Source organism: Coregonus clupeaformis, chromosome 37 (genome assembly GCF_020615455.1).
Source record: "Coregonus clupeaformis isolate EN_2021a chromosome 37, ASM2061545v1, whole genome shotgun sequence".
In the NCBI taxonomy this organism is placed as follows: Eukaryota; Metazoa; Chordata; class Actinopteri; order Salmoniformes; family Salmonidae; genus Coregonus; species Coregonus clupeaformis.
In genome coordinates this window covers 18,679,790-18,797,881 of record NC_059228.1, presented here as the reverse complement: position 1 = coordinate 18,797,881, position 118,092 = coordinate 18,679,790, and the positions used below count along the sequence as shown (strand labels likewise).

At 43.6% G+C, this 118,092-nt stretch overlaps 1 protein-coding gene across 4 annotated transcripts; it reads right to left on the bottom strand.

The window, feature by feature from the left end:
* Positions 1-987: 987 nt before the first annotated feature.
* On the bottom strand, positions 988-71,173 carry LOC121553189 (zinc transporter 6-like). Of its 4 annotated transcripts, XM_041866176.2 has the most exons (15): positions 70,798-71,173; positions 69,797-69,843; positions 69,470-69,556; positions 60,821-60,905; positions 46,943-46,985; positions 46,706-46,771; positions 40,215-40,295; positions 34,897-34,932; positions 34,012-34,106; positions 15,373-15,421; positions 11,269-11,388; positions 9,020-9,122; positions 8,695-8,742; positions 7,287-7,355; positions 988-2,773 (listed from the first exon to the last, which is right to left on the bottom strand). In XM_041866176.2, the coding sequence occupies exons 1-15, from the start codon at positions 71,126-71,128 to the stop codon at positions 2,222-2,224; spliced, it is 1,812 nt and encodes a 603-aa protein (XP_041722110.2). In that variant the 5' UTR covers positions 71,129-71,173; the 3' UTR covers positions 988-2,221. The 4 variants fall into 4 exon arrangements, with proteins under 4 accessions (XP_041722110.2, XP_041722112.2, XP_041722113.2 ...); XM_041866178.2 differs by lacking the exons at positions 60,821-60,905; positions 69,470-69,556; positions 69,797-69,843; positions 70,798-71,173 and adding exons at positions 59,712-59,840; positions 60,191-60,780; XM_041866179.2 differs by lacking the exons at positions 60,821-60,905; positions 69,470-69,556; positions 69,797-69,843; positions 70,798-71,173 and adding exons at positions 59,712-59,840; positions 60,195-60,780.
* Between the last annotated feature and the right edge of the window lie 46,919 nt (positions 71,174-118,092).

Genomic DNA, 118,092 nt, shown 5'->3' with positions numbered 1-118,092 from the left:
TAGAGTACCACAATATGAGTCATCATACCCATAACACCTAGCGGTCAAACAAGGAATTGGTTCCTTTCATTTTTCCCATAAGGGATTTCAGAAACACTTAAGGACTGTGTTTCATATAAGCTTAACCTGGTGTGACGTTTTGATAAACGTGTACATTTCTCTAGGACAAGGTGAGTTTTATCAATATATTCGCCTGTATTTACACCCCCCAAAATGTAATGCTAATTAGCTGCTAATGTGGCTATCATAAAGAACTACAAATGAAACGATGATCTGGACGAGACTGCCGAATCGAGGCAAAGGTAAGAATCTCTGGATTAACTAATGTTAATGTAGTAATGAATAAATTGGCTACATTTCTTTAAATGGACAATTCTGTGAACTGTCTTGTGCAAGTTTTAAATTGACACAATACCTGTTAGCAAAGGTGTCAGCTAGAGATTATGTGCAGGAGCTTGCAGGGATTTGTAGTTTTGCATGATGTCTACTTTGATGCTAATTAGCATTTGAGAGTAAATAGAGCCGTATATATTGATAAGTCACCTTGTCCGAGAGAGATTTACACGGTTATCAAAATGTCACGAAAGGGTAAGCCTACACGAAACACAGACCTTTATTTTAAGTGATTCTAAAATTCCCTATGGCAAAAATGAATAGTGGAAAAACAATTGGAACCATTTCCCTGTTTGACCGCTATAGGGGATGTGCTGGCCCCAGCCTGTCCATGGTTGCACGCCAAGCAAAGGCCACCAAGCTCTAAAGAGTGCACGTTTAAACATGAGAAAACGCACGCCAAAAGGACATTCTGATGTTGTCCATCCATGAGCCTATAATTTGGACTAACTGATATTAGTCACATATTAATAGGTACATAGGGAACGCGTTCCAGTTTTAGACTGAATATCACATTTCCCTACATGGCATTGTATAGGCCTCTTTTTCTTTTATTTTTTCGTAAACATTAAATTAAAACAATTAAAAAACAAATACAAGAGGAATGTTTTTATTACATGTCAGATGTTTATCTCCTATAGGCTTCAATTTATGTATGGGCTTCTTCACCATTCGCTCTCAACATCGCGGGTCTTTTTTTAATAAAGAAAGGTTTGACTGAATATCATATTTCCCTACATGGCGAAATTTTATTTTTCGTAAATACCAGACTGATCCGTGCAGCAAGCTGGCAGGATCAGGTGGCTTCACAAGGATACTTTTATTTAGCCAAACGCAATAATGAAAATGTCAAAATTAGCCTAACACAAGTTGTATGAAAGACTGTAAACATGAAATTAAAACAAAAAGAAAAAAAAATACAAGAGGAACATTTTTATTACATGCCAGATGTTTCTCATATAGGCTTCAATTTTATGTATGGGCTTCTTCACCATTCGCTCTCAACAGGGCGGGTCTTTTTTTAATCAACGTCTTAAAGCTTCGGTTGGGATATTATGTTGGAACATTGAAGTCGGCCTTCATAATTTTTTTAAGGACAAATTCAAATGCAGATAGCTGACAATTCACGTCCCATGCTGAGTCGCCAAACTCATTGGTGAGACTTTCAATGGACATAGACCCGGAAAGTTCAAGTATATGACAAACAATAGGGCAATTACAGTGATTCTACATGAGAGTTTGCATTTAATTTATTGTAGACTATACTGAAATTAAAATAATAAGTATTTGTTTTCCATAAAATAGTAACAGGTGTAATACATAGCATTGAGGTTGGTATCAGGAATCATTTTAGTGTATCAAAGTGATGCTTCTAATACAGTTAATGGGGGAAAATATCAGTCTATGTATTGCCCCATTGTGTCTTGTCCCTGCATTAGGTCACTTTGTTTTCTCCCTAAAAATATCACTCCCATCTTTTGATGGCCATCGACCAAGGGAATAATAGTTATTGAATCAAACATTCAAGTCCTAAGAGCACAAAAGTGAATTCATGGTTTAACGCACACATTTATGGTACAAAAGCAATAGAGCTCCTCCACGATTCTCAAACAGAAGAAAAATTAATTTAAACCGGCATATCATATACAGAAAGAACACAGGCCTACAGTTAATTTCCAACTCATTTGCTTTTTGAAGAATAATACAAAAAATATACAAAGATAGAAAATCAACCAAAGGTCAGAATGGATGTCCTGGTTCCATCAAAATAAATACCATAATATATTCTCTCTCTAATATCCCACTTCTATACCTCACGTTCTAAACATCAGGGTCTGTACTGTGATGGGAGAGGGATGCTTCCAAATCGCTGTGGCGCTGCACCCAAGGCAGTTCTGAAACCTTGTTGTGACGAAGGCATCCCTGCACCCATTCCCAGGTTCATCCCCAACCCACTTCCCGGCCGGGCTAGGTCCTGGTTGAGCATGCTGGTGTAAGGGGAGGCTCCGTAGTTGAGGCCCATGACGTAAGGCCTGTGAGGCTGGGTGCTGGGTAGCACCATGGGGTGGACATGCATCCCCGGGGTGTTGAAGGAGAACTCTGGCGGTGGGCTGCTGGGTTTGGATGGGGTGGAGGTGAGCCGATCCATGTCCTCCAAGGGTTTGTGGGGAGGGGGGACGAAGCTGGACAGGCCCCCGTAGTCAGAAGGTCTGAGTGTGCCGGCTGGGAGCGCCTCGGCCACGAGGGAAGGCCGGATCCAGTCATCCTTGAAAATCTGAACCGTCAGCGTGGACACGAGGGGAAAGAGGCGGTTGGTCACATGGGCCAGCACCATCTGCTCGTTGGCATCCCGGCGTATTCGGACGTGGACGGATCCAGCCTGGACACAAAGCAGGTGGAGGAGGAGTTAAAGAGACAGTCTTTATTTACTCTACATCCTCCCTCCCTCCCTCTAGTTCTCTCCCCCTCCCTCCCTCTAGTTATCTCCCTCCCTCCCTCTAGCTCTCTCCCTCCCTCCCTCTAGTTCTCTCCCCCCCATCTAGTTCTCTCCCTCCCTCCCTCCCTCTAGTTCTCTCCCCCCCATCTAGTTCTCTCCCTCCCTCCCTCCCTCCCTCCCTCCCTCCCTCCCTCCCTCCCTCTAGTTCTCTCCCTCCCTCTAGTTCTCTCCCTCCCTACCTACCTCCCTCCCTACCTCTAGTTCTCTCCCTCCCTCCCTACCTCCCTCCCTCCTAGTTCTCTCCCTCCCTACCTCCAGTTCTCTCCCTCCCTCCCTCCCTCTAGTTCTCTCCCTCCCTACCTACCTCCCTCCCTACCTCTAGTTCTCTCCCTCCCTCCCTACCTCCCTCCCTCTAGTTCTCTCCCTCCCTCTAGTTCTCTCCCTCCCTACCTCCAGTTCTCTCCCTCCCTCCCTCCCTCTAGTTCTCTCCCTCCCTACCTCCCTTCCTTTTAGTTCTCTCCCTCCCTACCTCCCTCCCTCTAGTTCTCTCCCTCCCTACCTCCCTCCCTCCCTACCTCTAGTTCTCTCCCTCCCTACCTCCCTCTAGTTCTCTCCCTCCCTCCCTCTAGTTCTCTCCCTCCCTACCTCCCTCCCTCTAGTTCTCTCCCTCCCTCCCTACCTCTAGTTCTCTCCCTCCCTCCCTACCTCTAGTTCTCTCCCTCCCTCCCTCTAGTTCTCTCCCTCCCTCCCTACCTCTAGTTCTCTCCCTCCCTCCCTCCCTCCCTCCCTCTAGTTCTCTCCCCTTTTCCAGTTCTCCCCCTCCCTCCCTCTAGTTCTCCCCCCCTCCCTCTAGTTCTCTCCCCCCCTCCCTCCCTCTAGTTCTCTCCCTCCCTCCCTCTAGTTCTCTCCCCCCTCCAGTTCTCCCCCCCCTCCTCCCTCCCTCTAGTTCTCCCCCCTCCCTCTAGTTCTCTCCCTCCCTCTAGTTCTCTCCCCCCCTCTAGTTCTCTCCCCCCTCCCTCCCTCTAGTTCTCTCCCCCCCTCCCTCCCTCTAGTTCTCCCCCCTCCCTCCAGTTCTCCCCCCCTCCCTCTGGTTCTCTCCCCTCCCTCCCTCCCTCTAGTTCTCCCCCTCCCTCCCTCCCCTCTAGTTCTCTCCCCCCTCCCTCCCTCCCTCCCTCTAGTTCTCTCCCCCCTCTAGTTCTCTCCCCTCCTCTAGTTCTCTCCCCCCTCCCTACCTCTAGTTCTCTCCCTCCCTCCCTCCCTCTAGTTCTCCTTCCCTCCCTCTAGTTCTCTCCCCCTCCCTCCCTCCCTCTAGTTCTCTCCGCCACTCCCTCCCTCCCTCTAGTTCTCTCCGCCACTCCCTCCCTCTAGTTCTCTCCGCCACTCCCTCCCTCTAGTTCTCTCCCCCCTCCCTCTAGTTCTCTCCCCCCCTCCCTCTAGTTCTCTCCCCCCCTCCCTCTAGTTCTCTCCCCCCCTCCCTCTAGTTCTCTCCCCCACCTCCCTCTAGTTCTCTCCCCCCCTCCCTCTAGTTCTCTCCCCCCTCCCTCTAGTTCTCTACCCCCCTCCCTCTAGTTCTCTCCCCCCTCCCTCTAGTTCTCACTCTCCTCCTTCTAGTTCTCACTCTCCTCCTTCTAGTTCTCTCCCCCCCTCCCTCTAGTTCTCACTCTCCTCCTTCTAGTTCTCACTCTCCTCCTTCTAGTTCTCCCCCCCCTCCCTCTAGTTCTCTACCCCCCCTCCCTCTAGTTCTCTCCCCCCCTCCCTCTAGTTCTTCACTCCCTCCCTCCCCCTCCCTCTAGTCCCCCCCTCCCTCTAGTTCCATACCTCGCTCTCCCTCCCTCCCTCCCTCCAGGTCCCTCCCTCCCTCCAGTTCCCTCCCTCCCTCCAGTTCCCTCCCTCCCTCCAGTTCCCTCCCTCTCTCTCTAGTTCCCGCTCTCCCTCTAGTTCCCTCCCTCTCGCGCTCTCCCTCTAGTTCCCTCCCTCCCTCTCGCTCTCCCTCTAGTTCCCTCTCTCTCCCTCTAGTTCCCCCCCTCCCTCTCTCTCCCTCTAGTTCCCCCCCTCCCTCTCTCTCCCTCTAGTTCCCTCCCTCTCTCTCCCTCTAGTTCCCTCCCTCTCCCTCCCTCCAGTTCCCTCCCTCCCTCCAGTTCCCTCCCTCTCTCTCTAGTTCCCTCCCTCTCGCGCTCTCCCTCTAGTTCCCCCCCTCCCTCTCTCTCCCTCTAGTTCCCTCCCTCCCTCTCGCTCTCCCTCTAGTTCCCCCCCTCCCTCTCTCTCCCTCTAGTTCCCTCCCTCCCTCCCTCTAGTTCCCTCCCTCCCTCCCTCTAGTTCCCTCCCTCCCTCTAGTTCCCTCCATCTAGTTCCCTCTCGCTCTCTCTCCCTCCCTCTCTCTCTCTCCCTCCCTCTCTCCCCTCCCTCCCTCCCTCTCTCTCCCTCCCTCCAGTTCCCTCCCTCCCTCCCTCTCTCTCCCTCCCTCCAGTTCCCTCCCTCTCTCTCCCTCCCTCTCGTTCCCTCCCTCTAGTTCCCTCCATCTAGTTCCCTCCATCTAGTTCCCTCCCTCTCTCTCCCTCTAGTTCCCTCCCCCTCTCTCCCTCCAGTTCCCTCCCTCTAGTTCCCTCCCTCTCTCTCCCTCTAGTTCCCTCCATCTCCCTCCCTCTCCCTCTAGTTCCCTCCCTCCCTCTCCCTCTAGTTCCCTCCCTCCCTCTAGTTCCCTCCCTCTCCCTCTAGTTCCCTCCCTCCCTCTCCCTCTAGTTCCCTCCCTCCCTCCCTCCCTCTCCCTCTAGTTCCCTCCCTCCCTCCCTCTCCCTCTAGTTCCCTCCCTCCCTCTCCCTCTAGTTCCCTCCCTCTAGTTCCCTCCCTCTAGTTCCCTCCCTCTCTCCCTCCCTCTAGTTCCCTCCCTCTCTCTCCCTCCCTCTCTCTCTCTCTCCCTCCCTCTCTCTCTCTATCCCTCCCTCTAGTTCCCTCCCTCTCTCCCTCCCTCTAGTTCCCTCCCTCTCTCTCTCCCTCCCTCTAGTTCCCTCCCTCCCTCTCTCTCTCTCCCTCCTTCTAGTTCCCTCCCTCCCTCTCTCTAGTTCCCTCCCTCTCTCTCTCTCCCTCTAGTTCCCTCCCTCCCTCTAGTTCCCTCCCTCCCTCTAGTTCCCTCCCTCCCTCCCTCTCTCTCCCTCTAGTTCCCTCCCTCCCTCTCTCTCCCTCTAGTTCCCTCCCTCTCCCTCTAGTTCCCTCCCTCTCTCTCTCCCTCTAGTTCCCTCCCTCTCTCTCCCTCTAGTTCCCTCCCTCTCTCTCCCTCTAGTTCCCTCCCTCTCTCTCCCTCTGGTTCCCTCCCCCTCTCTCCCTCTGGTTCCCTCCCCCTCTCTCCCTCTGGTTCCCTCCCTCTCTCTCCCCCTGGTTCCCTCCCTCTAGTTCCCTCCATCTCCCTCTCTCTCCCTCTAGTTCCCTCCCTCTCTCTCCCTCTAGTTCCCTCCCTCTCTCTCCCTCTAGTTCCCTCCCTCTCTCTCCCTCCCTCCCTCTAGTTCCCTCTAGTTCTCTCTCACTCTACTGGCAGTACCCTAGGGCATACAGTCTGGAGAGAACAGTGTGGCAACAACTCAGAACTGTGTGACAACTGGGCACAGCAGCAACACCACTGGATAAACTTAGTCCACACAGCAATTAGGAGCACAGCCAAGAAGCTGGCCTATTTATCGATATGTCAGTAGTGATGCTGTTATTGCATAATGTTATCATTATATTACGCTGCTTTTACGCAGAGTGCAAATATGTGTTATTTCATTGAATGAGATTTAACATAGCAGCAGACCAGACAGAATCTGTATTTAATTCCCTAATTCATTCTGAAGTGAAGCAAATTTTTTAGAGCCACAGTCTGAATAATTAACATCTCAGGCGTTTCGATGAAACCAGAATGACTCCATAGACTAATGTATTTTTGTGTGCCTACTCAGTCTTCACAATTGAAATCAAATAACATGGCTTCCTAGAGGCAGGAGACGAGAAGCTCGGTGCTCAGAGATTTCCCCTCACCGACACAGGACTGTTTAAACTGGCATCTGACCTTTGATATTCACAGCATGCTTCTTGGACACAAAGGAATACATGGGACTACACTCGTGCAAGGCAATCTAGTACATTATCATACCACCCTAACCCTATAATTTAGAAATAAGCGAGGGATGTCGGTTGTTGGAATGAAATGCATTCCTGTCAGTCAAAAACAAGTCTTAATTAAATCAATAGAGAAATTGCAACGCATGAGAAACTTGTCCCCTTTTAATTTGAGTGAGCAAATCCTTGCCAATTGTTCGTAAACAACAAGGGGGCCACTAAACTAAATGATGAGGGTGAGTGGCGTTCTCTTTGTGTTCTTGGCATCTGGTGCAGGGAGCCGGCAGAGTTAACAGAGCGTGGTGCATAGCACTGGGAGTCTGCTGGGTACAATGAGGACAACAGTGACAAAACCATGATGACGTACCAGAGATCCAAAGCCAACCGTCCAGAAGTGCTCGTTACGGACCTCCAGGACCCCCTCCAGAGTGGAGACCTGATGGGAGAGCAAGTACAGCAGGATAGAGGCCATGAGGGCTGAGACTGACATCTTCCTATCAAGGGTTGTAGGGACCAGTCAACTAGCATGGTCTGGAAAAATGATAACTAGATCTATTTATAACATGGATAGGATCCCAATCAGGATAGGATCCCAAAGGCAGTTGGGAATCATTGGAAGTTGTTGCACACTGTGAAAAACACTTAACAAATATAAAATATAAAACACAGAGACCAAAATTGGCTACAATGCATGTGGTAACATGCAAAACGTTTTGCCGTCTTCTTTAGGCAGTGCAACCAATAGGATGGGCTTGACCTATAGTAATAGAAAAGAGGTCAATGAGGACAACCCTCCGCAAACGCATCACTGAGTGCCATTAGGAGCAAAGATGAGAAGTCCCCATTCGCTACGCACTTTGCCTTCCACCACCATAGCTTCACACATCTAAGAGTTGGGCGATCAAAAATGGCGGGGGGCAAAATAGATTTTTAAAAGTAATTCCGTTGAGCAGGGCCTTAAAAAGGGCAGTTGAAACAATAATAAAGTGTTGTCCCCGCCACTGTTTCGTTAAAAAGATGAGGGATGGGGCTGGAAAAATGTAACCACTTTCAAATTCATAGACAGAGCTATAGATGCAAGGACTGACCATCCATGATATCAAAGTTATAGTTTTAACCATGTTTTGAGGCCCAACTTATATGTTGGGTTCTGATGGGGTACGGCAGTTGAACTAAGCTCATGAGGCATTTATAAGTTATATTCTTCAAGAATTAATGGGTACATATATCATTCATTTATAAGTGGAAAAAAATGGATGAAGCAACTGCAGATTGCCCCTTTAACGAGGAATTAACATGTTTGCTGTAAACGGTTTGATCACTGTGTAAATATCCCTGTATTATGTAAATAGTTTGTATTCCGCCTCACATGCCTTATTATTAACATGATGGATTTCATGTCTAACTGTAGCGCTATATCCACATTACATTACCCTTGTTATATTGTTATAATTAGGATTATCTCCTCCCTTTACTTCACTAGGGTTGTCCTCATTTGACCTCCCGTTCTGTTTCTAAGCGGCAATCTTGGATTGGAAAAACAACAAAGCATTCACCGCCCCCACACCCCCACTTCTTTTGGAAAAGACCTGAGGGATGGCACTGGAGAAGTGTAACCACTCACATTTGTAGACAGAGCAATACATGCAAGGACTGACCATCCTTGAGATTAAAATGACAGTTTATCCTGTATGTAATATCCTGTATTCCCACACAAACATCTGTAAATGAAAGCAGATGTTATTCAACCCAAATCTGAGTGTTCTTAGTCTTACCTCTCTGAGCAATTTGTCAAGCTGACCGATGACATGGGATGGAGTGGTCTAAAGAGAGAGCACAAGGCAAACAGATGGGAGTCAACTCAATTCAAAACACAGCACACAGTCCAATCAGTAAATGAGTTAAGTTCCATCAAATAACATACTCTCTTACAACAAACAGTGCAAGCCAAACAGAATCCGGACCGAACATAACTCACAATCATTCCAAGAGATAAGTGTTGAGTTGAGTTACAGTACAGTTGTCTGATCCACGTCATGTCCTACAGAGAATTCAACGATCCAATTCAGTTTAGACTGTGGACATGTTTGGATAGCCTACCTGAAGGAGCACCTTCCCGCTGTACACGCTCATAGGATACATGGTGCCAAAAATCATGAGGCCGATGGCCACCGCCGAGGCTGTGTCCACAGCATTGTAATTACTGTAGTCAGAGAGAAAGAGCATCAGGTACTTCATAATATATCATATTGGTAAGTTATAAAGTTAGGAGCATATACACTATGTACAGTGCCTTCAGGAAGTATTCCTACTCCTTGACTTATTCCTCATTTTGTTGTTACAGCCTGAATTCAAAATGGATTCAATTGATTTTTTTCCCCTTACCCATCTACACACAATACCCCTATAATGACAAAGTGAAAACATGTTTATAGACATTTTAGCAAATGTATTGAAAATGAAATACAGAAATAACTCATTTACATAAGTATTCACACCTCTGAGTGTCACGCCCTGATCTAGAGAACTCTTGTTGGTTGGGTCAGGGTGTGAGTTTCTGTTGAGATCTATGTTATTGTATTTTTATGTTGTAGATCTATGTTGATATTTCTATGTTTGGCCGGGTGTGATTCCCAATCAGAGGCAGCTGTCGCTCGTTGTCTCTGATTGAGGATCATACTTTAGTAGCCTGGTTGCCTACCTTAGTTGTGGGATCTTGTTTATGTTCCTGTTAGGCTTGTTGTGTGTATAGCCCATAGGACGTCACGTTTTGTGAAGTGTTTAGTCGTCTTAACAAATATGTACGCATATCACGCTGCACCTTGGTCTGACCCGTCTCTCAACGATCGTGACACTGAGTCAATACATGTTAGAATCACCTTTGGCAGCGATTACAGCTGTGAGTCTTTCTTGGTAAGTCTTAGAGCTTTGCACACTTGGATTTTACAATATTTGCACATTCTTTTAAAATTCTTCAAACTGTCAAATTGGTTGTTGATCATTGGTAGACAGCCATTTTCAGGTCTTGCCATATTTTCAAGCAGATTTAAGTCAAAACTGTAACTAGGCCAATCGGAAACGTTCAATGTTGTCTTGGTAAGCAACTCCAGTGTTTTACCTTGTTTTAGGCTATTGTCCTGCTGAAAGGTGAATGTGTCTGCCAGTGTCTGTTAGAAAGCAGACAACCAGGTTTTCGCGTGTGCTTACTCTATTCTGTTTCTTTTTATCCTAAAAAATCCCTTGTTCTTGCCGAAGACAAGCATATCCATAACATGATGCAGCCACCATCATGATTGAAAATATGAAGAGTGGTACTCAGTGATGTGTTGTGTTGAATTTACCCTAAAAATAATGCTTTGTATTCAGGACAAAGTTAATATCTTTGCCACATTTTTTGCAGTTTTACTTTACTGCCTTGTTGCAAACAGGATGCATGTTTTGGAATATTTGTATTCTATACAGGCTTCCTTTTCACTCTGTGATTTATGTTGGTATTATGGAGTAACTACAATGTTGATCCATCCTCTGTTTTCTCCCATCACAGCCATTAAACTCTACAACTGTTTTAAAGTCACCATTGGCCTCATGGTGAAATCCTTGCGTGTTGTCCCTCTCCGGCAACTGAGTTAGGAAGGATGCCTGTATCTTTGTAGTTACTAGGTGTATTGATACATCATCCAAACTGTAATTAATAACTTCAACATGCTCAAAGGGATATTCAATGTCTGCTTTTAAAAATGTATTTGTATCTACCAATAGGTGGTTTTCTTTACGAGGCATTGGAAAACCTCCCTGGTCTTTGTGGTTGAATCGGTGTTTGAAATTCACTGATTGACTGAGGGACCTCACAATGTGTGGGGTACAGAGATGAGGTAGTAATTAAAAAATCATGTTAAACACTTATTGCACACAGTGAGTCCATGCAACTTATGTGACTTGTTAAGCACATTTTTACTCCTGAACTTATTTAGGGTTGGCCTAAAAAGGGGTTGGAATAGTTAGACTAATTTCAGTTATTCCTTTAATTAATTTGTAAACATTTGGCATTATGGGGTATTGTATATGGAACAGACACAAAATATCAATTTCATCAATTTTAAATTGAGGCTGTAACACAAACAAATGTGGAAAAAGTCAGGAGTTGTGAATACTTTCTGAAGGCACTGCATGTCAGGAGTTATCATTGAGGTTGATAAGTAACAGAAGGATGTCCCACACACAGCAGGCAGACAAGGGCTTTGTGAGAACACATTCAGAGTACACATTCTTCCTCATCCCCAGTCTCGATTTATAACTTCCCCGAATCCACCAACTAATGCCATTACACCGTGTCGGAGGGGAGGACTTACTTGATCTCGATGAGCATGTAGGTGATGCTGAGAGCGAGAGCTCCGGCCACGTTGATTAAGACAAATGGATTCATTCGAGGCAGAAGGACACTGCTGAGGCCAGGGATAATCCCACACAGGCTGAAAACATACAAAATTAGATTACTATAGTAAACCAGTCAACCCTGCAGTTTTGCTCCAAACGCATAAAAAGTGTCTAAACTGGTTAGTTACTTTGACAACACATATTACTAAAGAAATCACACAAACATTCCAAGACAGGGACTCACAGAAAGCACCTGTAATATACATATCCATTTTAAAAGGTGAAAATATTAATATTGCTGAGACTAAGTGATTGTAATCTTCCAAAAATGTGTTATATACATTCAGCACTCACAGTGTGACGTCGAGCACTCACATTTAGCCAGTGTGACATCCAGCACTCATATTTAGCCAGTGTGACATCCAGCACTCACATTTAGCCAGTGTGGCGTCGAGTACTCACATTTAGCACAGTTTTCTATTTGAAGCCTTGTACACAGGTTTTGGCATATCATTATTTGGAATAGGTCACGATTAGATAAATACTGAGAAGATTAATTTATATATTCTTGGCACCCAACTCGTCAATGTATTATTTTACAGACAGAATGCTGCATTAGTTCTGTGTTTTTGGATCAGATTTTACATTCTCTGTTTGGAATGTGCTGCACCCTGTTCATAAATTACCAATTTCTGATCCAATTCAGATGGCTTGCCTTTTATAATGCCATTGTCATATAAATGGCCATTAAACATTAATGTTTGCTTTTCAGCATGCGACTGAATGAAATACATTACTCTCATTTCCCAAGAAAAACCCCCAGATCCCTATAGTGAATGGAACCCTCTCTTCTTACAGCTGTGTTGAGATGAACAGTGCGCATGGTTTACAGATCAGTCATGTGTTTATTCAGAAACGTTAATGCAGTGCATTAGGAGGTGTAGCCTGTAGGTGTGATTATATGATAGGAAGTGACGTCCTGCTCAGACAGAGGGGTGCTGTGTCTGACCGCAGAGTGTCTTGAGACCATACATCATACTCATCAGCATCAGTAGAGGGCAATGAGTTCACTCACATTTAGCCAGGGTGACGTCAGGCCCTCACATTTAGCCAGGGTGACGTCAGGCCCTCACATTTAGCCAGGGTGACGTCCGGCACTCACATTTAGCCAGGGTGACGTTTGAAGTGATGTACACAGGTTTTGGCATATCATTATTTGATTAGATAAATACTGAGAAGATTAATTATATATACTGTGTTTAAACTGCATCCCTGTTCAACGTCAACCTCATAGTGGACATGCAAGGATACTAGTCCTCTGATGTCCAACATGGACAAAATAAACAATAGGCATTTTTTTATAAAGAAAATGAATTAACATAAAGAAGCTTGACCTCCGGTCACTTCATTTGAAACCAACATTTTTTTTGGGGGGGGGGGAGTGGGGTGATGTGAGTGGGAAGCAGGATTTACAATCCGAATAATCTCCTTATCTCCCCGCTGCAATTATATAATTTGAGTACTAGGGAAACGGTTGTGTGATTCCATGGCCGCCTGTCTGCACAGTCTGTGCGGCCGGCGCTGCCTAGAAAGAGCGAGAGAAGGAGGGAGAGAGAACACTGTGTGTGGATAGAGGGAGCTTTGTTCCAGAGTTTGTTTAATCCCACCCACTGGAGACAGAAATTGTGGGATTATGGTGAGACAAACAAACACTTGATATGATGTATGTTGACTATAAATACAGACTAAACGCCGTTGCCCAAACAATAGTACACCGTGGACTAGCTCCGAGGGTTATGTCTAGCCACCAAACACCAGGGAGGGTAGTGTGGCCCAGAGACATGCATGATATTAAAACGATGAGTAAACGTCATCCGGGACATCCTGTTCACTGTGCCTTCTACTCAGAACAATCAGAACTTTACTCTTATATATACACTAGGTGCTGTTTCCCCAGGTAATCTGAAGAGTGGGTGAGATTCAGATGAGGCTGGTGGGAGGAGCTATAAGAGGACGGTCTCATTGTAACGGCTGGAATGGGTGATTGATTCCATTTCAGCCATTACAATGAGCCCATCCTCCTATAGCTCCTCCCACCAGCCTCCTCTGGTGGGATTGTATGCGTCTTTCTCTATTCAGGAGGGAATGTGTCAGAAAGCCAGTTCATCATATTTGGGGTTTTATAATCAATCATGAGACTTCAGTCATTGCCAACTGCACACTCCCAGAATATTTTTCCAAATGATTCCTCCTACTCCAAACATGACTCAGCCTTTTGTAATTTTTCACTTCCTGAGTAGGCAGGTTCCATACCGGGGCACCAGCAGAGACTGTAAAGGTGCAAGATGATCTCAACATTCTGGACTGAAACAAAACCCACCAACATTCATTATTTAGACAAAACTAGTGAGGCGATTCATCATCCTGGAAGATACTGTATGAGGGTGGAGAGGGGAGGGGTGGAGAGGAGTTTCACTGCACAGCCCTGCACGGGGTCTCCAGTGGTGACGGTCAGGAGCAGATAGTGGCTGCACTGAGTGCATCCAGCAGGTCTTAACCTCAGGGTGAGAGCGCACAGCACAATATGGTGGAGGTGAAAGGGAAGATAACAGTTTCACCTCTGACCTCTATAGGCAGGTTTGGCCAGAGGCGGTCATTGTAATCCACATCTGCCACGCTGAGTCCCCTCCTGTACTCCCTGTTCACCCATGACTGCATGGCCAGGCACGACTCCAACACCATCATTAAGTTTGCCGACGACACAACAGTGGTAGGCCTGATCACCGACGATACAGCCTATAGGGAGGAGGTCAGAGACCTGGCTCTGTGGTGCCAGGATAACAACCTCTCCCTCAACGTGATCAAGACAAAGGAGATGATTGTGGACTACAGGGGGAAAAAAAGAGGACTGAGTACGCCCCCATTCTCATCGATGGGGCTGTAGTGGAACAGGTTGAGAGCTTCAAGTTCCTTGGTGTCCACATCACCAACGAACTAACATGGTCCAAACACACCAAGACAGTCGTGAAGAGGGCACGACAAAGCCTATTCCCCCTCAGGAGACTGAAAAGACTTGGCATTAGTCCTCAGATCATCAAAGCTCTACAGCTGCACCATCGAGAGCATCCTGACTGGTTGCATCACCGTCTGGTATGGCAACTGCTCGGCCTCCGACCGCAAGGCACTATAGAGGGTAGTGCGTACGGCCCAGGACATCACTGGGGCCAAGCTTCCTGCCATCCAGGACCTCTATAGCAGGCGGTGTCAGAGGAAGGCCCTAAAAATTGTCAAAGACTCGAGCCACCCTAGTCATAGACTGTTCTCTCTGCTACCGCACGGCAAGCGGTACCGGAGCGCCAAGTCTAGGTCAAAAAGGCTTCTTAACAGCTTCTACCCCCAAGCCATACGACTCCTGAACAGCTAATCATGGCTACCCAGACTATTTGCATTGCCCACCCCAACCCACTCTTTTACGCTGCTGCTACTCTGTTTATTATTTATGCATAGTAACTTTAACTCTACCCACGTACATATTTCCTCGACTAACCGGTGCCCCCGCACATTGACTCTGTACCGGTACCCCCTGTATATAGCCTCGCTACTGTTATTTTATTTGACTGCTTCTTTTTAATTTGCTATTTTGTACTTATCAATTCTTTACTTAACCAACAATGCAGTTTAAGAAAATAAAAAAGTGTTAAGGGCTTGTAAGTAAGCATTTCACTGTAAGGTCTGCACCTGTTGTATTCGGCACGTGGCAAATAACATTTGATTTGATTTGAAATGACATGACACCGGCCCTTGCTTCCCATACCTTACAATCATCCCAAGAAGCTCAATCAATTAAGCCAATATTTTCCCTGACAAAGACACTCCATAACGTGTTGCTGAATATACCACACCCCATGTCGTGTATATTTTATTTGGCCTTTAACCTCAGTTTGATTGGGACAGACTGCTAGTCACATTACACACACTGTGGTGCATCCATCTCCTGAGGGAAACTGTCCACTTGTGGACTAAGGGGAAAAACAAGGAGGATCGAAACAGCAGGATGACTCACTGAAAGGGGATCTTACCTTCGACTTAGGTCTGCAACATGCTCCTGGAGCCAACTGGTGCTGGCAGCTGTTGGGGGGGATGGGGGAGAGACGAGGAGACAGAGACAGACGACAGGGGTAAGAGTTAGACACTTTCAAAACACAGGCGGAGAGCATCACTCTAGCAGCCCTTATCTGCAGTCTGTTCCCATACGTCTTCCTCCACGGCGGCCGTTGTTGTGGCGGTAACCGAAGCCTGAGTGCCATTTGAGTGGAGCGTGTCCTCTGAGCTGTCCACCCCACAGGATGGCTTACCCTCACAGATGACTGACCAGGGGAGGGCACAGATATGCTTTTAGAGCATCCCACCGCCATCTGGGACATTTAAACACATGGCTATAGAACAAACCTCTCAGTCCATGTCACAGAAATATAGGCCAATTTACTGTGGTTTAGGCAGATAAGTGAGAGAGACTAGAAACAAGCCTTAGTAGAAGAGAACGATGGGCGCACTAGGCTACATGCAGCGACGCCTGAGACCAGCTGATAGTAAGTTGAGACAATATCATTTCCCCCTCCCCCCCCAATACAATCTATACTTTCCCCAAATAACTGGTCTTCTCCATGAAGTAACGACAGAAGTAGCCAATAGGGGTGGGCGATATGAGCTAAAATTCATATCACGATATTTTCCACTGTCCAGACGATATCGATATGATATCACGATATATGACGTAAAAAAATATGAATCACATTTTAATATCCCTTCTTGGTTAAATTATATTAGTTAAGGAAAAATATGTATTTGAACCTTATATAACCAGAAAGAGTGAGGCATTGGACCGTATGGACCTGAAAAGTTTTTATTTGTATTGTGCAAACATGCATTCCGTAAACATGAGGTAGGTAGGCCTATATATATATATATATATATATATAAATTAGATATTAAGTAAAATTAAATAAAAAATAACAGGAGATAAAGAAAATAAGGTAATTACAAATTCAAATACGTGTGTTTGTTTTGGCTACGGTCCGTAGATATGTAAAAAACTAACCGTTTGAAACTAAACCTTTCAAGCCTCAACCATCAATTATCAACAATATCAACAAATCTTCACTAGAACTTTCTTCACAAGTTCCGTGCCAGGAATACCAGCATGTTGACTGTTTCTGGCTTTAGTGCTGCCCTGTGACATGTCACCACATTGCCCCCAGTGCTGAATGCCCTCTCAGAGGGGGCACTTGTGGCAGGGATGCATAAGTATTTCTTTGCCAGACAACTCACACGTGGAAAATTAGATCCGTGAAATCGCCACCACTCCAAAGGATCAGACTCGCTGTCTGCTGCCGTTGCCAGAATGTAGCTATTCAGCTCTTGCTCAATGATCTGCCTCTCTGAACATGAGGCAGGTGCACTGCTGGTCTGCTTAAAGAAGCTCCCAAGGCTCTTCTTGGGCTTCTTGCCTGATTGATGAGCAGTGGAAGCTTCTTTCTCCCTGTCAGTGTGATCCTCTGCAAGAGACGATTTTCCCAGGGCTGTGTTCTCCACCAGGAGGGCTTCGGTCTCTGAGGCAGCTCTCACCTTAAAAAATGAAAATAATTAAACTTTATTTGTATAGCACCTTTCATACATAAAATGCAGCCCAAAGTGCTTTACATTTGAAGCAATAAAACAAGAACAAATGAATAAATACCTTAATGTCCTCCAGTTTCTCAGCGGACATGTACCTGGTCTTGAACCTTGGATCTAGAAAGGTAGCCATGGAGAGCAGCTCATCTGTTGCAGGGTCAGTGTACTTGTTATTCAAGTAATCAAGAACCTTGATCTTGATCTCTTTGGTCAGTTCTGTATCGTCCTTGCTCAGATTTAGAACCTCTGCATTTAACAGATTGATGACAGGCTTCAAATAGGACACGCTCACATACGCTTCTCCTGACAGGGCATCTGTAAAGTCCTGGAGTGGCTTCAGTGCTGCTGTGACTGATTCCAAGACCTGGATGTCTTGCCAGGTAGGTACAAGGTGCCGTGTCTTTTTGTCCCCTGCCAGGACCTGTGTAATGGCCTTTTCCTGCTCCAGGACTCTTTCCATCATTTTCAGACGAGATCCCCACCTTGTCGGAGATTCTGTGATGAGCTTGTGCAGGGGCAGGCTTAGTTCATTCTGTGCTGTCATCAGGGCCTTCTGCTTTTTCCAGCTGTATGAGAACGTGCTAACCACCTTTTTGCAAACCCCTGTGGCCCGGGAAATCGCACACCCCTGTGGCCCGGGAGCGTTTTGGACACTCCTCTCTGGAAATTGGGAATAAGAAATCAAAATAATAGGGTGAAAAATAATCGAATCACAATACAATAATAATTAATAATAATGCATTTTTATATAGAAATCACAATACAATATAACTTTTAATCTTTGTTTGAGGATTTACGGCATTTACATTCAACTGTTACACATTTTACAAATCTGATGTGCTTAGATTTAGCCTACGGTACATGGCTGATGTGAGCTGTATTTTTCTTAATAATAAGCATCATACAGGGTAGGCCTAGGCTACAGTCCTGAAACTTACCAATAGCATTGTGCAGCCTGTGTCCGAAACATCCAAGGTTTGCCCACTTGTTCAGCTGCAATGCCTTGATCATGTTCGATCCGCTGTCGGTCGTCATACAAACTTGACGCGACTCTTTTAATCCCCAGGACGACAGTATGTCCCTCAGCCCACCTGCAATTATTTCCCCGGTGTGGTCGTCTGGGAAATAAGACGTCTGTAGGCACTTACTTTTCAGTTTCCAGTCACCGTCTATGTAATGGATTGTGAGGCTTATATAAGGTTCTGTGGTACGACTTGACCATAGATCGGCAGTAGTGGAGAAGAATGGAATGTTATTTATCTCACTGTAAACTCTGTCCCAGCATTCTGTGTAAAGCTGTGGCAGGCATTTTTGGCTAAAATATTTGCGGCTCGGGATCTCATATCTTGGGTCCAGAGTTTGAATCAACTTTCTGAACCCCTCTTTCTCCACAGTTTGAATCGGGTACCATGTCCTTCGCTATGTGATTTGTAATCGCAGCTGTGATGTCTATCCATTTTTTGCTCGTCTTCTCATAGCAAGTACCGGCAGCAAATGATGATATAATTGATTGTTGAGTGCGAGTCTGGCTTGTCTTCGGGCGAGCTCCTGGGCTTACTGTCTCACGCATTCTGGTGCATTGTTCATACTCACGGACATGTATGTTTTTAAGTGATTGAACAGGTTGGTCGTGTTTCCACCTTTTGCTAAGACAACACGACGACACAACTTGCATAGGGTAGTGTTTTGGTCGGGGTCGGAGATTTTAAAGCCAAACCAGTTCCAAACAACAGAGGTGCCCCCTTTCTTCTTAACCAATTTATCCTCCTGCTCTTGAGCAACATCAATTTCTGTGTTTTCGCTCATCCTGGATTGTAAAGTTTTCCCCCAATAGTTAACCTGCCTCCTAACTGCAGCTGCCTGCACACTTCTTTGTTGCTAGCACTACATGCGTGCAACAAGTGCATGCGACGTGCGCTCATAAAAATAGGTCAACATATTAACATACATTCTTTTATTCGTAAGAACCAAGAAAGGTTGGATAAAAAAAAAAAAAAAAGATGTAGCTACTTAGTACTATCACTCAGTTGAAATTTGGAACAAAAAAATATTGATGCAAAATTCGAATTTATGAATTCTGAATAAATCGCGGTATCCATGATATTGCTAAATCCATATCATGGCGCGGCACAATACCGGTTTTTACTATCAAACCGGTATATCGCCCACTCCTAGTAGCCAATACCAATGGACTACATGGACACCGAAAAGACAATTCAGAAAGGGAAAAAAAAAGCATGTACACTACATGACCAAAAAGTATGTGGACACCTGCTCGTCGAACGTCTCATTCCAAAATCACTCTTCTGGGAAGGCTTTCCACTAGATGTTAGAACATTGCTGCGGGGACTTGCTTCCATTCAGCCACAAGCGCATTAGTGAGGTCAAGCACTGATGTTGGGCGATTAGGCCTGGCTCGCAGTCGACATTCCAATTCATCCCAAAGGTATTTGATGGGGTTGAGGTCAGGGCTCTGTGCAGGCTAGTCAAGTTCTTCCACACCAACCTCGACAAACCATTTCTGTACGGTCCTCGCTTTGTGCACGGGGGCATTATCATACCCAAACTGTTGCCACAAAGTTGGAAGCACAGAATTGTCTAGAATGTCAAATCAATTTTTATTTGTCACATGCGCCGAATACAACAGGTGTAGACCTTACAGTGAAATGCATACTAACAAGCCCTTAACCAACAATGCAGTTTTAAGAAAGAATAAAAAAAATACAATATAAAGTTACAAACAATTGCCATGTAGTGTATGTCAACAACTGTTCTATGGATGTGTAGGTGTATACAGTGAGGTGGAAAAAGTATTTGATCCCCTGCTGATTTTGCCCACAGACAAAGAAATGATCAGTCTATAATTTTAATGGTAGGCTTATTTGAACAGTGAGAGGCAGAATAACAACAAAAATCCAGAAAAACGCATGTCAAAAATGTTATAAATTGATTTGTATTTTAATGAGGGAAATACGTTTTTGACCCCCTCTCAATCAGAAAGATTTCTGGCTCCCAGGTGTCTTTTATACAGGTAACGAGCTGAGATTAGGAGCACACTCTTAAAGGGAGTGTTACCTGTATAAAAGACACCTGTCCACAGAAGCAATCAATCAGATTCCAAACTCTCCACCATGGCCAAGACCAAAGAGCTCTCCAAGGATGTCAGGGACAAGATTGTAGACCTACACAAGGCTGGAATGGGCAACAAGACCATCGCCAAGCAGCTTGGTGAGAAGGTGACAACAGTTGGTGCGATTATTCGCAAATGGAAGAAACACAAAATAACTGTCAATCTCCCTCGGCCTGGGGCTCCATGCAAGATATCACCTTGTGGAGTTGCAATGATCATGAGAACGGTGAGGAATCAGCCCAGAACTACACGGGAGGATCTTGTCATTGATCTCAAGGCAGCTAGGACCATAGTCACCAAGAAAACAATTGGTAACACACTACGCCGTGAAGGACTGAAATCCTGCAGCGCCCGCAAGGTCCCCCTGCTCAAGAAAGCACATATACAGGGCCGTCTGAAGTTTGCCAATGAACATCTGAATGATTCAGAGGAGAACTGGGTGAAAGTGTTGTGGTCAGATGAGACCAAAATCGAGCTCTTTGGCATCAACTCAACTCGCCGTGTTTGGAGGAGGAGGAATGCTACCTATGACCCCAAGAACACCATCCCCACCGTCAAACATGGAGGTGGAAACATTATGCTTTGGGGGGTGTTTTTCTGCTAAGGGGACAGGACAACTTCACCGCATCAAAGGGACGATGGATGGGGCCATGTACCGTCAAATCTTGGGTGAGAACCTCCTTCCCTCAGCCAGGGCATTGAAAATGGGTCGTGGATGGGTATTCCAGCATGACAATGACCCAAAACACACGGCCAAGGCAACAAAGGAGTGGCTCAAGAAGAAGCACATTAAGGTCCTGGAGTGGCCTAGCCAGTCTCCAGATGTTAATCCCATAGAAAATCTGTGGAGGGAGCTGAAGGCTCGAGTTGCCAAACGTCAGCCTCGAAACCTTAATGACTTGGTGAAGATCTGCAAAGAGGAGTGGGACAAAATCCCTCCTGAGATGTGTGCAAACCTGGTGGCCAACTACAAGAAACGTCTGACCTCTGTGATTGCCAACAAGGGTTTTGCCACCACGTACTAAGTCATGTTTTGCAGAGGGGTCAAATACTTATTTCCCTCATTAAAATGCAAATCAATTTATAACATTTTTGACATGCGTTTTTCTGGATTTTTGTTGTTGTTATTCTGTCTCTCACTGTTCAAATAAACCTACCATTAAAATTATAGACTGATCATGTCTTTGTCAGTGGGCAAACGTACAAAATCAGCAGGGGATCAAATTATTTTTCCCCTCACTGTATATGTTTGTGTATATGAATGGGAGGGTGAGGGAAGAGTGAGGGATGGTCAATATGAATGTGTAGGAGGGTGGGAGAGGATGGGTGTGTGGATGAATAGGGTATATGTTGGGCGGGAATGAATGAGAGGATGTGTAAGTCGATGGATGAGTGTAAGTGTGTCTGAGAGGTACAGTAGGAGAGGGTGGGCAAGGATGGGAGGTTGGGACAAGCTTAGCTTGGGTGGGCAAGGATGGGAGGTTGGGACAAGCTTAGCGTGGGTGTCGAGGCGGGGAGGGGGATCATTTAAGATACTCTTTGAAGAGGAAGGGTTTCAGGAGTTTTCTGTAGATTGGTAGAGACTCTGCTGTCCTAGCTTCAGGGGGCAGCTGGTTCCACCAGTGGGGTGCCAGGATAGAGAAGAGCTTGGACTGGGCTGTGCGGGAGCTGCCCTACCGTAGGGGTGAGATGGCCAAAAGAGAGGTGGCAGAACAGAGTGCCCGGGTTGGGGCGTTAGGTTTGAGCATAGCCTGAAGGTAGGGAGGGGCAGTTCCTCTTGCTGTTCCGTAGGCAAGCACCATGGTCTTGTAGTTGATGCAAGCTTCAACTGGAAGCCAATGGAGTTTGCGGAGAAGCAGGGTGACATGGGAGAACCAGGCAGCGTTCTGGATAAGTTGCAGGGGTTTGACGGCACAAACGTGGAGCCCAGCTAACAGCAAGCTGCAGTAGTCCAGATGGGAGAGGACAAGTGCCTGGATTAGGACCTGCGCAGCTTCTTGTGTGAGGTAGGGTTGCACTCTACAGATGTTGTAGAGCATGAACCTGTAGGAGTGAGTCACTGCTTTGATGTTTGCAGAGAACGACAGTGTGTTGTCCAGGGTCATGCCAAGGTTCTTCGCACTGTGGGAGGGAGACACTGTGGAGTTGTCAACCGTAAAGGAGAGGTCTTTGAGCAGGCAGGCCTTCCCGGGAGGAAGAGCAGCTTTGTCTTGTCGAGGCTGAGCTTGAGGTGGTGGGCCGACTTCCAGTTGAGATATCTGCCAGGCACGCGGAAATGCATGTCGCCACCTGGGTGTCAGAAGGGGGAAGGAGAAAGTAGTTGAGTGTCATCTGCACAGCAATGATAGGAGAGACCATGTTAGGATATAACAGAGCCGAGTGACTTGGTGTAGAGAGAGAAGAGGAGCGGGTCTAGAACTGAGCCCTGGGGGACACCAGTAGTGGGAGTACATGGTGCAGACACAGATCCTCTCCACGTCACCTGGTAGGAGCGGCCTGCCAGGTAGGATGCAAAAGTATGTGGACACCCCTTCAAATTAGTGGATTTGGCTATTTCAGCCTCACCTGTTGGTGACAGGTGTATAAAATTGAGCACACAGCCATGCAATCTCCATAGACAAACATTGGCAATAGAATGGCCTTACTGAAGAGCTCATTGACTTTCAACGTGGCACCGTCATAGGGTGCCACCTTTCCAACAAGTCAGTTTGTCAAATTTCTGCCCTGCTAGAGCTGTCTCGGTCAACTGTAAGTGCTGTTATTGTGAAGTGGAAACGTCTAGGAGCAACAACGGCTCAGCCGCGAAGTGGTAGGCCACACAAGCTCACAGAATGGGACCGCCGAGTGCTGAAGCCCATAAAAATCATCTGTCCTCGGTTGCAACACTCATTATGGAGTTCCAAACTGCCTCTGGAAGCAACGTCAGCACAAGAACTGTTCATCGGGAGCTTCATGAAATGGGTTTCCATGGTTGAGCAGCCGCACACAAGCCTAAAATCATCATGCGCAATGCCAAGCTTCGGCTGGAATGGTGTAAAGCTTGCCGCCATTGGACTCTGGAGCAGTGGAAACGCATTCACTGGAGTGATGAATCACATTTCACCATCTGGCAGTACGATGGACAAATGTATTACACGAGACAAAATTCACAAATTCTACAGCACAACGGCAGAGTCATGTCTTAGGTGTAAAACTAACAATGACTCAATAATCCATGCCTTCTGGGAATGCTATAAAGTCCAAAAGTTATGGGCGGAGTTAGAAAGTTGGCTATCAGAAGTACTACAATGTAATCTGTCTGCATATTTCAAGACATGGCATGTGAGGGTGCAGTGAGATATCCGATGGGTTGGAACGATACTTTTCTCGTCAATCATCTTGAAAAAAAATTCTACTGAAACTGGAAATCAACCAATCCTCCATCGTTAACACAATGGAAAGGTCAAATTGGTACAGTTTGAGGCCATGTGGCGGAGAGTGATACGGGTGCTGGAGATGGGGGTGTGATCAGGTGGGTCTGGGCAGGGGTGATGTTGTGGATGTTTGTGTGCGTCTATGTTTGTGTGTATGTTTTGTATTGTTTAAAAAATAAAACCAAAAAAAAAGCAGGTGTTTGTTCTCCTTGAACATAGAATGGTTGCACTGACTCCAAGATGAGACTAGACGCGACACACCGAACATCCACATTTGCAAAGCTAAATGTTTGGTACAGATTTTGTATGACAATATTCTCTGAAAGAGACTCTGTGTGGCAAAGGGGACAGGACATAGGTCTATGCTCTAATTTGTACTGATAAATCATGTGCAAAAACACCAAACACAAAAGTTAATACATTTATAATAAACAGTAGCAAATGTGCAATCCAAAGCTATTGCTTATCTGGGTGGAACCCTAGTCCGCAGTGGGTTGGTCTCCTACACTGTATAAAGCATAGTCCAAATGAAGTACACCTGGATCCATGTATTCCACCCCTCACTCTCTCTCCGTAACGAGCATGTGTGAGCAGCTATAACTTAAGCAGATGTTATCATGAACCGCTTCTTAAGGACATGAGTCTGAGTACGAAAATGTATGCACTCATTACTGTAAGTCACTCTGGATAAAAGCGTCTGCTAAATGACTAAAATGTGAAATGTGATGCATGTGATGAGACGCCTTAGTACAGTAGGTAATCCAGATTAAACAGACTCTAGGAATAGTCATAGAAAGCCATGTCTGCTAGCTAACCAACAGATAAGCAACCCTCTCAAGTTTACCGACAATATCCCCATTTCCATTACAGCATTATAAGTGTTTTAATCTATAAAATTTATTTGAATTGTAAATTACACATAATTTACACAATAAAGACTGATTTACAATCATAATGCAGACGATCTTAGTGTACAGAAAACAGTCAGAGTAAAACAGGAAACCCACCACCATCCTGGGGACTTGTGTTGTCAGTAAAGCCACACGAAGGGCACTTTTGCTGAGCGTCCTCCATGAGAGAACCATTTTAGCAGAGTGCCTTATTTATGATATGACTGCCTGTTTGGCTGCCCCAGGGCTCTGCTGTCTGAAACATGCTTACATAATACCATTTTGAACTCACTGTGTGTGTGCGCGTGCATCTGTGCGCAAATGCGCATGTGTGTGTGTGCTGTTAGCCTGACTAATGCACTCCTGGCAATGAGATGTTAAATGAAGTTAGCCTGTATATTTAGCCTTGTTTATTTGACTGTGGGGGAAAGTGAATGACCCAGACAAGATGTACGCAATGTACAGTTTCACCACAACTCATCAATCACAAACAGCACAATCTAAACAAAGATACTGATAACTTTTATATTTGAAAACAAGTGAGACAATGCAGATTTAAAAACAACAACAAACAGTGCAGGTGTGGTTGAAAGCCCATGGGCTTACATGAAAACCACACCACAAAAAAAAAAAAATATACAGTACATAAGTACAAAAATTTAAAAAGGTTTGTTAAAACAGATAACAAAACCTACTAATTATAAATGTATAAAATAATTAATCAGTAATCACAAAAATATACAAAAATATATAAAAGTTTAAGTGTTTGTTGTGTTGTCATCAGGCTGACCCCCAGTCTTTGCTTGAAGTTATTGAGGGATGATGATGTTTTGGCAATGTGAAGATAAGAATTCCAGAGTATGGTACCTCTATATCTGATACAGAATTGACTGTGTGAAGTGCAGCAGTGGAGAGGGTGAAGGTTATCGCAGTGTTAAATAGATGGATTTCAGAATTAACCTGGAAGAATCCATTGAAGGGTTTAGGTAAACTGTCTGGGAGGTATGAGTATTTGTAGATGAAAGTGTATAATTGGCGTACATTAATGTTGTAAAAAGACAAGATATTGAGTTTCTTAAACAAAGGTGCAGATGGAGCCAGGTAATTTGAGGTGGTGGCTGGTCTTGCAAATGTATTTTGTATGATGAGTAATTTGTGTAGGTAGGAGGCATATGTACTGACCCAGACAATATTACAGTTAATGAGACATGGGTAAATTAAGTTATAGTATAGAGTTAGGAAGCAAGCCTGATGAACCAAATCACTCATCTTTCTGATTATATGAACAGATTTCATCACTTTGCTGCAGACAAATTGAATATGATCTTTCCAGGACAACTTTTCATCAATTAGAACTCTGAGGAATCTAGTGGATGTGACTTGTTCCGTTTCATTGCCACCAATTGGCTTTTTAAAAAAATTAAACAATATTTATTATTCTTACTAGTGAATACAATTAAGTAGAATTTTGTAAAATTTTAAAGATAATTTGTTTATCTGTGACCGACTGGCTCGATCTTATGTACAAAAAAATGAAAGTGTTTTTTCCATTGGATGAAAGTAGAGTCAGAGCTGGAAAATGGTATATTGTATATTATACACTACAGTTGAGGAACAATGGGAAAGTCATTCTGCTTTCAAAGTTGATAAACTTGTAACCCCACTTTTGAGAAAATGGCCCTTGAATGTTTTGGTACACCTACAGGAGAGCTCTTTGTCTACAACCATTCAGCATCGTTCAGACCCTCTTAAGCCTTAGCCACACCCATCTCTTTAAGGATTCACGTGAGGCCATGTGCTAAACAGAACGAGTACGGCAGTGTACTCAACCAAAGATTTCAAGACTATAGGCTGGTTTATACTACATCTATCTACATGTCTGTAGACAGTTGTCGCAGTGACATCCTAAACATTCTATTGTCGTACGACATTAAACTTGTTGTTGTCATAATGAAAAAAAGTATAAACACAAAAACGACAGGCTGCATGACAACAGCCTGATGGTCCAAAATAGCATAACTGGTGTATTTTAACACCAATAAACCCACACGTTTAAAATTGTCACATGCACAGGATACAGAAGGTGTAAACGGTACAGCTAGCTAGCTAAACCATAATCCCAACTCATAATGTTACTACCATGCATGAATCTACAGGTAGCTAAAGTTAACCAACTAGGTTCAAAGTTAGCTAGCTAGCTAACATTAGGCTATAACTAGCAATGCAAATGGGTTTCTGAGATATGAATAATATTACTACACAGATCATACACGTAACGTTAGCTAGCGAGCCAGCCAGCTAATGTTAGCTAGCTAACTAACAGTACGCTTTAACTTGCAATGAAAACGACTGAAAATTAGAAACATATCTGAAAATGAAGCTAGCTAGACTCTTACCCGTATACATGGATGAACGCTTCTCCCTCTGTTATGGATACCATAGTTGCCCTTAGTTTGACAATGCAATCCAGAGACAGGTTTTATACAACAGCCTTCGTGTTCTCTTTTTGACTCCCTCCGCATATTTACAATCAAACGCCAGAATTTTGTCCATCGATCTCATACTCTGCTTCCACCCGGCATTCCACTGATTTCAAAACTCCGTCAACTTCTTCTGTGAAAACACTGTTGATCGCCGTTTCAGAAGAGTCTACAATGTCTGATTCAATGATTTAAAAAAAAAACTAAATCAGATTTCCTCATCGTCTGATTCTTTTTCAGAGTCAGCATGGCACGATCGTCCTCCAGAAAGTCGAGAGCATTAGCAACACTTTTGCAGTTCTTCATGATATCGTTCAAAAAAAGCCGCGTTAGAAAGGATTACCTACACATACTGAGCAGCTCATGTTAGACAGATGCATGCTACATGGCAGACCCATCCAAACTCATCTCTCAGCATGTCCAGCCCAGCCATTATCTCAGCCAATAATGGCTAGCTGGAAGGTTCCTGTCTTTTTCCGTAGCTAAACCAACTGGCTCGTAATTTAACAAATGTATTAGTATTTACAGATGGCTTACAAGTTTGTTATTAAGGCACATAAAAGATCACGTTCCAGAAATCATATAAAAAATATGCCTCTCCTGTGAAGTTGTGACGTGCGATATATGCCTAGTTTCCTGAAACGAGTCGCATCTGGAACCATTCAGAAAATGTGTCCATGCCTGAGTTGGCGTCATTAATTAGTTAATCAAAATTCTTGTGTGATAAAATAGAATTGGTATCATCAGCAAAGAGAATGTGAAGTGTGATAGAAGACACAGCAGAAAGGTCATAGATATAGATTAGGAATAACAAAGGTCCAATTATCGGACTCTGTGGCACGCCACAGGATATATTGGCTCTGGTAGATGCACAGCCGTTTGCATAAACAAATTGTTCGGCATCATAAACATAACTATATAGCCAATTATATGAATAATCATGAAAAACGTAATAATGCAATTTAGGAAGTAATATTTCATGATCAACCGTGTCAAATTCTTTGGATTAATCTAAAAAGATGCCAAGAGCGTATTAATTGTTGTTCAGGGCTGTAAAGATTTTATCCACAAATTGTAAAAGAGCCATATCTGTGGAGTAGTTTTTACGAAAACCATATTGGTGCTCATATAGAATACAGTGTTAAATTAAATGTTTCAACGTTCTCTTATACACCAATTTTTCTAGGATTTTAGAAAAACATGGTTGTACAGATATTGGCCGATAATTTGTAAAAGATCTGGGATCCCCAGATTTAGAGGAGGGGATAACTTCTGCAATTTTCCAATCTTTAGGAACAATACCAATTTGCATTGATTTGGTGAAGATATACACTACATGGCCAAAAGTATATGGACACCTGCTCGTCGAACATCTCATTCCAAAATCATGGGCATTAATATGGAGTTGGTCCCCCCTTTGCTGCTATAACAGCCTCCACTCTTCTGGGAAGGCTTTCCACTAGATGTTGGAACATTGCTGCAGGGACTTGCTACCATTCAGCCAAAATAACATTAGTGAGGTTGGGCACTGATGGTTTGGTGATTAGGCCTGGCTCGCAGTCGCCGTTTCCAATTCATCCAAAAGGTGCTTGATGGGGTTGAGGTCAGGGATCTGTGCAGGCCAGTCAAGTTCTTCCACACCGATCTCGACAAACAATTTTTGTATTGACCTCGCTTTGAGCACGGGGGCATTGTCATGCTGAAACAGGAAAGGGCCTTCCCCAAACTGTTGCCACAAAGTTGGAAGCACAGAATTGTCTAGAATGTCATTGTGTTAAGATTTCCCTTCACTGGAACTAAGGGGCCTAGCCCAAGCCATGAAAAACAACCCCAGACCATTATAACTCCTCCACCAAACTTTACAGTTGGCACTATGCATTCGGGCAGGTAGCGTTCTCCTGGCATGCGCCAAACCCAGATTAGTCCGTTGGACTGCCAAATGGTGAAGCGTGATTCATCATTCCAGAGAACGCGTTTCCACTGCTCCAGAGTCCAATGGCGGCGAGCTTTACACCACTCCAGCCGATGCTTGGCATTGCGCATGGTGATCTTAGGCAGTTTGGAAGTCGTTAGTGAGTGCTACAACCGAGGACAGACGATTTTTACGTGCTTCAGCGCTCAGCGGTCCCGTTCTGTGAGCTTGTGTGGCCTATCACTTGGCGGCTGAGCCGTTGTTGCTCCTAGATGTTTACACTTCACAATAACACTTACAGTTGACCGGGGCAGCTCTAGCAGGGAAGAAATTTTACGAACTGACTTGTTGGAAAGGTGGCATCCCTATGACGGTGCCACGTTGAAAGTCACTGAGCTCTTCAGTACGGGCCATTCTACTGCCAATGTTTGTCTATGGAGATTGCATGGCAGTGTTCTCGATTTTATACACCTGTCAGCAACGGGTGTGGCTGAACTAGCCGAATCCACTAATTTGAAGGGGTGTCCACATACTTCTGTATATATAGTGCATATTTAAGTTACCAATTACCTCCATCAACTTCATTACATCAGGAGGATCAAACTGAAGCAGAGAAGGGAAATGTCCCTTAACGTAATCCAGGGGATTTCCATCAGTTTTCTCTATTTTCTTTGACAGAGAGGAACCCACATTCACAAAAGAGTTATTAAATTCACATGAAATAACATCAGGATCACTATAGGTCTTATTTCCAACAATAAATTGAGACTGAATAGTTGTAGATGCCTTTCTCTTATTTCAACAGTTGATTGATGATTTTCCAAGTAGAATTTATATTTAAGGATTCTTGGAATTTGTTAGTAAAATATATATTTTTAGATATCCGAAGTACGTGAGTAAATTTGTTCTTATACTTTTTGTAATTTGCAGAATTCAGGGGATTTGTGAGAAACTTTTTATACAACTTGTTTTTTTAACTGAGGATTTTTTTAGACCGGTTGTAAACCATGGTTTCCAGAACCCATCTGCTGCTTTCTTATGTGGTTTAACGAAGAGAAAGCAGATGTGAAATACAGAATTGAAAGATGAGTCTGGTAAGCAGACTGATTATACAAATTCCCATGAAATACCAATCAACATCTTAAAGCGCTCAAAATTACTTCTGTTAAATATTCTACCTTTTAATGCTACTAATCATTTCCATGTGTTCATTTTCAGCTGCCAAAGAGAAGTGGAAAATTAGAAAGTGGTCAGAAATGTCAGTATAAAGTATACCTGTATTAGCCACATTATTCAAAGAATTTGTAAAACTATTATCAATAAAGGGTGGCAGATGAACTGGTCACTCTTGTGGGCTTATAGATGAGGGGATACCGATAGCTGGAGTATAAAGTATTCAAAAAGTCAGACGTCAGTGAGTGGTTCTCACTTTTAAATACATTTTTATTGTCATCACCCAATAGAAAAACACTATCTTCATTAATAATCAAACCCAAGGTTGACGCAAGGATATCAATGAAACTACCAATGTCAGAATAGGGTGGCCGACAGATGCATCCAATAACCACTTTTTCACCACCAAAAAATTAACAGGACAGAATTTCTATGAAAAGAGATTCAACATCAATGTCATTAGATGTAAGTGCGAGGTCCTCTCTTACAAAGAATTGAAAACATTTATGAACAAAAATGGACACTCCTCCCACTCGAGGTTCTACAGTGCAGAACAGCATTATAAGGAGACGTCATAAAGCATGGTTGTCTCTTCAGTCAACCATGTTTCTGAAAAGGGCAACACTGGAACATTCATGACTGAGAGAAGACAGATAATGAACAAGGTGGTCATGATGTTTAGGAAGACTGCGAACATTCAAATGAAAGGTAGAAAATAAGCTTGTCTTGGAATTAGATAAACTGCTATACAGGTTGTTAAACTGCTTAACATTATAGTAGTCACAAATTATAGACTCATCTCTGGTAAATTTCAGTACATTTTAATCTGGATCAACATAATAATTATATTTATAGTTCGCTTCATTAATATCTAATCTTTAATATTAAAGACCATGTTATCAGGGTTGATATCCTACCCAACTAAGAGATACACAGTCGGAATCATCCAGAGAATGGTACGGAAACATAGAAGTACATGGCTCACATGTCCAATATAACCATACATTTGTGTTAGTTTTATCAATAGTGGTGCACTTCCTATGAAATGCACATTGACAGTCCACATAACACCACTGAAGACTTCAGAGGGTTATGACATTTAGAGCAATGTGTGTTTTTGGTCATGAGGTGAAACACATGAACAAAGTAGAATAAATAAATAGGTCTGTGTGTGTATGTGCGTGTTTGTCAAATAATTTGACTAGAGCGGAGTCACTTGAACGACCAGCTGATCATACTTCAGGTATATGATGTTGCCTTTTTTTAGTTCTTCAATAAGTTGTGGCAGCGGTTCCTTTCTTTTGAGGCATACCTTTTTGGAGAAGTCTTCATTGATGAAGATTTTGGTTCCCTTCAGGCACTTGGCTCTCCTGAGAATCTCCTCGTCTTTGAACCTGAGCAGTTTCACCACTATAGATCTGGGCCGTCCATCGGGGAAGAAAGTGACATTCCTATGCGGCCTCTCCATCTCCATGAGTTTAGGGTCCAGTTTGAGTTGATCTACCACGAGTTCCTTGGCCTTGACTTCTGTGTCATGCCAAGTTTCAGTCTTTACGTCCTCAATTCCATCGTTTAAAATGTTAATGCACCTCAATTGGTTTTCGAGGTAGTCTCCTTTGGAAGAGTGCTTGTCAAGTGTTGTTTGGAAAATTGCGAAATCCTCAGACATGGTTTTGAATGTGGTCTGGCTGGTGACATTCACTCCCTTTAGCTCCTCCACCTCTGACTGATTAAATTCCAAACTGTGTTTAAATTCCATTACATCCTTAAACAGATCATCAACCCTTTTGTTGGTAGAATCCATAAAGATTGCAGGAAGGACTTAGTTATTTTCCTGCAGAACTATTACATCTTTATAGAACTATTTTTGTTGATCGAGTAGTTAATGGAGTGTAGTGCTTGATACGTATTCCTTTTCCGCATTGAGCTTTGCTAAATTTTTCTGTCTAGTATTAGCCATGCTACAAGCTTGTTGTGAGCTAAAATGAGTTTGCAAACACAACCCATACCCCGCCTTCCAAAAACATGCTCCGCCAGTGAAATGGCAAACCTACACAAGCAACACACACTTAATCACACATGCACCAGCACAATAAACAGTGAGAAAGTGGAAAACTTTCTCACTGTATGGATCCTGGCTGCACTTCACTAAACGAGCAGGAGATTATCAACTTGCAAGTTAGTGCTGTGGATACAAGCAGAATGCGGGGCAGTAAGTCAAAACACCGGTCAAAGATGCATGGGAGAGACAGTGGTAGGAGCATTCGCTTACCCACGGAATGAACCCAAGATAGTTCAGCTGCATCATTTACACTTGGAGCATATTAAGCCCAGTGGGCAGAACAAGCAAGGTGGTGGGCAAAGCCAATCACAAGCTAGCAAGATTCTATTGGTGCGTTTTAGCATGTATTTGCATATTTCCGTTAGGGAACGGTTACACTGATGTGAGCGTGTGCAAGAACTCAATTCACCCTTACATTCCTTATAAACAACGCAATTTTTTGAAACGTTGGCAAAGTGTTAAGTCCACAAAATGTAGTGCACTGTGTTCGTAACAGATTGTAGTTTTGTGAACAGAAAACAGAGAATGTTTCATCCTGCTCCATCTTCTAGCTCTCCCTGCCACTGGACTTCCTCTCATCACTATATCTGCTGGTGTGTGAACGTTCCAACCGGATTCAAGATTTGACCCCATGTGACATGTCGGAGTTTCCCCTTTTGTCTGTGATCTAAAAGGTGCACACTAATATGACAATCATCATCAGTCATTGTGTACTACATCACTATCACTCAACACAACCTGCCCAAACACAGGAAGAAATCCTTCCAAACCCAGCAGAGGATTGGTGGATGCACAAGCAGAGCCATTCAGAGCTCTCCTCTGTGGCACGTGACTGGGTGACAGACAGGCCGACTGAGAAGACTGCCAATTCGTCCATGATCTAAGCACGTCTCGTGTCGTAATGTTCCTCGAGCAGATTAAGTAATTCTAAGGCAAGGCGAATGAGGACGACAAGACAGCCGTAGTGCTCCTAATCTAGCATACTGCTCCACTAAAGACCTTAATTACATAAGATAGAAAAGCCATTTAGCCTTTCTAAGAGGCCATGGAACAAATACACACCATCTGCACCGATCAAAAACATTGGGCAAATCGGCACGGACACGAATACAGAAAAGGCCATAGGCGAAGGGGACAGTGTCAACATTTTGCTTCTGTGTCGTAAACATTGGGCTCAAAACAAACAAACAAAGACAGAAAGGTCAGCTTTCTACGCTGCCCTCTACTAGGTAGTGCTGACTGCGTGATCTACAGGGGTTGTGTTCCCCTCCCGTCTCCCTCCATTCATTCATTCACGCAGGCTCTCTTCCATGGCCATCCTCATCTCTTTCTCTGGCCTTACTGTCTCCCTCCCATCTCTCCTCTCTCTCTCTCTAACAAACTGATTTTTTTCTCAGAATACTGGTTGTATTTTGAGCTAGAGTAGAGACGGTGCTAATGACGTGCACAGGGCTGTGTGTGTACATTATGAAAAGTCTCATTGGATTTCAGTCAGACTGATGTAGGGGGTCAACTAGTGTAGGGGCTGGATTGTCCTAGAGTCCATAAATGTGTCAATGACGATTTACAAACTAACAGTGAGAGATGACAGCTTGGGCCCTGCTTAGTGAATCACTGCAGCCACAGACAGGCATTGCGCAGCGCCAGCCCCCCTGCTGGCAGCTCAGGGGAATAACAACCAGTCTGCAGCAGACAGCCACGTACAGCAGGACCAGGCACAGTGGGGCGGCACAATGGCTACTAGGACTGCCATGTACTACAGACAGAATTGACTATCAATGACTGTGTGGAATCCATTACTGACAAACACAGCTGAAAACAAGACCTAATACTATCCCAAAATGCACTACAAGAATTATGCTTTATAATTGACATACTGTAATATCGTCAACCTCTTTTTCCATACAGTAAGTTAGTATAGCAGTTTATTATTACCGCCGACATACTAGGCAGTGACTGGTGAGGACAGTCACGAGTTGACCTACCTTCTGAGACGTAGACAAAGGGCTTGTTCTTCACAGAGAGAAGAGTTAGCAGGTTGAAGAACAGCGCTACAAAGGTCCCCACCAACAGACGACCCCTGCACACACACACACAGAGTACCATTATCAGTACAAAAGAGACGCAGGCTTGTAACACATTGATGTCAAACATAGCACACACTCTCCATGGCTTGTACAGTCGTCTCCAAGTACTAGGCTAATTACTGTGCACACAATCAAGTTAAGAGTAATATTATTGCTAAAATCAAGTTGGAATACATGACACTTCCACAATGAAGTTAAAGAAGTGAATTGTGATGGAAAACAAACACGTGTAAACGTGTCCAAAACACAAATATCAAAACATCCAAATAGAGACAATCCATTTAAAAAAAACACAAAAACAATCAACTGAGGCAGATTTGAATGCTGAGGGAAGTCAGTGGGTACTGCATTGGAAATGGATGTTCTCCACTAGATTAAATGTTGTGGTACCTGGACCATGTGATGTCTTGTCTGGCTAACACCTGCTGCCCAGCAGTGAAAATAATACTTGTGGTTTTAGTGATAGTGCACTCCAATGTTCCACTGCTTTAAAATGTAATCTCATCAACGGAGACAGGTTTAAGTCGGTCTTGTTTTCATCAAACTACTAATCTTTGTTTCATAATGGCGATTCAGGATGTTGCGGCTGTGGCGAGTGATGGCAACATGATTAGCTGAAAATCCCATTGTTTTCAGTTTAGAGGGATGAGAGCGACGGTAGGCTAAGACTGTCTGGACCAGACCTGCCTGTGATGTTTCTTCGGGCTGCTGTTCTCCCTGGAGTGTGTGTGTGTGTGGAACAGGGGTGTTTGAGCAAGTGTGTTTAGACCGCGGCCTACTTACGTGTGCACCTCCGGCTGCTCCACAAATCTCTCCACACTGACAAAATAACAGAAGGGAAGAAAAACAGTGTCACATAGAAACATGGGGCAATATGGGACAAGTTAATAAACAACAAAAGGTACCACGTGACCTGACCAGGGAACCCTCTGTTGGGCTGTTGTTCTAGTACAAGGGGACTTCCTATACCAGGGAACCCGCTGTTCGGCTGTTGTTATAGTACAAGGGGACTTCCTATACCAGTTGACTGTGCCTTTAAACAGCTTGGAAAATTCCAGAAAATGATGTCATGGCTTTAGAAGCTTCTGATAGGCTAATTGACATCATTTGAGTCAATTGGACGTGTACCTGTGGATGTATTTCAAGGCCTACCTTCAAACTCAGTGCCTCTTTGCTTGACATCATGGGAAAATCCAAAGAAATCAGCCAAGACCTCAGAAAGAAAATTGTAGACCTCCACAAGTCTGGTTCATCCTTGGGAGAAATTTCCAAACACCTGAAGGTACCACATTCATCTGTACAAACAATAGTATGGAAGTATAAACACCATGGGACCACGCAGCCGTCATACCGCTCAGGAAGGAGACACGTTCTGTCTCCTAGAGATGAACGTACTTTGGTGCGAAAAGTGCAAATCAATCCCAGAACAACAGAAAAGGACCTTGTGAAGATTCTGGAGGAAACAGATACAAAATTATCTATATCCACAGTAAAACGAGTCCTATATCGACATAACCTGAAAGGCCACTCAGCAAGGAAGAAGCCACTGCTCAAAAACCGCCATAAAAAATCCAGACTATGGTTTGCAACTGCACATGGGGACAAAGATCATACTTTTTGGAGAAATGTCCTCTGGTCTGATGAAACAAAAATAGAACTGTTTGGCCATAATGACCATTGTTATGTTTGGAGGAAAAAGGCGGTCGCTTGCAAGCCGAAGAACACCATCCCAACCATGAAGCACGGGGGTGGCAGCATCATGCTGTGGGGGTGCTTTGCTGCAGGAGGGACTGGTGCACTTCACAAAATAGATGGCATCATGAGGAAGGAAAATGATGTGGATATATTGAAGCAACATCTCAAGACATCAGTCAGGAAGTTAAAGCTTGGTCGCAAATGGGTCTTCCAAATGGACAATGACCCCAAGCATACTTCCAAAGTTGTGGCAAAATGGCTTAAGGACAACAAAGTCAAGGTATTGGAGTGGCCATCACAAAGCTCTGACCTCAATCCTATAGAACATTTGTGGGCAGAACTAAAAAAGCGTGTGCGAGCAAGGAGGCCTACAAACCTGACTCAGTTACACCAGCTCTGTCAGGAGGAATGGGACAAAATTCACCCAACTTATTGTGGGAAGCTACGCAAAACTTTTGACCCAAGTTAAACAATTTAAAGGCAATGCTACCAAATACTAATTGAGTGTATGTAAACTTCTGACCCACTGGGAATGTGATGAAAGAAGTAAAAGCTGAAATAAATCATTCTCTCTACTATTATTCTGACATTTCACATTCTTAAAATAAAGTGGTGATCCTAACTGACCTAAGACAGGGAATTTTTACTAAGATTAAATGTCAAGAATTGTGATAAACTGAGTTTAAATGTATTTGGCTAAGGTGTATGTAAACTTCTTCAACTGTATATGGACACTGTTTTGTGGCAAAAAATAAGGGGTTAAATATACAGTGGGGGAAAAAAGTATTTAGTCAGCCACCAATTGTGCAAGTTCTCCCACTTAAAAAGATGAGAGGCCTGTAATTGAGACAGAGATTTTTTTTCCAGAAAATCACATTGTAGGATTTTTTATGAATTTATTTGCAAATTATAGTGGAAAATAAGTATTTGGTCACCTACAAACAAGCAAGATTTCTGGCTCTCACAGACCTGTAACTTCTTCTTTAAGAGGCTCCTCTGTCCTCCACTCGTTACCTGTATTAATGGCACCTGTTTGAACTTGTTATCAGTATAAAAGACACCTGTCCACAACCTCAAACAGTCTCACTCCAAACTCCACTATGGCCAAGACCATAGAGCTATCAAAGGACACCAGAAACAAAATTGTAGACCTGCACCAGGCTGGGAAGACTGAATCTGCAATAGGTAAGCAGCTTGGTTTGAAGAAATCAACTGTGGGAGCAATTATTAGGAAATGGAAGACATACAAGACCACTGATAATCTCCCTCGATCTGGGGCTCCACGCAAGATCTCACCCCGTGGGGTCAAAATGATCACAAGAACGGTGAGCAAAAATCCCAGAACCACACGGGGGGACCTAGTGAATGACCTGCAGAGAGCTGGGACCAAAGTAACAAACCCTACCATCAGTAACACACTACGCCGCCAGGGACTCAAATCCTGCAGTGCCAGACGTGTCCCCCTGCTTAAGCCAGTACATGTCCAGGCCTGTCTGAAGTTTGCTAGAGTGCATTTGGATGATCCAGAAGAGGATTGGGAGAATGGCATATGGTCAGATTAAACCAAAATATAACTTTTTGGTAAAAACTCAACTCGTCGTGTTTGGAGGACAAAGAATGCTGAGTTGCATCCAAAGAACACCATACCTACTGTGAAGCATGGGGGTGGAAACATCATGCTTTGGGGCTGTTTTCTGCAAAGGGACCAGGACGACTGAACCGTGTAAAGGAAAGAATGAATGGGGCCATGTATCGTGAGATTTTGAGTGAAAACCTCCTTCCATCAGCAAGGGCATTGAAGATGAAACGTGGCTGGGTCTTTCAGCATGACAATGATCCCAAACACACCGCCCGGGCAACGAAGGAGTGGCTTCGTAAGAAGCATTTAAAGGTACTGGAGTGGCCTAGCCAAAAAATCTCAATTTGTCTGTCATAGTTGACGTGTACCTATGATGAAAATTACAGGCCTCTCTCATCTTTTTAAGTGGGAGAACTTGCACAATTGGTGGCTGACTAAATACTTTTTTCCCCCCACTGTATATATATATATATATTCCTGATCTTTCTTATACCTCTTAGATATAGGACAGACACTTTAGAACAAACTTCCTTTCATGTCTTGTTTTTTTTTTTGGGGGTGGGGGACGACGACGACGACGACGAAGACAATCTGTTGTTCCATGTAGTGAATCTGTAATTCAATGCGTTTGTATGGGCTAAATGCAGCAAGGCCCCCCAAAAATTAAACATTTTTTTACATATATATTTTTATACTTCAAGAGGTATTCAAAATCAAATAGCTAAATGATCCTTGGTATGACCTTCAGACCCCTTTTTCCACATTTTGTTACATTACAGCCTTATTCTAAAATTGAATAAATAGTTTTTCTCATCAATCTACACACAATAAAACATAACTGTTTTTATTTTTTGCAAATGTATAAAAAAATAAAACTGAAATATGACATTTACATAAGTATTCAGACCCTTTACTCAGTACTTTGTTGAAGCACCTTTGGAAGGCATTACAGCCTCGATTCTTCTTGGGTAGGACGCTACAAGCCTGGCACACTTGTATTTAGGGAGTTTCTCCCATTCTTCTCCGCAGATCCTCTCAAGCTCTGTCAGGTTGGATGGGGAGCGTCACTGCACAGCTATTTTCAGGTCTCTCCAGAGATGTTTGATTGGGTTAAAGTCCGGGATCTGGCTGGGCCATTCAAGGACATTCAGAGACTTGTCCCGAAGCCACTCCTGCATTATCTTAGCTGTGTGCTTAGGGTCGTTGTCCTGTTGGAAGGTAAAACTTAGCCCCAGTCTGAGGTCCTGAGCGCTCTGGAGCAGGTTTTCATCAAGAATCTCTCTGTACTTTGCTCCGGTCACATTTTCCTCTATCCTGAATAGACTCCCAGTCCCTGCCACTGAAAAATATCCTCACAGCATGATGCTGCCGCCACCATGCTTCACCGTAGGGATGGTGCCAGGTTTCCTCCAGACGTGACACTTGGCATTCAGGCCAAAGAGTTCAATTTTGGTTTCATCAAACCACTTGTTTCTCATGGTCTGAGAGTCTTTAGGTGCCTTTTGGCAAACTCCAAGCGGGTTGTCATGTGCCTTTTACTGAGGAGTGGCTTCCGTCTGGCCACTCTACCATAAAGGCCTGATTGGTGGAGTTCTGCAGAGATAGTTGTCCTTCTAGAAAGTTATCCCATCTCCACAGAGGAACTTCCACCAACACCCTTCTCCCCCAATTGCTCAGTTTGGCCGGGCGGCCAGCTCTAGGAAGAGTGTTGGTGGTTCCAAACTTCTTCCATTTAAGAATGATGGAGGCCACTGTGTTCTTGGGGACCTTCAATGCTGCAGACTTTTTTGGTACCCTTCACTAGATCTATGCCTCGACACAATCCTGTCACTGAGCTCTACGGACAATTCCTTTGACCTCATGGCTTGGTTTTTGCTCTGACATGCACTGTCAACTTTGGGCCCTTATATAGACAGGTGTGTGTGCCTTTCCAAATCATGTCCAATCAATTGAATTTACCACAGGTGGACTCCAAGTTGTAGAAACATCGCAATGATGATCAATGGAAACAGGATGCACCTGAGCTCAATTTTGAGGCTTATTGCAAAGGGTCTGAATACTTATGTAAATAAGGTATGTTTTTAATTTTTTTATACAATTGCAATAATTTCTAAAAACCTGTTTTTGCTTTGTCATTATGGGGTATTGTGCGTAGATTGAGGGTTTTTATTTTAATCAATTTTAGAATACGGCTGTAACGTAACAAAATGTGGAAAAAGTAAAGGGGTCTGAATGCTTTCTGAATGCACTGTAGCTTAGTAGAACCCTCTCTGTCTCTAACCTTCTGTCTTATGTAACCATACTAATTTGAGTGTTCCCCCCCGTTTCTCTCTCTCTGAATGACGGAAGCCTTGTTACACACGTGCTTGACATGTTGTTTGGCAGTCATGTGCAAGAGACGGTGTAACGTCATCTCTCCCCTCCCCTGCCAGAGACATGACCGCTAGATAAACCCTGCCTTCTCTAATGGGTGCTTCAGGTTGAGTTGTGGACATAGGCAGGAACAAACATTCCAACAGTGCTGAAATCTCTCTCTCTCTCTGAACACACTGCGCTAGCCCAACATAGGACACACATGGTTGATGTACTAGTTGCCACCGAGTGAATAAGGGGTAGTGTGTGTCGTCATCAGCACTCCCCCTCCTAAAACCCTCCCCTGCCTGAGCCGTGACCGCTGGATAAACCCTGGCCCTGGTCGCCTTGGCTCGAGGTGTGGGCTTAGGTTGGCACAGGCAGACATTCCCACAGCGCTGAAATATTCAGTAGCCCCCGTCCCCCACCCCATCCCCTGTGTCCCAAAACAGGGGTCAACCCTGGTTCCACCTACCTCTCCTTCAGAATGAACAGAGCACCCAGCTGCACCAGCACCGTGGAGGCAAACACAGCCAGGACCTCCAGCCGCTTAAACCTGGTGGAACACACACACACGAGCAATCAAGCAAACGAACATAACTGAAAATACACGACTGACATCAGAGATCATGTGCTTTGTAACATGCATTTTCATTTGAGCTACTGAGACTACCAAGATGCTAGAAAAGAGATCAAAAAAATAAAATAAAATATTTGTCACTGTCGTCTCATGGTGTCTGATATGAAAAAGCAGGAGTTTTGAGACTGAGTGATATGATGCACAGCACAATTCCCTGTGTCCGTTCTGTAAGCATGAATGAAAATCCTACTGTATCCAGAACACAGAAAGTGTAACACAAAACATTTCCATAATCACTTCAAATTGCTCATCACTAGTGTGGAACAGATATGGTGCCATACATTGTAGAAGAGAGTAGTGTATAAAAAGGTACACTTAAGTCTAGCAATAAGAACAGTTTCCATCTGTAAATGTACATATTTTGGTAATGTCCTTGTCCCATGTCAATGTTTAGTAACATTCTGTACTGGGCAAGCTGGATAGACAGAAGGGTTATGGAGAGTTGCTCCAGTTGAAATGAGACAATCTGTCCAGTCGCTGACCCATTGTACTGGCCCAGTGTGCATATTAGGGCCAAGTCAAGCTGATAAGCAGCTTTCTATGCAACCACCACTGCTCAACAGCCTAAGGTCAAAGAAAACAAGCAAACACATAGCCCTATTCCATAGAACCCTACCCGATAAAAACAGCTTGCATGGTGTGTCAACAAATGCTGTGTGTATGAGATGATGTAGGGACAACACACACACACACAAACACAAAAAGGCTACACCGTACCGCGACTGTAGTCATGGGAAAACAAACACACACGGCCATCAACACAGGTCAGGGGCTTAACCTCTAGAGTCTAACCCGAGGGGGCGGTTCTACTAAGCTAACATATGGAATTGGTTTATGATGGTCTTACCAATGATCATTTAGATATTTGATTTAGAATTTAGGACACCTTTAGGTATAAAAAAAATATATAAAAAATGTATTTGATAAAACATAGAATTTTAGCTTACTGCTATTAGCCCATATAAACATATTGAATAACAGATTCATACATGGAAAAACATGTAAATCACACACCTTGACTTTTTCCACATTTTGTTGTGTTACAAAGTGGGATTAAAATGGATTTAATTGTCATTTTTTGTCAACGATCTACACAAAATACTCTATCAAAGTGGAAGAAAAATTAACATTTCTTTTTTTACTAATGGAAAATAAAAAAACAAATATATTTTGATTAGATACAGTGGGGGAAAAAAAGTATTTAGTCAGCCACCAATTGTGAAAGTTCTCCCACTTAAAAAGATGAGAGAGGCCTGTAATTTTCATCATAGGTACATGTCAACTATGACAGACAAAATGAGATTTTTTTTCTCCAGAAAATCACATTGTAGGATTTTTAATGAATTTATTTGCAAATTATGGTGGAAAATAAGTATTTGGTCAATAACAAAAGTTTCTCAATACTTTGTTATATACCCTTTGTTGGCAATGACACAGGTCAAACGTTTTCTGTAAGTCTTCACAAGGTTTTCACACACTGTTGCTGGTATTTTGGCCCATTCCTCCATGCAGATCTCCTCTAGAGCAGTGATGTTTTGGGGCTGTCGCTGGGCAACACGGACTTTCAACTCCCTCCAAAGATTTTCTATGGGGTTGAGATCTGGAGACTGGCTAGGCCACTCCAGTACCTTTAAATGCTTCTTACGAAGCCACTCCTTCGTTGCCCGGGCGGTGTGTTTGGGATCATTGTCATGCTGAAAGACCCAGCCACGTTTCATCTTCAATGCCCTTGCTGATGGAAGGAGGTTTTCACTCAAAATCTCACGATACATGGCCCCATTCATTCTTTCCTTTACACGGATCAGTCGTCCTGGTCCCTTTGCAGAAAAACAGCCCCAAAGCATGATGTTTCCACCCCCATGCTTCACAGTAGGTATGGTGTTCTTTGGATGCAACTCAGCATTCTTTGTCCTCCAAACACGACGAGTTGAGTTTTTACCAAAAAGTTATATTTTGGTTTAATCTGACCATATGACATTCTCCCAATCCTCTTCTGGATCATCCAAATGCACTCTAGCAAACTTCAGACGGGCCTGGACATGTACTGGCTTAAGCAGGGGGACACGTCTGGCAATGCAGGATTTGAGTCCCTGGCGGCGTAGTGTGTTACTGATGGTCATTCACTAGGTCCCCCCGTGTGGTTCTGGGATTTTTGCTCACCGTTCTTGTGATCATTTTGACCCCATGGGGTGAGATCTTGCGTGGAGCCCCAGATCGAGGGAGATTATCAGTGGTCTTGTATGTCTTCCATTTCCTAATAATTGCTCCCACAGTTGATTTCTTCAAACCAAGCTGCTTACCTATTGCAGATTCAGTCTTCCCAGCCTGGTGCAGGTCTACAATTTTGTTTCTGGTGTCCTTTGACAGCTCTTTTGGTCTTGGCCATAGTGGAGTTTGGAGTGTGACTGTTTGAGGTTGTGGACAGGTGTCTTTTATACTGATAACAAGTTCAAACAGGTGCCATTAATACAGGTAACGAGTGGAGGACAGAGGAGCCTCTTAAAGAAGAAGTTACAGGTCTGTGAGAGCCAGAAATCTTGCTTGTTTGTAGGTGACCAAATACTTATTTTCCACTATAATTTGCAAATAAATTCATTAAAAATCCTACAATGTGATTTTCTGGAGAAAAAAAATCTCAATTTGTCTGTCATAGTTGATGTGTACCTATGATGAAAATTACAGGCCTCTCTCATCTTTTTAAGTGGGAGAACTTGCACAATTGGTGGCTGACTAAATACTTTTTTCCCCCACTGTTCGTATTCAACGCCCTGAGTTAATACATGGTAGAATCACCTTTGGCAGCGATTACAGCTGAGTCTTTCTGGCCCATTATACTTAAACATTCTTCAAGCTCTGTCAAGTTGGTTGTTGATCATTGCTTAACAGCCATTTTCAAGTATTGCCATAGATTTTCAAGCCGATTTAAGTCAAAACTGTAACTAGGCCACTCAGTAACATTCAATGTCATCTTGGTAAGTAACTTGGTCAGTGTATATTTGGCCTTGTGTTTTTATCCTGCTGAAAGGTGGATTTGTCTCCCAGTGTCTGTTGGAAAGCAGACAACCAGGTTTTCCTCTATGACTTTGCCTGTGCTTAACTCTATTCCGTTCCATCCTAAAAAGAAATCCCTAGTCTTTGCTGATGACAAGCATACCCATAACATGATGCAGCCACAACCATGCTTGAAAATATTAAGAGTGGTCCTCAGTGATGTGTTGGATTTGCCCCAAATATAATGCTTTGTATTCTGGACAAAAAGTTGATTTTTTTTGCAGTATTACTTTAGTTCCTTACTGAAAACAGGACGCATGTTTTGGAATATTTTTATTCTGTACAGGCTTCCTTCTTTTGACTCTGTCATTTAGGTTAGTATTGTGGAGTAACTACAATGTTGATTCATCCTCAGTTTTCACCTACAATGCATTCGGAAAGTTTTCAGACCCCTTCCCATTTTCCACATTTTGTTACGTTACAGCCTTATTCTAAAACGGATTAAATACATAACAATCCTCAATCTACACACAATCCCCCATAACGACAAAGTGAAAACAGGTTTTAAGATATTTTCGCAAAAAAAACAACAACAAAAAACAGAACTTATTTACATAAGTATTCAGACCCTTTGCTATGAGACTCGAAATTGAGCTCTGGTGCATCCGGTTTCCATTGATCATCCTTGAGATGTTTCTACAACTTGATTGGAGTCCACCTGTGGTAAATTCAATTGATTGGACATGATTTGGAAAGGCACACACCAGTCTATATAAGGTCCCACAGTTGATAATGCATGTCAGAGCAAAAACCAAGCCATGAGGTCGAAGGAATTGTCCTTAGAGCTCCGAGACAGGATTGTGTCGAGGCACAGATACGGGGAAGGGTACCAAAACATTTCTGCAGTATTGAAGGTCCCCAAGAACACAGTGGCTTCCATCATTCTTAAAATGGAAGAAGTTTGGAACCACCAAGATTCTTCCTAGAGCTGGCCGCCTGGCCAAACTGAGCAATCGGGGGAGAAGGGCCTTGGTCAGGGAGGTGACCAAGAACCCAATGGTCACTCTGACAGAGCTCCAGAGTTCCTCTGTGGAGATGGGAGAACTTTCCAGAAGGACAACCATCTCTGCAGCACTCCACCAACCAGGCCTTTATGGTAGAGTGGCCAGACAGTAAAAGGTACATGACAGCCCGCTTGGAGTTTGCCAAAAGGCACCTAAAGGACTCTCAGACCATGAGAAATAAGATTCTCTGATCTGATGAAACCAAGATTGAACTCTTTGGCCTGAATGCCAAGCGTCACGTCTGGAAGAAACCTGGCACCATCCCTACGGTGAAGCATGGTGGTGGCAGCATCATGCTGTGGGGATGTTTTTTAGCAGCAGGGACTGGGAGACTAGTCAGAATCGAGGGAAAGATGAACGGCGCAAAGTACAGAGAGATCCTTGATGAAAACCTGCTCCAGAGCGCTCAGGACCTCAGACTGGGACGAAGGTGCACCTTCTAACAGGACAACAATCCTAAGCAAACAGCCAAGACCACACAGGAGTGGCTTCGGGACAAGTCTCTGAATGTCCTTGAGTGGCCCAGCCAGAGCCCGGACATGAACCCCATCGAACATCTCTGGAGAGACCTGAAAATAGCTGTGCAGCGATGCTCCCCATCCAACCTGACAGAGCTTGAGAGGATCTGCAGAGAAGAATGGGAGAAACTCCCCAAATACAGGTGTGCCAAGCTTGTAGCCTCATACCCAAGAAGACTCTAGGCTGTAATCGCTGCCAAAGGTGCTTCAACAAAGTACTGAGTAAAGGGTCTGAATACTTATGTAAATGTGACATTTAAGTTTGTAATTTGTTATACATTGGCAAAAATTTCAAAACACCTGTTTTTGCGTTGTCATTATGGGGTATTGTCTGTAGATTGATAAGAGAAAAAAACTATCTATTTTAGAATAACGCTGTAACGTAACAAAATCTGGAAAAAGTCAAGTCAAGGCCATTTAACTGTATAACTGGTTTTAAAACACCATTGGCCAAATCCCTGAACGGTTTCCTTCCTCTCTGTCAACGGAGTTTGGAAGGACGCCTGTATCTTTGTCGTCACTGGGTGTATTGATCCAAAGTGCAATTAATAACTTCACCATGCTCAAAAGGGATATTCAATGTACTTATATTTTTTTACTTTGACATTATGGGGTACTGTGTGTAGAACAGTAACACACAATCTACATTTAAACCATTTTAAATTCAGGTAGTAACAACAACATTTGGAAAAAGTCGAGGGGTGTGAATATTTTCTGAAGGCATTTTACCTCCATTCATTTTTTTTTTTTTGTACTGAGCTACCTTCACACGAGTCCTGCGAGGCTTGTGGGCATCCTAAAGCAAAACAACTGGAATGTACTCCTGAGAGTTTCACCTTCCAATAGGGGGTTATCATATTAGCCCAAACTGTTTGGTCGCTACAGACGTTTTCGTGAGAAGACCGATTTTCAGGATGTCTCCTGGTCTGACAAACACCGCTGTAGCTTTGCCACCTTCCACCGCAGATGCGGAAGGCCAACATAGGCGGATGCAGTAGATTGAGACGCAGCCCAACCCAAAACAGATCTCTAGCTTAACAGACGGATATAGATGGGAAATGTTTTATTATGCAGCAGCGTTTATTCCAGTGCCAAAATTGACCAAAAAGTGTAAGTAGGATAGTCAGTATATTCCAAAACAGAGTTTTGTGAGATTTGTGTAACTGAGGATGTCACTTACATGGTGGTTGGGTTTTGATTTTAATCCTGCCCAAACTGGACTACAGCCTGGCACAGTCTAATCCTGTCTGGCAGTATTCAAATCATCCGTATCACAGATGCCCGGTGTGCTGCAGAGCACGCTATCCAATCGCTTGCCAGAATCAACCTACGCCCATTTAATTTAGAGACAGCCGAACTAACCATTAGCACACAGCACCTCTGACTTGTTTAGACAACAATCCATAGCCTAGACATCGTCGCAAATGTTATGTTGAAAGAACGAGTTGCTTTTTATAAAACGGCCACACCCCTAAGACAAAATTCTTGTTTTTCTTGATGAGTACCGGAAAAGCCCAGGTGGAATTGGTAAGTTCAGCCCCTCTTTAAACAACCTAAGATGTGTGGGAATGTAAGTGTTATATCACATACAGTGCATTAATGCATACACCACATAACAGCATACATGAATAATCAATACAAGCCAATGGAAACATGATCATTGAATGACTCAATTTTTTAAATAAATATTAACAGTGGGGGACATCATGTTAGAAAACAGGCTACTGTAGAATCAGTGTACTAATGGACGTACCCAAACGAGAAGAGCTGACTAGGCTTCTTCATGGACACCCAGGAACTCAGCAGACAGGTGATCAGACTGTAGGCCAACAGGTACACATAAGTCATCATGACTAACAACAGCTCAACACAAGCAGTTGCACTCGAGTAAAAAGAGCTCAAGTGTTAGGTACAATATTTAGCTTACTGTAAAACTTCTTCAGACAGTGCTGATAAAACATGATGCACCCCAGAATGCCCACTTACTCACCTGAAGAGATCGAAGATGGTGAGGTATGTGTATGCTGTTAAGGCTGAAAGGACAGAGAAAGAGACGATCAATGAGTGCTATATTTTACTTGAAATGATTATAATAGAAATGAAGCAAATGCTTTTTTGCACTGTAAAAGCTATTGTAACATGTATGAAGGAGATAGCTGCGATACACCAGTTTAATTCATAGACTATTTTGGTGAGATGAACCGCAATTGAATAGAGCCTGCCCTTCTGTCAATCAACAAGACAAATGTTCTATGATGATAAATCAGTTGCAATACATCCTTCGTGTACCAGCCATTTCATGGACAAAAACATAAATATCCTTTGGTTGCCAAGGATTCCCTCCACCTCCCCCAAAACTGTGTCATTCCTGTCCAGTAGAGATGCCAGTGTAGCTGTGGTGTCTGAGCTAAGATGCCAACTCCCACGCATGCACACAGACAGTTATTATGAATAGACTCAGTGAGCAGGCCTGACCCAGTCTCCAGCCTCCTACTGCTCCCCAATGTATCTAGACTTTAAAAACACAGGGAGTAGTGCCGTGCCATTCTCACAGTCAAACTCCCTGGCCCTAGGGGGCGGTGTAGAGCAGAGCAGCAGTAGGCTAGAGGACCAGGAGGCGACAGAGGTGGAGTGATATCCGCCGGCCTGCAAACCTGGCATTATGTAAGATGGATATGATGGAGAGGAGATTAGCAAAGCGTTGCATGGAGCAGAACATTTTGTTTCCACACTGCTCTACCATGTTGGCCAAACTGAGGTGATGTAATTCAGGAGACATGCCGACCATTAGCCGTAGGCCCAGGGGATATATCGGACTGATTGAGTTCGGATTGTACTGTACCTACCACGCCGCCATGGTTATGGCTCAGCGCTCTGCATCACCGCCAGAGCACACAGGAATATACAGTGGGGCCAGAAATGATTGACACCCTTGATAAAGATGAGCAAAAATGACTAAAATAAATAATTAAAATACTGAGCTATATTGTATGGGAAAAAAATTCTAAATTATATTATACTAATACAATCGCTCAGCGAAAGAGATTGTTTAACAAGTAATAATAATTTCTCAAAATGATTGACACCCCTGTTTTCAATACTTCACCTTGCGAGGATAACGGCACTAAGCTTTTTTTCTAAAATGTTTTATGGAGTTGGAGAACCCATTGCGAGGGATCTTAGACCATTCCTCCATACAGAATCCTTCCAGATCCTTGATATCATTCGTCTGCACTTATGGACTGCAGTCTAAAATTCAAACCAAGGGTTTCAATGGGTGTCAAGTCCAGAGACTGAGATAGCCATTGCAAAATGTTGATTTTGTGGCTAATTAACAATTTTGTTGTGGATTTTGGGGTTATCATCTTGCTGGAAGGTCTACTTGCAGCCAAGTTTCAGCCTCCTGGCAGAGGCAACCAGGTTTTTGACTACAATTCCCCAGGACCAGTGCAAGCAGAATATACCCATAACATCAAAAGATCCACCACCATATTTTACAGTTGGTATGGGGTTATTTTCTGCTTATGTGTTCTCATTTAGAGCTCTTTGGCCAGGCACACCAGTGGTGGGTTTGGTGTCAAAATAAGAATGCATAAGCAGAAAATAACCCCATACCAACTGTAACATATGGTGGTGGCTTTTTGATGTTGTGGCTATTTTGCTGAGCAATCGTACTAGTATAAAATAATATAATTTCCCCATTTTTTTTGGAGCATACAATATTGTTCAGTATTTAAATAATTTATTTTAGTCATTTTTGCTCATCTTTATCAAGAGTGTCAATCATTTCGGACACCACTGTACATGAGAAAATCTCCTATACGGTGTCATCCCATACGGCCTTTCAACCGTGACCCAATCCTATAAATCCACTGTGGTGGTACAGGTATCTCATCTTTAGGTGTTAATCATGTGAATGTACTATAAACATCAGGGAGGACACAGGCTAGACTAGCCCATTGGTAAATGAGAGATCAAATCGGATAAGCCCTGGAGTAGAGCATGGGCTATTCACTCTCACTGATTAGAAGATGGACAATGTTTACCAAAACAAAAACAGGATGATATTTTTCATCAGGAAACGTCGGCTCAGCGTTTTTACAATGTACTTCACATCCATCACACAGTGTATTCACCACACACCGAGTCTGTTAGGACACATATCCTACCCAGTTGTCTGAGACAGTTTAATGCTAACATGCTGACCAAACGGGCCGCATTGCAATTTTTTTTTTACACATACATGTTATTCAATAATTTCATACAAACTGCTTGCAAGCTTTTGCGAGCTAAAATAGAACTTGGTCCCGCCTCGCCCATCTACTCATTGGTTTTTACAAGCAAATACCCACGTGGGTGATTGAAAGATGGGAGGTCCACACTCCAGTCCAGTTGGTGGCGGTAATGCACCTTAAGTTGGTTGCCAACCGCCATATCAAATTCACAGAAGGAGGATGAATCAAACAAAACTAAATAAAAAATAACTAGGTTTCCACTTTTTTATCTGTGGATTTATTGTCGGCGTAGAGAACACTTGATTTTGTGTGACTCAAATGGGTCAATATTCTACTAAGATCCGGCTAAAAAAAGGACATTATGCATTTCAGGTAAAATAACAACCCAATGTTTATCTCCCAGTACAAATTAGCTAGCAACAGCAAGCTAGCTATATGTTCAAGAATGTTTCATGCGTGTTTCGACCTGTCCCCAAATTAAATTAGTTGGTTTTGGTATTTTAACCTGCATGTCATGAACACGCCTCTGGTGGGGATAGACAAAAATCAACATACCCAAGCGAGGAGCGGTTTGGTCAGCATGTAAGCAGTTTATACGACCCGACTGTCTCACGAGCGGAGCCGGTTTGGTCAGCATGTAAGCGGTTTATACGACCTGATTGTCTCTGCTCTTCATTGTTTCCAAATAGACTGGTATTCTTTTTCCTCCAAATATCATACATGCAAACACACGCAAAACGCTTTCTTGTATGGAGCAGCAGCTGTCTGGTATGGAGGAGCACAAGTACATTAGTCATAACCCAGAGGAGGCCCGGTGGGCCGGCTCCCTCCAGAGCTGAACCCAATACGTGGAACATAATGTGTGCAGATTAAGGTCACTTGAGTATGTTTGTTTCTGATCAATGGGAGATTATAAAGGGAAGCGCAGTGGTGGAATATGACTCAGGAGCTGCATATTTAATGATGTCGTCTGCAGAGCAGAAGCCCAAACCAGTCTGATCGGCTGACTGTTAGCTGTGCCTTCCTGCCATCCTAGCCCCAACCTCACGCCCCAGCCCTCCCCCAACCTCACCCCCTAGCCCCAGCCTCCCCCAACCTCACCCCCCAGCCCCAGCCCCAGCCTCCCCTAACCTCACCCCCTAGACCCAATCTACACCCCTAGCCCCAGCCTCTCCTCCCGGCCCCAGTTCCACCCCAGGGAACAAAGCCCATTAACGGCATTAAGTGCTGCCTGGTTATGGGAGGATAAGCAAAGGTTGACGGGCCTTTGGGCCACGGGTGTGTATCACCTTTCCCTGGGCCAGGCTCTGCTGGGTCCTAACCGCATTGGCGCATAGACACAGGTTACACACACGGCATCTCAGATAGGAGAGATTTGCAAACTGCAGCAGTGTGCTGTCATTGCGCAGAGAAACATGCATCGACCAGGGCATCTCGGGTGTCTGTCAACGCGGCACATTAAAACAATAGATCGCTCCATATGTAAACTAAAAGCTTTATTGACTGACTACACAGAAACACCTGGCAGGGGAAATGGGAGCCGTGCAAAGGAAGCGGCGGCTGGTCTGGGCCTTGGGCCCGTGCTGACAGCCACAGGGGGTGAAAGTGAGACCAGGGAAACACACACTCAGGGCTGCCTGCTACAAAGAGCTGTGAGCACACACACCACCTTAGTGGCTCAGGGAGGGAGAAGTGAGTCACAACACACCGCATAGAATTCTGCACACAAACACAGACAGAAGCACACAATTGTTGATGAGATAGTTGACCCATCAAACCTGACCTGTCAGTAACCACAACCTGAAGCTAGCTCCGACTACCAGCTCCCACTAAATAAACTTTCGCCAGACCACTAAAAATCAAATGGAGAATTGTTTGAAAGAAACTGACCTCAGAGATCAACATTTAAATTCACCATTCAGTGGAAACAATGTGAAGATGGTACACCACTCATTTAGTAAGATAGTGTTCTGATAATGGTCAAGGTATAGTGTTGTAACCACAGAACTAGAATGAGATTGTATTTCTATGGATTTAACCACACCTTTGAAGTTGCTTTCAGGTTCTATGTAAAGGTTTCTCACTTGTTCACTCTTGACAGTTGGTGTATAAACAGCCACAAAGCCTTCAGAAAACGTAATCATGCAAATCTCTAGTTGTAATAAACAATATAAGGTAACTACCAGTCCGTCAATTCTCACCTATTCAGAGTGTGGTGTTATTGAAACCCCCCCCAATGGCTTTTGTACAAGGTGGCCCTATTGTTGTCAGAGCGACAGGCTACACTGAATCCTGATGGATGAGGCAAGTAGGATTTAGCATAGCCCTCTGTGAATAGGAAGACACGGGTGAGCAGCACATTGGTTTTGTCCAATAATTAATAGGCTTGTGTAACGCGAGGCTGCAGAAAGAGGCTGGAACTCTACACTTTAAGTAGGCTGTCAGAAATGAATAGGGGTACAAGGACAGGCCCCTGAGGATCTCCACACCAGCTTGTAGTGATATCTTCCCCTGCCCTGGAGACTGGAGAGCGAGCTCCCTGCTCCAACCCTGAGCTGAATACACAAGTCCCAGACTTGGCTTGGATAGGCTCCGGTCATCAGGGTGGATCTCAGTCTGTGACAGTGGAATGTCTTACTACAGTCTCCTCTTTATTTAACAGCATCAAAACTAGAAGCTGCTATTAGATTAGCTCATTCGGACGGACGGTAGCGCGATAAAGATTACATAATGAGGCTGATGAGGACATTAGCTGTACTGAACATACTGTCCACGAGCCACATCACCTAGTTCTAACCTATAAGCTACATGTCTATGAATAAAGCTAACCTCGTGGACCTATTATATGGCTATAGATCAGTGTCCAGGGCCAGATACTAAGTAAAGCAGATATGAGCAGATGTCACCCTACTCTCCGAGGGTGTCTCAGGGGGAGTTGGGATATGCAAAAACACATTTCCAATTCAAACACGCAAATAAAACACACTACATGTGTGAAGTAGGGACAAATATAAGCACTCACGTAATTTTTTATTTTTTTGGAATAAATTAAGTGAGTTTTATTATAGGCAAAGCTGAGAACTGTTTGGAACAGAAAGTGAATCTGAATGTAGGACTGTTCCCTTTAAACACAGCCCTGTGGGACTCACCAGCTGTGCTCTAACGGGGAAGAACAGGAGGGGCCTGGGGACTAACCAACTCTCCCTTTACCAAAAACAGACACACTGGAGCGCAGACACACGTGCACACACAGACACAAACAAACAAAGATAAACAAACACATGGACACACACATGCTGCAAGGGCCTAGACAGGATAACCTCAAGTGCCACACACAATCTCTTTCCATCTCTGACAGTCACACTCTCTTACCCACAGACAGACTTTTCTGGCGAGGCATCTGCATCGAGTTTGCCACCATGCCAATCTCCTGAGAGCCACACAAGGCCAGCCGCTCAGACTGGGGGGGGGGTGTCAGACAGGGTAAACCCTTTCATTCAGACCGCTCGCTCTCTCTCTCTCGCTCGCTTTCTCTCTCTCTCTCTCCATCTCCCTGGGCAGGAGGAAGGAGGGGGATAAAGGAGGAGGAGGGGTGTTTATAAGCCTGCAGAACAGGCACTTGACCTCCTTTCGCTTGGCTTCCCCCAGCTGTAGAAATACAGTGGGAACACACAGTCCCAGAGTATAGTGCTTCTGAGAGGCTGTCTGCTATAGAGGAGCGGAGCAGACAGACATCATATGCACTAACACGTAGAACAAACACAAACCTATCACATGAAAAAACACAAAGATAAGTTGACGTGTGTGTGTGTGTACTCCTCTCCAGAAACTAAACAGACTACACACTGAACTGTGAATTAAACAAATAAAAACAAGATTCTGAACCAAGGCCAGTCCCTATGTTCCATAACACCATCAAGGCAGAAAAGAATGTCCTGAATTTCCAGGAATCACAACGGAGCATTAAACATGCTTAAAAGTAAACCTTTCTAATCATCCAGTATAATCCCCCGTATCAGTTCAGAAGAATAATTGCCATAGTAAACAAACACAGTATAAGAAGGGCATAAACCTAGAGGATCATGGGCCTTGAAAACAATAACCCAGTGCACACTGCAGTCAGTTTGTGTTTGTCTGTACTGACCTACACAACCAACATGCCCAGGCAACTATTGATCCAGCTAAAATAATTGTTGACAAGAGGGAGAAGCATATCAAATTAAGGCATTTACATTTTTCAACAGCTTGAAACTTTATCTAGTCTTCCGGAGCAAAATTTGATCTGGACCAGCTGACAACAGCAAACATTCCTGTAGACTCATCTGTTTTATTCCGACAGCCTACGGAACAGTGCACCACTTTAGGATCAGTTATGCACGCACACGCAATGCGCTTTGAGAAGGAGGTGAGGAGAGAGGATTCACCCCTGGAAAACTCCCAACACCACCCCTGAAGGCACCGTTATCGGATACTTTGTTGATAGGTAATGCAAGGAAATCTATTGTTGTTGAATTTTCAGCTGAAGAAATGGCTGTGGTCATACGCACATCCATCAAAAAACGTGGGTGCTGGGCTAAATGGTACATACAGTGAGGGAAAAAAGTATTTGATCCCCTGCTGATTTTGTACGTTTGCCCACTGACAAAGACATGATCAGTCTATAATTTTAAATGGTAGGTTTATTTGAACAGTGAGACAGAATAACAACAAAACAATCCAGAAAAACGCATGTCAAAAATGTTATGAATTGATTTGCATTTTAATGAGGGAAATAAGTATTTGACCCCTCTGCAAAACATGATTTAGTACTTGGTGGCAAAACCCTTGTTGGCAATCACAGAGGTTAGACGTTTCTTGTAGTTGGCCACCAGGTTTGCACACATCTCAGGAGGGATTTTGTTCCACTCCTCTTTGCAGATCTTCTCCAAGTCATTAAGGTTTCGAGGCTGACGTTTCAGCTCCCTCCACAGATTTTCTACGGGATTAAGGTCTGGAGACTGGCTAGCCCACTCCAGGACCTTAATGTGCTTCTTCTTGAGCCACTCCTTTGTTGCCTTGGCCGTGTGTTTTGGGTCATTGTCATGCTGGAATACCCATCCACGACCCATTTTCAATGCCCTGGCTGAGGGAAGTAGGTTCTCACCCAAGATTTGACGGTACATGGCCCCGTCCATCGTCCCTTTGATGCGGTGAAGTCGTCCTGTCCCCTTAGTAGAAAAACACCCCTAAAGCACAATGTTTCCACCTCCATGTTTGACAGTGGGGATGGTGTTCTTGGGGTCATAGGCAGCATTCCTCTGCCTCCAAACACGGCGAGTTGAGTTGATGCCAAAGAACTCGATTTTGGTCTCATCTGACCACAACACTTTCAGCCAGTTCTCCTCTGAATCATTCAGATGTTCATTGGCAAACTTCAGACGGGCCTGTATATGTGCTTTCTTGAGCAGGGGGACCTTGCGGGCGCTGCAGGATTTCAGTCCTTCACGGCGTAGTGTGTTACCAATTGTTTTCTTGGTGACTATGGTCCCAGCTGCCTTGTGATCATTGACAAGATCCTCCCGTGTAGTTCTGGGCTGATTCCTCACTGTTCTCATGATCATTGCAAGTCCACGAGGTGAGAACCTGCATGGAGCCCCAGGCCGAGGGAGATTGACAGTTCTTTTGTGTTTCTTCCATTTGCGAATAATCGCACCAACTGTTGTCACCTTCTCACCAAGCTGCTTAGCGATGGTCTTGTAGCCCATTCCAGCCTTGTGTAGGTCTACAATCTGGTCCCTGACATCCTTGGAGAGCTCTTTGGTCTTGGCCATGGTGGAGAGTTTGGAATCTGATTGATTGATTGCTTCTGTGGACAGGTGTCTTTTATACAGGTAACAAGCTGAGATTAGAAGCACTCCCTTTAAGAGTGTGCTCCTAATCTCAGCTCGTTACCTGTATAAAAGACACCTGGGAGCCAGAAATCTTTCTGATTGAGAGGGGGTCAAATACTTATTTCCCTCATTAAAATGCAAATCAATTTATAACATTTTTGACATGCATTTTTCTGGATTTTTGTTTTGTTATTCTGTCTCTCACTGTTCAAATAAACCTACCATTAAAATTATAGACTGATCATGTCTTTGTCAGTGGGCAAACGTACAAAATCAGCAGGGGATCAAATACTGTTTTCCCTCACTGTACATGAAAATAACAAAGGCCTGTACACTGTTTGCGCTCAAATAATTACCACCTTTAATATTTCCACTAGCTATATAAGTACATTTCCGGTTGTTATGCGACAACATACGCACTATACACACGCGTACACATGGATTTTGTGTTGTAGAGTAGGGGCTTGAGGGCACACACTTAATATGTTGTGAAATCTGTTGTGAATGTATTGTAATGTTTTTAAAATGTATAACTGCCTAATTTTGCTGGACCCCAGGAAGAGAAATTAACTACAAATCTGTACATTTACAAGCTATTATTTTCCCACCATTGTTCATAGCTATTAGCTACAGACAGGATAATGTACCTATATATCAGCGGAAGTAGCCTCCTAAGAGATCCATTTTTCCTATTAATTTTTTAAAAATTTGATGCAGTGCAATGTCTTCCTTTCAAATTTGAAAGGCTTCATGGTAATGACATCTTAAGGCGGCAGGTAGCCTAGCGGTTAGAGCGTTGGGCCAGCAAACCCAAAAGGTTACTAGTTCGAACCACCGAGCTGACAAGGTGAAAGATCTGACGTGGGCCCTTGAGCAAGGCACTTAACCCTAATTGCTGTTGATAATGGCTGACCCTGGCTGTGACCCCACTCTCCGAGGGTGTCTCAGGGGGAGTTGGGATATGCAAAAAACACATTTTCAATTCACACAAGTATAATACATACTTGTACATGTGTGAAATAGGACAAATATAAGCACCCACCAAATTATTAAAAGGGATTTCCTTTTGGATTTATGCTGCCTTTATACTCAAAATTAGACCTAAATAAGTAAGTAGCCTTGCCCGAGCCAGAATGGCCCATAGGGCAGGAGCCCATCTCCTGTTGCTGTAGTCTGAGGCAGCTGGAGAGGGTGCTAGTCTACCGCAAGGCCTAGATGTATTCACATGCTAAGCCCAGTAATAGCCTGCAATGCCACTGTTAATTACGTGTTCTCTTCCAAGTAACGTTATGCATGCTTGTTTAACAACCGCTTTATGAAAATGCAATATAAATAGACCTAACTGTCAGAGAGAGGGAGTGGAACATGCAATCCTTGTGTGTTTTGTTCAGTGTCACTGAATTGCAAACCCCCATAAATAGACAGAGATTTAAGCATAGTCACATTTTCTCGTAGTTAATCATTATCTCGCTCAACCACGAATGCTGGACTTGAACTTACAGGTCTTAAGGATCACCCGCAGGTTTCCGTCAAACTCTGTGGAGCTAACATTGATTCTATCCAATTTGCAAGGAAGGAGTAGTAGCCCTCCACTTTAGAGGTTTGTAATGGAAAAACAGGGGCTGCTCAAGTATAGAACGGGAGATCTCTTCAGGAAGCCGCTTTCTCACAACTGAGCAGCTACATTCACAGCTATATTCACAGCTATGACCAGTCACAGGGATGAGGCTCGGTGCTGCTGATGGGGACTTCAGACTGTTCTCAGACTTCCTCCTCCTGTGTGACTATATGGCCGCTGACATGGCAAATTATGGCCCGATTATGCAAACCCCACATTCTATGGTTCCGTCCTGCATGCCTTTGGGACATTATCGTATCAAACTCAATTAGAGATTCTCTTTTGTTTTCACAATGTCACTCAGTTGATGATGCATACACTACTGGAATGACTACAGTCCACCCAAGGCACCAGAGGCAGTAAGGAGCATGTATGAAAAGCATATCTCCAATGCCGCAGCAGTGTAGATTTGCTTTGTTGTAACGCTGGCATTGTTTACTATGAAGGGGGAGGGATAGAGAGAGAGAAGAGGACGGGAGGGGATTCTAATGAACCGGAAGCCAAATGCTCAGCGCACCACATTAGGGTCTTTATGCAATGACTGGAAAACCTCCAGAGATATGGAAGAGCTCTAATTTGCAACACAGACACACTACAATAAACTCATCAGACCACTACACTACCGCGCCTATCGGTCTGAGCACCAAGCACATAACCCACAGCTAAAACAACATCCACAAGCTTGTACAGCGCCTATCACATAAAGTATAAAAACACAACACATACTAGTGTTGTCACGACACCACACAAACAACACATTCTAGTGTTGTCACGACACCACACAAACAACACATTCTAGTGTTGTCACGACACCACACAAACAACACATACCAGTGTTGTCACGACACCACACAAACAACACAGTGTTGTCACGAGACCACACAAACAAAACATACTAGTGTTGTCACGAGACCACACAAACAAAACATACTAGTGTTGTCACCAGAGCACAGAAACAAAACATACTAGTGTTGTCACGAGACCACACAAACAAAACATACTAGTGTTGTCACCAGAGCACAGAAACAAAACATACTAGTGTTGTCACGAGACCACACAAACAAAACATACTAGTGTTTTAACGAGACCACACAAACAAAACATACTAGTGTTTTAACGAGACCACACAAACAAAACATACTAGTGTTTTAACGAGACCACACAAACAAAACATACTAGTGTTTTAACGAGACCACACAAACAAAACATACTAGTGTTTTAACGAGACCACACAAACACAGTGTTGTCACGAGACCACACAAACACAGTGTTGTCACGAGACCACACAAACACAGTGTTGTCACGAGACCACACAAACAACACAGTGTTGTCACGAGACCACACAAACAACTCATACTAGTGTTGTCACAATACCATAATTTCGACTTCGATACCAGGTTTAGCATCACGATACTCGATAACAAAACGATACCACAGCAAACTCCCGAGTGGCGCATTGGTCTAAGGCACTGCATCTCAGTGCTTGAGGCGTCACTACAGACCCCCTGGTTCGATTCCAGGCTGTATCACAACCGGCCGTGATTGGGAGTCCCATAGGGCGGCGCAAAAAAAAAAGTATACTTTTTATATAATTATTTTGTATTACTCTTTGTTTTTGGAAACACATTTTTCCTCTCCTCCACTCCTGACTGCATGTGCTGCCATATAAATATAATGAATATAACGGGCGTCCCCATTCATGTCAATGATGGCATAATGGGTGGACTAGTGGCCATAGATGCGGTAAAGGGGTCAATCGAACTCCAACAGAGAATGGAATTGCTATGGAAACGCGTGGGGGAAAGGGCTGTGGGAGAAAGATCCCGAATCTCCTCATTGCCCCCCAGCAAAATGTAGCTACATTGACATTCTACATTACCATGGAAATTATTGCATCACAATACCAGGCAGCCATTGCGAGTGTACCCATGAGTTCAGTCAAATTGCCAGGGTAAGAGGTTCTGAGCCTGTTCTATTGATTCTATTTCTATGTGTGCTGCTGCTGCATTGTGGTCATTCAGTCAGCGATTTGTTCGACACAAAAAATGTTTTACGGTTATGCCGGTTATTTAATTTTTCATGGCGGTCTTCATCCATAACCGTCAGTTACACGGTAATTGTGCCAGCCCTAATTTTACCACACAGGAGACCACTTTTGAGGTCTGTGAAAAAACGAATACATTTTGATCATTACATGGAAATAACCCATTTTTGATTGGAGATTGCCATTGAGGGCTTCTTCTATTTTAAAAGTAGTCAATTGGGTGGGGATTCCTATGGGTTGGGAGCGATCAGCCAATTATCATAGCATTGTCGTCTTCTTCAATTGGTTTGCCTAGTTTGTAAATGGCTTTAAGCTATATGACTGCCATCTAGTGGCCATAATAAATTAATGACAAGACTCCAGCATGGCAGGTGGCGGTAAGTCACCAATATTAGCTTTACACTTTTTTTAAACATAAAAATAAGAAAATTGACTACTTTAAAATGGAGATAGCATGGGCAGCGCCATAGAGCCTGTCACAGAGGCCATAATGGCACAGACACAACGTTGTGATTTCTATACAACGCTCCTTGAACTGTTGTTTGGTTAGCAATGTTCCTGTAGCGCAAATGTGATGGTGTTTGCTAAACAAATGCTCACTGGATTGAAGCAAATAATCATGATTCTGCCAGGTAGGCATAGGCTACTTTGTAGTTAACTTTTCATTGAAAAGGTTTTTGGGAAAGCCAAAACGGCTACACAAAGTGGTAGACATACGCACACCACACACACACACAGACAGGGGCATTCCGGTGCCGTTGCCTCTTCAGAAAGTTGCAGGGAATACGAATCACTGATGCAGTCTGTTCATGTCTTATGATAAACTTGGGCAAATTAATAAGTGTTCTAATAAGTTCAATAAATAATTTCCAAACATGTACGCACGGCAGTGTTCTAGAATATTGGACCTTCGGCTTTCATACTTTTCGAATTCTCAGAGCAGCCCAAGCAATCCAACTGTCAACACATTCAAATGAATAGAGGATGCGTACCGGAGCCGCGTTGGTTGGGAATTGTGGGGAGGTGCACGTTCGGGCTGTGCGTCCCCTGCGGATGGTGGTCTCAGAGCCGCGTAGCTACAGTATGTCACAATGGGACGCCAGACTATCGCGTCTCAGCGTCTGTGGACAATGATTTATGCTTAACACATACTATTTGCAGCAGAACTGACATTATACTTGTTTTGTTATGATTGCATGACATTATAAAAATCCCTTTACTTGAATTAGTAATAATATCATATTGATGTTGACATGTAAGATTGGGGGCAGCTTATGAGATCTACACATTACCATCTCCATAAACAGATGGTAATCACATTACCATCTCCCTAAACACAAGGCTGATCTGTGCAGATATAGGCTGGAGAATGCCATTACAGCACAGAGGAAAGACTATCTCTCGCCCTCAATGGCTTCAATATTAGCACAGCTTGGTTTCGGTGTGGATAAACACCATATAGGAAATGTACCAACAGTTTCCTGTCCTGTGGATCCATTCTCCTCTGTCTCTGAGCAGCAGGGTCTGCCTGCCTGGTGCTGCTGTTTATTTGTGCTGGCTATTGACGTCGGTGTCGCATTCCTCGGGCCGCTCAATATCTGAAGGTCCTCCATTTCCTGTGTGTCTGACACAAAACACTGGTGGCGGCTGCTTGTGTTGCCATGTTTTTCATTGCCCCATTTTTCAGAGGGATTAATCGTAAAAGGATTTCACACTGATTTCACCATGATCATCATCATCATCATCATCACACCAGCACAATAACACTGCGACACCAGCAAAGATCTAATCTGAAGTGTTGGGGTGGGAGGTCGGAACATAGTAGATTAATTACTATTTCTATGGGTCAGGAGGACTCTGACTAGATCTATAATATGGGATCTCTCTCACTCTGGATGTGACATGAGTGGATCTAGGTAGCTGGAGAATAATCACTATAATGGTGGGAACTGCCATGGCCCTAGGTGAACAACTTTAGGGAGAACAGAATTACGTCAGAGTACAATATCAGAACAATGTCAGTACACAGTGTTCTCACTGACATACTCTATTACGCATGGCTGGCTGTGTGGAACACTGTCATGTGATGAGGACTACTCACCCATACTGTTGGTTGAGCTGCACCACATCAGCAGGCAACCAGTACAGAGGACATTCAGCATGCTGAACACCAGGATTCTCCATGACTGAAACACAGAGCATAACATTAAATAGAGCTTACCAAACCAAATGAATTCATTTAGATCTATAGGATTGATTGGAGTGGGATATTAACAGGTAATGCAAGTGGATGATAAGTTATATTATGCCAGTGCCTAACCTATCTGTCTGTTAATAAAACAAATATTGTGTTGTTCATGTGCTCTGTAATTCAGTTAATGCTTTGTATCAGACCAACCACGCAAAAAATTGAAAGCAAAAATGTGAGGAGGACGGTACAAACTCGAGGCCATCCACCGCTGCTTGGCCTGTCACTTTGTGTTGGAGTCAGAGGCTGTCCTTGGAGTGCTGTGAAATCTACAATTACTGCGGTGCGCAGTGTTATGACAGGGCTAGGGCGTCTTGTGACAGCCGGAGCCAGGGACAGAGATAGAAGCTGAAGTGTGTGTGTGTGGGCCTGTTGCGGCATCAGGGCCCTGCAGAACGCTGTGCCCGTGTGTGTGTGCAAACAGAGCGACAGTATGCTGCCCAACACATCCCAACTACACACACACTTGAAAAAACACACAGAGATTACACACTGACACCCTCTGGGTGACGGCAGTATTGCAGGTAAACATGTCAGCACATCTTTTTCCTGAGGGTTGTACTGAAGACATCACATATCGAAGTTAAATCTTACATTGGAGTGACACTCGCAAACACCCTTAGGAAAATCAGCCACCCTGAGTCACAGACTACAGTTGCTGATATATCATCTATAAATAATGTGCCTACGTAAAGTACTGCATCATCAGCTTGCGACAAACTCTATACAGCATCATCAGCCCGAGCCAGCACCACGCAAAATGCATGCATCATAAGCCTGAGTTATCCATGGCTGCTGTGTGGCTCAGTTGGTTGAGCATGGCACTTGCAACGCCGGGATTGTGGTTTTGATTCCCAGGGCCACCCATATGTAAAATGTATGACCGCATGACTAAGTCGCTTAGGATAAAAAAAGTGTTGCTAAATGGCATATTATTATTTTCTATATGGCAAGTGACTCCTAAGCTCCATAGTGAGGATGTCAGACTGACTGCATCTTCTCTGTGTGACTAGTAGTTTCACTGTTATGCCTTCTATCCAGCAGAGTATAGGCCTACTCTGCAGCACAGGGGGAGAGGACCTACTGTTTTTTACTGCCAGGTCAACAGCTGTATCAGTCTGGAAGACTCCTGCTAGTAGGTGCATGGATGGAGCAGTGTCCAGCCAGTGAGCCTAACCTCAATTATCACACATAATCACACCCCTATCAAGAAAGACACCACTCCCCACTTTCTCCGCCAAAGTATCAAGTCAATTTTATTTTCAGAAAACTTAGTCTCCTCTCTATGCATGTGAAGTGAACTAAGATGACTCTACCTCGATCAGTCTCTGTTCCTATAGAACCGAACCCAGTGCCAGTCTCTTCCATACAGCTTCTAGGGAGAGTAGTCAAAGGTCACACCACAGCACACGTTCTCCCTAGTCCCTACTCTTGTAGATGAGGGCCTTCACCTCTAGCAGATGGGCCGCTTGGAGCCAAAAGCAGCTTATCCCAGACAGTGCAGCCCCCAGGCTAACCATCCCATTGGTCCTCCAGTAGAGGCATGCCGAGCTACACCAGCAGAGCTAGCTAGCACACCGGCAGATGGAACACATACAGATCATTCCTAAAGAGGGGATGAACCCCCATGTACCCTCGCTGTACACAGTCAGTGGAGAGCAGGGTATCAGTCCAGAGCCTTAATGTGTCCCTGTGGACAGAAGCCTTACAGTCCGGTCGTTATACCATCCACTATCCCATGTGTAATGGAGATAAGAACATGCCGTAAGCTCACTGCACAGCTTAAAATGTTGCCAATGGTGCCATCTAAATTGGATATTTTTCTATAGCTCAACTGGTTCGTACTTTGTCAAGGATGTCAGTCATGTACGTGTTAGCGCGACAGAGGACCCCGGGTTTGAGGACAGTTTACTCTGAGTTGCACATACAGCCCTGCTCCTTTGACACCAGCCTACAGTGGGCTCTGGAATTATTGGATCCCTTGATAAAGAGGAGCAGATAAAGGCTATAAAATAAATACTGAGCTCCAATTTATTTATTTATACTAATACAATTGCTCAGAGAAATAGATTTTGTTTAACAAGTAATAATAAAATTTTTCTAAAAGATAGGAGTCAGAATTATTGGATCCAGCTTAAACAGTACAGTCCAGCACCCTCAGCTTGCGAGGATAACGGCACTGAGACTTTTTCTAAAATGTTTTATGAGATTGGAGAACACATTGGGAGGATTCTTAGACCATTCCTCCATACAGAATCTTTCCATATTCATCCTCCATAAAGACCTTATTTTAAAGTCAGAAGTGTTTTAAGCCAGAACATGCCTTCACTGTCAAGGTCACGTATCCTCTCAGTCTGGCTTGTATAACAGTATTGTACTTTGCAGAGCCTTTTGCTCCGCCAAGTAGCCTAAAGCTAATCAATAGCCTTTCAGCTAAAATATACCAGGCATACATATATGGGTACAACCTACTGCTCCAAAAAATAAAGGGAACACTTAAACACAATGTAACTCCAAGTCAATCGCACTTCTGTGAAATAAAACTGTCCACTTAGGAAGCAACACTGATTGACAATACATTTCACATGCTGTTGTGCAAATGGAATAGACAGGTGGAAATTATAGGCAATTAGAAGGGGTTCTGCAGGTGGTGACCACAGACCACTTCTCAGTTCCTATGCTTCCTGGCTGATGTTTTGGTCACTTTTGAATGCTGGCGGTGCTTTCACTCTAGTGGTAGCATGAGACGGAGTCTACAACCCACACAAGTGGCTCAGGTAGTGCAGCTCATCCAGGATGGCACATCAATGCGAGCTGTGGCAAGAAGGTTTGCTGTGTCTGTCAGCGTAGTGTCCAGAGCATGGAGGCGCTACCAGGAGACAGGCCAGTACATCAGGAGACGTGGAGGAGGCCGTAGGAGGGCAACAACCCAGCAGCAGGACCGCTACCTCCGCCTTTGTGCAAGGAGGAGCAGGAGGAGCACTGCCAGAGCCCTGCAAAATGACCTTCAGCAGGCCACAAATGTGCATGTGTCTGCTCAAACGGTCAGAAACAGACTCCATGAGGGTGGTATGAGAGCCCGGCGTCCACAGGTGGGGTTGTGCTTACAGCCCAACACCGTGCAGGATGTTTGGCATTTGCCAGAGAACACCAAGATTGGCAAATTCGCCACTGGCGCCCTGTGCTCTTCACAGATGAAAGCAGGTTCACACTGAGCACATGTGACAGAGTCTGGAGACGCCGTGGAGAACGTTCTGCTGCCTGCAACATCCTCCAGCATGACCGGTTTGGCGGTGGGTCAGTCATGGTGTGGGGTGGCATTTTTTGGGGGGGCCGCACAGCCCTCCATGTGCTCGCCAGAGGTAGCCTGACTGCCATTAGGTACCGAGATGAGATCCTCAGACCCCTTGTGAGACCATATGCTGGTGCGGTTGGCCCTGGGTTCCTCCTAATGCAAGACAATGCTAGACCTCATGTGGCTGGAGTGTGTCAGCAGTTCCTGCAAGAGGAAGGCATTGATGCTATGGATTGGCCCGCCCGTTCCCCAGACCTGAATCCAATTGAGCACATCTGGGACATCATGTCTCGCTCCATCCACCAACGCCACATTGCACCACAGACTGTCCAGGAGTTGGCGGATGCTTTAGTCCAGGTCTGGGAGGAGATCCCTCAGGAGACCATCCGCCACCTCATCAGGAGCATGCCCAGGCGTTGTAGGGAGGTCATACAGGCACGTGGAGGCCACACACACTACTGAGCCTCATTTTGACTTGTTTTAAGGACATTACATCAAAGTTGGATCAGCCTGTATTGTGGTTTTCCACTTTAATTTTGAGGGTGACTCCAAATCCAGACCTCCATGGGTTGATACATTTGATTTCCATTGATAATTTTTGTGATTTTGTTGTCAGCACATTCAACTATGTAAAGAAAAAAGTATTTAATAAGATTCTTTCATTCATTCAGATCTAGGATGTGTTGTTTAAGTCTTCCCTTTAATTTCTTTGAGCAGTGTATAAAAAGTGATGTTTACGTGGCAAAAATGGTCAAAGATGTTGCACATATCCACTTCTTTGTGCAAGTGATGGATGATGCTTCAAAGGCTTGACAAAATGGAGGCAACCCAAAGTTGATCTATAGGGGAGAGTGGGGTAAGTTGAGCCAAAGGGGTATGTTGAGCCACCCTTGTTTCTAGGAAACTAAATATAAAATTAATCATTTGACCAAATATTTGGGAAGAGGTCATTTCATGGAGTCTGTAAAGGAAGAAACCACATGGAAAAAACTGATTTTCTCCGAGTCAAATTAATTAATTGTGTTAAGAGGTCATGATGCTTGTATCTAAACCAAAGTAGATCATTTTAAGATTGTTCAATACATCAGTTGGGGTCTCTATAAGCTTCAATATGAGGTCCTAAACATACACTACATGTGGACGCCTCCACTCTTCTGGGAAGGCTTTCCACTAGATGTTGGAACATTGCTGCGGGGACTTGTTTTCATTCAGCCACAAGAGCATTAGTGAGGTCGGGCACTGATGTTGGGCGATTAGTCCTGGCACGCAATCAGCATTCCAATTCATCACAAAGGTGTTCGATGGGGTTGAGGTCAGGGCTCTGTGCAGGCCAGTCAAGTTCTTCCACACCGTTCTCGACAAACCATTTCTGTATGGACCTCGCTTTCTGCATGGGGGCATTGTCATGCTGAAACAGGAAAGAGCCTTCCCCAAACTGTTGCCACAAAGTTGGAAGCACAGAATCGTCTAGAATGTCATTGTATGTTGTAGCGTTAAGATTTCCCTTCACTGGAACTAATGGGCCTAGCCCGAACCATGAAAAACAGCCCCAGACCATTATCCCTCCTCCACCAAACGCTACAGTTGGCACTATGCATTCACGCAGGCATCGTTCTCCTGGCATCCACCAAACCCAGATTAGTCCGGACTGCCAGATTGTAAAGCGTGATTCATCACTGCAGAGAACGCGTTTCCACTGCTCCAGAGTCCAACGGCGGCGAGCTTTACACCACTCCAGCCGAAGCTTGGCATTGCGCATGGTGATCTTAGGCTGCTCGACCATGGAAACCCATTTCATGAAACTCCCAGCGAACAGTTCTTGTGCTGACATTGCTTCCAGAGGCAGTTTGGAACTCAGTAGTGAGTGTTGCAACCGAGGACATACTATTTTTACGAGCTTCCACACTCTGCAGTCCTGTTCTGCGAGCTTGTGTGGCCTACCACTTCGCGGCTGAGCCGTTGTTGCTGCTAGACGTTTCCACTTCACAATAACAGCACTTGCTGTTGACTGGGGCCGCTCTAGCAGGGCAGAAATTTGACGAACTGACTTGTTGGAAAGGTGGCATCCTATGACGGTGCCATATTGAAATATCCCTCAGCTCTTCAGTAAGGCCATTCTACTGCCAATGTTTATCTATGGAGATTGCTTGGCTGTGTGCTCTATTTTATACACCCGTCAGCAACGGGTGTGGCTGAAATAGCCAAATCCACTAATTTGAAGGGGTGTCCACATACGTTAGCGCAATGACTGGACGTCTATGGGTATCTACTAGCATGCTAGGAGATACCCATAGACTTCCAGTCATTGCGCTAACACTAGTTAGCATTGGCTCGCGAAACTACCTCTAAATTCCTTCATACTGGACAGACATAAAAATGGTATCCACTAGTTTATCTGACACTGTGGAAGTAGATAAAAGGGCCTCATTGCCAAAATCCCAAAGTATTCCTTTAAAGATGCACTATGCAGAAATCGCACCGCCATTTCCTGGTTGCTAAAATTCTAATAGTTCGGCTAATTTCAGTTTATGTGACAAATCAAGAAAATATAGTGTAGAGAATCATTGTACCATCTAAACCGCTGTGAAATATAATTTCCATAACCAAAAATATTGTATTTTCAGCTGTTTGACACTTGTGAACAAAGCCCAAAGTAAAAGACACAAAAACAAAACTTAACAGGAAGCATAGAAATAGTGAACATAAAACAGAACTACCACTTCTTAGACTTGCTTTCAATGAGAATGACAGATCTAAAAACACACATTTCTTTGTGAATTGGACGCGTCGCCCAAAAAGTTACATATTGCAGCTTTAAGTCTGTGTTAAAAGATGCTTAAAATGATTAAAAGACCAATAAGCTAGTGTGATTGAATTGTGTTTGGGAAATAAAGATACGTGGTTTTAAAAAGAAAGTGGTAATATTTCATACAGTACAAACATTTGTAGGTGGCTTAACTTACCCTGTCCCGCGGCTCAGTTTACCCTACCTGGGGTAAGTTGTGCCAAGAGACCACTTTTTTTGGACAAGCTGTGTTTTCAAAACTGTAATGTTTACATTAATTCTGATTATTTCCAGGGATACACAACATCCTGAAATATATGTAGAAATCTTTGTTAGAATGAATAATATTTCTCTTGACAGTGATGCTGACTGTAAAAAACGGGCACGGCTTGGGCTGAGCATCCCCAAATGAGATATGATACCATGAGTTGAGCGGCATTTTCACATTCAATCAATGTTTAGCCTTGGACTTTGTTTGCTCTGTAAGCTGTGCACTAATCCAATCCTGGTTTTGTTTGTAAAAGTAGGACCCTGGTGTAGGCCAAAAAGTAGATTACACTCTGCACACCACCCCACGTGTGTTCTACAATTCCATCAAGTCTCTGAGCCTTCCTGGACAAGTCCATTATCAATCAGATTACTGAAAACTCTGTTTGCCAAGTTGGGTTGGCAAGGCCTGTCCATTCCCACTGTGATGAAGAAGTCCATAGAGTGAAAGATTATCATGAGGTGTTTGGGCGCTTGCCTATGAGATGAGATATCTAAACAGTTTACCATAATAGTGCAATAATTAAGTCAGGGTCATCTGGGAAGGGAGATTGGGGAATTCCCAAACAAAGAGCACTGCAGGAGAGTTTGTCCCTGAGGTATGTTAATGTACACGCTACCCTCTACGAGTCAGTGTGGAAGCCTCCACTTTTGTCTAATATATACATTCAAAATGTTGAGTAAACTTCATTTTAACTTACTCTACCTGTTGTCCCCTGATTTCATCCTTCTACCATTGGAAATTTGAGACAAATTATCCACAGGAAAGTGTTATTAACCTGACTTTTCAGAACGCTGGTGTGTATATGGTCTTGTTAGCTGGTATTTCCGGTTTGTATTTTCAATCTACTGATGCTATTAAATACATAATGTGCATCACGTTCTAAAAGGTTTGTATACATAATGTGCATCACGTTCTAAAAAGGTAGGGTACTTTCCTGAGGGTATTTTTATTTTATTTTGCGAGACTGAAAAGATTTGGCATGGGTCCTCAAAAAGTTATACAGCTGCACCATCGAGAGCATCCTGACTGGTTGCATCACTGCCTGCTATGACAACTGCTCGGCCTCCGACCGCAAGGCACAACAGAGGGTAGTGCGTACGGCCCAGTACCTCACTGGTGCCAAGCTTCCTGTCATCCAGGACCACTATACCAGGCGGTGTCAGAGAAAGGCCCTAAAAATTGTCAAAGACTCCAGCCACCCTAGCCATAGACTGTTCTCTCTGCTACCGCACGGCAAGCGGTACCGGAGCGCCAAGTATAGGTCCAATAGGCTTCTTAACAGCTTCTACCCCCAAGCCATAAGAAACCTGAACAGCTAATCATGGCTACCCAGACAATTTGCATTGTCCCTCCCCCTCTTTTACACAGCTGCTACTCTGTTTATTATCTATGCATAGTCACTTTAACTCTACCCACATGTACATATTACCTAAATTACCTTGACTAACCTGTGCCCCGCACAGTGACTCTGTACCGGTACCCCCTGTATGTAGCCTCCCTACTGTTATTTCACAGTGACTCTGTACCGGTACCCCCTGTATGTAGCCACCCTACTGTTATTTCACAGTGACTCTGTACCGGTACCCCCTGTATGTAGCCTCGCTACTGTTATTTCACAGTGACTCTGTACCGGTACCCCCTGTATGTAGCCACCCTACTGTTATTTCACAGTGACTCTGTACCGGTACCCCCTGTATGTAGCCTCCCTACTGTTATTTCACAGTGACTCTGTACCGGTACCCCCTGTATGTAGCCACCCTACTGTTATTTCACAGTGACTCTGTACCGGTACCCCCTGTATGTAGCCTCGCTACTGTTATTTTACTGCTGCTCTTTTATTATTTGTTATTTTTAACTTAACACTTATTTTTCTTCAAACTGCATTGTTGGTTAAGGGCTTGTAAGTAAGCATTTCACTGTAAGGTCTACACCTGTTGTAATCGGCGCATGTGGCAAATAAAATTTGATTTGACATAAGGACCAACCGCCCAGACAACCAGTGGAGTAAGTTCAAATGTAATTGTATTCAATATTCTGGCTTGTAGAGGTCGCGAGTGGGAAAAAAATGTATTACTGTGTTTCAGAGTATGTAAACAGCAAGGTGTATTAGGCAATGCACAGGTATGCACACACCCCTTACTGCTAACTTACCCGTCTGTCTGAAGTCACCAAGCGGAATTCTTGAGAGAGTTTCCCTAAGAAGGACCGGTGCGTCTTCCGGAATGGGTGTATAGTACCCTGTGGGTACCACACAAACACAGTCACATGAAATGATGTGAGAGAGAAGGATGAACCCTGTAATGCTTGCAGAGAAGCAGGAGGATACAAGCTATAATTCTTACATAATACTACCATCTAGTGGCTTCACAATGTAGTGTTTATCCTTCTTACTCAGCTACAGTAGGCTGCCAGTAATTATTATACCGTTTTTTTTTCTTTAGACCCTACCAACTGGTGTCTTAAAAAAGGAAAACTTACCAGCACATACGTGTCAGTTTCATGCTTTTTTCGGTGCATTGGGATATCTGCAGAGGAAGTACATCAACAGAGATTACTGATATAAAGTAAAGTTTTCATCTAAGGTTATTTTGAAGTTACCAGGATGACACGTTTGACTATGCATGGTTTTCAAAATGCATTTCCACCTAAGACTTACCCCACGTCAGTGTGTTGCCAGTGTTTTATGTTAATGTCAACTCTAGTACAATTGTGTCTCCATCAGGAGTGTGCCACTAAAGACTTGTGGCGAGCAGAATCAACAGCCATCAAGACAGTTGCTTTGTGATAAGGTGTTAAATGTTCACAGTTAGCTATTGTTATGTAAATGCAAGCTACGAAGTACCAGTGGCCTGGCCTTGGCACCATGTCGGGCCAACCGGAACCATGGGCAGTGAGACAGGGGTGCCACCCCGCATAGATGGAAACAGAAAAGTCGGAGCCTTTTGGGTAAGACACCGGGGGTAAATCTCAGATTGAAACTCCAATCGGCGTGGTCTGTTTTAGCCATCTATCATTCTAGTCGTAACGTTATGGCTAGGTCTGGCTGTGCAAACAAGATGATGTTGGCAAAGGTTTAAAAAAAATATGTGCAGATAGCTAAGTTAGGTAATTGGCTATCTCTGTTTTCTTGCATGCTAACTAGCTGGCCTAACGTTACATAGCTAACTAGCAGATTAAACATCGTCAACGTTAATGAACTTTGCCCGGGAATTCAGGCAAGCTCACTCTAGCAAAGCAAGTTAGCTGATAAGTCTTATTGTCTTGGCATTCATCACATAGCAATGACAATGCATTAGTTACAGTGAAGATTTACCTAGCCAGCTATCTAGCTAGCTAGACACAGTTGTGGAAAGATGCTTCACAGCTGATTATGGGCGCTAGCGCTAACCGTAGCTAGCCAGTTGGATAGTGTCGTTACCCTACCAACATTGCGCTGGCTAGCTAGCATAACATAGCTACCGGTAACGTTAGCTAGCTACCTGAATCGTTGATAACGTCCACCACTACCATGTCAGTCTTATCCAGGGGACCAACTTTCCTCTCGGTCACCCCGGACGGCACCACGTCCGGCTTGGAACCGAATTTTCTGGGGTAAAAGTCTCCAACATTGTGATACGATAGTCCTGATGGAGACGTGGTCATACCATCCATCGCCATTTTGGACTTTTCAAATCGATTGAACTCTCGAGAACCTCTTAGTTGCGCGTGCCTGCACAAATTCACAGATCTGTAAATCATATTTTCGTGATCTAGCTCTTTGCTATCCAGAAAAAAATATTGTTTACATGGTTTAGCAGTCAGGGATTTCATGGCGTCATACAACTACAATTGACCAACATAGTTGGTATGAATAGCTAGTGCTGCGTTCAAAACAACAAGGAAAAATACGAGGTCAAATCATGACGTCAGTGATCTTCAGGTCAGAAAGTTGTAGCTCTAGAAAGAGGCCCGAGTTGGAATTCCGAGTTGGATAACCGTTCAAACCCAGTCGGAGTTAGTTTTCTTTCTTCTTTTTTTCGCGTTCCCAGCTGTTTTGAACGCAATGAAGTCCGAGATTTCCGAGTTCATTTGAACACGGCATCTCGAACCCGCATAAAAAAAATATGTATATTTTCCCAACAATGAAGCGTTTCCACCAAATTGACTTTTTGCAGATAAAAATCAGTGCGTGATGACATAGTTAGTGCACACAAAATGTATTTCTTCACTTACATTTTCAGGTACCGAATAAAAATATAAATTTCAACTCACAAAAACTGTTGCATTAAATAGCAAATGTGCATACCCTGGTGTTGGCACGTGCGCTCTACCCAAAGATCGCGGTAGGCTCTGTGCGGGTATAGTCTTGATTAGAGCGATAATATTTTTCTTTATCAAATGGCAGTCGAGCATCGTGTCACCAGAATAAGACCCTCTATATTTTTTGGGAAGCAGTATCAAGAGCACTATGCACTTTCACCACCATTTGAAGTTAATCGTAATCAATTCAATCAGTAGTTTAATAAACTGCATGGTTTCTCGAAAGTAGGGTCATGGCTAGAAGGGATCCAGCTTTTGTCAAATGAACGCAAAAAGCAGTTTTTTGTTTTGTTTGTTTAACATTTTAGCTAACCCATTTCCTAACCTAAATCTCATAAATTGCTACATTAATTATCCTAACCTGCTACGAAACGTCGATATGACTTTAATTTGACACATTCTGAATCCCTTCTAGCCAAGACCGAGTCGTAGTGGGGAGGACAACACACCATATCATCGCGTGACTCCAAGTTTCTTCTTCTTCTTTGGAGTTTAACGGCGGTTGGCATTCAATATGTTGCATTAACGCCCCCAATTGTACTATAATATAAATCCATTATACTTTGTAATACAAAAGGGGGAAAGGAAAAACAAATTTCTCAAATGAACCATACACTCATTAAAAACCCACTACCCCATTCCACTACTTTGACCCTATCTACTCCTGCACCATGACAATGGCCTGGGAGGACGGGACACCACCACTCAACAAACCCTGTAACTCTTCTGAAGTCAAATCTCGTATACCCAAATACTTTACATTTTAGTCATTTAGCAGACGCTCTTATCCAGAGCGACTTACAGTTAGTGAATACATCTTTTTTTAATACTGGCCCCCCGTGGGAATCAAACCCACAACCCTGGCGGTGCAAACGCCATGCTCTATCAACTGAGCTACATCCCTGCCGGCCATTCCCTCCCCTACCCTGGACGACCCATTCCCTCCCCTACCCTGGGCCAATTGTGCGCCGCCCATGAGTCTCCCGGTCGCGGCCGGCTGCGACAGAGCCTGGATTCGAACCAGGATCTCTAGTGGCACAGTTAGCACTGCGATGCAGTGCCTTAGACCACTGCGCCACTCAGGCACAGTTAGCACTGCGATGCAGTGCCTTAGACCACTACTTCTCTGCATCTGCCACCACAACATATTTTCTGTGATTCACGTTCCATTTCTGAAGTACAGTTGATAACCATTGCTATGAACGCTAAGAAGCCAACCTTACTGAAGCATATATCACTCGTTGGCCTATCCCTTTGTGCTGGCACAGATCTACTACTCACAAGGATCCTCTCAGGATCCCTCACACTTGACCCATCCTCCTCTACTTTCTTCACTGCCTCAGCATACGACACCTTCTGCACGACACTAACACCAGGACTCTTCAACTTCAATTGCTCCACCTCCAAACTCCAAGTTTACCGCTATGCCCTACGACGAACCATCAAACAGACAAAGAGTCAGTACAGTACTAAGATTGAATCGTACTACACCGGCTCTGACGCTCGTCGGATGTGGCAGGGCTTGAAAACTATTACAGACTACAAAGGGAAGCACAGCCGCGAGCTGCCTAGTGAGACAATACTTCCAGACGAGCTAAACCACTTCTATGCTCGCTTCGAGGCAAGCAACACTGAAGCATGCATGAGAGCACCAGCTGTTCCGGATGACTATGTGATCACGCTCTCCGTAGCCAATGTGAGTAAGACTTTTAAGCAGGTCAACATTCACAAGGCCGCAGGGCCAGATGGATTACCAGGACGTGTACTCCGAGCATGTGCTGCCCAACTGGCAAGTGTCTTCACTGACATTTTCAACATGTCCCTGACTGAGTCTGTAATACCAACATGTTTCAAGCAAACCACCATAGTCCCCGTGCCCAAGGACACTAAGATAACCTGCCTAAATGACTACCGACCCGTAGCACTGACGTCTGTAGCCATGAGGTGCTTTGAAAGGCTGGTCATGGCTCACATCAACACCATTATCCCAGAAACCTTAGACCCACTCCAATTTGCATATCGCCCCAACAGATCCACAGATGATGCAATCTCTATTGCACTCCACACTGCCCTTTCCCACCTGGACAAGAGGAACACCTACGTGAGAATGCTATTCATTGACTACAGCTCAGCATTCAACACCATAGTGCCCTCAAAGCTCATCACTAAGCTAAGGATCCTGGGACTAAACACCTCCCTCTGCAACTGGATCCTGGACTTCCTGACGGGCCGCCCCCAGGTGGTAAGGGTAGGTAACAACACATCTGCCACACTGATCCTCACAGGGGGTCCCTCAGGGGTGCGTGCTCAGTCCCCTCCTGTACTCCCTGTTCACCCATGACTGCATGGCCAGGCACGATTCCAACACCATCATTAAGTTTGCAGACAACACATCAGTGGTAGGCCTGATCACAGACAACGATGAGACAGCCTATAGGGAGGAGGTCAGAGACCTGGCCGTGTGGTGCCAGGATAACAACCTCTCCCTCAACGTGACCAAGACAAAGGAGATGATTGAGTACGCCCCCATTCTCATCGACGGGGCTGTATTGGAACAGGTTGAGAGTTTCAAGTTCCTTGGTGTCCACATCACCAATGAACTATCACGGTCCAAACACACCAAGACAGTCATGAAGAGGGCACGACAAAGCCTATTCACCCTCAGGAGACTGAAAATATTTGGCATGGGTCCTCAGATCCTCAAAAAATTATACAGCTGCACCATCGAGAGCATCCTGACTGGTTGCATCACCGCCTGGAATGGCAACTGCTCAGCCGCAAGGCACAACAGAGGGTAGTGCGTACGGCACAGTACATCACTGGGGCCAAGCTTCCTGCCATCCAGGACCTTTATACCAGGCGGTGTCAGAGGAAGGCCCTCAAAATTGTCAAAGACTCCAGTCACCCTAGTCATAGACTGTTCTCTCTGCTACTGCACGGCAAGCGGTACCGGAGTGCCAAGTCTAGGTCCAAAAGACTTCTCAACAGCTTCTACCCCCAAGCCATAAGACTCCTGAACAGCTAATCATGGCTACCCTAACTATTTGCACTGCCCCCCCCACCCCCACCCCATCTTTTTACACTGCTGCTACTCTGTTAATTATTTATGCATAGTCACTTTAACTCTACCCACATGTACATATTACCTCAACTACCTCAACTAGCCGGTGCCCCCGCACATTTACTCTGCACCGGTACCCCCCTGTATATATAGCCTCCCTACTGTTATTTTATTTGACTTCTGCTCTTTTTTTTCTCAACACTTTTTTGTTGTTGTTTTATTTTACTTTTTTTATAAAAAAATAAATGCATTGTTGGTTAAGGGCTGTAAGTAAGCATTTCACTGTAATGTCTACACCTGTTGTATTCGGCGCATGTGGCCAATACAATTTGATTTGATTTTGATTTGATATGATGGTAATTGCCCGTAAAGACGTTTCCACCATAATTTCTCACGATTCATTTTACAGACGCAAAAAAGCCACCATGTCGCACAAACAAATTATCTGTTGGCATTTATAAAATTGTACCGAAACATCCTGTTTCCATCACAGCTGTTGTGATTTTTTTATTTTTATGTATATGGTATGGCTTTACTCGCATAAAAACTGGATAGAAAAGTGGTTATTGCACAAATCAAAATCAAATCTAAGTTTATTGGTGGCGTATACAGATTTGCAGATTTGCAGTCAAACGCTTGTGTTTCTAGCTCCAACAGTGCAGTAATAACTAGCCCTATACGTTACTCCTTATAGTCCAAAGACCTTACATGTTCTGTTTAAAGGTGAATTGGTTCTAGAAACCAAAACAGCCAAATACTCCATCTAAACGTGAATCGATTCTCAATTGCGGTACGATTCTGGAAACATAAATCCCTCTACTTTCATATCTCATCAAAATAAGTTCACAAATGCAAAATATACACTTACTGTACACTGTTTTAACACAGTTGTTTTTTTCAATGACAGTATTTTTCAGTGACAACACGTTTGTGGCATCCGTCTTCCGTTTACAAATCGTATTTATTTATAAAGCCCTTTTTACATCAGCAGCTGTCACAAAGCGCTTATACAGAACCTAGCCTAAAACCCCAAAAGCAAGCAATGCAGATGTAGAAGCATGGTGGCTAGGAAAAACTCCCTAGAAAGGTAGGAACCTAGGAAGAAACCTAGAGAGGAACCAGGCTCTGAGGGGTGGCCAATTCTCTTTTATAAGGTGGCCAATTCGGAGATTATAAGACCACATGGACATTAAGGCCAGATCGTTCTTCAAGATGTTCAAACGTTCATAGATGACCAGCAGGGTCAAATAATAATCACAGTGGTTGTAGAGGGTGCAACAGGTCAGCACCTCAGGATTAAATGTCAGTTGGATTTTCATAGCCAAGCATTCAGAGGTCGAGACAGCAGGTGCGGTAGAGAGGGAGACAGGGAGAAGGAGAGAGAGGGTCGAAAACAGCAGGTCTGAGACAAGATAGCACGTCCTGTGGACAGGTCATGGTTCCATAGCCGCAGGCAGAACAGTTGAAACTGGAGCAGCAGCACGACCAGGTAGCACGTCTAATGAACAGGTCAGGGTTCCATAGCCGCATGCAGAACAGCAGAAACTTGATCAGCAGCACGACCAGGTGGACTGGGGACGGGGACAGCCAGGAGTCCTCAGCCCAGGTACTCCTGAGGCATGGTCCTAAGGCTCAGGTCCTCCGGGAGGGGATAAAGAGGGAGAGAGATGGGAGAATTAGAGGGAGCATACTTAAGATCACACAGGACACTAGATAAAGACAGGAGAATTACACCAGGTAGGACATACTGACCCTAGCCGCCTGGCACATAGACTATTGCAGCATAGATACTGGAGATTTACCCGGGAGGGGGGGACGACAACACTGTGGCCCCGTCCGATGATACACCCGGAGACGGCAAACCAGGCAAGATATAACCCCACCCACGTTGCCAAAGCACAGCCCCCACACCACTAGAGGGATATCAACAGACCACCAACTTACTACCCTCTGACAAGGCTGAGTATAGCCCACAAAGATCTCCCCCACCGCACAAGCCCGAGGGGGCACAAAACTGGACAAGATCACCGCTGTGACTCAACCCACTCCTGTCGAGTATAGCGAAAAAAGCCTGGCACGACGTGATGCACCCCTCTTAGGGACGGCATGGGAGAACACTAGTAAACCAGTGACTCAGCCCTCGTCAGAGGCAGAGAATCGCAGTGGAGAGGGGAGCCAGCCAGGCAGAAACAGCAAGGGTGGTTCGTTACTCCAGTGCCTTGCCTTTCACCTTCGCACGCCTGGGCCAGAGTACACTCAATCATAGGACCTACTGAAGAGATGAGTCTTCAGTGAAGACTTAAAGGTCAAGACGGGGGGCCAGTATGAAAAATGTATGCACTCACTAATTGTAAGTCGCTCTGGATAAGAGCGTCTGCTAAATGACTAAAATGTCAACAACAAAAAAAAAGACCAAGTCTGCATATCTCAAATTGATCGGCAGACCATTCCATGAAAATTTAGCTCTATAGGAGAAAGCCCTGCCTCCAGCTGTTTGCTTAGAAATTCTAGGAACAATAAGGAGGCCTACATCATGTGACCGTAGCGTATGTGTAGGTATGTACGGCATGACCAAATTGTAGAGCTACAGTGAGGGAAAAAAGTATTTGATCCCCTGCTGATTTTGTACGTTTGCCCACTGACAAAGAAATGATCAGTCTATCATTTTAATGGCAGGTTTATTTGAACAGTTAGAGACAGAATAACAACAAAAAAATCCAGAAAAATGCATGTCAAAAATGTTATAAATTGATTTGCATTTTAATGAGGGAAATAAGTATTTGACCCCCTCTCAATCAGAAAGATTTCTGGCTCCCAGGTGTCTTTTATACAGGTAACGAGCTGAGATTAGGAGCACACTCTTAAAGGGAGTGCTCCTAATCTCAGCTTGTTACCTGTATAAAAGACACCTGTCCACAGAAGCAATCAATCAATCAGATTCCAAACTCTCCACCATGGCCAAGACCAAAGAGCTCTCCTCATGGAGTTGCAATGATCATGAGAACGGTAAGGAATCAGCCCAGAACTACACGGGAGGATCTTGTCAATGATCTCAAGGCAGCTGGGACCATTGTCACCAAGAAAACAATTGGTAACACACTACGCTGTGAAGGACTGAAATCCTGCAGCTCCCGCAAGGTCCCCCTGCTCAAGAAAGCACATATACAGGGCCGTCTGAAGTTTGCCAATGAACATCTGAATGATTCAGAGGAGAACTGGGTGAAAGTGTTGTGGTCAGATGAGACCAAAATCGAGCTCTTTGGCATCAACTCAACTCGCCGTGTTTGGAGGCGGAGGAATGCTGCCTATGATCCCAAGAACAGCATCCCCACTGTCAAACATGGATGTGGAAACATTATGCTTTAGGGGTGTTTTTCTACTAAGGGGACAGGACAACTTCACCGCATCAAAGGGACGATGGACGGGGCCATGTACCGTCAAATCTTGGGTGAGAACCTCCTTCCCTTAGCCAGGGCATTGAAAATGGGTCGTGGATGGGTATTCCAGCATGACAATGACCCAAAACACACGGCCAAGGCAACAAAGGAGTGGCTCAAGAAGAAGCACATTAAGGTCCTGGAGTGGCCTAGCCAGTCTCCAGACCTTAATCCCGTAGAAAATCTGTGGAGGGAGCTGAAGGTTCGAGTTGCCAAACGTCAGCCTCGAAACCTTAATGACTTGGAGAAGATCTGCAAAGAGGAGTGGGACAAATTCCCTCCTGAGATGTGTGCAAACCTGGTGGCCAACTACAAGAAACTTCTGACCTCTGTGATTGCCAACAAGGGTTTTGCCACCAAGTACTAAGTTATGTTTTGCAAAGGGGTAAAATACTTATTTCCCTCATTAAAATGCGAATCAATTTATAACATTTGTGACATGCGTTTTTCTGGATTTTTGTTGTTGTTATTCTGTCTCTCACTGTTCAAATAAACCTACCATTAAAATTATAGACTGATCATGTCTTTGTCAGTGGGCAAACTTACAAAATCAGCAGGGGATCAAATACTTTTTTCCCTCACTGTAGGTAGGAGCAAGTCCATGCAATTTTTTATTTATTTAACTAGCTAGGCAAGTCAGTTAAGAACAAATTCTTATTTACAATGACGGCCTACACCGGCCAAACCCGGACGACGCTGGGCCAATTGTGCGCCACCCTATGGGACTCCCAATCACGGCCGGTTGAGATACAGCCTGGAATCGAACCAGGGGGTCTGTAGTGACACTTCAAGCACTGACATGCAGTGCCTTAGACCGCTGCGCCACTCGGGAGCTGTAAAACCTTGTAGGTTAGCAGTAAAACGGTGTCTGATTTTTGCAATGTTATGAAGATGGGAAAAAAAGCTGCCTTTGAAATATTTTTGATACAGTATGTTTGTCAAAAGAGAGATCAAGGTCCAGAGTAACACTAAGGTCCTTCACAGTTTTATTTGAAAGGACTATACAACCATCAAGATTAATTGTCAGATCAAACAGCAGATCTCTTTGTTTCTTGGGACCTAGAACTAGCATCTCTGTTTTGTCCGAGTTTAAAAGTAAAACATTTGCCGCCATCCACTTCCTTATGTCTGAAGCACAGGCTTCCAGGGAAGGCAATTTTGGGGCTTCACCATGTTTCATTGAAATGTACAGCTGTGTGTCGTCTGCATAGCAGTGAAAGTTGACATTGTGTTTCCGAAATGACATCACCAAGAGGTAGAATATATAGTGAAAACAACAGTGGTCCTGAAACGGAACCTTGAGGGACACTGAAATGTATCATTGATTTGTCAGAGGACAAACTATCCACAGAGACAAACTGATATCTTTCCAACAGATAAGCTCTAAACCAGGCTAGAACTTGTCCATGTAGACCAGGGTTGCCCAAGCCTGTTCCTGGAGAGCTACCCTCCTGTAGGTTTTCACTCCAACCCCAGGTGTAACTAACCTGATTCATCTCATCAACCTGCTAATTATTAGAATCGGGTGTGCTAGATTAGGGTTGGAGCAAAAACCTACAGGACAGTAGCTCTCCAGGAACAGGGTTGAACAGTCCTGATGTAGACCAATTAGGGTTTCCAATCTCTCTAAAAGAATGTGGTGATCGATGTTGTCAAAAGCGGCACTAATGTCTAGGAGCACGAGGACATATGCAGAGACTTGGTCTGGCACCATTAAAAGGTGATTTAACACCTTAACGAGTGCAGTCACAGTACTATGATGGGGTATAAAACCAGACTGGAGCATTTCATATACATTATTTGTCTTCAGGGAGGCAGTGAGTTGCTGTGCAACAGCTTTTAATTTTTTTTTTGAGAGGAATAGGAGATTTGATATAGGCTGATTAGTAAAAAAATATATATATATCTGGGTCAAGGTTTGGCTTTTTCAGGAGAGGCTTTATTACTGCCACTTTTTAGTACAAAACCCGGAGTCTAAGGGAGCCGTTTATTACTTTTTGTCAAAGAAGTTCATGAATTCATCACTGCTGAAGTGAAGGCCATGCTCACTTGGGGAATGCTGCTTTTTAGTTAGCTTTGCGACAGTATCAAAAATAAATGTTGGATTGTTTCTATACTCCTCAATCAGGTTGTAAAAGTATGCTGATCGAGCAGCAGTGAGGGCTCTTCGATATTGCACGGTACTGTCTTTCTAAGCTAGTCAGAAGACTTCCAATTTGGTGGAGCGCCATTTCCCTTCCAATTTTCTGGAAGCTTGCTTCAGGGCTTGGGTATTTTCTGTATACCAGGAAGCTAGTTTCTTGTGACAAATGTTTTTTGTTTTTAGAGGTGTGACTGCATCTAGGGTATTGTGCCAGGTTAAGTTTAGTTCCTCGGTTAGGTGGTTAACTGATTTTTGTACTCAGACATCCTTGGGTAGGTGGAGAGGGTCTGGAAGGGCATCAAGGAATCTTTGGGTTGTCCGAGAATTTAAGATGGGAGTCAGCAGGTCAGGCTTGGTCCTGTTTATGGGGGTCCCAGAAAGAGGGCCAGTTATCTACTAATTCTATATTTTCGGAGGGGCAGAAAACAGTTTTCAACCAGCAATTGAGTTGTGCGAGTCTGCTGTAGAGCTCATCACTCCCGCTAACTGGGAGGGGACCAGAGACAATTACTCGATGCCAACACATCTTTCTAGCTAAGTTACACGCTGAAGTTATGTTGCGCTTGGTGACCTCTGACTGTTTCACCCTAACATCATTGGTGCCTATACCATCAACAATCGCCAGTTTTAGCCTCAGCCAGCACCATCTTCAGATTAGCCTTTACGTCGGTAGCCCTGCCTCCTGGTAAACAATGTATGATCGCTGGATGATTCTTTTTAAGTCTAATATTGCAGATAATGGAGTCACCAATGACTATGGATTTCAATTTGTCAGAGCTAATGGTGGGAGGCTTCGACAGCTCAGAACACATAACGGGTTTACGAGTGACCTGAGAAGGCTCGGGCTTTCACTCCGACTCCTTGCTTAGTGGGGAAAACCGGTTGAACGTTTCTATCGACTGAATGAGTGACACCGGTTGAGCATGCCGATAACATTTCTTTACAGAAGCCATGAGAAAATTGTCCGGCTGCGGGGACTGTGCAGGGGGATTAACACTACTACCTGTATTTACTGGTGGCACAGACGCTGTATAATCCTTTCCTACACTTAAATTGCCCTTGCCTAATGATTGCGTCTGAAGCCGAGTTTGCATCTCGGCTACTTTCACCATAAGGCGATAGTTCTCCTGTATATTATGAGGAAAGTGACTGCAATGAGAAGGCATAATGTTACTTAGCTTTTTCGGCCGGAGGTCCTGCAGATTAATGTCCAGATAAAGCGTCCGGGGTGAATTAAAAAAGTAATGTGAGGACAAAACTAAGACGTTGGTAAACTTGTTAAATAATTATTAAGAGTAAAAAGCGAAAAAAGTTTGGCAGGAAGTAGTGACAAGCAGCACTGAGAACGCGGAAATGCGTTCCGTTTACACACCGGTGTTTGGAGATGCTAATAGCTACAATATTTAGCACATTGTCCACTCTCTCTTCCGTCTGTTTTCCATAAATAAGCGCTGTAACATGTAAATATGGCCGTTTGGGAACCCTAACCATATCTCGCTGATATGAAAGATAAGGTCCTTATGCTTCCAAAACGCGTACCACAAGTGATGTGTTTTAATGTTCAGACCGAGTGTCGGGGCTCTGAACAAAACTCCCCCGTACAGAAGACGCCTTCATCTAATGACTCATAGTATATGTAATGGAACTGAGAATCATGATCAAGGGTGTTGTTTATAAAGAATAATGCTAATCTTTGCTGTGAGACCAAGGAGTCCGCTTACACTGTACTTTGATTATAAAGTTTTATTTATATCACAAGATTTCAGCATAAGTTTACAGACGTCTGCAGCATCTGGAGAACAGCGACCCAAAATAATATGTTTGTTCTGCTCTCCTTTGTCTCAACCAAGTATTTATAATCTTTACCCTGCTGTGGGTGGTTTCCCATACAGACCAATCACCTGTCTCCACACAACAGACTTCCTCTGTTCTATGGGGTGTCCCCCCAAAACTGCTCCCCAGATGCTCCCTCCAAGCTGAATAAACATCCTCTCAGATACCATTTTGAAAACGTTAGCAAAGTCATAATTCCTCAGATACTACATATTCCCCCCTTCGAGACAAATTAAGTCTCGAAAACAAAAAGAATAGGATTATGACAAGTAACAATTTATCTTATTGAGTATCTTTAACAATAAACCAAAAACACATTTTTCTATGGAGTGTAAATATATTTCTATGAAATATGAACAAATCTTTATGAAGTGTGAATACATTTCTATGAAATATGAACAAATCTTTATGGAGTGTGAATACATTTCTATGAAATATGAACAAATCTTTATGGAGTGTGAGAGCGAAAAACCTGTCTGGCAGCCTTCTTTCCAAATATCCATCCATCAATCAAGACAGTAAAATTCTCTCACGGCCCCTCTGCCCCAGGCAACCACCTAAGTACTCCAGATCAATTCATAAATCTGTATCAATGCATTTGAAACTATGATGCAATTTGAATACACATGAAAGCCTCAGCAAACAAAATACAATAACAAATGTCCACATTCAGGCTGGTCGACCCATCGAACCCTCCTGTGGATTCTCTCTATCCCTGCCTAGACCCAATATCCCTAAACATCCATGAAATAAACAAAAACATCTGAGATCCCCACATGTACCCAATAACAGCAAATATCATTCTACAAAAATGTATACAGAAAGAATATGACACAAATTATGTATTACACATGCAAATATGTCTATATATCATTGCAGACACTGGACTTCATCTCCTCAGCAGTGTCGACATTTCCACACCTTCCTTGTTCCACCTCCTCCAGTCCATTCATATTGTGCTTTCATATTGTCCTTGTTTGAGCATTTGAATCCCCTCTACATATTCCCCCATATGCTTCTGGAAGAAAAGAAAAGACCAAACAGTATCTTTTGCAAAACAACACATTCAAATAAAACATCAATATCAACTAAGAATATAAAAATGATATATAAAATGAATCACATTCTATTTCCCCCCTTTGATTCATAACAAAATACTAAAATCACACTAATATTTAAAAACATTTGAAAAACGATCAGATAATCAAAATGGATATTTATCCATCAATACTCCATCCAGTCCCACTTGTTCATCTTCATCTAGATCAGTAACAGTTAACAACGGCATCTGAGTGTTGTCTCCAGGCATCACAACTCCAACCCATCTCAATATCATAGCCTTCGCAAAGGTCAGTAACAAAGTACAAAAGCAAAGCATCACACACAACGCTATCAGAGCTGCTACTAAAATCTGAACCATCACTGCTCCCACTGGGCCTAACTGATCTTGCAACCAAGCCTTTGCTGACCATCCAGCTCCTTCAGATCTACCAAACACATCCCTTATATTCTTCAATGCATCTATAACACTAATGATATTATCGGAACTATCTGGGATCAAAGTATAACAATCATCCCCCGTCAAATTCATAGCCAAACATAAGCCACCCTGTTTTGCTAAAATATAGTCAAGAGCCATGTCATGTTTCAACAGCGTCAGTCTGTGACTTCTTTGAGTATTCGACAGAAGGTTAAACCCTCTTATCGTTTCATTTGCAAAACCCTGCAAAGTATAGGTAATATTATCAATATGATCTGCCAAAAATGTTACACCATACCATGGAAAAAGTCCCAGTCCCCACTTCTCTCCTAGACTTATCCTCCAATGGTAGGCTTCCAGACTATGAAATTCCGTCATGTCCCTTTTCACCCTATTTCCAAACCTAGACTCAGATTTATCTGTGTCCGGTGCTTCCCCTCTTTCAATGGTAAAAACCTCATATGGAAGCTTCAACGTCGACATGTAACAACATCCTGTCCATCCATAGGGTAAGAATATATACGCTTTATCACCACAAACCCACCAAATATCTCTAAAATTCCCAATAGTCACATTACCAGGCAAAAGCTGATCTTTCACCATCAAAGTCCTGCTCTTCTTACTAACTGGAACATAAAAAGTTACATTATATTTCTCATTACTAACCTTATGTTCATGCTTACCCAAAGTCATCATATAATCATCACAATCTGATATTCCCATAAACATACCCTTTCCATCATATGTTTTATTAGAACAAAAACAGCTTTTAGCCCTCACTGGTTTCACCTCCAAAGCTTCAGGAGTCGCTGTTAACTGATTTTCCTTCCCATCTAACAAATTCACATATGGTATTTCATTTAACCAAGAACACTTAAACCTAGGCCTAAACAAATGTTTCGACAACGACATTATTGTATCTGTTAATGATTGTTGCTGATACAACAGCCATGATAAAGCATAAGATTGACACGTACTTGATAGAGGTTTCGCAACCGTCTCTAAAATAGACCCCCATGTGCCTGGTGCTGGAATTCTCAACAGACATGGACCCTCAAGATTCCTCACTGATCTTACAGAATGAGTTAACTGCTGGAACCAAAGATTCCTACCTGCCCATCCATCTTTAATTTGCAAAACAGAAGAATCAAATCCATATGCCTTCCATTTAGTTTGTCTCTTCCCTAACGAGCTGTATTGATCAGATATATCTTCTCGTCCTCCATTAAAATCAAAGAATTCATCCTGTACCTCCATGATAGTATTCTCCCTCTAACATTACTCAAAATAAGTGAACAATCACTCATAACCCTCTTCCACTTCATATCGTTTTTCAAAATATACTTCCTTTGACTAGGTGAAACAGCTTCTACTTCTTGTCCTCATAACACTTCTTCTCCATAATTATCTCTCCACATGAGAGGAACGTCACCTCTACACATTCCTTCTCTCACATCTACAAGGAAGATGAGCTGTATCACCCATCCTAACCCTAATGACAGTCTTTTCCTCTAAAATTGCTGCTGGAGCGTTTGACTCCCTTGTAATCAAATGTGATATATTTATAGCTTTAATAACTGTCAATGTTGAAAGAGTTAAATTGCTTCTCACTGTTGTTATAATAGGCTGAAGTGTTGATGTCATTGTTGTTAATTCATCCATTCTCCCTAAGGCTTTGAACTCTTTACTTGTATTTCCATCCATCACCACTAGTGTCACTACATTAACTCTCAGTCCCAACTCTAATCCCTCACTTTCAAACTGTTGATTATAAAAAATACACTTATAATCATCTTGATCTTCCTGCTGGGAATTGTAAATATAGATACTGCAATCACCCTCAATCTTCATTCTTCTCTCATCGTTCAGCAACGCATACTTTCTCAATGCAACTGCTCCTAACAGATCTAAACTCCTGCCATATCTATCTTCCCACTGAACTCTAAATTTCCCTTCACCACTGTTCTCTCTCGTGCACTTACATGGGAGCTGAGCTGACTGTCTCAGAGTTACTTCAACCCTAGGTTTCGTAACGTTTTGGTCTGACTTTTCTCCTAACTGGTCTGGGCCTACTTTGTCTAACCGAATCACCAGCTTCTCCTGTAACAGAGTTGCCCTTGGTGATCTCCGCTGCTTCACATTCCACTGAAATATTCCCTGTTGTTTCTGGGACGTATTGAAAATCAATTACCCCAAATCTCCTTTCCTTTCCCTCCATTGCAGAGTCATCTCTGGCATCATCAGAAGTGTAAACATTATCATCCATGCTATCCATAACATTGACAATCTCTCCTTCTTCCTGTTCTCCCCTATCTCCCTCCTTCTCTCTTGAGCCTTCAACATCCTCTCTCTCTGCGCGTGGCACCTCTTCTCCAGGCGCTTTAACACAATGTGACAAATGATACCACGTTGGAGATCCTTTAACCTGGACAGCTGTTCCAGTACTACGAACAACTTCAAATGGTCCTTCACGACGTTCGTTATACCACTTCCTTCTAAATACCTTCACGAACACCTTGTCCCCAGGTTGCACTGTGCTCCTTTTTTTCTCATCAAGCTTCTCCTCCACCTCTATTTTTCTTTGCCTGTCATAAACATATGTGGACAACTTTTTATGAAAATTGGCCATATATGTAACGTACGCTCTCATTTCATCTTCCAAAAGAGCCAAGCTTGGACCCTTTCCACTTGTTCGCAAACAAGGCGTAGGCATCCTTCTTCCTGTTACCAATTCATGGGGTGTCATACGCAGATCATGCAACTCACTTGAGCGACACACCATTAATGCTAAAGGAAGCGCCGCTATCCAGTTTAGACCCGTATGCTGACAAATTTTGACAATGCGATTTTTCAAGACACCGTTAATTTTTTCACAAATCCCTTGACTTTGTGGGTGATAAACTGCTCCAAGACGTTGCTTAATTCCCAATTTTTGCAACATCAATTTCACTGATTTATCCACAAATTCCTTCCCATTATCTGAGGATATTCGATCGGGTAATCCCCACCTGCTTATGACTTCTTTACACAAGAACTTGGCAAACGATTGAGCATCTTTTAGCCTAGTTTGACATCTTATTCACCTCTTGGTGTAGGAATGTAACCAAGAGTAACAGTCACACCCTGTAAACATTATTTTTCAGACAGATTGTCCTCCTTCCTATGATATAGTCAACATTTTCAAGCAAATATGATTCCCAAAAACCCTACTCCTTTATAATCTTCTCCTAACCTTAGCCTTCTTTAAAAAATATTCACTGAGATTTCCAATCCAGAATACTAAAGACAAATCCATTTCTGTCATCATCAACCATTGGTAAACCTTTTCCTTTGGCACTTCTACCAGACAGCCGTCTGGTGTACATTTTATTGTACAGTTCAACTTACACAATGCATCTCTTCCCAACAATGCAATAGGTGCATGTTCTGATACCAGTATGGGTATTGTAATTTTTTGATTTTTATAGCAGAGCTCAAATGGTTCCGTAAGAGGAATCAGCTGTTTTACTCCCTCGAATCCGATTGTCCTAATGAGTTGATTGGACATAGGGAGATGTGTAGCATCTTCAGGCCGAACACAGGTAAAAGCAGCTCCGCTATCCGCCATTACTTCCAATGGTCGGTTGTTTATTTTCACCTCAATTGTTGGATCTTTTTCCGGTCCTGATGCTACCAGCTGACACCCCCCTTTCGGATCTTCTGGGCACCCCTAGAATCCTTGCTCCGGGCCCCTATAGGGGTTCACCGGTCCTCCAGATGATCTTGACTGACCCCTGTATCTTCCTTTGAAATTCCCTCTGATGTTTCCTCCTGGTCCATTGCACTCACGGGCAAAGTGACCAACCTGTCCACAATTATAACACGCTTCTGAAGGTTGCTGGAAGTATGGCTTAAAACTTCCTCCTCTTCCTCTTTCTAAGCCTTCTCGTCCTCTTCCTCTCCAATTCTGTGTCTGTCCAGAAACTGGCTGTGGATATGGAACAACTGGAACCGCTATTGGTGGCTGATACAATTGCGGTTGGAACTGGTCCGGTTGAAGCTGTGGCAGTGATTGTTGATTTGGTACACCCTGATTCTGCATAACCAAAGCTTGTTTCTTCTCCTTCTTATTCTCCACCAGTTGTATTTGATTGAGTTTTCTGAGAGTTTCTTTCTGGTTGTGTTCCTTTTTCCTGTACAGATCCACTTGATGGGCTATATGATCTGTATAGACGCCTTTTGTCATGCTTCCAAGTCCAACCACCTCTGCCAGTTTGCTACTTACTGGTGAGGGCAGTCCCATCTGCAGTTTAGCTCTCAAAATTGACTGCTCAATTTGACTCACATCTGGATCATTTCCAGTAATATTTCTCCACACTTGATGGACTCTTGACACATAGGCTCTCGGATTTTCTTGTTGTCCTAGTGGGTCAATCAGAATGTTATCAGGATGCACATTTGTTGGAAACGTATCTTTCAGTGCTCTCCACAGACGATTCCTACTTGCAGCCAACAATTCAGGATCATTCACTGCAGTCCCCACATCTATTGAGTCCCGCTCTCTGAAAAATGTCTTCCATACCTGGAATCCCAAGGAGATTAGCCAAAAGTCTCTTAATGTCTCCTATAGCAGACTGTGTTCCCACCGTAATTTCTTCCAATTTTGAAATCCAAGGATAGGCTCCATCTTGAAGAGTAGGCAGCTTCTCAAGTATATCTGACATATCGGTATTTTGCAAATGCTTATATTCTAAGTTTTGACCTCGAATGATCACTGGCATCATCTTCTTACTGGTGCTCCCTTGTCTTGGCCTTAATGTATACCTCTTCTCCAATTCTTGGGATCCTTTTTTCAGCAGTTTTTTCTTCTGTATCTTCAGCTTCTTGAGTTGTTCTTCCAGTTCTCTTACTTCTTCTAAATTATTCGCTTTATCCAGGCATGATACACATCAGTCTATATCTTGTTCTATTTCTTCTGTGCTAGTCATTGTAGGATAAAATCCTCTTGAATATGAAGCACCTTTAATCTCCAAATCTTCATCGCTGTCTCCATCTTTACTTTCATCAGAACTCGAATCTCTTATATTCTTCTTCTTCAAACATCCATCACCCCTTCTTTCCGCTCTGGCCAACCTCCGTCTGATCACAGGGTCATATCCACCCATGATCTCTTCTGAATCACTCTGATCATCATCATCATCATCATCAAGTTCCATCCTCCTGAACCTCATTCCACCCTTAGTTTCCAGACATCTCGGTTTTTTCTTACTTCTGGAGTTTGGATTCATTTTTATGGTCGTTTCTGCTTGTCCTCTCTCTATTATTCGTTCATCTTCATCTCTGATGCAATAATCACCCTCCTGAATGATCACTGGAAGCTGAGGATAGACGTCCTTAAACTCTACTTCTTTCTCATAAGGTGGGGGTCTTTTTGCTGAATCCGTATGTGAGAAAGGTGTACTGACTTCTGTCATTAGTTTTTCTGTCACCTTCACTGCATTTACAATTTTCTCTATACCTTTGTTTCTTTTATCGTTGGTATCTTTTATCAGTTTTTGTCCTTCATTTTCAAACAACTTAAGAACACCCAGCTCTCTTTGTCTCTTTTCTTTACGTTGTTCCCTTTTTTTCCCTTTCTTTTGATCTGCTTTATGAATTGACAGAAGCACTTTCATTATGTTGATGACGTCAGGGTTAAGAGTCCCTTCCACTGGCCATGGTTGTTCAATGTCAGGCCAACGTTTATTCCATTTTCCAGATAACCTTGCAATACCATTAACTAGAGGATTACTATTTTGTACTATATCAGGTGTAATTACCTTCATAGTCTTGATGTCCTTTTTCCCCATTGTAACAACTGTTTTATATTCCTTTATTGTGAATTATTTTATTATTTTAGACTATATAGCTTATAGTTTCCTCCCTTTAATTATTAAAAAAACTAAAAAATTATATTAATGTCTGTATATTTTTATTTATTTAATTAAACTATTAATCAATCAATTAATGAATAATTTAAAAAATATTAATGACATTTTTTATTACATTTTTTTATTTTGTTTTGATATTTTATTTTTCAATTTTTTATTGTTTTTTTTATTAACGTTTTAATTATTATATATATATTTATTTTTTATTTTTTATTTATTTTACCAATTTATTAATTAGTGGCAATCTTACCACATCCGATCAGGAAAAGTAAAGGAAAGTAGTCAACTTCAGAGCAATCCAAAAAAGAAAAGACCTTTAATCCAGCAACACTACAGTACTCACAAACCAGTTGCTTAATAAGCACCCAATGACCTTAATTTTACAGAATAATGTCAGTACTCGATTCCCAACACAACTCTAATCAAACCAACTCATTCACAAAAACTCCAATATGCAATTACATCAATTGATCAGTCTGTTGCCAAGTCCTTGTCAAATTGTCATAACATCAAATATGCTAGGCACACAAAATATCCTGTATGGGAAGGTAAGTTTTGTAAATAGAACAGTACTGGCCTTAGTTTGACTGGATCCCGTTGCAGCAGACTCTGTCGCGGCACACCCTGTCGCGTGATGTACACGTCAGCAATTCATCTCTCTCTCTCTCTCTCTCTCTCCTCCTCGTTCTTATCGTCTCTCATATGACAGAATAACAAAGAAACAGACAAGAATTTAGTAGTTTATGCACTCACTGAGTTATTTCAACCATTCAATATTCCTCCGTTCACATTCGCGCTAAGAAATAAGCAAACAACTTAACTCAGGAATATTATAAATAGCTCAATAACATTTTATTTTATTTATTTTTAATCCGTCGACATATCTCTAGTTTATCAATTCGATAGGTCTCAAGAAAACAGTTTAATCTTCAAACAACAGCCGATTTAACAACCAGAATACACTATTAGTCTCTAAATCTTTTCTCTCTTTGTCTGCGTCTCCCCGCAGAGGAGTGGCACATTTGCCCTTACGTAACTCTAGAGTCATAAAATCACGCGCATGCGTAGTCCATACACCACTACGAGTTCAGGGTGGATGGAGCTCTCTCCCAGCTCTCTCCAAGCCAGACAACAGAAAGTTAACAGTCCCGCTATACCTCCTCTCTTTTACCCCTCATAGACAAGCAATAACACTTAACAGAGCTCACAAACCATAGGACACAAATCCTACTCTATTCTATACACAGTTTAAGAGGCTTAATCCATTCCTATGGACCCCTAAGGTAGCATGCAGCATGTAGCATGTAGCATGTAGCATGTTACCTCCATTGCGCCGTATAATTCCTTTGTTCTAAATTTGTGCTACCACGAGGTCCGCGGAAATTCAATGAGCGGTCACATCAATCATATGATTTGTCAACCACATGTTGAGAGGTAACTTACAACTGAATATATATACCACAGCCTCAAGTCCCCTGGACTCACCTAAATACACCTAACGTGTTTTTAGGATTTTCTGCCCATCCTAATGATCGCCTCCTTAAGAGGGCTACCGTAGATTCACAATGGTTCTAAATTGTACACATTTACCCTAGTTCCTGGCCTTATTCCCTCTATTCTTCAATAGTTATAGACACTCCCCCCCTGTTTGTGTTGTTTTACCAGCGCAAACAAATTTAGAATTTTTAGAACAGACTCCTATCCCACAGCAAATAACAGCAACATCTGCACACATAAGTCCTTTAAACGGTACATCTCTCCAGCGCACACACCCATAAGCAAGCGAATCAACCCGCGCACAAAATTGTGAGAAATCTCACCTTATGAGCCGGCGTCTTGAGCGGGAGTCACTTCGCTGCTCATGAATGTAACATTGGAGAGACGCAGACCGCCCCAAACACTCGTCGCCATTTCTGTTGTTTATAAAGAATAATGCTAATCTTTGCTGTGAGACCAAGGAGTCCGCTTATACTGTACTTTGATTATAAAGTTTTATTTATATCACAAGATTTCAGCATAAGTTTACAGACGTCTGCAGCATCTGGAGAACAGCGACCCAAAATAATATGTTTGTTCTGCTCTCCTTTGTCTCAACCAAGTATTTATAATCTTTACCCTGCTGTGGGTGGTTTCCCATACAGACCAATCACCTGTCTCCACACAACAGACTTCCTCTGTTCTATGGGGTGTCCCCCCAAAACTGCTCCCCAGATGCTCCCTCCAAGCTGAATAAACATCCTCTCAGATACCATTTTGAAAACGTTAGCAAAGTCATAATTCCTCAGATACTACAAGGGCTAAGTAATACCTAGCAATAAAAAAAAATTATACACACATAATCCAGAAAAATTCAAAAATACGTTATATAGGATGAGCCATGTCTAGAATACTGTGCATTCGGAAAGTATTCAGACCCCTTGACTTTTTCCACATTTTGTTACATTACAGCCTTATTCTAAAATTGATTACATCGTTTTTTTCCCTCATCAATTTACACACACACTACCCCATAATGACAAACCAAAAACAGGTTGTTACAAATGTTTGCAAATGTATTTAAAAAACGGAAATATCACATTTAGATAAGTATTCGGACCCTTTACTCAGTACTTTGTTGAAACACCTTTGGCAGCGATTATGGCGTGGAGTCTTCTTGGGTATGGCGCTACAAACTTGGCACACCTGTATTTGGGGAGTTTCTCAAATTCTTCTCTGCAGATCCCCTCAAGCTCTGTCAGGTTGGATGGGGAGCGTCGCTGCACAGCTATTTTCAGGTCTCTCCAGAGATGTTCGATCAGGTTCAAGTCCGGGCTCTGGCTGGGCCACTCAAGGACATTCAGAGACTTGTCCTGAAGCCAATCCTGCATTGTCTTGGCTGTGTGCTTAGGATCGTTGTCCTGTTGGAAGGTGAACCTTCACCCCAGTCTGAGGTCCTGAGCACTCTGGAGCAGGTTTTCATCAAGGATCTCTCTGTACTTTGCTCCAGTCATCTTTCCCTCGATCTAGTCTCCCAGTCCCTGTCACTGAAAAACATCCCCACAGCATGATGCTGTCACCACCATGCTTCACCGTAGGGATGGTTCCAGGTTTCCTCCAGACGTGACACTTGGCATTCAGACCAAAGAGTTCAATATTGGTTTCATCAGACCAGATAATCTTGTTTCTCATGGTCAGAGTCCTTTAGGTGTCTTTTGGCAAACTCCAAGCGGGCTGTCATGTGCCTTTTACTGAGGAGTGGCTTCCGCCTGGCCACTCTACCATAAAGGCCTTATTTTTTGGTACCCTTCCCCAGATCTGTGCCTTGACACAATCCTGTCTCGGAGCTCTACGGACAATTTCTTCAACCTCATGGCTTGGTTTTTGCTCTGACATGCACTGTCAACTGTGGGACCTTATACAGTGGCTTGCGAAAGTATTCACCCCCCTTGGCATTTTTCCTATTTTTTTGCCTTACAACCTGGAATTAAAATTAATTTTTTGGTGGTTTGTATCATTTGATTTACACAACATGCCTACCACTTTGAAGATGCAAATTATTTTTCATTGTGAAACAAACAAGAAATAAGACAAAAAAACAGAACTTGAGCGTGCATAACTATTCACCCCCCAAAGTCAATACTTTGTAGAGCCACCTTTTGCAGCAATTACAGCTGCAAGTCTCTTGGGGTATGTCTCTATAAGCTTGGCACATCTAGCCACTGGGATTTTTGCCCATTCTTCAAGGCAAAACCGCTCCAGCTCCTTCAAGTTGGATGGGTTCCACTGGTGTACAGCAATCTTTAAGTCATACCACATATTCTCAGTTGGATTGAGGTCTGGGCTTTGACTAGGCCATTCCAAGACATTTAAATGTTTCCCCTTAAACCACTCAAGTGTTGCTTTAGAAGTATGCTTAGGGTCATTGTCCTGCTGGAAGGTGAACCTCTGTCCCAGTCTCAAATCTCTGGAAGACTGAAACAGATTTCCCTCAAGAATTTCCCTGTATTTAACGCCATCCATCATTCCTTCAATTCTGACCAGTTTCCCAGTCCCTGCCGATGGAAAAACATCCCCACATCATGATGCTCCCACCACCATGCTTCACTGTGGGTATGGTGTTCTCGGGGTGATGAAAGATGTTGGGTTGGCGCCAGACATAGTGTTTTCCTTGATGGCCAAAAAGCTCAATTCTATTCTCATCTGACCAGAGTACCTTCTTCCATATGTTTGGGGAGTCTAACACATGGCTTTTGGTGAACACCAAACGTATTTGCTTATTTTTTTCTTTAAGCAATGGCTTTTTTCTGGCCACTCTTCCGTAAAGCCCAGTTCTGTGGAGTGTACGGCTTAAAATGGTCCTGTGGACAGATACTCCAATCTCCGCTGTGGAGCTTTGCAGCTCCTTCAGGGTTATCTTTGGTCTCTTTGTTGCCTCTCTGATTAATGCCCTCCTTGCCTGGTCCGTAAGTTTTGGTGGGCGGCCCATATTCTTTCAATTTTTTAAATAATAGATTTAAATGGTGCTCCGTGGGATGATCAAAGTTTCTGATATTTTTTTATAACCCAACCCTGATCTGTACTTCTCCACAACTTTGTCCCTGACCTGTTTGGAGAGCTCCTTGGTCTTCATGGTGCCGCTTGCTTGGTGGTGCCCCTTGCTGAGTGGTGTTGCAGACTCTGGGGCCTTTCAGAACAGGTGTATACAGTGAGGGAAAAAAGTATTTGATCCCCTGCTGATTTTGTACGTTTGCCCACTGACCAAGTCATGATCAGTCTATAATTTTAATGGTAGGTTTATTTGAACAGTGAGAGACAGAATAACAACAAAAAAATCCAGAAAAACGCATGTCAAAAAAGTTATAAATTGATTCGCATTTTAATGAGGGAAATAAGTATTTGACCCCTCTGCAAAACATGACTTAGTACTTGGTGGCAAAACCCTTGTACTAATCACAGAGGTCAGACGTTTCTTGTAGTTGGCCACCAGGTTTGCACACATCTCAGGAGGGATTTTGTTCAACTCCTCTTTGCAGATCTTCTCCAAGTCATTAAGGTTTCGAGGCTGACGTTTGGCAACTCGAACCTTCAGCTCCCTCCACAGATTTTCTATGGGATTAAGGTTTGGAGACTGGCTAGGCCACTCCAGGACCTTAATGTGCTTCTTCTTGAGCCACTCCTTTGTTGCCTTGGCCATGTGTTTTGGGTCATTGTCATGCTGGAATACCCATCCACGACCCATTTTCAATGCCCTGGCTGAGGGAAGGAGGTTCTCACCCAAGATTTGACGGTACATGGCCACATCCATCGTCCCTTTGATGCGGTGAGGTTGTCCTGTCCCCTTAGCAGAAAAACACCCCCAAAGCATAATGTTTCCACCTCCATGTTTGACAGTGGGGATGGTGTTCTTGGGGTCATAGGCAGTATTCCTCCTCCTCCAAACACGGCGAGTTGAGTTGATGCCAAAGAGCTCGATTTTGGTCTCATCTGATCACAACACTTTCACCCAGTTCTCCTCTGAATCATTCAGATGTTCATTGGTAAACTTCAGACGGCCCTGTATATGTGCTTTCTTGAGCAGGGGGACCTTGCGGGCGCTGCAGGATTTCTGTCCTTCTTGGCGTAGTGTGTTACCAATTGTTTTCTTGGTGACTATGGTCCCAGCTTCCTTGAGATCATTGACAAGATCCTCCCGTGTAGTTCTGGGCTGATTCCTCACCGTTCTCATGATCATTGCAACTCCACAAGGTGAGATCTTGCATGGAGCCCCAGGCCGAGGGAGATTGACAGTTATTTTGTGTTTCTTCCATTTGCGAATAATCGCACCAACTGTTGTCACCTTCTCACCAAGCTGCTTGGCGATGGTCTTGTAGCCCATTCCAGCCTTGTGTAGGTCTACAATCTTGTCCCTGACATCCTTGGAGAGCTCTTTGGTCTTGGCCATGGTGGAGAGTTTGGAATCTGATTGATTGATTGCTTCTGTGGACAGGTGTCTTTTATACAGGTAACAAGCTGAGATTAGGAGCACTCCCTTTAAGAGTGTGCTCCTAATCTCAGCTCGTTACCTGTATAAAAGACACCTGGGAGCCAGAAATCTTTCTGATTGAGAGGGGGTCAAATACTTATTTCCCTCATTAAAATGCAAATCAATTTATAATATTTTTGACATGCGTTTTTCTGGATTTTTGTTGTTGTTATTCTGTCTCTCACTGTTCAAATAAACCTACCATTAAAATTATAGACTGATCATTTCTTTGTCAGTGGGCAAACGTTGTCACGGATTCAGCCGAGGCTGCTCCTCCTTCTTGCTCGGGCAGGCTTCGGCGTTCGTCGTCACCGGAGTACTAGCTGCTACCAATCTATGTTTCGGTGTTCTACTTGTCTTGTCTTGATTGTTCACACCTGTTTCCTATTATCATGGATCACTGCCCTATTTAACCCTCTGGCTTCCACTGGATGTTGTGCGTGTTTGTTCATGTTTGGTTGTCGTCTGGTGAGCGGGTGTGTTTCCTCCCTGCGTGGAGGTTATGTTATTTGACGTTACCTACGAGGAAAGTACGTTTTCGATTAGCTCTGTGTCCTGCGCCTGACTTCGTCCTACTGCATTACACTGACATCCTGACAAACGTACAAAATCAGCAGGGGATCAAATACTTTTTTCCCTGACTGTATATACTGAGATCATGTGACAGATCATGTGACACTTAGATTGCACACAGGTGGACTTTATTTAACTAATTATGTGACTTCTGAAGGTAATTGGTTGCACCAGATCTTATTTAGGGGCTTCATAGCAAAGGGGGTGAATACATATGCACGCACCACTTTTCCTTTATTTATTTTTGTAGAATTTTTTGAAACAAGTTATTTTTAAAATTTCACTTCACCAATTTGGGCCATTTTTGTTTGTCCATTACATGAAATCCAAATAAAAATCCATTTACATTTCAGGTTGTAATGCAACAAAATAGGAAAAACGCCAAGGGGGATGAATACTTTTGCAAGCACTGTATAGACAGGTGTGTGTGTGTGCCTTTCCAAATTATGTCCAATCAATTGAATTTACCACAGGTGGACTCCAATCAAGTTGTAGAAACATCTCAAGGATGATCAATGGAAACAGGATGCACCTGAGCTCAATTGAGTCTCATAGCAAAGGGTCTGAATACTTATGTAAATAAGGTATTTCTGTTTTATATTTTAAATAAATGTGCAAAATGTTCTAAAAACCTGTTTTCACTTTATCATTATGGGGTATTGTGTGTAGATTGATGAGGAAAATGTTTCATTTTATCCATTTTAGAATAAGGCTGAACATAACAAAATGTGGAAAAAGTCAAGGCGTGTGAATACTTTCTGAATGCATTGTAGATCTAAAAAATTGCCACTTTCATCATGATTTTATCTCAAATGGTTTGTGATACAAATGTAAAAGGCATGTCAAACATCCTTCCTCCCAATGTAGTTTCTATGTGAGAATTGCCAGAACAATCTGAGGTACCAAAAATATCTTTGGCTATCCTTGTGTGGAATCGCCCTCCTTTCATAGTATCTGTGGCACTGTTGTTGACATACATCTCAACAAGCTGCCTTACTGGTCTGTCAGTGTTTTACAACCTGACCCAACCCCATCAGCCAATATCAACACCATTACATAGTCAACTATTAAATATCTGTAGATATTGCTCATGGACTCTATAGTTTCCACAAACATAAAGAACTGTACTTTACAGTAGTTAGTTTGTACAAATAGTTAGCAAAATATTTGACCAACCAGGCAGATAAAAATGAAAAACAAACATGAAACTGTATTTATATGAGCCTTTCAACTTTTATTCAACTTTTTATTTTTAATTGATTCTAGAAATAGATATCAAAGAAAAATCTGGGAAGGAGTTATAGGAGTATGGGCTCATTGTAATGGCTGGAATGGAATCAATGGAATGGGGTCAAACGCGATTTCCATATGTTTGATGTGTTTGATACCATTCCATCGATTCCATTCCAGCCATTACAATGAGCCCGTCTTCCTATAGCTCCTCCCACCAGCCTCTGAGTTGAACAGGTGCAAAAGCCCAGTAAATCTGGACTCAGATCTGCTCTCACACACCTTTTCCCCCTAGTTGACAGCCACAATAGTCATGTGACTACAACATTCCTTGGATTCTGCAGTAATAAGATAGAAGATATAATCACGAAGCGTGTGGCCAACATGTTAACTTCCTGTAAAACTGGAAACATGTAGTGTGTGGGTGTAAGCATTATTCTGGCATTATTCTACAGCTACAGCCTTTTTACAAGAGTACACACCACACAAACCAAAGTTATGTATGATTATTAAACAGTAGGCTATGCGATTAAGCTGGATGTCTAATACAATAGAAAACAAATATCAGCAGATCTTTACACCTTTGGTTCCCTCATAGACACAATGTATCTCTTTTACTGTCTTTATAATACAGTCCCACACAAATGTGCTTTCACAAGAGATTCTCTTATACAATTGGTTAAAGTTATGTATGTTAACCCTAGGTGTAAAATAGTAAATAATGGCTACTTCTCAGAAAGTATTAAATTCTCAAGTGGAGTAAAACAAGGTTGTCCATTTATTTATTATGGCCATCGAAATGTTAGCTATTAAAATCAGATTCAACAATAATATCAAGGGGCTAGAAATCCAGGGCTTAAAAACAAAGGTGTCATTGTGCGCTGATGATTCATGTTCTTTTAAATCCACAATTTGGATCCCTCCACATCCTCATAGAGGCTCTAGATAATTTTTCTAACCTCTCTGGATTACAATCAAATTATGATAAGTGTATTTTATTACGTATTGGATCACAAAAAATTACAACTTTTACATTATCGTGTAGTTTACCAATAAAATGGTCTGATGGAGAAGTGGGCATACTAGGTATTCATATTCCGAAATAAATAAATGATCTCACAACAATACATTTTAATAGAAAGTTAGTAAAAAAATAGATGATCTTGCTACCATGGAAATGAAAATACCTGTCTATTTGTGGAAAAAGCACCCCGATTAGTCATATCCCAGTTTACCTATTTGCTTATGGCCCTACCTACACGTAACGACTAGTTTAAAAAATATATATATATGAGCAAAAAATATTACATTGTATTTGGAATGGCATGCCAGACAAAATTAAGCAGGCCTATTTATATAATAAATATGAATTTGGAGGGCAGAAATTATTCAATATTAAAGCACTAGACCTCTCACTAAAGGCTTCAGTCATACAAAAACTATACTTAAATCCGAACTGGTTCTCTAGCAGATTAGTAAAAATGGCTCACCCCGTGTTCAAGAATGGCCTTTTTCCCTTTGTACAGATTACAACCTCTCACTGTCGGTTATTTGAAAATGATAAAATATTTAAAATACTCCAAAATATCGCTATTTTTAAAACAAGCCATAGAAAGTTGGTTGCTATTTCACTTTAACCCACCAGAAAAGACAGAACAAATATTACAACAAATATGATGATTAAACTAAAATATACTAATTGATAAAAACATTATTCTGGGAAGAAAAAAAACAGTATAATCTTTGTAAATAATATCATAAATAGGACTGGTGGAGTTATGTCACGCATGCAGCTAACAAAAATATATGGAAATGTCTGCTCAATTCAAAATGATAACCAACTAATTGCATCATTACCGCGAAAATTGAAGAGGTAAGTGGAAGGGGGAGAAGATAAGGAACTTGTCTGTCGGCCCTGCATTAAAGACCAACATTTGATAAAGAAAATTGTGTTGAATAAAAAAGTATAAAAGTTTCATTTAAGGACCAACAAATTGACGGCTGTGCCATACAGGTTGCAAAATAGTTGGGAAGAGATTTTCGATGTACCGATTCCATGGCACATGGTTTATGAACTGATACACAAAACGACGCCGGATTCTAAACTTTCAGTTTACCATTTAAATTATTATATACAATTCTTGCAACTAATATAATTTTATATACAGTGCCTTCACCCCTTGACTTTTTCCAAATTTTGTGGTGTTACCTGAATTTAAAATTGATCACATTTAGATTTTTTGGGATCACTGGCCTACACACAATACAGCATAATGTCAAAGTGGAATTATGTTATTAAAAAGGTTTACAAATTAATGTCTTGAGTCAATAAGTATTCAACCCCTTTGTCATGGCAAGCCTAAATAAGTTCAGGAGTATGCTTGACAAGTCACATAATAAGTTGCATGGACTCACTCTGTGTGCAATAATAGTGTTTAACACGAGTACCTCATCTCTGTACCCCACACATACAATTATCTGTAAGGTCCCTCAGTTGAGCAGTGAATTTCAAACACAGATTCAACCTCAAAGACCAGGGAGGTTTTCTAATGCCTCGCAAAGAAGGGCACCTATTGGTATATATATATATTTTTTTTACCAAACAGACAATGAATATCCCTTTGAGCATGGTGAAGTTATTCATTACACTTTGGATGGTGTATTAATGCACCCAGTCACTACAAAGATACAGGCGTCCTTCCTATCTCAGTTGCCGGAGAGGAAGGAAACCGCTCAGGGATTTCACCATGAGGCCAATGGTTACTTTAAAACAGTTACAGAGTTTAATGGCTGTGATAAGAGAAAACTGAGGATGGATCAACAACATTATAGTTACTCCACAATACTAACCTAAATGACAGAGTGAAAAGAAGGAAGCCTGTTCAGAATAAAAATATTCCAAAACTTGTATCCTGTTTGCACCAAGGCACTAAAGTAAAACCGCAAAAAATTTGGCAAAGCGATTACATTTTTTGTCCTGAATACAAAGTCTTATGTTTGGGGCAAATCCAATACAACACATTATTGAGTACCACTCTCCATATTTTCAAGCATAGTGGTGGCTGCATCATGTTATGGGTATGCTTGTAATCATTAAGGACTGGGGAGTTTTTCAGGATAAAAAAGAAACGGAATGGAGCGAAGCACAGGCAAAATCCTAGAGGAAAGACTTGTGCAGTCTGCTTTCCACCAGACACTGGGAGATTAATTCACCTTTCAGCAGGACAATAACCTAAAACACAGGGCCAAATCAACACTGGAGTTGCTTACCAAGAAGACAATGAATGTTCCTGAGTGGCCGACTTAGTGTTTTTTCTTAAATCTACTTGAAAATCTTTGGCAAGACCTGAAAATGGTTGTCTAGCAATTATCAACAATCAATTTGACAGAGTTTAAGAATTTTTTAAAGAATAGTTGGCAAATGTTGCACAATCCAGGTGTGGAAAGCGCTTAGAGACTTACCCAGAAAGACTCACAGCTGTAATCGCTGCCATCAGTGTTTCTACAAAGTATTGACTCAGGGGTGTGAATACTTATGTAAATGAGATATTTCTGTATTTCATTTTCAATAAATGTCTTTACTTTGTCATTATGGGGTATTGTGTGTAGATGGGTGAGAGAAAACATCAATTTAATACATTTTGAATTCAGGCTGTAACACAACAAAATGTGGAATAAGTCAAGGGGTATGAATACTTTCTGAAGGCACTGCAAATGGGGATACAACCACCTCAGCTCTGCAGATTTTGCTGCGAAGAGACAGAATCATTAGATTACTTGCTTTGGCACTGCCCATATGCAGCTTGTTTTTGGTCGCAGATTCAGGAATGGCTGAAGAATTACAACATTTACCTGGAGCTAACTCTGCAAATAGCACTGCTGGGTGATTTGAAAAGTCATACTCAAATCGATCAATAATATAATAATACTCTTAGCAAAACATTTTATCTTTAATTTACAATCTGTAGAAACTATGAGAATAGAAATGTTCAGGACTTTTGTGAAACATCACAGCATAGTTAAAAAATATATGGTTAATAGAAATCAAAACTGGATGGTATTCAGAGATAGATGGGAGGGGTTGATTGGAGCTGAAGGGTGGGACTAAATATAACAAAAATAACAAAAGAACAAGATAATTCATGTAAAATATACTGTGTTCGTCAAATGTATATAGTATGTGTCAGCGGGTGCTGTAGGTGGGTGTCATGGGAGGTGGAGTTGTGGGTGTCCCTCTGGTCTCCCAGCGTTGAAGGGTGTTAATCACGTCCTGAAGGGCGGTCCCGATACGAAGGATCTGATCGTTCTGCTCACGGACCCGATCCTCCAGAGACTCAGGTGCTGCTGCGGCTCCTGCTGATTCCATCCTTGTGGGTGTGTGATTCTGTCAGCGGGTGCTGTAGGTGGGTGTGGTGCAGGAATCAGGCGCAGGACGCAGAAACTTAGTCCAAAAGACTTTAGTGAACAATCACTTAGAATACGAGCCAAAAAGCCAGGAGGCGAGAAAATACGCACACAGGCGTAAAACAAAAGGCGCACTAACATGTGCGAGAACCCTCCCAAACAGAGGAGGAAAACAACGAAGCACAGACAACCAACAGTAGCGCAATCACACACAACACATGACAAACACAACGAGAACTTATAGGACAAATAATGAACGCTAAATGATAACAGGTGTACAACATCAAGACAAAACCAAACGAACATCGAAACATACAACGGTGGCAGCTAGTACTCCGGAGACGACGACCGCCGAAGCCTGCCCGAGCAAGGAAGAGAGGCAGCCTCGGCCGAAACCGTGACAGTACCCCCCCCCTTGACGCGCGGCTCTAGCCGTGCGCCGACCCCGGCCTCGGGGACGACCAGGAGGACGCGGAGCAGGGCGCGCCGGGTGACTACGGTGGAATTCTGTCAGGAGAGACGGGTCCAAAATGTCTCTCCTCGGCACCCAGCACCGTTCCTCCGGGCCGTACCCCTCCCACTCCACGAGATATTGGAGACCCCCCATCCGACGTCTCGAATCCAAGATGGACCGCACGGTGTACGCCGGTGCCCCCTCGATGTCCAATGGGGGCAGAGGAGTCTCTCTGATCTCATCTTCCTGGAGTGGACCAGCTACCACCGGCCTGAGAAGAGACACATGGAACGAGGGGTTAATACGATAATCACTAGGCAGTTGTAATCTGTAACACACCTCGTTCAATCTTCTCAGGACTTTAAATGGCCCCACAAACCGCCGACCCAGCTTCCGGCAGGGCAGGCGGAGGGGTAGGTTTCTGGTAGAGAGCCAGACTCGATCACCAGGTGCGTACACCGGCCCCTCACTGCGGTGGAGATCGGCGCTCGCCTTCTGACGACGGATGGCCCGCTGCAGATGGACGTGTGCAGCGTTCCACGTCTCCTCCGAGCGCCGCACCCACTCATCCACCGCAGGAGCCTCGATCTGGCTCTGCTGCCATGGTGCCAGAACCGGCTGGTAACCTAACACACATTGGAAAGGGGTTAGGTTAGTTGAGGAGTGGTGTAGGGAATTCTGGGCCATTTCTGCCCAGGGAACATACCGTGCCCACTCCTCCGGCCGGCCCTGGCAGTAAGATCTAAGAAACCTACCCACATCCTGGTTCACACGTTCCACCTGCCCATTACTCTCAGGATGGTAACCCGAGGTAAGGCTCACCGAGACCCCCAAACGCTCCATAAATGCTCTCCAGACTCTGGAGGTGAACTGGGGACCTCGATCAGACACAATATCCTCGGGTACCCCGTAGTGCCGGAAAACGTGGGTGAATAGAGCTTCGGCGGTCTGTAGGGCAGTAGGAAGGCCCGGCATAGGGAGCAAACGACAAGCCTTAGAGAACCGGTCCACAATGACCAGTATAGTAGTATTCCCCTGCGAGGGGGGAAGGTCTGTGACGAAGTCCACCGAGAGGTGAGACCATGGTCGTTGTGGAACGGGCAGGGGTTGTAACTTACCCCTAGGAAGATGTCTAGGCGCCTTACACTGGGCGCACACCGAGCAGGAGGAGACATAAACCCTCACATCCCTGGCTAACGTGGGCCACCAGTACTTAGCACTAAGTCAGTGCACTGTCCAGCCAATACCAGGATGTCCAGAGGAGGGTGACGTGTGAGCCCAATATATCAATCGATCCCGAACCTCGAGCGGGACGTACGTCCGACCCTCCGGGCATTGAGGAGGACTAGGGTCAGTGCGCAACGCCCGCTCGATTTCAGCATCGACCTCCCACACTACCGGTGCCACCAGACAAGACTCCGGCAGTATGGGAGTGGGCTCCACAGACCTCTCCTCCGTGTCATACCGCCAAGACAGTGCGTCTGCCTTACCGTTCTGTGACCCAGGGATGTACGTGATCTTAAATACGAACCGGGCCAAAAACATGTTCCACCGCGCCTGGCGAGGGTTCAGTCTCCTAGCCGCCCGGATGTACTCCAGGTTACGGTGGTCAGTCAAAATGAGAAAAGGGTGTTGAGCCCCCTCAAGCCAATGCCTCCACACCTTTAGGGCCTGTACCACGGCTAACAGCTCCCTGTCCCCTACGTCATAATTTTCGCTCCGCCGGACTGAGCTTTTTAGAATAAAAGGCACAGGGGCGGAGTTTAGGTGGCGTGCCGGACCGCTGCGAAAGCACGGCCCCTATACCGGCCTCTGACGCGTCCACCTCTACCTGAAATGGTAAAGCGGGATCCGGATGCGCCAGCACCGAGCCGAAGTAAACAGGTCCTTCAGTCTCCCAAAAGCCCTGTCCGCCTCGGCTGAACACTGCAAACGCACCGACCCCCCTTCAAAAGAGACGTTATGGGAGCTGCCACCTGTCCAAAACCCCGGATAAACCTCCGGTAGTAATTTGCAAACCCCAAAAACTGCTGCACCTCTTTAACAGTGGTTGGAGTCTGCCAATTACGCATGGCTGACACCCGGTCAACCTCCATCTTCACCCCTGACGCAGACAACTGATAACCCAAAAAGGAGATCGACTCCTGGAAAAACAGACATTTCTCTGCCTTGACATACAGGTCGTGCTCCAACAGCCTCCTCAACACTCGGCGCACCAGGGCCACATGCTCGACTCGGGTAGACGAGTACACAAGAATGTCATCTATGTACACGACCACCCCCTGCCCCTGCATGTCCCTGAAGATCTCATCCACGAATGATTGGAAAACTGAAGGAGCGTTTATCAACCCGTATGGCATGACAAGATACTCGTAATGACCCGAGGTGGTACTAAACGCTGTCTTCCATTCATCGCCCTCTCTAATGCGTACCAAGTTGTAAGCGCTCCTGAGATCTAATTTTGTGAAAAAACGCGCCCCGTGCAATGACTCCGTCATGGTCGCAATCAGAGGAAGTGGATAACTGTACTTCACCGTGATCTGATTGAGACTACGGTAATCAATGCACGGCGTAACCCTCCATCCTTCTTCTTCACAAAAAAGAAACTTGAGGACGCAGGGGAAGTGGATGGCCGTATGTATCCTTGTCTCAGAGATTCGTCTATGTAAGTCTCCATAGCTCTCTTCTCCTCTTGAGATAGAGGATACACATGGCTCCGTGGGAGCGCAGCTCCTGCCTGGAGGTCTATCGCACAATCTCCCTGCCTATGAGGAGGTAACTGCGTCGCCCTCGACTTACTGAACACAATAGCCAAATCCTCATACTCAGGGGGAATGTGCAATGCGGGCACCTGGTTTGGACTCTCCACCGAGGTAGCCCCCACGGAAACACCTAAACATCGCCCCACACACTGGGCAGACCACTCCATCAGAGCCCTCTCCTGCCACGAAATAGACGGATTATGGATACTCAACCAGGGCATTCCCAGCACCACCGGATACGCAGGAGAGTCGATCAGATATAGCTGGATAATCTCCTCATGACCCCCTGCGTACACATCCTAAGTGGTGCTGTGACTTCCCTGATCAAGCCCGATCCCAACGGACGGCTATCTAGGGCATGAACGGGGAATGGGACGTCAACAGGAAGAAGGGGAATCCCTAATTCTAAACAAAATTTACTATCAACAAAATTCCCAGCCGCGCCTGAATCTACTAGCGCCTTATGCTGGGAATGAGGTGCAACCTGTGGAAATCGCACAGGTATACAGAAGTGCGCAACAGAGAGCTCTGGGTAAGTGGGGCGCCTACTCACCTGGAAGGACTCCCCAGTGCGGAGCCTGTCGTCTTCTCCCCTAGGGAGACCCTCCCCAGCACCTAGCCGCGGTGTGTCCTCCACGGCCACAGTTGGTGCAGGGGACGGCCCCCTCGTGCTCCGACCCCTCCTCTCTCTAGCGCCAGCACCCCCGAGCTCCATAGGGCTCGGCTCGGAGGTGCTGGAGGATGGAATGGACGGACCCCCTCGGGAACGTCCGCGGGTAGCCAGCAGGGTGTCCAGCCTGATGGACATGTCCACTAACTGATCGAAAGTGAGGCTGGTATCCCTGCAGGCCAGCTCCCGACGGACGTCCTCTCGTAGACTACAGCGGTAGTGATCGATGAGGGCCCGCTCATTCCACCCTGCATCCGCCGCTAGAGTTCGGAATTCTAAAGCGAACTCCTGGGCGCTCCTCCTCCCCTGCCGGAGGTAGAACAGACGCTCCCCCGCCGCTTTCCCCTCAGGTGGATGGTCAAACACAGCCCTGAAGCGGCGGGAGAACTCAGAGTAGGTGATAGTGGAGGCGTCTATTCTCCTCCACTCGGCGTTGGCCTATTCCAACGCCTTGCCGGTAAGACAGGAGATGAGGGCGGACACGCTCTCGTGTCCCGAGGGCGCCGGGTGTACGGTGGCCAGGTATAGTTCCACTGCAGAAGGAAGCCCTGACACCCGGCAGCGGTCCTATCATAGGACCTCGGGAGCGAGAGCCGAATTCCCCTGGGTTCCGGAGCTTGAATGGGCTGACTGGCCGATGGTGATGGCATGGGAGGTGGAGTTGTGGGTGTCCCTCTGGTCTCCCAGCGTTGAAGGGTGTTAATCACGTCCTGAAGGGCGGTCCCGATACGAAGGATCTGATCGTTCTGCTCACGGACCCGATCCTCCAGAGACTCAGGTGCTGCTGCGGCTCCTGCTGATTCCATCCTTGTGGGTGTGTGATTCTGTCAGCGGGTGCTGTAGGTGGGTGTGGTGCAGGAATCAGGCGCAGGACGCAGAAACTTAGTCCAAAAGACTTTAGTGAACAATCACTTAGAATACGAGCCAAAAAGCCCGGAGGCGAGAAAATACGCACACAGGCGTAAAACAAAAGGCGCACTAACATGTGCGAGAACCCTCCCAAACAGAGGAGGAAAACAACGAAGCACAGACAACCAACAGTAGCGCAATCACACACAACACATGACAAACACAACGAGAACTTATAGGACAAATAATGAACGCTAAACGATAACAGGTGTACAACATCAAGACAAAACCAAACGAACATCGAAACATACAACGGTGGCAGCTAGTACTCCGGAGACGACGACCGCCGAAGCCTGCCCGAGCAAGGAAGAGAGGCAGCCTCGGCCGAAACCGTGACAGTATGTGTAAGCTGGAAGTAGAAGCCTAAGTATTGTTGTCCATTAGTTTACTCCAATTAGGGGAGGGGTGGTAGGGTTAGGGGATCATAATAAAGAAGGAAAATATATGAAAAAATATATAGTTACCCAAAAATATATGGGGGATTGGAAATGATGCAGACAATTACATTGATAGAAGCCACAATCTGCAATATTAAAGCTTATCTACCCCCCCATGCTTTCACAATGAATTAAGGCTGAACTTGACTGCCTAACGGCAGTGGCAGCCAATTTTGAGTGGTCCATGATCTTGAACCATTGAATGTTTCAGTTTGGTTCAACGGTTCCTCTGTATCTCAGTACCTCATACATTTCTTACATTATTTTAACATTATTATTTTAAAAATTATTTCTCCCCAGGTTATCACAGTGTTATGGGCTTGCTACAACACTGAAGAGCCATATGAGAAGGCTTGACTGTGCTGTGTTTGTGTTCAGATCTGCATCTGCATTTATTGAATTAATTTGGTCATAAAGCCATTGTTAGTCCTGTAATCACTTGGAGAGACTGGAGTCCTGCTAGAGCTTCTCATGTTTAGCACAGGGCACATCTCCTGACTGGCTGCTTGAACTGGAGGACCTCATCTTTTAGAAATGCCGTCACCTCTTTCTCCACGAACGGCTTTGACATGTGTCAAGGTGAGTTAGAGTCTGGTTGCTGTGCAGCTTTGGGCAATAAAACATACTTATGTGCACTTGAGTCTTTCCATTATAGTGCTCTGTGTGGGTGGGTGGTATACAGTATATGTAACCTCTCTAAGTCATCCAGAAAAAGGGTATTGTCCCGTCGATGGGACAGGGTAAGAATAACCCCAGTCAAAACATATCACATCATGTCAACATCTCATCCAATGCACACTTTCACCACTAAGCCTGTGCCGCATACAACTAGGCCTAACTAAGCCTACATAAGCAACAAACAAAAGAACTGCTCTAGAGATGCTATCACGTTTTCTCTGTCTCCTCTGTTTTGGGCTTTTAAGGGTTGATGGGTTGTCATTATGTTACCCTGTATTACCAGTATATGTCTCAGTAAGGAGTAGTCCAACAATAACAACCTACAATAAAAGCAAGAATTAATGACATATGCATACCGAGATCCCAGCAGGATGCACTTTGCGGTAAAACATCTAACTAAAACCTCCCATTTTATTTATTGAAGCCTGTGAATACATTCCTATCTCAATGTTCACTGAACCCCTGACCTTATCTATTACCGGCACTATTGAATGGGCCTCATTTCCAAAAGCATTATTCCGAGATTTCCATGAAGAGTATGGGAAAAAGTGAAGAGTGACCACACGCCATGCTTTATGTCCCTCTGGGTGTGTTTGAGTTGGTGGCACCATGCCAAGAGGGAGGCCAGAGAGGAAGCTTATTTGCTTATTTCTGGACATGAGTAGTCACATTGTACAGAAACGGTTAATCAAGTGACGGTGAGAAATGTGAATGAGGCAACAGTATTTACTTTAGCCTTTGAGTGGATGAAGCTATATGGGCCACTATATTCTAAGGGAAATTCCTGCACATACAGCACCATTCAAAAGTTTGGACATACCTACTCATTCCAGGGTTTTCTTTATTTTTACTATTTTCTACATTGTATAATAATAGTGAAGACATCAAAACTATGAAATAACACATATGGAATCATGTAGTAACCAAAAAAGTGTTAAACAAATCAAAATATATTTTATATTTGAGATTCTTCAAATAGCCACCCTTTGGCCTTGATGACAGCTTTGAACACTCTTGGCATTCTCTCAACCAACTTCACCTCGAATGCTTTACCAACAGTCTTGATGGAGTTCCCACACATGCTGAGCACTTGTTGGCAGCTTTTCCTTCACTCTGTGGTCCGACTCATCCCAAACCATCTCAATTGGGTTGAGGTCGGGAGATTGTGGAGGCCAGGTCATCTGATGCAGCACTCCATCACTCTCCTTCTTGGTAAAATAGCCCTTACACAGCCTGGAGGTGTGTTGGGTCATTGTCCTGTTGAAAAACAAATGATAGTCCCACTAAGCCCAAACCAGATGGGATGGCATATCGCTGCAGAATGCTGTGTTAGCCGTGCTGGTTAAGTGTGCCTTGAATTCTAAATAAATCACAGACAGTGTCACAAGCAAAGCACCCCCACACCATAACACCTCCTCCTCCATGCTTTACAGTGGGAAATACACATGCGGAGATCATCCGTTCACACATCGTGTCTCACAAAGCCACAGCAGTTGGAACCAAAAACCTCCAATTTGTACTCCAGACCAAAGGACACATTTCCACCGGTCTAATGTCCATTGTTCATGTTTCTTGGCCAAGCAGGTCTCTTCTTATTGGTGTCCTTTAGTAGTGGTTTCTTTGCAGCAATTCGACCATGAAGGCTTGATTCACACAGTCTCCTCTGAACAGTTGATGTTGAGATGTGTCTGTTACTTGAACTCTGTGAAGCATTTATTTGGGCTGCAATTTCTTAGGCTGGTAAGTCTAATGAACTTATCCTCTGCAGCAGAGGTAACTCTGGGTATTCCATTCCTGGGGTGGTCCTCATGAGAGCCAGTTTCATCATAGCGCTTGATGTTTTTTGCGACTGCACTTGAAGAAACTTTCAAAGTTCTTGACATTTTCCGTATTGACTGACCTTCATGTCTTAAAGCAGGGTTCTTCAATTCCAGTCCTGGAGGGCTGAAACACCTCTGTTTTTCATCCTCTCCTTCTAATCAGGGGCTAATTCAGACCTGGGACACCAGGTGAGTGCAATTAACTACCAGGTAGAAATAAAAAACAGAAGTGTTTCGGCCCTCCAGTATCGGAATTGAAGAACCCTGTCTTAAAGTAATGATGGACTGTTGTTTCTCTTTACTTATTTAAGCTGTTCTTGCCATAATATGGACTTGGTCTTTTACCAAATAGGGCAATCCCCCCCACCTTGTCACAACACAACTGTTTAGCTCAAACGCATAAAGAAGGAAAGAAATTCCACAAATTAACTTTTAAGAAGGCACACCTGTTAATTGAAATGCATTCCAGGTGACTACCTCATGAAGCTGGTTTAGAGAATGCCAAGAGTGTGCAAAGCTGTCATCAAGGCAAAGGGTGGCTATTTGAACTTTTTTGGTCACTACATGATTCCATATGTGTTATTTCACAGTTTTGATGTCTTCACTATTATTATACAATGTTTAAAATATAAAAAATAAAGAAAAATGAGTAGGTGTGTCCAACCTTTTTACTGGTAGTGTATGTATGGTTTATATAAACACTAGTGGGAGAACATTTCAACATCTGCGATGTCACACACAGGAAACCAGATCTTCCAACCGCCCCTACAGAAACCAGGAAACTCCTACTTCTCACACAAGCGATATTTGTGAAGGACACACCTCCTTCTCCTCCTACTATACTCACTCTCACACACACAACTACATTCACACACACACACCCACACCCACACTCATACACAGAGTGGAGCTCGTGGCAGTCCAGCTGAACAAATACACTGGATGCCTGTAAGAGATGTAAACTGAAGAGATTCAAGCTTGAGATTTTCTGCAGGATTATCCAAAATGAGCAGCTCTTTCTCAGCCAAAATCCAGTCCAAAATGGAACTGGCTAAAGATATGAAGGAGGAGGATAAGTTGTACAGATATAACGGAGTGCTGTACCCGGTCCTCATGAGTCCAGAGGAGAACCTGAAGGCTATGGAGAGGCTGGAAGCAAGAGCAGATGATGTCATGTTAGTTGCATAACCCAAATGTGGTAAGTCAAAACCATATTTAAATATGGAAAAACTGTTAAACATTTAGATGGTCAGAAGAATGTGCATTAATAAAGTTATGTGTAGTTAGTTTCTTGAGAGACAACCTTCGGCAATGGGCATCTTGATTAAGCATTTACGTTTTCTAATAGTTATTGACTAGCCTATTATATCAAGTTTAATCAGTGAAATAAGGAGTGTTCCACTTGATCTTTAGTAGTCTACTCTCTGCCCATACCTACTGTACACTCTTAGAAAAAAGGGTTCCAAAAGGGTTCTTCGGCTGTCCCCATAGGAGAACCCTTTTTGGTTTCAAGTAGAATGTTTTTTGGTTCAGAACCCTTTTGAGTTCCATATAGAACCATCTGTGGAACCAAAAGGGTTCTACCTGGAACCAAAAATAGTTATTCAAAGGGTTCTCCTGTGGGGACAGCCAAAGAACCCTGTAGCCCTTTCCTGCAATCAAATGACCTAGTGGCCTCATGGGTGGAACGTTATTAATATTTTTCATAATTAATAAACATGATTTATTTATTTACTGACAAATCCAGTGTTTCTATGTCAAACGGTTGTAATATTTCAGTCTTCTGTGACGTATATAAAGTGTAATAATAGAATGCAAACTCAAAATGAAATACATTTCAACTATATATCTGACATGGTACAGGTGTGTGAGGTGTATACTTTATTATAATGTAATACAACCGGTTAATGTAATACCTTGTAACAACGGTTAATGTAATAACACCGGCTAATGTAATAACGTCTAAATGTAAACTTTTCAATTTATAATGTAATAAAACCAGTTAATGTAATATCTTGTAAACCCTTTTTTTATTTATAATGTAGTAACTTCAACCGATCATGTAATAGCATTCCAAAATCAATGTTTTACGTATAATTTCCCTAATTTGAATGCACATACCACCCTCCACACACAAACCCATGCACACTCTTACACACACATACACACACACACACAGAAACACTTTATACCAGGGGTGTCAAACTCATTTTAGCTCAGGGGCCACATGGAGGAAAATCTATTCCCAAGTGGTCCGGACCGGTAAAATCATGGTATATATAACTTAAAAACAACAACTTCAGATTGTTTTCTTTGTTTTAATACTATCAACATAAAACATAAAGCTGGAGCCTGAGGACAGTGTGTCCAAAATAGTACAAGCACAACATCACTATTAATCATAAAACACCTCAAGTTTATTTGAAAATTCTAAAGAAAAAACACACAAACACACAATGCCTCAGTGATTCACATAACTGTTTCACAGATCACAGAACTATATCAGGGTGTCATTTCTCAGGCAGAAATGTAGATACAAATAATGAAATCCTGTTCCCCAAACAAGTGCAAGAACCACAGAGTCAAGAATAGGTTAAATATACAAATAAAATAAAATCAATTAAAAACAATAGCACATCAACATAAAAACATAAAGCTGGAGCCTGAGGACAGTGTGTCCAAAAGCACAACATCACTATTAATCATAAAACACCTCAAGTTATTTGAAATTCTGAGGACAAACAACACACAAACACACAATGCCTCAGTGATTCACAGAAGTATATCACAGATCACAGAACTATATCAGGGTGTCTCATGCAGCACTTTAAGTGGGGTTGCATAGTTTATTTGACTCCTGATACCTGGCATCTTTTAGCTTTCACCAGCGCATCAATATCAGGCGTCACATCCTGAGTGGCAGCCAACTTCAGGATGTGATTCAAGTGCTTGTGCGTGAGCCTTGAGCGCAGCTTTGTTTTATTTATGCTCATTACAGAGAACTTGCTCACAAAGATATGTGGTTCCAAACATGCACAACTGTTTTGCAGCGAGGGCTGTCAAGTTGGGGTAACCTGGCAAGAGATTCTGATAAAATGTGTCCAAGCCTCCTGGTGCAAAATACAGTGAAAAGTCCAAAAATCACGTCCTCCATTTGCAGATTGCACTTTCTCTCTGAACTTTGTCACAACGCCTGCTTTTTTCCCGATAATTGAGGGCGCACCATCTGTAGCCAGGCTGACAGCACGGGACCAGTCCACTCCGACCCTGTCCAGCGCGCCGACGAGTGCAGTGAAAATATCAGCTGCTGTCGTTGTATCTGTCATCGGCACCAACTCCACGAACTCCTCGGTGACGGTCAATGTGTCATCAACTCCGCGGATGAAAAGTTGGCCAGTTGTGCAACATCTGTAATGTCCGTGCTTTCATCAATTGCAACCGAAAACGCAATAAATGACTTTACTTTTTGCTTCAACTTGCTGTCCAAATCCACTGAAAGATCGGAAATCCTGTCTGCAACTGTGTTTCTTGTCAGGCTGATATTTGCAAAAGCCTGGTGCTTTTCAGGGCACACAATCTCTGCTGCCTTCATCATGCATGTTTTTACAAATTCACCCTCACTAAATGGTTTTGAAGCCACTACGATTTCATTAGCAATGAGGTAGCTAGCTTTCACTGCAGCGTCACTGATGTCTCGGCTGTGAGTAAACACAGACTGCTGTTTCTTCAGACCCACCAACAGTTCATTCACCTTCTCTCTTCTCCGATGTCCTTGAAAGTTGTCATATTTGTCGGCATGAAGACTCACATAGTGGCGACGAAGGTTATATTCTTTCAGTACTGCAACATGCTGTGAACACACCAAACATACAGCTTTCCCATTCAATTCCGTGAATAAATAGAAGGATGACAATTTTTCTTGGAACACTCTGCACTCTGCGTCCACTTTTCTCTTTTTTGACAGAGACAAATTGGGGCAATGAGGGTGCCAAAGCACATAATATTAAAAGTAGAAGCCGTAATAAATATCGCGGGCAAAACAAATTAGCTCATCCGGACTGGCTGCACCGGTATAAACAGTTTGCTTGCTTAACACAATTTCTATTGCGCCATCCAGTGGACACAATTGGAACAGCAGTTTCTTTTATTGAAAAATTGCAGCTCATTTTTATACTTTACAAAATCATCTCGCGGGCCGGATTAAACCCGTTTGCGGGCCTGATCCGGCCCGCGGGCCGGACGTTTGACACCCCTGATATAGACCATAGTTTTGATCGGTCTGCTTTCTGTCATTTACATTCTGTCTTGTTAATTGTGACCCACACAGGAGCTGAGTGAAGGTGTGTGAAGGGTCTCTGAGTTATTTGGTTTCAGTCTCAGTGATGCCCAGGTCCAGGCCATCGCAGAGGAGAGCACCTTCAAATGGACTATTTCTTCTACAGGAAAGGTGTGTGTGTGTGAGAGTGACAGAGGGAGCAAGAGAGAGAGCACTGTATGTGGAAAGAGGAAGCTTTGTTCCATAGTGACTGTTTGTTTAATCCCACCCACTGGAGACAGAAATTGTGGGATTATGGTGAGACAAACAAACACTTGATATGATGCATGTTGACTATAAATACAGACTGATGTATCAGGTCTCCTAGTCCTCTCTATCCTTAAACCACCCTTGTCCTTTCCAGGGAAAGAACGCATTGTCATAATGACCTTTGGTAACCTCCTATAGGTTGAATGAATTACTCATTTACTGTCTGTCTGCCTAACAAACCATGACTGTTACCCACAAATACAGTACAGTATTTGTTTTGTCTTCTCATATAGTCTGTCACCACAGGAGGCTGGTGATGGGAGGATGGCTCATAATAATGGCTGGAATGGAATAATGGAATGGTATCAAGCACATGGAAAGCATGTGTTTGATACCGTTCCATTTATTCCATTCCAGCTATTACTTTGAGCCCGTCCTCCCCCATTGAGGTGCCACCAGCCGCCTGTGTCTGTCGCTCATTGATTTGTACGGTTTCACTCTGCTGGGGTATGGTAAAGGTAGTATAGGAGGACCTCTATTTTCTACATGACCTCACAAAACCTTTTCATGTCTGTGCTGAACAGACAGCCTCCTGCTGGGGGTGTCTTTGAACATTAGGCTGGTCGTGTAACAGCTGATACGTGATATTCACACATGTATAGCAGGCCAAGAGTCATAACATGACCCTCCACGGCATATGCCATAGTGAGCTCACAGAAAATGATTAAGGCATACAAATACTAATTATTTTGTAACAACATTATTATTATGCATTGTGCATTATCATTCATTGAGATCGCAACCTGGTAATATTGCTAACAACATGTTAATCTAATTGCTCATCTAATTGAGTGGCAGTTACATAATGCGATCATATGGTCAGCTTCACCCACTGATAAAAACAGATAAGAGCAAAGCACACTCTGTACACATTCCTAAAAGGCTGTTACACACCTGTATAGGTAGTTCCATACATGATTATCACACCACCAAAATTTAACTTGGTGGGCTGGGATTTTGGGGACGTTCCACGAAATGAGTCCCTTTTGTAGTGTAACTTGGTGAGGGGAAAAAAACATGTTTACTTCACAAAATGCTTACATTCTGTCATAAAGAGCAAATGTTCTACTGCATAAAAAAAAAGGCTATAGTACATTTACATTTACATCATTTAGCAGACGCTTTTATCCAGAGCGACTTACAAATTGGTGCATTCAACTTTATTTATTTTATTTTTTATGGGTGGTGGGGGAAGAAGGATTAATTTTATACTATTACAGGTATTCCTTAAAGTGTCTCCGGAAGGTGGTCAGTGACTCCGCTGTCCTGGTGTCTTGGGGGAGCTTGTTCCACCATTGGGGTGCCAGAGCAGTGAATAGCTTTGGCTGGGCTGAGCAGGAACTGTGCTTCCGTAGAGGTAGGGGAGCTAGCAGGTCAGAGATGGATGAACGTAGTGCCCTCGTTTGGGTGTAGGATCAGAGCCTGAAGGTAAGGAGGTGCCGTTCCCCTCACAGCTCCGTAGGCAAGCACCATGGTCTTGTAGTAGATGCGAGCCTCAACTGGAAGCCAGTGGAGTGTGCGAAGGAGTGGGGTGACATGAGAGAACCTGTGCCGCTTTCTGTGTAAGGTACTCTGCGAATGTTGTAGAGCATGAACCTGCAGGATCGGGCCACCGCTTTGATGTTAGTGGAGAACGACAGGGTATTGTCCAGGGTCATGCCAAGGTTCTTTGCACTCTGGGAGGAGGACACAATGGAGTTGTCAACCATGATGGCGAGATCATGGAGCGGGCAGTCCTTCCCCGGGAGGAAGAGCAGCTCTGTCTTGCCGAGGTTCAGCTTGAGGTGGTGATCCGACATCCACACTGATATGTCTGCCAGACATGCAGAGATGCGATTCGCCACCTGGTTATCAGAAGAGGGAAAGGAGAAAATGAATTGTGTGTCGTCTGCGTAGCAATGATAGGAGAGACCATGTGAGGATATGACAGAGCCAAGTGACTTGGTGTATAGCGAAAATAGGAGAGGGCCTAGAACTGAGCCCTGGGGAACACCAGTGGTGAGAGCACGTGGTACTCTCACCACTGCCAAATAAAGTAACAGGGTTGACTGTTTCATCTTAAAGCAGCCATAAATCCCGTTGTGACAAGGGGAATGGAAGCTTGTTGTCTGCAAGTTTCACAAACATTTTTTAATTGTTAAAACATTTCTATGGGTAACAGGGTTGACATGTTATGCTCAACCCACTCAGTTTCCCACCACAAAACACCAGAAAATGTCCAAAAAGAGTAGAGTAGAACCGTCTCACCTGCTTTTACACTATGATTTGACTATTAGATGTTCTATGTTTCTTTTGAAAAAAAGATTTAAAAAGGAATAGTTTCACCATATTAAAATGAGAGTTCAATTCATGTAATAGGGTTGACCTTAAAATTAGGGACAGGTTTTAAATTAATTTTTTTAACCTTAAATTACATGAAATAAATAATAATCTTCATAAATTACCTTGTCAAAGCAACAAAATAACTAGTGCTTTACAATCAATGATGGTGAAAACCTGGCGAAATGTTGGGGTTAAGTGGGTTAAAATCTTATGGGAAGTCACTGAGAGTGCAGAGGGACACTTTAGCAAGTCTTTATTCATATTAAAAATATGTATTTAATTTTCCATGTGGTCTATATTAAAGTGCACTTTATTTACTATAACAGGCTTTTAAAATCCAATATCAAAGGGACGCAAAAGGGACTCATTTCATGGAAAGACCCATATACTGTGTTTCATACTCGCCATGTACAGTGCCTTCGGAAAGTATTCAGACCCCTTGACTTGTTACATTACAGCCTTATTCTAAAATTTATTTTTGTAAAAAATCAATCTACACACAATACCCCATAATGACAAAGCGAAAACAGGTTTTTTGAAACTGTATTAAAAATAAAAAACATCTGGGGAATCTGGGGAAGGGTACCAAAACATTTCTGCAGCATTGAAGGTCCCCAAGAACACAGTGGCCTCCATCATTCTGAAATGGAAGAAGTTTGGAACCACCAAGACTCTTCCTAGAACTGGCCGCCTGGCCAAACTGAGCAATTGGGGGAGAAGGGCCTTGGTCAGAGAGGTGACCAAGAACCCGATGGTCACTCTGACAGAGCTCTAGAGTTCCTCTGTGGAGATGGGAGAACCTTCCAGAAGGACAACTATCTCTGCAGCACTCCACCAATCAGGTCTTTATGGTAGAGTGGCCAGACGGAAGCCACTCCTCATAAAAAGGCACATGACAGCCCGCTTGGAGTTTCCCAAAAGGCACCTAAAGACTCTCTGACCATGAGAAACAAGATTCTCTGGTCTGATGAAACCAAGATTTAACTCTTTGGCCTGAATGCCAAGCGTCACGTCCGGAGGAAACCTGGCATCATCCCTACGGTGAAGCATGGTGGTGGCAGCATCATGCTGTGGGGATGTTTTTCAGCAGCAGGGACTGGGAGACTAGTCAGGATCGAGGCAAAGAGGAATGGAGCAAAGTACAGAGGGATCCTTGATGAAAACATGCTCCAGAACACTTAGGTCCTCAGACTGGGGCGAAGGTTCACCTTCCAACTGGACAACGACCCTAAGCACACAGCCAAGACGACGCAGCAGTGGCTTCAGGACATGTCTCTGAATGTCCTTGATGGGCCCAGCCAGAGCCTGGACTTGAACCCGAGCGAACAGTTTTACAAATCAAATCACATTTTATTTGTCACACACACGTTTAGCAGATGTTATAGCGGGTGTAGCGAAATGCTTTTGCTTCTAGCTCCGACAGTGCAGTAATATCTAACAAGTAATTTCTAACAATTTCACAACATATACCCAATACACACAAAACTAGTAAGGAATGGGATTTAAGAATATATACATATATGGACAAGCAATGACAGAGCGGCATGGACTAAGATTCAGTAGAATATTATAGAATAGAATGCAGTATATACAGTGGGGGGAAAAAAGTATTTAGTCAGCCACCAATTGTGCAAGTTCTCCCACTTAAAAAGATGAGAGAGGCCTGTAATTTTCATCATAGGTACACGTCAACTATGACAGACAAATTGAGAAAAAATCCAGAAAATCACATTGTAGGATTTTTAATGAATTTATTTGCAAATTATG

Excerpts from the sequence above, each read along its gene's own strand:
- LOC121553189 (XM_041866176.2), bottom strand. The coding sequence starts at position 71,128 with ATGAAATCCCTGACTGCTAAACCATGTAAACAATATTTTTTTCTGGAT. Across the intron at positions 69,557-69,796 it reads AAACTGACACGTATGTGCTG|GGTACTATACACCCATTCCG; the intron begins GTAAGTTTTCCT and ends TGGTACCCACAG. Across the intron at positions 46,986-60,820 it reads CAGCTCAACCAACAGTATGG|CCTTAACAGCATACACATAC; the intron begins GTGAGTAGTCCT and ends CTGTCCTTTCAG.